This window comes from Cannabis sativa, chromosome 9 (genome assembly GCF_029168945.1).
Source record: "Cannabis sativa cultivar Pink pepper isolate KNU-18-1 chromosome 9, ASM2916894v1, whole genome shotgun sequence".
Taxonomy (NCBI): Eukaryota; Viridiplantae; Streptophyta; class Magnoliopsida; order Rosales; family Cannabaceae; genus Cannabis; species Cannabis sativa.
In genome coordinates, this window is record NC_083609.1 from 1,997,516 (window position 1) to 2,141,694 (window position 144,179).

A 144,179-nucleotide genomic window follows, 5' to 3' on the forward strand; every position below is an offset into this window, starting at 1 on the left:
ATTAAAACAATACGTCGCCAAAGTGACCTCTTTTGTGTAGATTAATTTATTTAAATATTAGGTTGGTTGTGTGTTTGTAATTGATGCTTATATTGACTAGCCCAAAGGTAAGTGAATATTTTGCTAGATTTCAAACATACCTGTGGCGATAAATGTGTGACAATTATAAGGTATTTTGTGTGAGCAATACGTTAGTCCAAAGATTAATCTATTGTTTGACACAGTTTTATTGTCAATATTTGATTGCTACACCGAGAGTACCGCTTACAGTTAATATTACTGTCCAAAGACTTGATATTAATGTGCGTTTGGTATCTTGAGATGGGATTAACCAAATTTTGAATTTATTGTTTAATTATGCATATTAATGTGAGCTTGTTTTATTTGTTCTATATTCAGCTAGTTCATCTTCTGCTGCTTCAATATCTGCTAACATTAATTCTATTCCTATGCTTAATGGGACCAATTTCAAGGATTGGAAAAGGAACCTACTTATAGTTCTGGGATGTATGGATTTAGACCATGCACTAAGGAATGAACAACCTGCACCTCTCACTAAGGAAAGTTCCCATGATGATAAAAGGGAATTTGAGAGGTGGGATCGTTCAAATCGCATGAGTCTAATGATTATGAAACACAGCATTCCAGAAGCCTTTTTGGGCACCGAATCCGAAGGGGTTACTATGGCTAAGAATTTCCTTGAACAAATTGAGGAACGTTTTGCTAAAAACGATAAGGTTGAAATGACAACACTTCTTGGTTCTTTAATGAACATGAAGTATAAGAGTCAAGGAAATGTAAGGGAGTACATTATGGAAATGCATCATATTGTCTCAAGATTAAGGACACTTAAGATTGAGCTTTCAGATGATGTACTTGTACTCATGGTTTTGTTAACGCTTCCTCCACAGTTTAACCAATTTAAAATTAGTTACAACTGTCAAAAAGAGAAATGGACTCTCAACGAGCTTACTTCTCATTGTGTGCAAGAGGAAGAAAGGTTGAAAAAGGACAAAACCGAAAGTGCTCATTTGGCCACTACCCCTAAGGATAAGGGCAAGAAAAGGAAATTTGAGAATGAAGCTGCTAAGGGTCCAGTTCAAAAGAAACAACAACAAGATTCTAAGGGTTGTTTCTTTTGTGACCAACCTGGACATGTGAAGAAAGATTGTGCCAAATATCACGCATGGCGTGTAAAGAAAGGTAGTAATCTTGCTTTGGTACGTTACGAGGTTAATTTAGTTTCGGTACCTAGAAACACTTGGTGGATAGATTACGGTGCTACTACTCACATAAGTGTTTCTATGCAGGGTTGCCTGAGCTACCGAAAGCCAAGTGATGGTGAAAGATACATCTTTGTGGGCGATGGTCAATCGGTGGAAGTGGAAGCAATTGGGCATTTCAGATTGTTATTAGGAACTGGTTCTTATTTGGATTTGAAAGACACTTTTGTTGTGCCGTCTTTTAGGAGGAATTTAGTTTCTGTTTCTTTGTTGGACAAATTTGGATATTGTTGTTCATTTGGAAACAATCAGTTTACCTTGTCTTTAAATTCGAATATTATTGGAACTGGTTATTTTAATACTTATGACAATCTTTATTTGTTAGAAAAAATTGCATCCTATAATGAAACCTTGCATGTGGAATCACGAGGTACTAAACGCAAATTAAATAAAGAAAATTCAGCGTCATTATGGCATAAACGCTTAGGTCATATCTCAAGAGGTAGAATTGAGCGTCTTGTGTCTGATGACATTTTAGAGTCTCTTGACTTCACAGATTTCAATGTCTGTGTAGATTGTATCAAGGGAAAACAGACCAAAACTAAGAGATTAGGTGCCAATAGAGCTTCAGAAGTCTTAGAATTGATTCACACAGATATTTGTGGGCCATTCCCTACGGCATCTTGGAATGGTCAACAATATTTTATATCATTCATAGACGATTACTCACGTTATGGGTACCTATATCTCATTCATGAAAAAACTCAGTCTGTGGACGTGTTCAAAGCTTACAAAGCTGAAGTTGAGAATCAACTCAACAAAAGGATTAAGAACGTCAAATCTGATCGTGGTGGTGAGTACTACGGTAAATATGATGGCTCAGGTGAACAACGTCCAGGACCATTTGCTAAATTCCTAGAGGAATGTGGTATTGTCCCACAGTACACCATGCCAGGATCACCTAGCATGAATGGTGTTGCTGAGAGACGAAATAGGACTCTTAAGGATATGGTAAGGAGCATGATCGCTCATTCTACCTTACCCGAGTCCTACGGGGAGAAGCATTAAAGACAGCAGCTTACATTCTGAATAGAGTACCAAGTAAAGCAGTTGCAAAAACACCTTATGAGCTTTGGACAGGTCGAAAGCCTAGTCTAAAGCATTTTCACATTTGGGGATGTCCAGCTGAGGCAAGGCCTTATAGGCCACATGAAAAGAAATTGGACTCCAAAACAGTTAGCAGCTACTTTATTGGTTATTCTGAGCGATCTAGGGGCTATAAGTTTTATGATCCCACTGTCAGAAATATTTTTGAGATGGGAACTGCAACATTTTTTGAGGATGTTGAATTTGGGGGGAGAAATAAGGTTAGAGACATTGTTTTTGAGGAGGAATTGAATTCAAACTCAGTTCCTACTATCATTTTAGACAATGTTCGAAGCTTCCACACATCATTGATCAAGAAATGAATCCGGAACCTCAACAAGACAATGTTGAACAACTCCCAAATCAAAATGAGGCTATTGTTCCAGAAGAACAAATTCAACACCCTCAAGAACAAGAGCCATTAAGGTCCACAAGAGAGAGAAGAAATGCTATTTCAGATGACTATTTTGTATTTCTTCAAGAACATGAGGATGAAATTGGAATGATGGAAGATGATCCAATCAACTTGCATCAGGCCATGAAAAGTTCTAACTTTCAAAAGTGGATTGATGCCATGGATGAAGAGAATAAGTCTATGCAAGACAATAAAGTTTCGGAAGTTGTCCCATTACCAGAAGGTGTAAAACCAATTGGTTGTAAGTGGATACTTAAAACCAAGAAGGATGAATATGGTAATGTGGTGAGATTTAAGGCACGTCTTGTAGCAAAAGGCTATACTCAGAAACAAGGCATTGACTATACAGAGACTTTCTCTCCGGTTTCATCGAAAGACTCTTTTAGGATAATATTGGCACTTGTTGCTCATTTTGACCTTGAGTTACATCAGATGGATGTTAAAACAAACTGCTTCTCAATGGCGACATTGATGAGACAATTTATATGGAGCAACCAGAAAACTTTGTGGTTGGTGACCCAAAGAATATGGTTTGCAAATTAAAGAAATCCATCTATGGACTCAAGCAAGCTTCTCGTCAGTGGTATCACAAGTTTCATCAAGTAATTATCTCATTTGGTTTTGAGATGAATATTATTGATGATTGTGTATATCACAAGTTCAGTGGGAGTAAATACATATTTCTGGTTCTATATGTCGATGACATATTGCTTGCTACTAATGATATAGGCTTATTGCACGAAACCAAGAGATTTTTATCTAAGCAATTTGAGATGAAAGATCTTGGTGACGCCTCTTTTGTATTAGGAATTCAAATACGTCGAGATCGTTCTCGGGGTATTCTTGGATTATCACAAAAGGGCTATATCGATAAAGTACTCAAAAGGTTTGGCATGCAAGATTGTAGACCAGGTGATACCCCTGTTGTTAAAGGAGACAAATTCAGTCTTAGACAATGCCCTAAAAGCAGCCTTGAAATTCGGGAAATGAAAAAGATTCCCTATGCATCGGTTGTAGGGAGTCTAATGTATCTTCGTGTATGTACGCGTCCAGATATTGCGTACATTGTTGGGATGTTAGGCAGATATTTAAGCAACCCTGGTATGGACCATTGGATAGCAGCCAAGAGGGTTATGAGGTATCTTCAGAGAACAAAAGATTACTTGCTCACATACAGGAAATCAGATCATTTGGAGGTCGTAGGGTATTCTGATTCTGATTTCGCTGGATGCCAAGATAGCAGAAGGTCTACATCAGGCTACATTTTCTTGTTAGCTGGAGGAGCTATATCCTGGAAAAGTGTCAAACAGACACTTGTAGCTTCTTCCACCATGGCAGCAGAATTCGTAGCGTGTTATGAGGCATCAAATCAGGGAATATGGCTGAGAAACTTTGTCACTAGGCTGCGTGTTTTGGAGAATATTGAAAGACCACTTAAGATATTCTGTGACAATAAATCAACGATCTTGTATTCCAATAACAATAGGAGCTCATCCAAGTCAAAGCATATTGACATAAAGTTCCTAGTTGTGAAAGAAAGAGTGCAGAGTGGACAGATTTCCATAGAGCATATTGGGACAAACTCCATGATAGCGGATCCGCTCACAAAAGGATTACCACCCAAGGTCTTTCATGAGCACACTGCTCATATGGGTGTCGTATTACTTGAGGATATCATGATTTAGTGGGAGTTTGTATTTTCTTTGCTTTATGTTTGTTTAAGACATTTATGTATTTGGTTATTTTCTGATCAGAAATAAAGTTTTCAGTTTATTCACTCTGTTTTGTTATGTTTAAGTTTGACCTCACTTTGGTTTAAGGAGGACCAGTTGGAAATAGGCATGTTCGGTTCACATTGCATGAAATTTTCATGCTACACATCCATGATTGATCTATGTCATTTGGCTATATTTGTATATGTGACCATTGATGGGTTTAGTCATGATTGATATGACGAAAATCGCTTTGATCCTATATGGGTATAGTTGATGGACGAGATTGTTGAAATACCTTTACATAATAGCAAATTTTGAGCTCATAAGGTTATACATTTATCAGGTAACATATGTTGCCCAAGTGGGAGATTGTTGGATTAAAAATCCTATGTGGGCACATATGTATAATGTATATGCTATTATAAAGTGTGATACAAAATTAAGTGACCAATTATGTTATGGGTATCAAAAGGGTATTAAAGTGTCATGGAATTAATGTGTAGATACCATAAGTTAATTTATAATTTGTTGAGGGGCCAAATTATAAATACCCAAAACTCATTCTAAGATGAGTCTATAAATAGGTAGTGGTCCCCAAGAAACAGCTTTAAAAAGGTTTCTGTATTCTCTCCTTCCCCATCAGAGAAAATACTCTAGAAAATAGTGTATTCTTGGAAGATCAAAACCTTCTCTGCAATCTCCAACAATGGCTTCAGGTTAGTGCTTCCGCTCATATTTTATCATCTTCTTCTTCTTTAATTTAGCAAAGGCTTTATAGATTTATGATTTAGGGTTTTCTATATTAAAGCACTTTTAGGAATATGTTTGGATCTGTGATTTATATATTTCTTTGAGTGTTTTATAAATCCTATCAGGATGTGCAAATAAAAATAAAAATGAAAATAATTATGGGGATAACAATTAAACAAGATAAGTACAAGACAAATGAGTAGGTTTAATATAACCAAAACTATTATTAAACAAATCTCAATTATTATATAGTTAGGGCTTAGGATAGGAGTAGACTAGTTAAACATAATCCAATGAAAATGTCTTCTTTCAAAGTCACATGAAAAAATTAGGCACACTATTTGAGAACTTACACAAACAGGCTAAATAGTAACTAGGATTACTATTGAACTCTTTTCTTAGAAAGAAAGAAAAAAAAAAGAATTAAGACAATTTTTAAGGTGATTTAGTCATCTCTTTCTTTCACATAACCTAAATTTTTGTTAATAATGGAATAATTTTTTCTCCAAATTAGAGTTTTAATTCCGAATTATTATATTTTTCTTAAGAATAAATCTCTCACAATATAAAAATCATCATAAATGTGTTATTTCAATTATTTTACAATCTACAAGTATAATTAAAATACGTATTGGATGATCTATAACTTAGGCTAATCGAAATCTTGATTAGCATCTAAAAGCACTCCAACCGTTTCTCTTTTCTATTCTTTGAAATATATCACTAAAATTTTATTTCATTTTTATATTAGAGTAAATTTTTACATTACACAATTCATGAACTTCTCTATTGATTTATTTATAATCTGTTTTTTAATATATTTTACTTTTTTAAAATTTATATTATTACTATATATTATCCATAACATAAAAAAAATTAAAACTAAAAAATTAATAAATAGTAATACTCTACAAGTAAAACAACACTATTCATTACTCAACAATTTATATTTTTGACAGATTTATTTCCCTTCTCTATTTTAAAGAAGCTATTAGGAGTGCTCTAATTCTCGCTAATATTGCATTAGCAAACTATATTCTAAAAACGAATAAAATGGGGACAAATATGCATAAATAATTGCAATAACTCGAAATATTTTAAGAAAAAATCGAAAAACAAAACTCTACAAGAGTAATAATTTGCGAAAAAAATTTGTATCCTTAATAAAATATTTATACAAGATAAAAGGCACATGCCATATTTGCTATTTTCTTTTATGTGTATACAATTCATAAAAAAACACAAAAAAACATTTAATAAGAATTAAATAAATAAATGAAGTGTATATGAAGCAAGAGCTTTTCAAATCATTCCAAACTGTATACACATTGCAAGAATCATCATATCAATTTTTCTTTTTCTTTTTCTTTTTTCTTTCTTTTTCATCCAACCCCACAATGATTTACTACATAAATTTTCAATTTTTCAATTTCCCTATTACACATTTTTTAGGCCTTCACTCCCAATCATTGGTTTTGACTTTTTGCTTTCTTTGACTTGCTCCTCTCCTGCATTTTCTTCTTTTTCGCTTCGGCTGTAACCCAACTGTACTCCGATGGAATCGCAAAAGGGTCTTGGATAGTTTCTATCCTACTGCTCGACATAGCGTTGGATGATGCAGAACGGTGTAAGGGAGCTTTAATCCATTGAAACCACGATGAACTCGAAGGCTGAGATGATGCTGCAGCAGCTGGACTTTCTCGGCCAACAGCAGATGGACTTGACGGGGGTGTTGAGAATTCGTCCACGGGAGCTAACTCTTCAAACTTTGTGAATGTCACCATTACTCTTATGGTTGGAACAACGGGAATGGCAACCTGAACATGGAAACCGAGAAAATGTTATGTCATATCGCGCTTATAGAATCAACTCGCCCTTGTACCACTTTGGTCTCAAGATCAACATGAACAATCATATCATTATCATAACCAACTTTCTTAATGCAACTAACAAAAGTGATTCACCATACACTCAATACTAGTTTAACTACAATTGAAATCTTAGTAAACTCAGCATATGAAAATAGCAAAAGCAATGAAGCAACATAAGTGAATAATAATAATAATCGAAATCTTACCTTGACAGGGAAGGTTCCCAAAGGCAGTTTGGTTGTTAGAAGCTCCCTCAATCGACGAATTGCCTTAACCTTATCGGCTAGAATATCAAGCAATGGCAATAGCTCCTCTGTTTGAAGTGGAAAGTTTGGAGAAAGCCATAGAATAGGCCTCAATCCTTTCTTATATTCGTTCTCTCGACCTACATCCTTGTGGCGATTTCTGTTCTCAGAAGAGCTTGTGGAAGACGACGAAGCTTTGGTATTATCCCTCACTCGTCGAAGCTCATCCCCTCTCATATGAATCTCCATAGAATGTCTTCCTGGCTTAATCTGATTTCTTGATGGGGAATCACCAAGCAAATCACTCACTTTCTCCTCTACACAAAGAGAATTTCTTGGAGGAGCGATTTTCTTCGGGGTTTCAATTTTAGTCTCCTTTTTCCTCCATCCACCAAACCATCCTTTCTTTTCTTGTTTAATCTCTACATTTCTACAAACATTGACATCTTCTATATGAATATCCCTTTGCTCGTAAGAGCTATGGCGATGCCCAACAATCCCATCGCCATTCTCAACAGGCAATTCTGATGAATCCAACTTAAGTGCAACTTCAAGCTGTCTCTTCTCATCCTCAGTCAAGATATCATCAATCTCTTCACTATCTGGTTCATTATCATTGCAAGTTGCGAAAAATTCATCATCGGTCATTGCCCCCGGTACCCTCCTAGATTTTATGCTCACAACTACATTATGCATATCATACACTTTCGCCTTCCATGCTCCAACCATCTCCGTTTTCTCTTGTCGTCTCCATGTCAATTGAGGCAATAGAACTGCCTGAGTTACATCAATCCCGGGCCTGAAAATGTTAGTTTGTGACATAGCAACAACTTCTTGACGAACCTCTTCTTCGGTTGCTGGTGAACCAGCACCATCCAAAGCATTCATAACCTCCTTATCCTTGTGTGAGATCATACATAGTGATCCGGGAGGGACCTTACCATCTTCAGAACCATCACCAAGGAAAACAATACTCTGATCAGAACGTTGAATCCTAAATCCATCAAAACCAGCCAATGTCATATCTGCTCTCAAATTTGCACCCCTTTTCCAAATCTTATAAGTATCTGAAGGGGCAATCCTAGAAATGAAAGGGATCACTGAACTCTCAAAATGAAATGTAATTTCCATATAAAAATCTCTCATCCTTCTCATAGCTCCAACCAATCTAGGCAACCTTCTACACCATTTCGCCCAAGCTAAAGGCTGGTAATGCCTAACTATACACATTGCAATAGCTTCTTCCCTATTACAAATAGCTTCCTGTAATGCACTCCAACCACTCTCATTCTGCAAGCTCCAATCTGCACCGGCAACCATGAGCATTTCGGTACAAGTCTGATCCCCAAGCTTAACCGCCAAGTGAAGAGGCGTGTCGCGATTTGGCACATCGCGGCGATCAATGGCAGCCGAAATAGCCTCAGCCTTTTCTTCCTCAGCTAAAGAAATGGCCTCATTTCGAACCTCAGCAGGGTCACAAAGGCGCGGTAGACTAGCCAATATCTTCCTAAGACTGGCATAGTCTCTCATGGCTATGGCCTTATGAACAGGACTATGAGCATATTTTGATACATCAATACCAGCCATTCCTATTCCTCAAGAGAAATGTAGCCTAGTATATGTGTATATATAGGTTATATCTATATGCTAGGCAGCTTAATGTGCGGAAGAACAAAGACCCAGTTCAATCATTTAATAACAGATTGAAAATCACTCAAAATCCCAGAAATTATATCAAATCAAGAGTTAGAGACAAACCCCACTTCACAAATTTGAGATATATTCCCTTATAACAAACTCAATTCAGATTACAACCCAAAAAGGCAAAACACCACAAAAACAAAAAGGAGAAAAGAGAAAACAGTTGACACACCAGATTGGATTGGGAAGCACAAGAAAAGTATCTCTATATCTTAGGTGGGCCCAAGGCAAAGCATCCAAGAGTCTAGGAACAAGAACAAAGAAAGAAGAAATAGATAAAAATCTCACCTTTCTCTTATTCTCTTCCTCCCCTTTCTTCTTCTTCTTTCTTCTTCTTCTTCTTCTTTAAGACCAAGATTTAGAACTCAGACACTCAACCCCACCACCCCCAAAAAAAGAAACTATCTTTCTCTCTCTATTTGTCCTTCCATTACCTCAGGAAGTAAAAAAAAAAAAAAAAAAAAAGGAACACTAAGGACCCAACCCTTGTGATCCAATCCAGATCAGACAAACCACAAGAACATGCATGTGGTTATTTGAAAACCAAATCTCTTAAATATTAAAAAAGAAAACTTTATTCATAAACAAAAAGAGAAGAGAAACGGTATTTCAAAAGAGAATCAAGAAACGAATAAAAACCCCACCAAAAAAAAATCCCAAATCCAATATTGAGAAAAAGAATCCAAAAAGTGGGAATCAAAATGAAAAAAAGATATATTTTTTTTTTATATTTAGTATCAAATTAGAGATAAACCCAATTCAAAGATAACACCTTTTTTCATAAAGACTGAAACTTTAAGTGGTGTATGAGAAATTGATAGAGAGACAGACCATTAAGAAGAGAAGAAGAATTTTCAATCTTTATTAAATGTTATTTTATTTTTATTTTTTTTACTTTGATGAACTGAATAGAAGAGAAAGATAAGAAAAATTATGAAGATTGGACATGAAAAGTCAGAGAAAGGCAGAGGGTCCAAAATGGGAAGGGTTAGCATGTGAGCCAGAAAAAGAGGGAACCTACTTTCCTCTTTCCCCCTTCTTATAATTATTATTATTATTAATTAATGACTAATTTAGTTCTTAAATATTTAAATTTAATTTTTGTAAATAAATATTTAAATTTAATTTTTGAATGTTTTAATATTTAAGTTATATTTTTGAAATTTTGGTAGGTACTAGTCATTATTTTCTTATGGTTAAATAGAAATTCTGTTCGCTTAACCATTCGTGTTATTAAAAATTTCTCAGAACAATTAAAATTATTGGATTTAAAGATTTTTATCTAATTTCATTCAATGTTGTTAATATTACAATTGTTCGTGTACTAAATCGTGTCCAACTTTAATATGTACTGAATTACGTCTCTAACTTTTCATCCACGTGAGACTTTCTTTAGTAAAATTAGACTAAAATTCTTAAATCCAACAATCTCAATAATTCGAGAAGAAATTTTTTGATTTGGTACATGTCAAAGTTTGGAGTACAAAAATCTAAATTAACCTTTTTTTTTATGGGTATAACTAAATTAATCTTTAAATAAAAAATAAAAATATTATGACCTGAACCAATTAAATATTATCACGTGATCATTGACTTAACGCTTAACAATCAATTATTTATGGAAGTTTTAAAAATACAACTTAAATATTATTAATTACTTAATTTTGGTTTTAAGTTAATAACTGTATTTATTTGATTTGATTTATTATAGTGTAATTATTAAAAATTAATTAAATATTAAGTTTCTTATTATTAAATTGATTAGCATTCTAAACGGTAATTGCCATTGCTGTTGCTGTCTCATCTCAAATTTTATTATATTTTATTTAAATATTTATTTATTTATAAATATAATACCTTACAAAAATATATATTAATTAATTAAAAAAACAAACAACTGTTTAGAGCAAGATCAGGTTCGGAAATCAGAACCGCCAGTTATGATTATAATTTATTTATTTTTAACTTATTAGGTTTTATTTTTATTTTTTGAAAAAATATTAGGTTTTATTTCAATTCAATAAATACCAACATAATTTAGATAAGAAAAATAAATAAATACCAACATTTTTTTTTTTGACAGAGAAAATATCATGATTAAATGTTGGTATTTAAGTACTTTTGAAAAACAAATAATTGGTATTTAATACTAATAATTAGATTGGAAAGTATTTTTATTGTTGGAAAAAAAAATATAACCTCTGCTATTATTTTAAATTGAGTATATACGGGGTCGGTCCTAGGCCTAAAACGAATTGAATTTTGGACACTCAAAAATATATATAAAAAAAATATCAAAAAAGAGTGTTATGGATTTGAACTTATGACCTTAAATAATATGTCATCCACCTCAACCAACTAAATTATGAATATTTATTGTTTATAATACACTTAAATTTTACTTAAATAAGAGCATAATAAATTTTTTTATTTTTTTTATTTTGGGACTCCGAAAAATGTGGATCTTAGGTACGGGCTTAGCCTGCCTATACCTAAGGCCGACCCTGAGTATATATAAAACTTAGATTTTATATTATTGGGTTTAAATAGAAATATAATATTAATTACTTTTAAATTCATCTTGTAATAAAATAAAAAATTATACTGAAAAATAATTTTGTGCTCATGATTTCTACTTCAACAACATTTTCACTTTTAACAAATAAGTATTTTAAGTTTTTTTAAGTCTTTATATTTAAAATAGGTTGGTTTACTATCATTCTTTCACATTACTTTTTTTTTCCATTGTATTGTGTGGTAATAGAGTTTTATTTTCTGATATTTTGTAGGTTGTTTTGTGGAGGACCTACAATTACAGAAAATTTACCAATAAGTTTTTAAATATAGTCTGTTTGATATTAATCTTTAGCAGTTTTAAATTAGGGTGTTAGTATGTTATTACTAGCCAAAGGGTAATACCTTTAGTTAGTTATACTTAGAAATTTTATTAGTTTTTTAGTAACGTTGAGCTAGTTATATGAGTTGTGTGTTAAAAATCTAAGTTTGTATATTAATTTTTATTTTGAAGATTGTCATTATAATATATCTGTGTTTTTTGGTTTAGTGTTGCGATATTTTTTCAGTGTCGCTAGCTCTGACAACAACTATTAATAGTAGAAAAGTATTTTTTTAATGTGATGGGGTGTTGTTTAAAGATGTTATAGCTTTATTGTCTAAATTTTTGGGGCCAGTTTTGTCTCATGTGGCTCGCGATGAGAATTCTGCAGCTTATGGTTTGGTAAAACATGCCCTTCGGTTAGACGATGAGCTATCCTAGTTCGAGGAGGTTCCACCGATGATTGTGGTTTACTGTATTGTTAATCATGTGTGACTCTGTTCACCACGTCAAAAAAATAATACTATTTTAGCATTAAATTTTTTTTCCAATTCCAACTATAAATTGCACTAAAAAGTATTTTTTATTATATTATTTTATTTAATTATTTAGCACTAATCTTCTTCCAATTCCAACCCAAAAGATATTATATAATTATTAAGAAGTAAAAAAAAAAAAATGTCCGTGGTCTATAGTGCCACTCTTATTAGTGGGACACTTGTAGACTCCTATAAAAATATGATTAGATTCAATTTGAGTATTTTGTAGAAAAAATTATATTATACATAGAATTTTGCCACTTGATAGGAGATGGCCTTATGCAACTATCTATCATATTTATAAGGCTAATTATGATTTTTTTTTCTCCCGAATTTTGACATGTACCAAATCATGCCCCCTGAACTTTTTTGGTCGTTAAAAATTCCCTCTAAACTATTGAGATTGTTATATTTAAGGACTTTTGTCTATTTTCATTCAATTTTACTATTTTAATGATTGTTTGTGTACTAAACCATGCTCCCCATACTTTGATATCTATCAAATCATGCCCCTCGAACTTTGATATGTACTAAATCATGTCCCCTGAACTTTCATCCATGTTAGAATATTTTTACTAAAATTGGATAAAAGTCCTTAAATTCAACAATCTCAATAGTTCAGGGGGCATTTCTAACGACTTTAAAAGTTCAGATGACATGATTTGGTAAATGTCAAAGTTCGGGGAGAAAATATCCTAATTAGCCTATTTATAACTCTCAAAAAGTCACATTTAGCATTAGTTTTGGGCTAAGGTGGGTTAGGCTTGTGCTTAAGGCCCACCAACCCGAAGGTCCTAAAATATTCTTATAATAAATATACAAAAATTTTGATAATTTTTAAAAATACTACATATCTTTAAAAGTTAAAATAAGAGTTCAATAATTAATTTTGATCCACATTTTCAGTATCGTCCCTAGTCACCATCTATAATAAATATTAACAAAGGAATGAGTCTAGCCACAATAAGACATAAAAGGGAGACAATTCTACGTATGATGTGGAGAATTTTTCCTTACATCACTCTAGTAGATTAGCTTAAATTTCGCGTGACAGTGAAATTGTAGATTTTTATCTAAAATTTAATATTTTTATGAAAACTTCTAAAATTTATTTGAAAACAAAAATAAGTTTTCCAAAGTATTAAAATGGTTTTATAAAATATTAAATACTATTACTTTTGTTGGGAATCAATTTCATTTAAATGGATGAGAAAAAAAATACTATTTTGGTAACGAGAAAGTAACTTTCATGTGATCAACAACGAATCATCTCATTTATTTTAGTGATTATTTCACAAATACATAAAAACAACAAAAACAATTATAAAAATACGGTTTATGGAATTTTAAATATTTTTACGATTTTTTTGATTTTATTTACAAAAAATACAATCTTTTTATGTTATACTCTTGTTAATTTGTTGTTGATTTTTTGTTATTTGTATGTTATTTTTTGTTGTTGTCTTGATGTTATTTATATGTTACTTTCATGTTACTTTTATCTAGTACTCTTGTTGTTTTCGTGTTGTTTTTATAAAAAACCGTAAAAATATAAAAAAAAAATTATAGACGTAAAAATATAATTTATTTTACAAAAAATTATATCTTATGTAATCAACATATATTTTTATAGTTTACCCTAAGTTTTGATTGTTGTAAATCTATATTGAAGAGAATTTCACTCTTCAATTCCAAATCATGGTAAGATTACACCAAAAATATTGGGTGACATTGGCATTGCATTGCATTAAGAATCTAAACCAAACATTAATTTTTAGCACATATTATATTAGCTTATTTGTAAAAAATGTTCTAAAATATAACACTAAATTACAAAGTTGGTACTCGAGGCTCTAAACATAACTATTAAGTATTAAATCAAAAAAAAAAAAAATGTCAAAAGTAAATGTGTGGTCCTTTTTAGTAACTAAATTAATTTAACCCAATTAGCCATAATAAAGTGTCTTTTTTGAGTAATTTATAAAGTGCTCTTTTATCCAATTAACTTTCACAAGATATGCTAATTTGACACCTTTTGTTTGTCAATAAAGTATTGAAATGATATGCCACCTATTAATATTAATTGCCTAAATAAATGAATAATCTATTGGAAAAAAAAATAATAAATAAACATTTGAGGTAAGGTACCAACCAACATGTCAAATTCAAAGGTAAGATTTACAGTTACAATTTGACCTTTATTTGTTTTTTTTTTTTAATTAAGGGTGCGTTTGGAAAGCCACATTGTAATTGGATTTGTTTGTAATTGGAGGTAATTACACAGTTTGACATGTTTGTCTGACCATGTAATTACACTATAACTGTGTAATTGGAAGTAATTGAGGAGTTCCAATTACACTCTCTAATTCTCATGGTCCCCCATGAGAATTGAATGTAATTACAGTGTAATTACTAAAAACTTTCCATATTAAACATTAGCTACTAAAAAATATTATTTTCCCATGTAATTACTAACTATTTTGCCAAACAAGATATTAGGAATTCATATGTAATTACCACCTCATATCCAAACACACCTTGTATTTTAAAAGATTATGTAATTACCCTGCCTAGTAATTACACAGTTACTTCCAAACACACCCTAATTGTTTTATCCATTGTGACATTGACACTATTTATGCATTTTAGGTTAAAATTAAAATTAAAAAAGAAAGTCAATTAATGTATAAATATTAGTGGCAACACTATAGTTATGTAATAATTTTAATATAAATAACAAGATTAATGAAATTAATACTTTACTCCAAAAAAATGGAGCATATTATTCTTCACTATATAATAAGTTGCTACACAAATCCCTTAGCAACACAAGCATTAATTTAAGAAGACTTTGACTAGACTACTGTGGGGTTTCCCTCACAGAATCACAAATCACCAATCGCAAAATGACCCAAATACAAACAAGTTCAAAGAAAACACAAGAAGAAAGCAATGGGCTGTGTGGGCCCACTAAAAGCCCATTAAAGTAATATATAATCTAAATAGCCACACTGTGAAGGACCACAGTTTCAACAGTGAGGCCAGGCCCAAATCCAAACAAGACACCCCATTCAAGTCCTTCACCAGTGGTGTTAAGCCCATCTTCAACACACTTCCTTCTCATCTCATCCAAAATGAACAAAACACAAGCACTTGACATATTACCATACTCACTAAGCACATGTCTAGTGGCACGTAATTTCTCAGTCTTAAGAGCCAATTTGGACTCAACTTGGTCCAAAATAGCTGGGCCACCAGGATGAGCAATCCAAAAAAGTGAGTTCCAATCAGAAATACCCAAAGGCTTAAAAGCCTCATTTAAACTCTTCTCAATATTCTTAGAAATAAGCCCAGGAACATCTTTAAGCAAATGAAAAGTAAGCCCAACTTCACGTAAATGACCATCAATAGCACCATCACTATCAGGAAGTATAGTTTGGGCCGCAGAGACCAATTCAAAAATGGGCTTTTCAACTTCAGGAATTGGGTCAGACCCAACAATCAAAGCAGCCGAACCATCACCAAATAGGGCCTGGCCCACAAGACTATCGAGATGGGTATCATTAGGCCCACGAAAAGTAACAGCAGTAATTTCAGAACAAACAACCAATACACGAGCACCTTTGTTATTTTCAGCCAAATCTTTGGCTAAACGAAGAACAGTTCCACCAGCAAAACAACCTTGTTGATACATCATCAAACGTTTGACTGATGGTCTAAGGCCCAATAACTTAGTGAGCTGGTAATCAGCACCAGGCATGTCCACACCACTAGTGGTACAAAATACCAAATGGGTTATCTTTGATTTGGGCTGGCCCCATTCTTTGATGGCCTTTGTAGCAGCCTCTTTACCCAATTTAGGTACTTCAACAACAACCATATCTTGTCTTGCATCCAATGATGGTGCCTCATAAGCACAAAGATTTGGATTTTCTTTGAGAATCTCCTCAGTTAAATGCATGTAACGTTTTCTAATCATGGATTTGTCACCTACACAAAGAAAAAAAAAAAAAATTACCAAATTTAGAAAAATACCAAAAGTCCACCAATCCATAAAAGCACAAGTACTAAATCACTAATAAAACCGTCCCAATTATTTAGCTGGAATTTTTAACACAATAATAAATGTTATTTATGACCATAGTAAATAAAAATTAAAGCATAGTTTAATACTTCAATTTTGGTAGGAAAAAATGTATGGAAACACTAGATTTTTCATACTAAACATAAAAAATGTGATCTTTTTAATCTTAGTTTGATTGTAAGGAAAACAAGATTTTTCATACTAAACACTAAAATTTCATTTTTTGTTTTGTCATAATAAATAAAAATTAAAATACTCAAAAAAATTAAAGCTTTGTTTGATAGTTGAATTTTAGTAGAAAAATTGTATGAAAAATAAATATTTTTCATACTAAATATAAAAAATTAATTATTATTTTTTTTCGCGTCAAAATCCAACTTCTTTCTAAACATATTAATGTAAGAATACTTACACATGCGCTTGAACTTTTCTTTGAGCTCAGTTTTGTGTTCACTATTGGTGATCCTGAAGTAGTAATCCGGATACTCACTCTGAAGGACACAATTGGCGGGTGTAGCCGTGCCGATCGCCATGATGGTGGCCGGGCCCTCGGCCCGTTGTGCCTTGCGAAATTCCTCCACGGTAACCATATTTGGTAAACTTGAGGAGGTTTTTTTTTTGTGTATGTAGTTTAGGTAAATAGTATACTCAAACAATAGTAGTATTATAAAAGAAAATAAATGTTGTTGTTGTAGTAGTAGTAGTAGTAGTAGTGGTGGTGGTACGAAATTTATTAAGTGATAAGAGTGTTATTTATAGTGAGATAATGTAAGAAAAAAGGGTAGGTGTGATGATGGGTCACGTGGTTGGGCAATGGCAAAATTTGTAGCCCTCTCGTTTCAACTACCTTTTTTTAGGGGTTATGTAGTTATGCCTATTAAACCAATGGCCGGTCGTATGGCACGTGACCACAAGAGTTTGGTGTACTTGTTCAAAAACAAGATATTATAACTTTGAAAACACTCTCTCTTTCTCTCTCTCTAAGATTCAATTGTATGAAGAAGGTTGTTGTTGTCATTATAAGAGCCATTCGTTGGTTATGTTTGTGGTAGGAGGAATGGATGGTCATGATCTATTTGATTGGTTTCTCTTCTTTTGTCTTTTGTGTTTCTCTATTCATATAATTTGAGAAATGCTAAAAGACAATATTGGTGTCTAGAGTATCAGATCTCGTGTAAATTAAGAAAATATTTTTTAGAGAATACTGTTAACCAATCGTAAGACGCTATTTATAGAAAGTGTTGTATACTACTGGTGACTGATAACAATGCTCATATAATAATTAACGTAATATTTGGTTAAATAGAGTGAGAATGAGAATAGGACCAGGAATAAGAATGGTCTTTTTTTTTTTCATTTTAAAATTGAATAGTTGTTTTGCTAAAATAATGGAAAAGTAATTCCATTAGAATCATATTTTTTAATACTTTAAAATGTAACTAAATAAAAGAATGAAATAAAAATGATTTTATTCTATTTTATTACTTCCAACCAAACGTCACCTTAGGGTAACAATTTTGTTAGAGAGTGTCGTATTGTTAATGTGTAGAAAGATAATATCATACACCCCTCCTAAAGGGTTGTTTCTGTATACTCTCTTTTTGTTTTAGCATCCAGAAAAGCTTTTTAATTCAGTTTGTTTTATGATCACGTACGTTGCAGCTATATGACATGACGTCTTATAATTGGTTAACGGTTCTGTATAATTTTTATTAAATTAAAAGAAGTGGGATTCAATATTGAATTGCACTAATAGCGATATTACACCTCATAAGAGCATCTCCAATGGTAAAAAATTAAGGCACACTTGCTGAGGTGGATAGATGAAGTGACAAAATGTTGGGATGCTATATCATTGGAGGAGAAAGAATGTTATTCTAAGAATATGTGTGAATGTTATACAGTAGCATTGATGCTATCATTATTTTTTTAATTAAAAATTAAAACTAAAAAATTATTGTTGCTAAAAAATTAAATAGTAATGTGTGAGATCATAATTATAGTATTTTTGAAGAGTGCTATACCATTGGAGTGATTTTAGAAGTAAGAGTGTTAAAAATGATATGGAAGATAGATTGAATAAAATATTATATTTTTAAATAATGTGGAGATTTTTAGCTAAGGGTACTAGGCACCATACTTAGGGCCCGTTTGACACAGCTTTTGGAAAAGCTAAAAGCTGCTTTTCAAAAAAGCTGTGACAAAAAGGTGTTTGGTAAGCAATTAAAAAACAGCTTATTGAAGAAATTATGGAAAAGCTACAGCTAAAAGCTAAAGCTGGTACAACCCAACTTTTAGAAAAAGCTGTTTTGATTAAAAGACTTTATAATAAATTATTTTTACTAAAAATTTATTTAATTATTTATTATATATTATAAAAAATAAAAATATTTTTTAAATGAAAAAATATTTAAAAATAAATAATATTTAAATTTCTAATTTTTTATTTTATTTTAAAAAATATTTTATATTGATATTTTTATTATTAACAAATACTATCAATTTATGTTTCTTATAAACTACAATTTTATCTTTTGCAAGTGATAAAAATATAATTTAAAAATATTAAAAATTATTTTTATCAAATGCATATAAATTTATACTATAGAAAAAAATAATTAAAAATATATAAAAAAAAATAAAAAATTTATATAACATATTTTTTTATATATATTTGTAATTATAATGAACTAGATTAAAATATTATCATTATTGTAATAGAATCTTAACAGCTCACAGCACTTTAAAAATTATAATTTACCAAACACTCAGCTCAGCTTTTTTCCACAGTTCTGCTACAGCTGCTTTTTCCCACAGCACAGCTACAGCTGCTTTTCCCCACAGCACAGCTGTGCCAAACTGGCCCTTACTCTTTAGAGCATCTCCAATGATAACATTCTTAAAAATGCTAAAAATTTCCACATCGTTCAAAAATATAATATTTTATTTTATCTCTCTTCCACATCATTTTTGACACTCTTACTTCTAAAAATACTCCAATGACATAGCACTCTTCAAAAATAATATAATTATAATCTCTTGCATTATTATTTAATATACATCTTAATTTTTAGTAACAATAACTTTTTAACTTTACATTTTTATTAAAAAGAAATGAATAGCATTGTATAGTATCTATGCAAATTTCTAAAATAATATCTATCTCTCTTTAATGGTATAACATCTCAATATTTTATCACTTAATATGTTCATTTCAACAAATATTCTCTAAATTTTTATTATTGGAGATGCTCTTAGCATTGAAAATTACTAAAAGATATTATTGGTGTTTAACACTCTCCTCGATATTATACTGCTATTAATATAATTAAGTATCGTCCAATATAACTAAAATAAATAAGAGAAATGCTAAAGGGCACCACTGGTGCCTAGCACCCTCCTACGTGTCAATATCGCTATTGGTGTAATTAAGTATCGGGTCCCATATAGTTTAATATAATAATTTTTATAAAGTATCGCTAGCCAATTGCAAGTCGACACATTTAGAAGGTGCTATGCACCACTGATGCCGAATAGCAATGCTCAATAAATAACTTTTAGAGATATGACTAATTAATTATGGGATGCTAATCATCTTTTAACATTTCTCTTATATTAAGAATAATGATGACGGAGAATGAATAGGTAGGGGATGCGTAAGGGATTTAAAAATATTAGTTGGAAAGTTTAATGAGTACTTACTCTTATTATAGATTGGGGTTTGCCCTAGATAGCAAAAAGATTATTGGGTTGTGTGCCTTAATTAATTAAGGGATTGGATACATCCTATGTGCTCTTAATTTGATAAAAACTTTGGTTAAGAAACTAACAAATGTACTACATGTACAAATAATAATAATAAAAAAAAAACAGGCGTACTTATGTACCTCCTATTTCATTAATTGACCCTAATAAAATACCCCATTTCAAAATTTATACCCTCCACTAATTTATACAAATTAATTCCATTATTTTTCAAAACTACCCAAAATACCCTTTTATTTTAATTTTCCCTCCTTAACTCTTACTCTTCTCACTCTCTCTCTTCGTCCTTCTCTCTTCTTCCTCTCTGTCAACCGACCCACCCCCCACACCACACCAATATCTTAACCGACCCACCCCCACGACTAAACCCAGACGTCGACGACGACGACCCACCCACAGACGCGACCCCACGACGACGACTAAACCCATAGACGCAACCGAGGACGACGACTCACCCCTACGGTGCGACCGAACCATCCACGACGACCCACACAGTTCCACATTAATCCACGACGATCCACGGCCAAAAAACAATGTTAAAACAATGTTATCGATGAGATATCGACAAAATGACCTTTAGAAATTTCTGTGTGTTAAAGTGTATCGATAGGATGTCGATAGTGTGTCGATAGAATGTCGACAGATGTTGAGTGAAATTTTTTTGAACTGGATTTAGTGTTTAAATTCATTTTGTCGACCATATGTCGATTGTATGTCGATACGTTGTCGACACAATGTAAATTCATTGTTTTAATTTGTTGTCGACAACATGTCGATTGTATGTCGATATGTTATCGACACTTTATGCTGTTAATTTCTATGTGATATATCGACTCCATGTCGACACAATGTCGATAATATTGTGTGATGTTGTGTTGGGTTGATTTTATTGGAATGTCGACAGCATATTGATGGTATGTCGATATGCTGTCGAACAAATTATGTTCTTGCTTACTGTTTGATAATGTCGACATGATGTCGATATTTTGTCGACCATTTTTTTAAATTTTTTGACATTAACATTTTTTAGTTTTTAGTTTTTCAGATGACTCCCAAACTCATAATTCCAGCATCGGAGCATTTTACTGGCCGCGTGACATACAGAGGCACTGGAACTTTTGCGAAAATCAAGTCTCGGTTTGAGGAGTACAACTTGAATAACACGACGAAGGAAAGCCGTTTTGGCAACTTTTAGAATTATGAGTCTAGGAGCCATCTGAAAAAATAAATAACAAATCAATATTACTGCCAAAAAATTAACAAATCGTCGACATAATATCGACATCATGATGTCGATATTATGTCGACATCATCAAACAGCCAATATAAATTAAAACATGTCGACAACATATCGACAATTTCAAGAGGACAACAATTTCACAACATGTCGACATAATATCGACATCCTGACGATATGCACTCGATAATACACTTAAAAACAACATCCTAATCTTGTCGACAACACATCGACATACTATCGACAAGCTGTCGACAATTAAGGGCAAAAAATAAGCTAAACCCTCAATCGACATCCTATCGACATACACACGATATTCTATCGACATACAATAACAACAATACAATGCAAACAGACACAAATTCTATCGACATCCTATCGATATTCTATCGACATCCTAACGACATACAATAATTGCAATGCAATGTAAACAAACACCAATTCTATCGACATCCTATCGATATTCTATCGACATGTCATCGATAACCCTGTAACAATCACAAATACCATTGAAACACCAACATCTACAACCTAAAGAGCACAAAATCTATTAAAAAATCCACTAATCTCAACAACATGCAATAATTGGCATCCAAAACTATGAAAAATATATTTTTTTTCAAAAAAAAACCTTACCTTTGAATGCAATTCGTGGTGGTGGCGACGGGTCCTGCTCGTGGTGGTGGCGATGGCCTCTATTCGGTGTCGACGACCACGGGTAGTGGTGGTGGCGACGGTTCGTGGTGGTTGGTGGTAGTTCGTGGTGGTTTCGACGGGCACGGGTGGTCGTTGGGTCGTCGTCGTGGGGCAGAGGCGAGTCGAAGAGGGAACGACAGAGAGAGAGGGAACGACAGAGAGAGAGAGAGGGAAAGACGGAAAGAGAGAGAGAGAGAGAATAGGAAAATTAAATTTGAGGGGTATTTTGGGTAGAAATGAGTAATAGTGGAATTGTTTTGTATAAATTAGTGAAGGGTATAAATTTTGATATGAGATGTTTTATTAGGGTCAAATAGTGAAATTTCCCAATTTAAATCAGTCCCCAAATAAAAAATTAGAAAATTTATAAAAATATTAGAATTTTGGTTAATTTTTATAAAAATACTGTTACACGATTTTTTTTTTAAAAGAAATACTGTTTTTTTTATAGAACAATAGTAAAACATAAAACCAAACAACTAAAAATAACAGTGGAACAACTAAAAGACAACTATAGAACAACAATGAAAACTTAACACAGTACACAGTATAAAACTTACACAATATTTTTGAAAAAAACACAGTGTTTTTGAAAAAAAAAAATCACCCCACAGTAGAAAAGTAAAACAAAATAAAAATTTCATTATGCGACATAAATAATTCTATTTTTGTACAGATTTTATATAAATTAGGGAATATACAAATTTAAAGTTTTATAATCTTTATATATATATATATATATATTGTACTTATTGAATAATATTCTTGCGTAATTTATTAATTATTTTACCAAAGAATTTATTTGTAATTATTATTTTATATCTAACCACATATTATATTTTAAAATATAGTGTAATTCTAACCACTTAGTAAATACACCCTAATAAAATATATTTATTTATTTTATATATAATTACCTTGCCAACTTCTTCTCAACTCTCAAGTTTAAGTGGATTTGGGGAAAAATAAAATAAACAAATCTTACAAAATTAATGTGGGTTGACCTTTGAGCATATAAAACTACAAAAAAGGGACAACAAAGAATTATTGAATGTGTTAAATTATAAATAATTTGAGCCTTAAAGCTTAGAGCATAGAGTGGTGAATTCAACACTTGGTGGAAAATCTTAGAAAATGACTTTGATTTTACTTCATGAGAATTCAACATACTATTAGTATTTCCTTAATAATCCCACCACCTCTATTCTATACTAACTAATTATATATATACATATCTAATCTATATAAAATGTAACTATATAACGAAATTTTTAATTTAATGAGATTTTTTAATTTTATACGTTAATTTTAATAAAATATCTAAATTACTTAACAAAATATTATTTATTAATTTTATAATATTATTATATATATTTTAAAATAAAAATTATATAGATATTTTATATAAAAAAATTAATGTTATTATTTATATTTAAAAATAAAAACTACATTTATATATTATCACATCTATATATATAATATATATATATATATGGAAGAGGTTTCAATGGTTACATTTTTATTGTAACCATCATGGTTACATTTTTTTAAGCCATTGGATTACTATTTAATGGTTGTGATTAATTTGGAAATTAAATAAAAATAAATAAAAAATAACTCGTAACCTGAAAGTAACCTAATCATTTATTTCCTTATAAAACTTTAATTAAGATTAATTATATTTTAAAATTAAATTAATTATAATTATTAATTAATTATTTACAATTTATTACTATATAAGGATTTTTTAGCAATTTATATTTTTATACTTAAATTATTTAAAATTTTATAGCAAAGTTTTTTATAATTTAAAATTATACACATATAATTTCATAATTTAAATTTTATTATACTTGTAATCTTAATTTTAAATTATTACACATAATTATTTAATTTTTTTATTTAAATATTTAAAAAGTAAAAAATGAAATAAGTTGAAGGATTTTTTTTTTAAAAAATGGCTGCACTTGTTATCGATTGATTAGCTTGAGGCCTCGATCATACTTAGTTCATATAATTGTAACAAAATAATTAAATATCATTTAAAAATATTTAATTATTTGAAAATTTATTATAAGAAGAGAATTTTAATTTGTGTCAAAAGAAGTTTAATTTTTGTAAGAAAAATAATTTTTTTTGTAAATATTATAATTAAATGGCTTAATTATTAAAATAATTCAAGTAAGGATTTAAATATAAATATTAATTACTAAAAGAGGTCTTGTTAAATATTTAATTAATTATGTTAAGAAAATAGTTAATTATAATTAAATAATTCTAAAAAAGGAATGTCTATTTAATTAATTATTTTAAGAAAATAGTTAATTATAATTAATTAAATCTAAAAAAGGAAAGTCTACCTATTAGTAACCTGCTATTACAGGTTAAAAAAAAATGTAACCATATGGTTACAATAAAAATGGAACCATTGAATAGTCACCCATATATATATATATTTAAACCTTAATTTCATGATAACCTTTTATTTTAAAAATAATTAATGATATATATATGCTTTTAATAATTTGTACACTTTATAATTATTATAACCACACAATCCTAACTGCAAATTAAGAATATTGTTTCTATCATTATCATTCTTTTTTTAAAATATATGTTTGGGTATAATATATAAAATATATTTTGAAAGTAATTAATTCTCTAATCAAACTCAAATTTTGTTAAAATATTTTCTGATATAATCTTTATATATGGATAGTAATCAATATAAAATATGTATAGCAATAAAATTTATTCTTTTATTGTATATATAAAATACGTATATATAATCACATCTAAAGAGTGAAGAGCACACTAATATAGCTGTAAAAAAAATTCTTAAATATCAAAATCTTAAACCTTATTTTAAAAATTAAAAAATAAAAATACATTATCTACTTAAAAAAATTGAACATACATGTATTACATTTAACATTACTAATTAAATCTAATTAAAAAAAACTAATTATACGTACAATGCATGTAACATTAACTTAGTATATATATATAAGAATTTTCTAAAAATGGGTATTTACATAAGTCCTTATGCATTTGAAATTTATTTTGGTAATATTATTAGTGGGATATAAAAACTTAAGATAGAGTTGGGTGCACGATAGATAATTTTAGGAGCATTGCTATAAAATACCAACATTCACTACTGAAAAATTGGAGCAATCTTAGCATCCCTATCTCGGTGGTTCTGTGTGTAACTGCCAAGATAGATGACTATAAAATACAAACGGTCACTGGTGTTTAGCATCATTTAGTGGTAGTATCTTACAATTGGTGAGTGATATTTCATAAAAGTTAATAAATTAAATTATATAAAATTAAATACTTAATTACAATAATAACGATAATACATGTTAAAAGATGTCAAATACACGCCTTATTTATGTTTGTTAATTAACGAAATGACCAAGCAAAGTAAGAAATTAAATTCTAAAATAACAACAACAACTCAATGTATATAGCTTAGTTGGCTACTATTTAATTTCCCTCTTAAACTCCTTATATTGTAGGAGAAGTAGGGAAATTATTACATATAGTTTGTCTCATCCCCATTGATCAATATGTAATAATTTAATTAGATGTACTCTTATTGACAATAACAAATATTTTTTTTTTTGAAACAAATGCACTTTCATTGACAATAACAAATATATATCCCACTTACTAGCTACTAAATGATCTTAAGTCTATAAAAATTAAATATCTCACTTATAATTTTTTTTTAGTTAATTGTTTGAACTTTATTTTTAACACAATATATAGTAAATTATTTAAAATTTACGAGAAGTAAGGAAATAATTTTTCACCAACTATAGACAAATTTATTCCTACTAGCTAGGAAGAAAGACAAATTGGGTGCTCTAGAATATTGTGCAACTTTGATTCATATTTGATAATAAAAGCTCATTCAATAATTTGATAATGACAAAACAACAAAGAAGAAATGTGTGCATTTAGTTTAATTTACTCTCTTGCCTAGCATAGCAAGTAGTAGAGCTTATTTTGTGGCCCTTTTTAATGCATTCCTCTAATGAAATGTTTACAACTTTTATACTTTGGGAAATTGAAAAACTAGGCCAAAAACATAGGAAGGTATGCCATATTGAGGACAATTTGCAATGACAAATCAAATCAAAATTAAATGAAATGCACATACACTCTCATATTCATGTGTCCACTAATTGATCACACAAAAATACCAAAATAATAAAAAAAAAAGAATGACAACACAATCAAATCAATTACCAAATTTTATTTTATACAACTTTTTATTATAATTTTTTAGTCAATTTTTATACCAAAAAAATTACATATTAGAATATATTTTTTTAATTTTTTTTTTCAATATTCAGTATAGTTACAACATCATCTCTGTAAATATTTTAAAATTTTTTGAATAATTTACATTGTCGAAAATAAGTTTAAAGCTTTTTGAATTTGCATGGTAGACTGGAATATAAAGAACTCTATTTTGTAAACTATTTAAAAAAATTTAAAAAATTTACAGGAATGATATTGTAATTATAACGAATATCGCTATGAAATATTTCAAAAAAAAATCCGATATATAATTTTAGGCGTGAAAATTGATTAAAAAATTATAATAAGATATTATAATTAGCACTAATCTTAATACTTTTTGATTTTGATCATTTAAATAACTATAGAATTTAATGGTATTCCTCCTGATTTTTTTATTATACATATATTGGCCATAAAATTAACGAATTATTTTATAAATATTCAAAAATAATTAAAAATATATATTTTTACAAAATACAATTTTTTTTTTAAAAAAATTTAACTTATTTTTTCTTACGGACCGTTATTTTTAAGGTTGTTTTAAAAAAGACGTTGTTTACACATTTTCATATTTCACAAATATAGTATAATATTGCAGTAATATGAAAAACAATGTTATTTTCTCTTTAAAAAACACCATTCCGTAAATATATATAATAATTCGTAAAATTATAAAAAAAAAAAAATTGTGATTTTAAATATTTTGTGTAAATCTCCCTAAAATTAATATTTGAATACTATGAGAAAATACTAATTATTATGGCAAAAATGAAACTCTATCTCAAAATAAGAATATTATACACACCATTAGATATTATATAATACAAATTAGGAATAATTACATAAAGCACTATTTTTTATAAAATAATTACATTTTTACGTTCAAAAAATATTTTTTTTACATTTTTACGGTTTTTCAAAATAACACGAAAATAATATAAAATCAACAAAAAAAAAACTACATAAAAGTAACATGAAAATAACATTAAAATAACAACAAAAAATAAAATACAGATAATAAAAAATCAACAACAAATTAACAAGATTACAACATAAAAAAACCGTATTTTCTGTAAATAAAATCAAAAAAATCGTAAAAATGTTTAAAATTCCGTGAAACCGTATTTTTATAATTTTTTGTTGTTTTTATGTTTTTGTGAAATAATCCCTACAAAATTAATCTCAAAATCGTGAGTAGCTACTACAAAACTACTAGCCGTTTATGTCAATGAATAACAAACTCAATATTTAACTAGTTGGAAGTTCATTGATATTACCTACTCATACATATCTTATTTAGGATGAGTAGATATTTTGACTAATGAAAGGAAACCACTTATTACTTAATTTATTTATTTAGTTATATTTGAAAGTATTGAACTTTTCTATTATTTTAGTAAAATAACTATTCTATTTAAAAATTAAAAGAAAAATCTAGGGCCGAGCCTAAAGGTAGGCAAGCCAAACGTACTCCTTGAACCCGCAATCGCTCATGCCCCAAAATTGTGAAAAAAAAATTATTATTATATAGAAAAATCTTACCTTCCCAATAGGACCTTCAAATGTATATTCCATATTCTTCTTCTTTTTTTGTTGACAAAATTATTGGTTAGTGAATATCATTTCCTAAATCACATTAGTTTTGAAATATTATCAGAACAATAAACAAGAGTTGTCTTAAATATAAGTATTCTACCTATACTATTAGTATGAAATCTTTTTAAAAGGTGTGTAAAATAAAATCGTAAGGACTTTAAGATCAAAGCAGATAATATTATATTAATTTAGTAATTAAGGCGAGATGGCGATTCAACAAGGTGGAAGAATTGGATCCAACAAAGTGAAGGATTGTTACAACTTTTTTATATTTCTTTTTGAGTTACAATCATAATCAAACAAGGATATCATTGAATATTAAAGAATTTCAGCAAGAAGATAAGATGGTTTTGCATACATTAAATAACTTGTAAGGTAAATAAGTAATTTTACATTATTTTCACTAAATTTTCCTCCAACTTAGTGGGACCCACTTGCTCTTTTTTCTTTTCCTATTACTTTTACTTTTCTCTTCCAAACAAACATAGGATAAGTCTTGGTTAGTAGTATAACAGAAGAGTTTCAACAAGGAAATCAAACTATGAAGGTTTCTTTCTAGTTAGTTGGTTGTGTACAACAATTTTAGCAAGTTAATCAGACAAGAATGTTGCTTACATGATAGTTTTATACACCAACTTTTTAGCAACCAAATCAGCTGACTAATTAGTTTCGTAAACAAATTTCAACAACAAAATCATAGAAGAAGGAAGATATTTGCCGTGTTCTTTTAACAGATATTTATGGCATAATTACTTAAAGTTTTATATTTGTAATCGGCAAAATAGTAATTCGGATAGTCTCGATTCATTAAATGGTGACTAGGATGACCAGTCACCATCAAATGGAAGTTAACCGTTCAAAGAGAAATTCAACAAGGTTACTATCTAATTTAGTAATTTCCACAAACAAATCAAACAAAAAGGTTAATTGCTAAAATATAACTCTCTTGAAAAAACTTTAATAGTGTGCCAAAAAATATCAAATTTGACAACTTTAAAAAATTGTGCCAAATTTAAAACACATGATAATATATTTTGCAAATCCTAAAACGTTTAATTTACTTTGATGTCACATTTTATTATTAGCTAATTATGGTTTTTGCTCTCCAAACTTTGACAAGTACAAATAATATGCCCCTAAACTTTTAAGACCATTAAAAATTTTCCTTAAATTATTGAGATTGTTAAATTTAAAATTTTTTGTCCAATTTTACTAAGTCTAACATAGATAAAAATTCAAGAGACATATTAAAGTTCGAACGGTATGATTTGTTACATATCTAAATCTGGAGAACATGATTTAATACTTGGACAATCACCAAATTAGTGAAATTGAATGAAATTGAATAAAAAATCCTTAAATTCAACAATCACAATAATTTTTAAAAAAAAAAATTAACTGCTAAAAAAATTCAAGAAATATAATTTAGTACCCGTCAAAATTGAAAAAGCAAAGATCCTAACTAGCTTATATTATTTCATTATCATCTCATTAAATATTACTTTTTTACTTTGTTATCATCTATAATTATCGCCACTCAATTAAATTTTGCATATTAATAAAAAATTAATTTTTGGACCAACTTTTACAATTTTGTATTAAAGCATAATACTAAATATTGTGTCAAATATATTGCATATCAACTTTTTGTATCAAATATAGCACAATATTTGCACCGTCTAAATATCGATTTATTTAAAAAATTCTCAGCAATTTTGTTCAACATCATGTTATGCATAACTTGGAGATCATTCTTTTCTTTTCCTTTCTAGTGGAATGACTAAGAAAAGAAAACTCCATCCAAGTGATGCTACTTAGAAACTCAAGAATGGTAAAGTTGAAAATCCTCTCAAAAAAGTTTCTACTATTCTCAACCATTTAAATACATACAAAAACAAAATTCTCAAACCTAAGTAGACATGGTAAAGAGGAGGAAAAAAGTGAGCTTTACCTTCGCTCAACTACTCGTCGGTCACGCAACCCCTTGAAGCTTTCTCCACATTCTTGATGTACTATGGAAATAAAGAAGAAAAGAACATGAACATTAGGAGATTTTTGATATCAAAGACGACGACGATGTTTTCGAAAATGGGAAACAAAGGGTTTTTTCTTCGGTTATTACCTTGAAGAGAACTCCGGAGGTAGCCTTGTATGGTGGTTGAATCCAATTCTTTCTTCGCCTTTCCAATTCTTCGTTTGTTAGCTCAACATCTATTCTCCTATTTTGGACATCAACGTTGATGATGTCACCGTCTTCGAGTAATCCAATAGGACCGCCTTCCTGGTAAAGATTTTGCAAAAACATGTAGTAAGAAAAGCAGTATTTACCAACTATGATCATGGATTTCGACATGAGAATAAACTATAAAGAACCTGTGCTTCGGGGCATATGTGGCCAACAACAAATCCATGTGAGCCTCCTGAAAATCTACCGTCTGTCAATAACGCGACCTCCTGCAACGCCAAAGAAAAGTTGTACCCAATTCACATCTATTCAAGAAACAATGAACCAATACAAAATCTACTAGAAGACTTGTAATTGACAATCGAAAATAGCTTGTGTGAATTCGGAAAAAGCAAGGACAAACAACAAATCATAACAACCAAATTTTACCTTCCCTAGACCTGCTCCCATGATGGCACTAGTAGGCGTCAACATTTCGGGCATGCCTGGTCCTCCCTTAGGCCCCTCTCCTCTAATAACTACGACTTTTCCCTAAACAAGAAAATTTCGACAAAAGTTAACACTGCATTCAAACTTGGTTATAGGATCAAAGAAAAACGAGTGTTTTGTAAAAATAGCCTTTATGAAATTTTTTATTAGCAAAATAGCTTTACAAAAAAATTTATTAGCAAAATAACCTCATATGGTCGTAGAAACGAATATAAATTGCAGTGTGCGACTATCATGGTCGCATAGAATAAATTAAGTGAGATTATTTTGCAAATTTTAGTATTTCACATTGTTAGTTTGGCAAATTTCACCTGAAATAATTAATTAGTCAATCCTACAAATAGAAAATGTACCTTAAACCTTGCTGGATCCTCAGAGATAGCTGCAAGCATTGATTCCTCGCCTTCGAAGACAAGTGCGGGACCTGGAAAACATACTTTCAATCAATAAATCCTTTGAGGAAAGTTAATTGAACTTCAATAAAGAATCTCAAGGACAATTTAATCGGCAAAGACATCTAAAACATGAAAGAGACCTGAGAAATAAATTCCCTCTTTTCCAGTGATTTTGGCTACAGAACCCTCTGGTGCAAGATTTCCATATAATATTTGGAGATGTCCTGTTTTCTTGATGGGATTTGCCACTGGTCTTATAATATCCTGAAAAAGTCGAAAAAAAGAGAGAATTTCATCACATGATTTCCTTCACAAGACATAACATATGACCACTGAGTTAACATAAACACACAATATTAGAGTGAATTGATTTCGAAAGATAAAAAAGATGTTATACCTGTCCTTCGGATAAAGGAAGGAAACTTTTTGCATTTTCAGCCAGCGACTTCCCCGTAACTGGAGAAAAGAAGTTTATTATGTTAACCAATGCAGCAGTATAGCTTATTAGCAACAAATGCAAGCAATCCGAATCTAACTTACCAGTCATACAATCCCCGTCTAAAAATCCAAGCTCCAAAAGGTACCGAATAACTGCTGGTGTTCCTCCAATCTATCATAGTAGTAATCATTGTCCACAAGTTTAGAAAAAAACGAAAAAATAGGGTAAAATCGATGTTTAATAATACCACATTCACAAAAACATCCAAAGGGAAGTCAAGAAGACCTTGTGGATATCCTCCATGACATACTTTCCACTAGGCTTAAGATCTGCGAGGAATGGAACCTTATCGCTAACCTTCTGAAAATCATCGAGAGATAATTCCAGTCCAACAGACCTGCCAAAATTCTTGTTATCAGCTATTTCATCACAACGCAATTATCAGTACTACACATGGAATATCTGGTTGCTCACCTTGCAATTGCAATTAAGTGTAACACAGCATTTGTAGAGCCACCTAGTGCCATGACAATTACCATGGCATTTCGTAATGATTTTTCCGTGATGATGTCTCGAGGTTTTAAGTCCATTTTCAATAATTCTAGAAGATATTTTCCAGCTAAACGGCATTCATCCAACTTCAATGAGTCTTCAGCAGGAGTAGACGAGCTTTCGGGAAACAACAAAGTTGAAAAAGATTAGAAAACGTAACTAGCAACCATCATCACACTAAGTTTGCTAAGATATCCCGAGAACGAATATTCTCTACCTGTAAGGAAGGGACATTCCCATAGCTTCAATAGCAGAAGCCATTGTATTAGCTGTATACATGCCACCGCAAGCCCCTGCCCCAGGACATGAATTCATGATTATGCTCTTCCTCTGCTCATCACTTATGGATCCACCTACATATTCTCCATAACACTACACAAAAATTGAAAGATAAAGATGATTGAGAGCCAATTCCAAGATGCTCGGCGTATGTAACAAGACCCATCACGAAAAAAACAAAGGCAACTGAAAAATAGAGGCTACACTTTATCTAAGCCTGCCCAATCTGCAGTTCATATCTCCAATTGTTTTAATATATTTTCTCCATACAATCCTGTACAACCAAGGTCTAGCAACTTTCCAAAATGCTTTAGACATTGCGAAAATCAGAACAGCAAACACTTCCACTCCTAGAGGTGTTCTCTTAACTTTCAAAAATACAAAATCAGACATTATGGAAACATCAACTTCAATAAGTTAAAAACTACTATTCCATGTATTGTCACTATGAATGACAACAGCACAAGTAATAACAAATTGCATGATCTATGAAAATCAGCTATCTAAGAAAATGTTTTGAACTATCCAATTCCAAAGCACAACATCAAGTGCTTACCTGAAAGGCGGATACTATATCGTAAGTATGACCCTGAAAGTGACCAGGCTGCAAAACAATGAAGCGAGATATACAAATAGTTAGTTGCTTTACTAAATGCTAACCTCTGTTAAGCTAGAATATACATCAATAAAAAGCATAGTCAACTTTAATATATTACAATATTGGAATGCCTTTTCAACCAAATAAATAGGAATTACAAACCTTGATAGTCCCACCATAAACCATGATACTCGGTCGGTTAAGGCGGCCCATGGCCATAATTGTACCTGGCATCTGTAAGAAAAGCACTAGCATAAGATTCACAAAATCTACAAGTAAAACTAAAACACCAAGCATCAAGCATCTGATACACCATTGATCCAATTCAGTTCTTGAAAGAATTAGAGAATAGGCATTTTATTGATATCAAAGAAAGAATTACAATTTTCCAAACTTTCAAGGCAGTTTGGTATCTTCCTATAGCAATATTTTACTCTAAATAATTCACACAAAATTCCATATCTTATAAGACTCCATCTTAGAATTTATAGGCCTAGACTAACAAAAGACTCCTAACTAGCCAACCAATAGAAATCTAGTATTAACACACAACATCATCTCAGCCACTAAAGGACTTGACAATTCAGCCTCTAAAATATTAACCAATTATATCATTGATACTAATATCACTCAGAGTAACTCTAGCATAGTCTATTAGAAAAGTTATTAGGCCTAACTCACCCTAACAAAACCCGGCTTGTTAGGGGATGATTGCTCTCACCTTATTAAGTGAATCAAGTCTATATGAAGCCAATGTGGGACTTTGATACCATGCCAAACTACTTTGAACAAATCAATATTAGAGGCACCCAACATTGCAAAATTAGGGATATATCACCAATGTAGGACTTTAATATAGTGTAAGTATTAAAGTATGAAATGCAATCCATAAAAATAAAGCCTTAAACCCCAAAAGAAATCCTAAACACTTAACACCCATTACTTTGAAACAACCAAAATCATTGACACAAAACATAAAGGAAGGAACTTTACTCACATTTTTATCACAACCAGGAATTGATATATTACCATCATACCACTGAGCACTCATAACAGTCTCAACACTATCAGCAATCAAGTCCCTAGACTGTAAACTATAACACATTCCTCTAGTCCCCATAGAAATAGCATCACTAACTCCAATAGTGTTAAACCTAAACCCCACCATTCCAGCTTCTTGAACCCCTTCTTTGACAGCCTCAGAAAGGTTCAACAAGTGCATATTACAAGTATTGCCTTCATACCAAACTGAAGATATCCCAATCTGGGGTTTACTCATATCATCCTCAGAAAGCCCCACTCCATGAAGAATGGCCTGAGACCCACCTTGGGATTTGGGCTCCGTTATTTGAGAGCTGTATTTGTTGAGCTTCTGGGTCTTCGTCGGTGGGGATTCCACGGCGATCGAGGGCGGAGATTGAACAGCCCGGACAGTGAAAGGGAGTCGTGGCTGTGGGTTTAGGGTGAGACGTGGGGAGGGAGCTAGGAATGCGGCTTGCATGGTGGCGGCTAGAGATGAAAAAGGAGAGGTTTTTAGAAAGGGATAAGCGAAACCCAAGTGGAGAATGATTGTATGTGAAGTGTTGGGTGTGATTTTAGGGGGACTTTTGATGATGGGGAAGAGGTAGAGAGAGAGAGAGGAGAAGAGACTGTAGTAGGAGTAGGAGTGTGTGTGGTACTGTTTTTGGCTGTTTGTGTGTTTTTTTTTTCTTGGTAAAAGGTAAAGGACGAGTCTTTGAGTTGAGAAGAAAATGTTTTGATGGTGGGATTTGTGTTTAGTATTTTTTTTTTTTATTTAAGCGTTTATATATTACATCAGCATAACTTGGGATTCGAACCCAGCACCTCCAATACACATACCTCCTACGGCCACTTGAGCTAGCCTCAACTGGTCAATATTTGTGTTTTGTATTAGTATAGATGTAAATGTACCTTGTGAGGTCTCACTCGTATTTTGAAAAACCCGTAATAATATGGATTGAGTCAAATCGAGTCGAATCGGGTTAATATTTTAAAGGCAAATTTTGTAGGACTTGTAAGTTTATATTTTCGTGTTCTCATGTTGTGCTTTTAATTTAATAAATTTGTTCGTTTTATTTTTTACAACAACTATTTTAACAGATTAAAATAAACTTATTTTTTCTCCTCAACAAAAACATAAAATAAAACACAACTACTTCTCATGACACAACTAACCATATAACATTAATTTAAAACACTCGAGACATGATACTAAAACAAGCATAATTCGTACTTAGGCTAATCATGCTTGATTCAAACTCTACCAAATTATTTATAGCTTTTTACTAAATAGGTGGTAGGAAAGTGTTGATAGAAGCTATCATGTTCATCCTTTGTCAACTTATTATTCTATTAATCTATCCTTTTACAATTATATTTAACATTGCTCAACATTAGTGTGTTAAGAGCATTTTTAATCAAGCAAATTAGTAATATTGTGTTAAAAAGTAATGCAAATTTGTTATGTAGCAAATATTGTACTAGATTATAATACAAAATTTATATCACCATAAATGTATTATTTCTTTATTTACTTTATATCATTTATATTATTTTATACATTACTATTAAGTACCAGTAGTATCCAACACTTATAGGTGATACTTCACAATTAGTTTACGATATTTTTTAAAAGTTATCTTCTTAAGTTATATGAAACTCGATAACTAATTACACTATAAGCAATTTGACACCGAAAAAAGTACTAAGCACCAATAGTATTTTTTAATAATTATTTATTTTATTAAAATATTTAGTGATAGAAATGATTGGATTATTTATTATTTTCTTATTACCTTACATAATAAAATAAAAGGAATTTTTTCAATAATATACACAATTAACAATCTATTTACAATTTTATTAAAAAAAAATAATAATCTATTTACAAAAATAACTTTATACAAATAATTAGTAAATATTAACGTTCATCTATATGTATTAAGTTATACAAATTCTTTTTTATTCTGCTTTCTTAAACTGAAACAAGTGTTTTTTTTTTTGGTTATTTCTTTAAAAACAATATTCATTTTTCTTTAAAAATGGTTCTTTATCTAATTATCCCATGCAAATATCTCCACTTCTTTGGAACTGGATCATATACAAATTGGGCCGGACCTAATGGGCCTATTGGGCTACGGACTTAGAGATCCGAATCCGAATAAAACGACCCGATTCTGTTTGAAGGCGCAGGGCAGAAGGGCGGAGAGCTTCGTTCGTTCATTCATTCATTCAGAATTTGAGTAATGGATTTTCAGCAACACTCATAGATAGGATTAAAGCTTTTCCATAATCGATCCAGAGACACAGATTTCCATAATCTCTTTCTCTTTTCGATTTCATATTTCAATCAACATTAACGACGTTTCTTCAGGTATTTCCTTTTCTTTGATTTTGAATTTTTTGAAAAAATAATATTTTTTCTTGTTTAAATCTATTAATCGAGTTTTATTTTATTTTCCTATTGAGTTTCGTTATGATTTTTGTCTCATCTGATTGTTTTTTTGTTATTATTTTTGATTTTGGGATTTTTCTGATTTATTTTTGAATATTTAAAGTTCAAATTTTACCTTCTATGGAGTTAATTTTTGTGATGCTTTCGTTTATGTAGGTTATTTTTCATCTGTTGATTTGCATTTCAGAAAATAATTTATATGATTTTATTTTTTGAATTTTAGAATATTTTCACACATAAAAATCTATACCTGACGTTTCATTTGGTAATGATTTCATCTTTGTTAAAGTTTCTTCATTTTACTGTAAAATTATGCGATTTTTTTCTGGCATTTATTATAATTTTGCTTAAGTTTCTTCTGATGTTCAGAATATTTAGATTGACTTGTGTGTGTGTGCATGTAAAAAAAATCATGATACCTTCCATGTTCATCTGTACTTTACTTTCAAAATTTACTTTCAATAATCAGTAGATGTCTAAATGGTGAGATTATTTAAAGTTTATTTATGTTCTTACGTATTAGATCATTTATTGTTGCAATTTCTGCACCAATGTGATTTCAACCTGGTTTTTTATTATAGTTTTCGGCTAAATTTGATACTTGTGTTACTTGTTTGGGAGGTTCCATACTGATTGGAACTGAATGTGAGTTGTAGGTTTAGTGAATCGATGTTGAGCCAGGAGAAAATGGACATTGATAATGTAGTGGATGTAGCTGAATCGATGTTCAACCGGGAGGAAATGGATATTGATAGTGTAGTAGTTGTACCTGATACACCTGATAGGGTATCTGCACAACGACTTGTTACAGACTCTGAATCTGTTGGAAGTAAGACTAGGGATACTTTTTATGAAAACCATATGAATGGATTGAGATCCATAGATAAGTTTGTCCCCGAAAATGGACGTGGTAGAAAAAAAGTTATCAAACCACCAAAAGGTTTTAGAACTGCAGATTTCGGTATCCATAATGTTATTTCTTCAATAGAAAATTCATCTGGTTCACAGAATGCTCACATGTTTAGGAGGGTGGACAAAAATGTTGGCTCTGGCCACAGAGCAAGACAGGCTAGTGGAGTTAGAAACATGGACAAAGGAAAAACTATATGCACTGATATGTCATCAAATTTCCAAGATAGCAGTAGGCATTGTGATTTTCCGAAACAAAGTGGTAACACTGAGCGTGGCCGTACTGTTTGTCTATATGGTCCACCTAATAATATTTTCGCTGAAGATAAGAGAAAAGGCCAAACAGCATTGAGTGAGAATTCTTCTGGAGCTTTGGTACCGGACGCTTCTAAGACAAGAAATGCCTCAAAGGGGAAAGAAAAGATTGATGAGCATCCCTCAAAATGTTCTGACTTAGATATGATTCGTAGAGAAGTGATCAATCTGTCCCCTGATTCTGAACATAAAACCAGAGAGCATAATAAGCCTTCTCATTCTGTTACCCCTTTTAGAGGCAGGACAAAAAGTTTGGTAAGAGGTGGGTGTATCTCTCCACAAAATGTAGCAAAAATGCAGCAAGTTTTAAGCAGTTCCAAAAACGTTGAACAAAGTGATGCTGTTACCCCTCTTGGAGGCAGGACAAAAGGTTTGGTAATTGGTGGGTGTATCTCTCCACAAAATGTAGCAAAAATGCAGCAACTTTCAAACAGTTCCAAAAACGTTGAACAAAGTGATGCTGGGAATGGCGTCTATAATTGTCCACAACCTGTAGTAGATATACGTGATATAATTGCAGAAGAGAATAGTAGTAGTGAAAGAGTGAAAGGAAAAGCTGTATTCACTATTCCTGACACGCCAAATGAGCAGAAGGGAAAATCATTTCGTGCAGCTAGCAGGTACACCATTGAGTTTCTATTTATATTTAGTTTCTCGTATATATGGTTAAAGTGCATCATTGGCATTAAGTTGTTGTTAGGACCAACCCTTATGCAGATACTGCCCACTTTGGCACCTATCTCACAAGAAGGTGGCACCTTTAAATATTTAGTGAAAAGTTGGCAGTGATACATACTATAAGCCTCTCAATATATTTCCTTACATAACATATTATGCTATTGCTGCTTTACAATTACTGCCTACTGCCTTTCTGTATCATGAGATGTTACTCATATTTATGTATCTGTAGCAGTTTTGCAACTAGTACTGGAGAGGTGAAAGGAGTCGGCAACGGTAGTAGAGATGAATCTGGGTGCTCTCAAGGTTTAGGTGGTTGGAGAAATACACATAGTAATTTAAGGAAACTGGATAATAGAAATTCGAGGCAAATGGATGGTCATAGAAATTCATTTCACCACGACAGAAGAATTGGGAGTAGACAAAACTCTCAGACTGAATGTGGTTTTGCAGAAGGCCTAAATCAGGTGTTAGCACCTCCTTCTGTGTGTCAAATGGAACTATCAAGAGGACCACCTCGTGCAGAAACGATTTTAACCAAAAGGCTAAAGAAACAGGGATCTCCTTCTAGGAATCATGGTGAATGCTCTACATCTATTTCTGAAGACTCAGATGTTTTGTGTCTTGGCTCTTCCATGGAATCAACAAACACAAGAACATCCAGGCTCCATCGTTCTCGATCTCGTGTCATTTCAGGACAAGATACTGGAGTTAATGTGTTGTCATCTCCAGTCAGAAACTCTTCACCACAAATTTTAGATTGTACAAATAATGATGATTCAGATGACAGGGCAAGACAAGTTGAAGCAGATGAGATGTTGGCTCGTGAACTTCAAGAACAATTATACCATGAGGTGCCTATAATTGGAGGCAGTGAGGTACGTTTTCCAGTAAACAATTTTCTATCAGTTTCCTCAGATCTTATGATTACGTGAAGATTTAATAGTTGTCCCATTAACAGATTGATGAACATTTTGCACGGGCATTGCAGCGACAGGAGATTAGTACTTCTGGTGCAGGTCAAAATGAACCATATCTCGTGAGTGATTTAAATTTGGGTTATTTGAGACAATTAGGGTATTTAATTTGCAATCCATGGTCGAGTCATTAGTGTATATTTAGTTGGACTATTGTCCTTGAAATATCATCGGAAATTTAAGCAATGTTGGAGATGTTAGGTGTTCAATGATTATATTCATTTGTGTGTGTAAAATTAAACTAATTTCAGTTGAGATTTTACTAAAGGTTTGAAGAGGCCAATGTAGGCTTCTCCTTTCCGGTGAAGTAGTTTGTGTAATGTTCATAATAGACAGGATCTTTTATAGAATAGCCTTCAGATTATCTTGCCTGGAGTAATGACTATTTATTTTGCTTGCCGTGATTTGCTGACACAATTTAGCTTGTTATCTGTAGAGAGGCTCAGAGGTGTCACAGCTACAAAGACAGCCAAGGTCAAGGTCTTCTCAGAACCGATCGAATAGGACTCAGAATCCTCCAAATAGGAGATTAGTCGGGGCTCGTGCTCCAACCTCCAGTAGAATGGCACAACTGAGGAGTCGCATGTACAGACAGCATTTTAATGTATCAAATAGAGGGAGAACTATTCCATTTCCTTTAGATATGGATTTGGACATGGTAATTTCTATTATATCAGTGCTCTTTGTCATGTTCCTTTCTTGGTCTTTATGCAGTTTAGAATTTATACAACCCCAGAATATAAGTGAAATCAAACTTTGATATAGATTAGATAGCCCCACCGCTGTAATGTTCTTATGATTGCACCATCTTTTATATTTGAAATAAGTTGAGTAGTAGGTAGTAGGTACTATTGGTAGTTGGAGCACCATCTTCTGTTATTGTTTAATGCTAATGTACTTTCAATCTTTGTTTATTTGCTTCCTTTTCTGTTCCAGAGACTAGATATATTGGAAGCTTTAGAAGCAGCTGTCGGGGATCTTAATGAGGGGGACATGGGTAATCACATTTATCAAGTTCAACGTGATTTCAATGAGTAAGAGTTTTACTTTCTATTAAACAGCATTTTAATGGCTCAAATTTCTGATTTCTAGTTTTTAGCAATCCTCATCAACATAAATTTATCTCATTGATTCTTTATTTTGGTTCAGAAATGATTATGAGATGTTATTAGCCCTCGACGAGCAAAATCATCAGCATGCTGGTGCTTCAGCTATTCAAATTAATACTTTGCCTCAATCCGTAGTACAGGTTGGTCTTTCATGTTCTGGTGTATGTTATCTTGCTTACAACTGTCATTGTTTTAGCTATTGACTCCCGTTTTCGACAGACTGAAAACCTCGATGAAGCTTGTGCAATTTGCTTAGAAAGCCCCAGTGTCGGGGACACTATTCGTCATCTCCCTTGCTTCCACAAATTTCACAAAGATGTAAGGACTCACACTCGACTCTTATTAACGTTTTCCACTACACAAAAAATAACTCTCTCCTTGCATTTAAAACAGTGTATCGATCCATGGCTCACCCGAAAAGCATCATGCCCAGTTTGCAAGTGCTCCATTACTTAAATTGCTCACTTCAGCGCCGTCTCACAGAAAGATCATATGTTGCCTTTTGGTTTTTAAGGTAATCACAGATTCAATTGCTTATCTCCTATGACATTGGAGCAAAAGTTTTACAAAAATTTCACTACAACAACAGCTGTGCTACTACTGATTTATTGGTCATTTAAAAAATGGTTAAAAAGTTAGTTATATTTCAACGATGGTTTTTCTGTAGTGCTGAAAATAGGTGCTTTTGACATATTTTGTTTTTGGTTAAGCTGGAAAATACACCACCAGTTATAAGGTCATATATTATTTCCTTCTCTTTCTATATCCATCAATATCTTCTTTCTTTCTTTCTTTCTCACTATGTTTTTAAAGATTAGGCTAATTGAGGTAAGAACATTACATACAATACAACATTTGAATCCATGTGACTCCATCTGAGGTCTCACCAGTCACCGGAAATAGTGCATTTTTCGACCGAACATTTTTCGTCAAACTAATCGTTGGACTAAGTCTTATTTAGAATGAAGCGTCTGGCTTTAGCTTTCTCAAGCTAGTTATAGTCATTTTCTTTTGAAATATAAATGAGAAATAGAAACAAACATAACTATAATCGAATTAAGCTACACAATACAAGTTACACAAGTTATTTGAGAGTGACATGAAAATAATGTTGATAGATTATTTTAAACCAATTCTATACTTCTCAAGCAACATATACTTTTTTTCGTAAAAGAAAACTCCACTGTTTTCGATCATCTATGCAAGCAAATATTTGTGTATTTTCAATTCAAAAGTTGTTATTATTTGCCTTAAGATAACAAATAATAATACTTTAATAATCTTAAATATTTAAATTTAATTCTTGATTACAGATAAATACTTAAGTTAAATTTTTGACCGTTAATTGTCCTGCTAATTGGAGACCGATTCATATATCTCTTTCAATTTAAGAGCTAGTTATTTTTTTTCAGCGTAGTCTCGATTTTGTTGCGAATGGGTTAGCTCGAAACGCTAGAGTCTCTAGTCAAGAATCTGATTTTGTTATTGGGGAGGGATTCCTTGTGTGAATCCCACCTTTGTTGTTTAGGAGGGATTCCTAGTATGATTCCCGCTTTATTGGTGCATATTATTAAATTTTTATTTTTTATTTAAAAAATTAAGTAAATTTACTAATAAAAAAGTAGCATATGAATATTAATTTAGCACTAATGAATATGTATTATTATCGTCAAAAATTAAATTTAAATATTTATTTATAACTGGAAATATATATAAATATTAATATTATTTATTTTAAATTAATTTAAAAATATATAAATGTAAATATATTATTATGTTTTAATTTTATTTTTAAAATTTGGAGATTGTTCTATTTTAATATTCTTAAATTTTGTATTTATTTTCTTCAAATTTTTAAAATTTTAAATATTTTCTTTCTTAAAGAAAATAAAAAATTAATAAAATTCCATATGTAATACATCATTAGCAAAAATACTAATCAATATTTTTTTTCAATATGTAATAAAAATACTAATCATTAGCAAAAATACTAATCATTAGCAAAAATAAAAAATTAATAAAAAATACTAATCATTAGCAAAAATAAATTCCATATGTAATAAAATTAGTGTCTTTTCAATTTTTTTCATTGTCTTTTTTTATTAAATTCATTTTTAGACTGATAATTCCAACGCTAAAGTTTCTCATAGAAATATACCCCAAATGTTTCCGAGAGGCTTATTATGTGTAAAAGTTCAAAAGAGATTTTATTACTATTTTTCTTAAGGAATATTTTTGTCAAATAATAAGGGCCAAAATCCAATGGGTCAGAGTGAGAAGAATTTGGCAATTACAATTTGTCCTTGTTATATTTTATACAAACAAAGTAAAAAAAGGCATTTGGATTGGAAAATTAAACTCAGCAATACAATGTAAGTATAATAATAATAATACTATAATAAACACTTGAACTGTTTCAATGTCTCAAGTGTTAAAAGGCAAAACATATCCTCTTTATGATAAGATTCTTACAAAAGATAACACTTTCTTATTAATTCCCAAATCCCAAAGGCCAACAACATCACATTATTGGTAAGAAACGTAGCAGAGGATAAGTGACTACCGAGCAACCCTAGCGTTGCATAGCTCGTCACCGTGATCAGCCCTTTCGAAAACAGCTGCTGCCCCCATTCCCGTCCCTACATTAACATTTCGATTAATGACACCCCACACCAACAACCTGCATAAAACAAATCGCTAAGAGAAAGAGGGTGCGAGAACATACCTATGCACATTGAGATAACTCCAAAACGACAGTCTTTGCCACGGCGTTTCATCTCATGCAGTAAAGTTGCAACACAACGAGCACCTACAACGGAGGAGCAAAGATTTTCATGAGTATTTCATTCTTAGCTAAAAATGAATCAAACTTTAATGTAACTCGAAATTTTCTCATGGTACCTGTAGCACCCAAAGGATGTCCAATGGCCATTGCACCGCCATTCACATTGATTTTTTCGGGGTCAAGACCCAGCTTATTACGGCAATACACAAATTGGGAAGCAAATGCCTGTTCGGTATTGCAATCAATGTCATATTATGTAATACTCATTTCTCCAATGTATGAAAAAGGTATGAAAAAGATAATAACATATTAGAAACAAGATCAAATTCCAGGATATTTAAATACCTCATTTATCTCAAAGAGATCAATATCATCCAGTTCAAGACCAGCAGCCTTCACTGCAGCGGGAATTGCAGCAGCGGGGCCAACTCCCATGATGGCAGGATCCACACCTACAGCAGCAAAAGTCCTGCATAGCCAAACAAAATAACCAATGCAAAGCTAAAGACGTGCTCGAGGAAAGTCGAGAAAGAAACATAGAGAGTCGGTAATTATACAGAATACGAAGCATGGCATTGGTAAAAATAGGATGTTTAGAAAGGAAAACATCTAACTCAACCTATCTACAGACGTTACAAAAGTATATCATGCATCAAGAGGAAAAATTTATGACATATCAAGCAAATCTTTCTTGTGTACAAAATAGCAGGTAGCAAATAGTTCGATCAAACTCTCCATTACACAAGTAATTTCTACGAATCTAAGTTGAAGAGTTTCGAATCTTCGTATAGAATCAGGTATCGAAAAGTTCGAGGGAAAAGAGAAAATATTGATTAGCTCTCTCATATATAGAAGGGATTTGGTGGTGTTTTTCAAACACTTCAATGTAACACCGATTAATAAAATGGCTTCCAGGGATAAATACCTGAATACACCGAGAATTGGCATGCCCTTTTTATCTGCGACACTTCTCTTCATTAAGAGGACAGCTCCAGCTCCATCACTGACCTGGCTAGAATTGCCTAGAACAGTAAAAACAGAGATGTTACTTATTGGATTCTACCAAGTGATAATATTCAGATAGTAAAAAATATCAATTCAAGAGAGGGAAAAACCTGCTGTTGTGGTTCCATCTTTCTTAAACACAGGTCTCAGCTTTCCCAAATCTGCCAATGATGCATTGGGTCGAATACCATCATCAACAGATATTGTGACTGGTGTCTCCTGACCAGTTTTGGGATCAACAATCTACAAAGCCCACATAAATGAGAAATGGACCACATACGATAATAATATTGATAATCATATCCGCAAAATACAATAATATTAAGAAAAAGAGTAAGGAAAACACACCTTGGTAGCCACGGGGATAATTTCATCCTTAAATTTACCAGAAGCAGTAGCTGCAGCAGCCCGTCTATGAGACTCAACCTAACAACATAAACCATATGAAATTAATAAAACACGTGTTAACAGTTGGATCGCAACTTTAAAACCAAACATGTTTATTCAACTTACTGCAGCCTGATCTTGTTCCTTTCTTGACACACCAAAGCGACTTGCAACATTTTCTGAGGTAATCCCCATTGGAAGAAGGCAGTTCTGGGCTTGTTCAAAGATTTTGACCTACCATCATCATCAAAGTATAAGATTGTAAGATCCCAACAGCAGGAGTTCAGCTTAGTTGATGATAATCAAAAAAAGAAAGTGAAAAAAAACAAGATCAGCTTACTTTTGGGTTCACCGAGCCTTCCCACGCCATTGGATTCACCGTCATTGATTCCAATCCAGCACCAATACCTATCAAAATAATTAAAATCTGTAAGTAAATGTATTTAACCATGTCAAAGTGATCTACTACAAGATACTCGAAAGAATCATTACCAATATCATAAAATCCCGCCTTTATAGCAGCAGCTACATCAGCAACTGCCTGAAGTCCAGATGAACATTGCCTGTTCACAGTTCTAACCGGGACAGTCTCTGCATATTATACATTACATATCCATAAATAACAAACTCATCTGTGATTCTCAATAAAGCTCGAACTTGCAAACAAAGCATACCAGGGAAACCAGCATAGAATGCAGCCATTCTACATTCACTTGCCCGTTGGGAACCCGGTGCCAAGACTGAACCCACAACAATATCTCCAACTTCACTTGGGTTCAAATTAGTTTTGTCTATCAATGCCTAAAAATTAACACCCAATCATAAATACAAAAAAACAAGGGTAATTGTCATTGACAATTCTAGTCATCACTTAACCAAAAATCATGAAATAAGGACAACAAAAAAGAAAGACAAACCTTCAAAACAGGGGCCAGAAGATCATCAGGGTAAGTATCCTTAAACCCACCACGTTTGGATTTGCAAAGTGCAGTCCGGTAAGCTCTGCAAAATTAACTTAATTTGATATAAAAGTTGCAAAAATGAATCAATAATAAAAAATATCATACAAAATATTTTTTTATAATGAAAAATTCTTTTGGATATCTGTGAGTAAATTAAGAATTAATAACTTCTCAAAAGTCCCAGAAAATGCTATTTTCTTCCAAACAAACTTCTATTTTTCATTCAAAAATTCTTAAAAAAGACATTTTTAATCCCAAAATCAAAAAAAGATGATATAAAAACTAATCCAAATCTGAAAAATGAAAGACTTACGCCACAATAACGACATCATCCCCAAACACATGATTTCTCTGGTAAGCAGCACTATCCCCAGCCAAACATTCCGATGCCTGAAACAAATCACAACAACACCAAAATCAAATTTTGAATGAACCCCAAAACGAATTCCTTCAAATTCAACACAAGATTTCTACGAAAGGAACAGACTTTATCACAAAGATATCATGATCAGCTACTACACAATCAAATAAAATAATTTAAACAACTTACAGAAATTGGGGAGGATTCAGGTCGAGGAGAAGATGATGATGAAGAAGGTTGAAGATGTTGGAGTAAAATTCGCTGTCTATTGATGGCTGTTTCCATATCTAGGTCGGTGGGGAATTGAGGTCTGGTTCTGAATTTTGGAAATGGGAATGGAAAATTGAGGTCAAAATGGAGAGAAAGGTTTCTCCTTTTATAGCATTGGAAATTATATTACTTTGGCGGTTAGATTAGATCTAATCTAATCTTAATTAAGATTAACAAATTCTTTTCTTTTCTTTTTTTAACATCGGATAAAAACAAATATTTCATTTATTTTTTATCGGAAAAATTATTTAGTTTAATTTTTTTATATTCATATACGTTATAATTATTTAAAATATTTTGTAAAATCCTCGTATATAAACTTACTTTGTATTTTAATTATTTACTAATTATATAATACCTCTAAACGCGTTATTATATTAAAATATATAAGTTGATATGATTACATTAAAAATATATAATATTTTATAATAATTATTATTATTAAGAAAGACTATTACTAGTTGTGAGTAGTGTCTAGTATCACAAAAAAGTTAGTTTCACGGATTATTAGCAATTTCTTATTATAATTATGGATGTAGAATACAATATATAATTAAAATTAGGCAATATTAATCCTATTTTAATATTGGATGAATAGTGGTGTAAGTTGTAAAAGTTTTAATTTTGTAAGTAACATAAATTTAATATTTATTTTTAGCGATAAAAATATCAAATATTTATAAAACTGTAAAAAAATTTTTTTTCAATTTTATCAGTACATATTCTGTTTTAAATTTATTAAAAAAACATTTAAAATTAACTGATACTACATGTTTTTGTCTAGACCTAATTATTTAAAATTTTAATATTATATATATATATCATATTTAAGACAATAATAAAGTTTATACAAAATTAAAAAATATATATAATTTTATAAAAATTAAATACTAAAAATAAATATTGAATTTTTTTAAGTACTTATATTTACCCTTTTAAGATTTGTTAAAAAAAATTAGAGGAATCCTTATTACAACCTCTTAGTCAACCTCCACGTTTGAAATCACGTGCCGAAATATTTTTTTTCATAGCGATATTTGTTATAGTTACAGTATCATTCCTATAAATTTTTGAAAAATTCCAAATAGTTTACAGTACCGAAAATAGAGTTCCTGATATTCTAATTTACTAGCGCGTTCAAAAAACTTCAAATGTATTTTTAACACTGTAAATTATTAGAAAATTTTCAAAAATTAACAAAAATAATATTGTAAGTATAACGAACACTCTCGTGAAAAAAAAAATTAAAAATATCCCGATATATATTTTTGAAAGTATATACAAAAAGTTCATGTAGCACTCCTAAATAAATTACTCGAACAAAAAAAACATTATCTTTAAAAGAGAAACAATGGAAGCTTTCTCCCTTCTCCACTCTCAGGCGAAGCGCGTGGAATAATTCTCATAATTATCTGTCAATAACGACGACAATAATTTTATTTTTAAAGAAAAAGGAAACAAATCTTATCATATCATCATCTACTTCAGACAAAAATTGTGAGAAGAAATTATAATTATAAATATAATTTTTTTTCTTAAAAATAAAGAATATCTTAATGTTATAATAATATTCCTATATATAATACGGTGCGTTTGGTTTGGTTTGGTTTGGATAGGCGTGTGAAGTTAAAATTGGACGATGGGATGCGTGCCTGCATGGGGAACTGCGAAAATTAAAACCATAATTTGTTATCTCATTCTCATCTATAATAAAACAAAAAACTCAACACTCAAATTATTTATCAATATTGTATGTTGACCCGGTCAAAATAGGTTATAAGAAAAAGACAAAAAAAATATTGGTGGCGTTTGGTTGGAGGTAATGAAATAGAATGGAATGGAAAAGAAACAGTTTTCATTCTATTCATTCGTTTGGTTGCATTTTAAAGTATTGGAATGACATTTCAATAGAATGCTCTTTCCACCATTTTGGTAGAATGACTATTCCATTTAAAAAAAAAGGAATGACCATTCCAATATAACAAGAAAAAAAAATTAATGATTTTTTTATGCATTTTAAATTTTATTCCATTCCATTCCTATTCCTATTCCTATATTATCATTCCTCCCAACCAAACGCTTCCTAAGTCCTCACTATAAAAATAAATGATATTTTTAAAAATTAGTAAATATATATATTTTTTAAAATATATTTAGGCTCTTAAAATGAGTGAATTCTAGGCGCGTAGGGCCAACTCTGAGTGTATGGTGTAGTTAAAGACCCAACCCAAGTTAGGTCTGTGAAATAAGATATTGACTTATTTTTGAATATTTTTCCACACTAGTTACAATTATATTACAAAGACGTGAATAAGAAAATTGATTTCGCATTAAATTTAGTTAAAATAACCCGTAATATAAAAATTGAAAATGTTCTTATTTTCAAGATAAATTTTAAAACAATTTTCACATGGTATTGACACTTCAATTCGATAACCATGTACTATATACTGCACTGGTTCACTCAGTTATGGTAATTTGGTATTGCATCTCTCTAATTTTTTTTTAAAAAACAAGTAGCATTTAGTTTCTGATATTAAGAATATTAAGTTTTAAAATAAAATAAATAAATATAATGTATTTGGATCCTCCATGTGTCCATATTCATGAGTTAACAGAAGTGGTAGTAACGAGTATAAGAGAATTGTAACATTAGGTGTTTTTACCTTTAAAAATAAGATAAAGTATTTGAGTGTATAAAATCTGAAACATTACGTATTTATACCACAATTTACCTAAATTAAAATATAGTATTTAAATTTGTTTTTGTAAAAATATAACATAACAAAACTCACAATTTTTTGTAAACAAAACTAAATATACATAAATACATTAAAAAATTATGCCATAAAAAGTAAACTCTACATTTTTTTTTCCTATATTTTTTTGGTATAATTTCTACAATTCCCTATATGTTTTCTTTTAAGAAAGGTCAAGTATATTTTTAATGGGCTCAAAGTTCAGTTGTTTCATACTTAACCTACTTAAAAAAAAAAACATGAGTCCATTTTTCTATATATAGATAAAGAAAAAAGAATTGTATGTATCTTAAGTTTGTCAAATATATAAATTGGAGTAGTGATGAAGGAGACCAAAATGTAAAAATAACTATACAAGTGGCTTAAATTTATGATTTTTAAGAATACCTATAATTATTACCTTAATAATTACACAGTTACTTCTAAATACATTTTTAAATTTGTGTGTATTGGATAACATTTGAGACACTAGTATTTTTTTTTCTTTCCTTGCTAATATCTTAATTATTTGTTATCATTTAACAACATCTCTATATTATATTGCTTCAATTAATGTGTCATTATATAAGCATGAGCAGCCTCAAACATTTTTAATTTGATAAATAAATTATGATACAAATCATATATGTATATATATAGTTTTTTCTGTATATGTATTCCACATAATTTCCACTTATATAATATTGCATGTATTTTTCTGTCACTTTTCAATATATATAGGGATTCTCATTAATAAACTATTTTAGTTGTTTTTTTTAATTATAAGAATTTATCCAAATAAAATTTGAGAAATTGTTAGTTATCCAAAATCATTAAAAAAAGAGTAAATATCACTTGTAGTCAATTGGTTTACAAGGCCCATAAAAGGCCTAAAATGGGCTTATAAGGCTTTCCAACTCTAATGGGCTTTTGCAGTTTGCGTGGATGCCATTATTACTTTTTGTTTTTCATTTTTCTCTCTTTAAGCTAATATTGATTTTAGAGAAAATAAGATTAGTAGAATTGCTCGAATAATGCATGAATATTACCTTAAAAAGGTGTGATTATAAATGACATGAGAATATGTTATTTACTTTGTATAACTTAAAGGAATTATGCTTAATTTTTATTTTGAAGAATCAATTAATTGTATTATCTCACAAGACTTTTACAATCTAATTATGCTTAAATTAGTATTGTTGAACTTAATTGGGCATAAGAATATGCTAATTAATTAAAGAATCTAAACATAAATATTTTAGAAAAAGGATTATGACATGCTAAATTTCTAGTTAAAAATTATTAATTACAATACTATTTATTTGCATCATTGTATCAACTTTGTATTTTTAAGCCAATTTAATATTCTAATTTGTTTTTTTTCTCATAATTTGTGTTTGTTGATTCTTACATTTTCTTATCACTTCATTTTGTTTTTTGTTGACACTAATTTGTGAGTAGTTAGTTTGTGAATTAATTTTCAATTTTCAATTTTTGTGGAGACAGTACTGAATTTATCACTTTATTACTTGTTGACGACTGCGTGCACGTATATTAAATTTTCACAACAATTATATATGCACATATATATACACGGGCCCAAAGAAATAAAAGCCCAAAAAGGAAAATGGGCCAAAACATAATCTAATACACCCCTCTCAAGTTGGAATGTCAATGTTTTTGACATTCATCTTGGACATAAGGGATTGAAAATGACTTGGAAATAAGGGATTTATGAATATATCTGCTATATATGTTTTGTTTTGTTGTAACATGAATAAGCTTTAACTTGCCTTCTTGAATTCATTCTTGGATGACATGACAATCAATGTTAATGTGTTTCGTTCGTTCGTAGAAGAGTGGATTCTCAAAAATATGAATATCATTGGTGTTATCACAGTAGAGGACAATGAGTGTGTCACGCGCAATGCCAAAATCCTGAGCAACCAAGTAATTTCACAAGTTGCATTGATCATGACTCTATATTCAACTTCAGTCGACGATCGAAAAACTATAGATTGCTCTTTAGATTTCCAAGAATTAATGTTTTTTGAAGGAAGAAGTAATAGCCAGAAATTAATCTTCGAGTATCGATACAAGAGGCCCAATCGACATCTAAAAAATTTTACAGCATGTGAAGCTGAGTGAAAAGATAATCATTGACCATAAATGCCTTTGAGGTAAATGTCTTTGAGGTATTGTAATATTCTTTGAGCTGCATGAAGGTGAGGAGCTCTAAGGGTAGAAAGAAACTGACTTAGCTTATTGACAACAAAAGAAATGTCAGGACGAGTAATAGTTAAGTAAATCAGTTTATACCAATGATGTTGCAATAAACTTTCAGATCTTCCAATGGTTTCCCAACATTAGAAGAGAGCTTAATGTTGAGTTCCATGGGTGTAGAAAGAGTAGAAGCTCCCAAGTAACCTTCAATCAAAAGTTTTAAGGTGAATGTCCATTGTGACACAGGAATGCCACTTGAAGAAAGACCAATCTCCAAGCTTAAGAAAAAACGTAAATGACCAAGATCCTTAAGTTAAAATACTGAATTAAGTTGTTGTTTAAAAGCACTAAGAGCACGTAGTATCATTATTAGAAGCAACCATAATATTATCAGAATAGATTAAAAGTGCAAGAAAAGTACCTTTGTTGTTTTTGATGGATAAATTATGATTTGAAAGTGATTGAGTAAAACTGGTAGATAAAAGATAGTCCCTGTATGTAAATACGCTAAGGTTGGCAGGGAGGAATGAGCTGTTTGGTTCATCGTGAGGAAGACAATGATGGTGGGTGACGTCGGGGTTGTGGATGGCAGTGTGAGCGGAAGGGAAGGGGAACTGAGGGGTGGCGGAGGCGGAAAGTGATAGATTCTAGGAGCCATGGAAACAGTTTAGTGTTTGATAGGGTTAGGATTAGGGAGGATGACAAATGATACCATGTTAAAGGGAAAAACTTTCTATTTTAATTGATAGTAAAAAGCTAACATTGAAGTATCACTACAATATTTTATACACATTAGCTGCAGAGGGGCCCGCCGCTAATAAATAATAACGACAGGAGTTCATTGCATTAATCGGTCGCTATTAATAGTTATAAGCGGTGAACTTAGCATCCACCGTTAATAAATATTAATAGCGGCAGGTATTAGCAGTGAGACCCGCTACTATTGTTTGTGTCAGATGTAACAACAAAATTTATTAAGTTTGCAACTAATTTTTATTTTTTATGTTTTAATTACTATTTTTACCATTTGAGGGAATTAAAATAAAATGTAAATATAAACTAATAAAAATTATATTTTAAATAAATTATTAATTAATTTAAAAATAACTAATATTAAGATTAATTCAAATAAACTAATACAAATATTATCTTTATAAATATTTGTAATCTGTTAATATAATTAATGGAAAATTTTAAAAAAATATTTATTAAATACTATATTTTCATAAATATATATTTTTTAATAAATTAATATTATTAATGGTGTGGTCCGCCGCTAATGCTCCACTGCTAATAAAAATTGAAATCAAATGAGCGGGAATTTTTGTGAATAAACTATTAGCAGCAAGTAATAGTGGCAGATTCCGCTACTAATAGTAATAGTAAAGAAGATTTTTTTTGTTTTCTAAACACTAATGACCCTAACATTAGCAACAGATTTCCCCCGTTTATTCCGCCACTAGTCATTTTTGTTGTAGTGTATATATTCGTGTAGGTTTACAACAAAATATATATACACATATATAAATATATACATGGGTCCAAAATTGAAAACAGGCCAAAACATAATATAATAATATTGTCAAATTTTTATTAAGTGTTCCGTTTGATCTATTTTTATTTCGTGTTAGGTCATGTCGATCTGTTTTTGAATCGCGCCTAATAATAACCCTAATCTATAAAATTCATATTGTATTCGTGTTCGTGTACTATGTCGAAACCCATTTTACTACTTCTACTTCCTATGTAACATATTGTTTGATCTATTTTATTGCTTAAGCTTTAAGTTTTTTATTTTATTTTTCATTTAATTAAATATATATACGAGGTTGTAATCAATAACATCAGCTTCTAAATTAAAGAGTCTGTCGATTTATGAATAGAGTAATTTGCGGCAAAAATACTTAAGTTTTCTCCCGAGTAGCAGATAAATACCTAAGTCGTATTTTTGGCGGTAAAAATACCTTCCGTCACACTTCTGGAACTTCCGTAGGTACCTCTCCGTTATGTGCCAAGTTAGTATCCACGTGTCACTCATTCATTGGTCCATGTCATTAACTTTTTTATTTTTTATTTAAAAAATCTAAAAATTCATTTAAAATTTAATAAAATAAAAAAAAATATCTAGAAATTCATAGTTTAACTACTTAAAATTAAAAATCAGTAATTATATTTTTAAATTTCTAATTAACCCCTGATTAAACATATTAGATTAACAATGTCTATGAACAATGAACTGATTAAACATAACCGTACAATTAATAAAATCCCACAAAAATATGGGTATGAACAATGAACAAGAACATAGAACAAACCCATCAAAAAAATATGAATAACATAGATTAAAATTCATATTCATCTTCAAACTCTAACAATCACATACATAATTAATACTTTATTTGTAGTTTTTCAAAAATCTCAAAAAATGATATATTTTCCCAGAAATCTCTCTCTCTCTCTCTATCTCTCTCTCTCTCTTTTATCTGAATCTAAAGAACTCCAAAACAAGGCAGCAACAACAACAAAAACTTTCCAAAACCAGAAGAGAACCCAGAAAAAAACTAGGACATACAAATCCAGAAATCTCAAAAAATAATTTTTTTGCTTCTTCTTTTTCCTGCATTTTTCCAACAGCCAAACATATTTACAAGATGAAAATAAATTGGGAGGAGAGATTTCTACTGGCCTCGATTTGCTTTCATCAGATCTCGTCCTCCGTCGTCGGTGCTCCGCCGATCTCTTGAAGTCCTCCATCTTCTTCAACCCTTCGACAGTGGCCAAACCTTGATCACAACTCTTTCAAGTCTGTCGTTCATGGCTAGAACATGTCATCTTCCTCGCTGGATCAAATCTAAGGCCTCCTTCATCTTTCCCTTTCTTTCTTTTACTCGATCTCTCTCTCCTCTCAATCTCAGATCTGTTTCTCTTACCCTCTCTCTCCTCTCAATCTCAGATCTGTTTTGATCTCTATCTCTCTCTGTATTTTCCCGATCTCCTTCTCTCTCTCCTCTCAATCTCAATCGTTCTTGGTTTGGTCACACTCTCTCTCTTTTCTCGATCTCTCTCTCCTCTCAATCTCTCAATCGTATTCTTTTTTTTTTTTTTAAAACCAATCCTATATTCAATCTATTTCCTCTCTGATTTAGAGGTTAGTTTTTTAAAAAAAATTAATTTAATAAAAATACTTAAGTTTTATGTGTATTTTAATTTTGTAATTTTTCTAATTTAAAAAATAAGTTTTATTTTTATTTTTTTAAACATTTTAAATATATATTTTTATTTTTAAATGATTTTTAAATCAGTTTTAATAAATTTTAAAATGAAAAATAAAAATTAATGATGTGGACTAATAAAAGGATGACATGTGGACACTTACCTAGAAGAAAACGGAGAGGTACCTACGGAAGTTCCAGAAGTGTGACGGAAGGTATTTTTACCGCCAAAAATATGACTTAGGTATTTATCAGCTACTCGGGATAAAACTTAGGTATTTTTGCCGCAAATTACTCTTATGAATATCACCTATTATTTTTTCAATTTCCCTTGGGCTATATAGTAGTAGTTTTGGATAGAAGAAGATGATGTAACTATAATAAAAACAAAACAGAATTCTACGTACCTGAAATAAATTAAAATAAATTTTATTTTATTTAAACATGTCATTACATCACATGTTCATATCACAAAAAAAACATCATATAAATACTATGTCAAAATCAATTCCTCATCTTCTATGACATTAATTTCATTTTTTTATTAGATTTCTTACGATGCCTAGCTACAATTTCTTGGGTAGTGTCTAGACTTTTCACACACAAAGAGTAATTAATAGTCTTCAAATTGAATGTTTTTTTTTACCTAAATATTTTTCACTACTTTTATTATTGTTGTTGCTTTTGTGATGCTTGTTTATTCTTTCACATTTTCCTTATCTTTCAATCTGGATTCCTCTTCAATTTGGATATATTTTTGGATCTCTTCCTAAAGCCCTTCTAAGTTAATGGTAACTTTGCCACAATTACACCAACTTGAAATGCTTTAAAAAGCTAAGAATCTTTAACTTGTTCACAATGATTTGTAACTTATGGATTTGAAGAAGAAGATTTTTATAAAATCACTAAAATAAAATTCAAAATAATAAGAAATTAAAAAATTTCTTGTACTTTCCCCCTCGTCTTGTATTTTGCTTCCAAATTAAGCATCCCAAATCTCCTTCGCGAATTTGGTATCAATGTAGATATCATTTAACCTATCGGACAATATTGTGGACATTGTTCCATATAGAATAAATGGTAGAGAATTGAGTCATATATAAGAACATGAGCTACTCCACTCATTGCCAATTAGTTTTGAGATGGAACCCTATGATTCTCAATATGGTATCAGAGCCATATCACTTGCCCCTTGCAGGCAAGTGATCCTATTCATTCTGCACTTATAGTGACCATGTCCACTTTGATACAGTTTAAGATTGATAAGCAAAAAATAACTATCATCTTGAGGGGGAATATTGTGGACATTGTCCTACATAAAATAGATAGTAGAGAATTGAGTCATATATAAGAACATGAGCTACTCCACTTATTGCCAATTGGTTTTGAGATGGAACCCCATGATTCTCAACAAACAAGGTATTGAGAATATGACCTCTACATAGGAGATTGTTCTCTTTTCTCTTCTTTCTCTTCTCTACCATCTCAGGAGTATCTTTCTCGGTTGGAGTGAGTAAGACTCCAAAGTAGACTCAAGAATATTATAAGCTATCTTAGTGTAGTTAAGAGAAACCTCACCTTATCTTGCCACCTAATAAAGTTAGATCCATCAAACTTGAAGTATATATTAATTAATCCCGACCCTAACTCGTAAAATGTAACGTATATTATATTTCGTGTAAAGTCATGATGTCAACCTATTTTCGACTCGCACTTAATAATTTCGACTCTAACCTATAAAATTCATGTTTGATCTATTTTATTGCTAAAGCTTTAAGTTATTTATTTTTTATTTTTTGTCATTTAATTAAATATATATACAAGACTGTAACTAATTACATCAGCTTCTAAATTGAAGAATCTGTCCATATACGAAATATCACCTTTTTTTTTTTTTTTTTTTTTTTCATTTTCCCTTTTGGCCTATAGTTAATAATAGTTTTGGATAGAAAAAGATGATGTAATTAACTATAATAAAAACAAAATAGAATTCTAGGTACTTAAAATAAATTAATTTATGTATATATTATGGTCACGTGGGCTTTAAATCCTTTGTAAAGAAGTAAGTCCTATAATAATGTACGTATAACTTCTAATTATGGGGCACGTGTTATATATAATTGGAAAATTTTGTAAATTTTAAAATAGGTCAAACACTTTAATATTGAAAACTAAGCACGAGACAATAAATTATTTTAGTTTGACTCATCTTTTTAACCATATTAAAATTTGGTAAGATGTAATTAAGGTAAATGAGATTTTATTTCAAAATTAATTAATAATGTTAATTATATGGTTAATTTTATTGACTTATTTATTAAGTATGGCGGTATCAATGGAGTTGAAATTGATAAAGAAAGTATGTTATTTTAAATTGATCATATGTTGAAAATAATTTCTTACCACACTATTGGATTTATTGATCATGCCAATTTAGTATTTTAATATTTGTGATTATGAATGTCTTTTGTTGATTTAAAAACAATATGATTGTCATAGTTTAATATCAAATGTTAAATTGGACTGGTATATTAAGTAACTATCAAAGAACTATCTCATTTTTAAAGTGACCACAAATATTATTTTCCTTGTTCAACTCATGAGTGGTTTTCAACCAAAACTATAATGTATATGTATTAATTGAAATTAATGTAGCCAAGTGAAAGAGAATGTTAGACTTTTTATTTGGGCTCACATTAATTTTTATTAATTTTATTAAAATTTAGATTGATTGGATAGGTTTTTTGTTATGTCATGTTGGTGATCAATAGTTAGTTAACATATCTCTGTGTATAAAATTTAATTGAAAGTGGACTTTTGATGAGCATTTCTACTCCAACTAGGGTTATGTAGTTAAGTTCTCTTCCTAACGCTATAAATACATATTCTCATCATACAATTGTATACTTCTGATAATCAAATAAATAAAATTACATGCTTTTGATTAGAGACCTAATAAGGAGGAAGACTTAGTTGATAGTATTATACTATCAAATTATTATAATAACTAAATACCTAATTATTTTCTATTATTATTATATTTTATATTATATACAAAATTTCTATCTTAGACCTAATACATTTTTTAATAACTTTTTTAACAATTGATCATTTTCAAAAAGTTCCAACAATACATTTACCAAAAACCATATATAGAATATATATTTATAGAAGATATATATAAATATTATAAATAATTATATGAGAACGAAAAATCAGAGAGAATAAGAAGAAGAAATTAATGGGGGTGGTATTGATTAATATTATTATACAAAATTTTTGATGATTAAAAATACACAAATTAAAATGATATCATCATATCTGGCTACATTGTTTCTATTGTTAAGAAAGTTTTAGTGATATCATTCTTGATAATTATCATCATCAAGAATAATTAATAATTAATAACCATTTTAGTTAATATACCAATAATTCTCCTTCTAATTTCTTCTTCTTCTTCCTACCTAATTTTTGCTTCCATGGATAACAAATATCAAAATCCTTGGTTAATTCATCATACATACAAGGCGCGATGTGGTTTATTTTCCAATCATAGTGCTTGCACTTGTCACAATTTTGTTCATCTCTTTCGCTTTCATATATGTTGAAAAAATGATCCTTACTACCGCGCCATCTCATACCACAAAAATAAAGAGTATTACCAAAAAAACTCGGATAAAATACTATCTCGTATGTCATATTAAAAGGGATGATATGGATTCCCAGATCATCGTTCTTTGACCTACAATGAACAGCCAAATCAGTTAGATCTGGTCTTAAATTGTTAGTTATCGATACATGTGTTTTTGGACGAAATGACCAATCCCCTCTCACTTCTATGAAGAATAAAAAAAACACAAACAGTGTTAAATGGAGTTTTCTCATATTTTTTTTTTAATTTCTTTGTCTTATTATTAATTAGGGTTTATATATATATGTTTGTGTATTTATAGAGTTGTTATGGATATTAAGTTATTAATTAGGTGCAAACTAATTGCCATAATACATACTATATTTATCTTTGAAATATTCAATTTATGTATAGTATTAATTATGTTAATTAATTTTGTTAACTTGTTATAATTATGTGGAGTAGGGTTTAAATATTTTGTTTATTAACGATATGTATTGATCAGTACATTATATAGTTAAATGTCTTCTTATTAATAAAATCTCTTTGTTATTAGTAATAAGTAACAAATTAAATCATTAATTGAACGGAATGCACCCTAATTATAGTACTTTATTTAAAACTATATGTTTTGCATTGTTTATTTTATTATTTTTTAAGGGCTTGTATATATGATCTAATTTAATATATAAAGGGAAATTTGATTTTCTATACTTACATATACCTAATATTTTATCCCTAAACTAATACATATTACCATTGAAAATATATGACAACTTTATCTAAAACCCAAAAATACCCCTCTCAAATTTCCCATACTTTATTTTAGTGCAAAAACATAAAAAAAAAATTGGTAGTCCGATGGGGTCCGATGGTCACGTGATGCTACTTTTGTATGTACAAAAACATAAAAAAAAAAAAAAATTGGTAGCAGATCTAGTCCGATGGTGGTCCGATGGTCACCATGGTGCTATTTTTTTTTTTATGTATAAAAACATAAAAAAAAAATTGGTAGCAGATATGGTCCGATGGGTGGTCTGATGGTGTAAATGGGGATGATGTAAATGGAGGGTATTTTAGGGATATCATAAAAGTTGTCATATCCTACAAATATTAATTATTATTTGTTTAGGAAATTTTTTTTTAACCAAATGTAAGCATAAAAAATCAAATTTCCCTATATAAATTCATAAAAATATATTATATTATATACTTATTTGAACAAGCTAGAGGCGGTTTGGGGTTAGCTCGAGATCATCTTGGTACTATGTTAGAAGCTTTCAAGAAGGGAAAGATTGGTTGTACATGTCCAATCCGAAATTGTTGAGATCATAGGCATCAAAGAAGCTTTGAGTTGGATTGCAACTCATTCCTGAGACAATGTCGTGTTGGAAACTAATAGCTTGGTGTGTGTACAAGTTGTTCAAAGCAATGTTTTTATGTCCTCATAGTTTGGTCTTCTGGTTCAAGATGTTAGAAATTTACTTTTGGTTTTATCTTTAGTTGATTGTGTTTTGTAAAACGATCTGCAAATAAGTTGACTCTTTGTTTGGTAAGAGACTCTTGTTTCTCTACAGGGAGCTTCAGTTGGAAGATTGTTCCTCTGAAGTGCTTTCTATTGTTTTGAACGAATTTATTAATTAATAAATTTTATGATTTTTTTACTCAAAAAAATACTATTGTATTATTATATGGAGAATTTTTAAAAATATATATTTTTTATATATTTTATTTATAATTTTACGACCTAAATTTTTTTATTTAAAAAATACATTTGTAAAATTTTAAAATTATAAAAATATATTTTTCTCAGCAAAAGGTATAAACAAATAGCTAAAAAATAAAGAGAGACTATAAATCAATTATAAATTAAACTATAATAAAACAACCAAAATAACATGCTCATACAACTATAAATAAAATATAAAACAACCGAAAAATTGTTTATTATTTTTATAAATAAAAAAGTTCATAGAGATTTATACATCAAACCTCGATAGAGATTTATAATTTTTGGCTATGAGTGAAATTTGTATTCATTACGATCCTAAAATTAATATAACCAACTTATTAGATAAAATCTAAGGATTTAAATTTTAAATTCAACTATACTATTTCCTTATTTGCCTCTTAAAATATAACTTAAAAAATCACTAACCACACCTATCACACACTCTCACGTTTAGCCTCTTAATATATATCATCAGTTATCATAATGTTAACTATTTATAAATACATATATATTATAAATCCTATACATTAGCTATACATATATATATCTATATTCCTATTATATATAACAATCTTATTATCAAATTATACAATTATTCACTAAGGGCTCGTTTGGAACGCCGTATTAGGTCGTATTGTATTGTATTGTATTATATTGAATTGGATTATATATCATATTTTTATATAATACTATGTTAAACTTTAATTTATACTAAAATATTATATATTTAGGTGTCCATAAAAGTTAATACCACATATAGTTTTACATAAAAATATTACATAAAATACAATTCAATATAATACAATACAATAATACGACCTAATACGACGTTCCAAACGAGCCCTAATAAATTATTCCCTAATACAATTAATATTAACTAATATTTAATCTAACTATCAAAATCTCTAAATACCAAAACATAATTATACTTAGCAAATAACAATAATATATATCCCATTTAGTACAACAATAAAATATTATATAACATACAATAATACCAAATAATAATATATTTATACTGATATTACATATCTATTATAAAAGTTAGAATTTTTGACGGCTAAACTCTTTCAACTATTGTTTTACTTGTATTTAATCCTTAAAGCTCAAATTTTGATGGTAAAACTCTCTAAATTAATTACTGAACCAATAGCAAATTTAGGGCCCGTTTGACACAATTTTTGGAAAAGTTAAAAGCTACTTTTTGAAAAAGTTGTGATTAAAATATGTTTGGTAAACAGTCAAAAAACTATTTTTTGAAGAATTTTTGGAGAAGCTACAACTAAAAGCTAAAGCTGCTCCAACACAACTTTTAGAAAAAGCTGTTTTGATTAAGAGACTATAATAATTTTTTTGTACTAAAATCATATTTACTTATTTATTATATATTAAAAAATATATTCAAAATAAATTAATTATAATAAAATAAATAATTATTAAATCTCTTATTTTTTTTTCAAAAAAATAATTTATATTTTATTTAATATTAATAAATAACATCAACTTAAAATTTTCTTATATACTTGAGTTTCTAATCTTTTTTAGATTTAATGAAACATAATAAAAATACTACTAATTATTTTTATCAAATGCATATAAATTTATATTTGAAAAAAAAATAAAAATATATAGAAAATATAACATTATATAAAATAAATTTTTACATATTTGTGATTATAATAAAATGGGTAAATAGTGGCATAAGTACCCAAAGTTTTATGTTTGTAAGCGGCATAAACCCAATGTTTATTTTTAGCGGCATAAGTACCCAATGTTTGCAAAACTATAATTTTTCTTTAATTTTGTCAGTACAGACTCTGATATTGTCTTAAACAGGGCACATATAAAGCCTAAATTTTTGATCATCGGGTCTAGATAGAAATATATAGTATCAGTTACTCCTAAATGTTCTTTTAATAAATTCAAAACAGAGTCTCTACTGACAAAATTGGAAAAAAATTACATTTCTACAAACATTGGGTACTTATGCCACTAAAAATAAGCATTGAGTTTATGCCGCTCACAAACATAAAACTTTGGGTACTTATGCTGCTATTTACCCTAATAAAATAGATTATAACATTATCATTATCAATATAATACATCTTAACAAACTCACAATACTTTAAAATTTATAATTTACCAAACACTCAACTCAGTTTTTTTTCACACTTCTGTTGCACCTGCTTTTTCTCACAGCACAGCTACAACTGTTTTTTCCCACAGCATAGCTGTGCCAAACTGGCCCTTAAGGTGTCATCAGGTTAACTGCCATCATAGATTGTGTATGTGTTTACTCTTGTACACGTAACACATTTATATTGCTACATCGAATATTATTATTTAAAATTTATTTTTAAATTAAATGAAATTATAAAAATAAAAAATAAAATATTTAAAAAATAAAAAAATATATTCTAAAATTTGAAATGTTTTTATATTTTTTAAATTATAATATTAGGTGTACCAATATAAACGTGTCACACGTATAAAAAAGTATACACATAAGGAGTTTATGCTGACAATTAATTGTGAAAAGTAGATTGTTGACCGAGATTTTCGGCAACTATTAAAATATAATTATAATAGGAGCTGTAAGAAAGTGAGATGAAGACTTTTTACGTGGTTGGGGCGTTAATGAGCCTTAGTCCACGAGCCACTGCTATTAATGGATATATTTAATACAGATTCTACACTTGAGAGAATGTTTTTCTCTTAAATACAGAGAATGTTCTTGGTGAGTTTTTTCTCTTCTTGCTCTGTTGCAAACCAAGATTCTCCGACCCCATTAAATGAGCTTTGAGGGGGTATTTATAGTGTTTTGGTGGGGTAATCCCTAGAATTGTTCTTACACATGTGTCTGTAAGTATCCATAAAGTTGGGCATTTCCGATGAATATACCATGGGTGATGCATGGTCAAATCCCTAGGTGCTGTAGGGTTTTTATAGAGAATGTCCTTTTTGTCTTATGATTGACGTGACTCTTCGCAGAGTAGCCGTCGCTAGACTTAAATGATCATTACTGTAGCGCTGCTGTTCGGGGGTTGTGCCGTCAGACTTTATTGCGTGTTACAGTCCCAACACGCTTCCTCCCATGCAGCATTAAATGCGACTTGATTTCTCGGGAGAGACCTGACACATCCCGGAGGGCCTTCACGCTATACTAGCTTCCAGGAGTAACTTGTACTCCGGGTGTCTCCTCCGGGACCCATGCTAATAGCGCTTCCTGGTGGCATAAAAAGACTTAGCAAATCTTTCCAAGTTATCTGATCCACGTGTCCCCTCTTGACTGGTCCACGTATTTTGGGCGAATTTTGGAGCAACATTTACCCCCAAGCCTTGTTTACTTAGTAAAAATAAACCAAGGCTTGTTCAAGTGTCTCCGGTTGACCCCTCGTTTCCCTAGCTCGAGCCTCGAGCGCGTGGGGGCAAATTAAATGATGTCATTTAATGCAGCAATATGCCTTTTTGCAGGAATGTTTCCAGCCGCCTCCTCGGTCTTCTGATACGACTTGGGGGCGCGTGGAGGTGTGTCTAATAATGGCATTAAATGCGGCGATTCACTTTTGCAGAGGTCGATTCGTTTCACGCCCCATGATTGATGCGGCGCATTGATGGTGTCAGACGGATACTCAAACGTTTCCACCGTCTTAATGGTAGATTGATCTGGTCCGTTGATCTTTTGGGAATTCGAATCGTGCGTTTCCCCCACCGTGCGATTGGTAGGTGAAGACGCCTGTTCCTCATGCACTTTTGCCTATAAAAGCCACCACCTTTCCTTCATTTCGGCTACTTTCCATTCCTTGCCATTTCTGCTTTAACACTTAAACACTTCTTTTAATTTTCCAGTGTTCGATTTTGCCAGTGCTTCTCAACTCTCACTCAACCACACTCGGTACCCCCAGTTCAACAATCGACTGTAAGTTTCTTGCATCTTTAGATAATAACATGCTTACATTTACTTCGTTTGTTTTCTGGGTTCGCACTTAGAGGCTTTTGGGTGTGTGAGTGTTTAAAGTCTTCGAGCTCTGCTTTATGTTTACTGTGTTAGTTGTAGAGTCGCCATTGTCATGCCTCTGTTGTAGGCATACAACTTTGTTTGAAGAAGGCCATGGGTTCTTCGTTTAACAATTGCTTAGGGCATAGGAAGGCTTTTCTCTTTTCTTTTCCTTTTTGCAAAACCACTTTTCTGCGATTTTACTGCACCCGACACTTGTTCAGGGATTCTCTCCAGAGTTTCCCAGGTGACACGTGTCCGGAGGGGGCCTCTTTCCAGCGGTTAGGGGACCCCCACTCCCTTTTTCCTGATTTAGGGTTTGGTATGGGGCCTAACTGCTGGGTTTTTTTCTTTTTGTTTTTCCAGAACATAAAATGTACGCACGGCTCGAAATCTTCGAAGAAGAAAGGGAAAAACATAGCCACCCCTGGAGGAGGTTTCTGCGGGACCCGTTGCCCGGGAGGGGTACAAGTCCCGCGCAACCGGCCGGGGAAGCGGCCGAGCTTCGATCGACCCTGACTTGCCCTCACCAGCTGGAGAACATTATTAATGTGGCTGGGATCAAACCCTCTACCTCAGGGACCTTCCACCGGCCTCCTCGTGACTCGGAGACGCCTAATCACAACTATGACGGCTTCGGGGCTTGGAGTCAGACCCATTTGATGGCCGGTGCCATGCTCCCGCTCCAAGATTACTTTGTGAATTTTCTTGTATTTGTCGGCCTTGCGCCATACCAACTTATTCCTCGAAGCTTACCGCTTTGCTCTCGGGCTTATTTATTTTTACACGCCCGCGCCGGGGGTCTCCCGGCCGGCGGAAATTTTATATTTTTATGAACTTGTATCCGTCCCCAAGAAAGGGGACAAACTTAAGGATGGTTTTTATGGGTTCGGATCCACCACCGCTAACGAGGGGATGGTTCCATATAATAGGCGAGACTCATGTTAAGGAGTACCGCCACCGATTTTTCTTCTCGTCGGGTTCGGGGCCGTGGACCACCGGAGCTTCTCACGGAGTGGGTGCGGATCCCACCTTACCGGCGGACGCTCCCCACTCGGGCTTTCCTTCGAAGGGCCCAAGCCTTCGCCTCCTACGATCATGCCGATCTTGATGTCGGGGGCCTGGTCACCACGGAGAATTGCAGGAAGGCTAAACTTATCCTTTCTCATCAATCCGTGGATGACTCCAACCTCTCAAAGGTCATCTGCCCCAATGTGAGGGCGCCGGTTGCGGAGAAGGCCTTCGGGATGAGCTCATTGCTACGGCAGGAGAAGAAGTACCAAGATTATCTCTACGGAAGGCCCAGGGAGAAGGCGTATTCTAAGGCCCAGGCCTACGGGAGAGGGCTTCGCGTGGGGAGTCCGGTGGTGCGAAGGAGCCAAGCCATTGGCGGGAAGTCCGAAGCTAAATTTTTTGACAAGATACTTCGAAGAGATTGGGGGTCCTTGGCCGGGAGGCCCCTTCGTCTTGAAGGTTCTTCGAGAACCGAGACTTCCGGCCTCGGCCTTCGGCCCCGAACCAAACTCGGGTGCTCCGTGCTAGCACTTCCGGTGCGGTGGTAAGTCTCCCTTGATAATTCGCTATGTTCCTTCCGTTGATGAATATACCGGTCATAGGCCCATAGGGTTTGACGAGCGTCTCCGTAGGTTTAAGATGCCGTCGACCGGTGGGGGGATCATTTGAAGGAATTTTATTTTACGAACTTAGGAGATTACCTAGGTCGGTCCCGGATGGGCTCTCGGCCCTCCGAACCTATTCCCTTAGGTCCGTCGGCTTACATAGCGTCCGGTGGTTTCGGCCCTCGGACGGTTATCTTGGAGATGATGCCCGGCATTAAAGTTCGGGACTTTGCTAGGGCCGAATTAGGAAGTTCGGGTAGGAGTAGTTTATTTGTCGCACCTTTTATAAGCGGTTCTCACGAACTTCTAACACTTGCTTATTTTATTGGAACAGGTACCTCCATGGATGCCATCCTGGAACGGCTTGCGGGGTTCATACTCCCGTGGCTCCTCGGCTTTCACCCCCTCTCCCCGGCTCCTTCCTTGAAGGTTCCTTCCGCGCTCCCCGAAACCATTGACTTAGTGGACGACGAGGAGGTGCTTCCGGGAGAAGGCCAAGGGAAAGGGTGGGACTTCTCGGAGGAAGCCGCCGAGGGTACTGGAGAGCCTCGAGCCCTTCCAGTGGTAGCAGAGGAGGACGAGGAGGAGCCTGAAGTGGCTTTGATTCGCAAGCGTAAGGGCAAGATGATTGCCCAGGACGAGCCGAAGAGGCCTCGGAGGGCCGACACTCCTGCTCATGGCCTAGACGGCGGGGTTTCCCCGATGGAGGAAAATCCTGCTCCTCCTCACATTGATCTTACCCCGATTCCGGGGATGAGGTGAGGCAGAGCTTCGCATAGCCAAACACAACTACGCTATGGACGAGTACTCCCGGGGGTATGCCGAGGTGGAGGCCATTAGGAGGATTACGCGAGCCGAGGTTGAGGCGAGCATCAACCATCCGGACTATCATGATCCGTGGAACCTCAACCTGGACCCTTTAACGGACTGGTTCCGTCCCCTCCTAGGGCCCACTTTGGCTCCCTTTGCCGCGGAAATGACCGGTGAGTTCGCTTCTCAGCTTACACGCTGCGCGCCCAAGCGGTTTGCCACTTGTGCCTCCTTGAACTCTATCTTCCAGGTCCAGGACCTCAGCCATTCCCTCACAGTAGTAAGTACTTTGCAATTTTTTGCGTTTCCTTTTTGTTGTTTGTATTTTGTTTTCTTCCTTTGAGAAATTTTTCCTTATACCTCGTTATGGTTCAGCTTGCTGCTGAGGCTGGTCGCCTCTCCAGGAACATCATAAACCATGGCTTCGCTCTGTCCGACTTTGGGGACATGAACGACGTCAGGAAGGTCCTCCAAGACCTCACAGCGGAGAGGCAGATCTACCAGGAGGCGGCCGAGCGCCAGGAGGCAGCGGCCAAGGCCAAGGAAGAGAAGGCTAAGGCCAAGGAAGAGGAGGCCACCCGGAGGGAGGCTCAGGCGGAGGCCATGATCCAGGCCGAGGCCCAGCGGAGAGGCAGGATGGAGGCCCATCATCAGGAGGAACTAAGGGCTCAAACCGAGGCTGCCGAGAAGGCCAGGCGAGATGTTCGGGAGGCCAGGGAGGCTTTGGATGAAATGGCCGCCAAGGTGAGGTCTCTAGAGGAGACTCACCAGTCGGATATCGAATCCAAGGCCGCTCTAGCTGCGGAGTTGAAGGAGCTTCGGGACTACAAAGATCAGTCTACCAGGAAGGCCAAGAGGGCCGAGCTCCTTTCTCCTGTCTCCTGCGCCCGGTGCCCGAAGCGCTTTGATGATGGTGTCTACATGGCTTGGGCCACTAACGATCAGAGTATCAAGCTCACTTTTTATCCCAAACCCGAGGACATGATTGCCAAATTTCGGGAAAAGAAGAAGAGGCTTGACGCTGAGCTTGAGGCACGGATTGGACCTCGTCTTCCACCGCGGGCTGACTGAGCTGCCGTATTATTGACCCAGATTCTACCCGTTCTTCTTATAACTTTTTTTTTTTTTGTTTGTACATATTTGCTGCTGCCTTAGAACAATTTACACATAGGCGGCAGCTTTTATTTGAAGGGGAGACAATTATATCTTAAGGCCTGTCCCCGGGCCATTTATATGTGTATGACCTGCCCTTTGGGCTAGGATATTTTTATATATGCGATCTTTATTTGTCACACTTATATATTTCAACCTGTCCTTTGGCTCAGGGTTTTTATACTTACGCTCTTTATTTTTTGCGCATATTTTTTGACCTGCCCTTTGGGTCAGGATATTTTACTTAGATAGATTGACCTGCCCTTTGGGTCAGGATATTTTTTTTTTTAGATTGACCTGCCCTTTGGGTCAGGATATTTTACTTAGTTTGTTTTTGTTTGTCCGTGCGGTATACCCTAGTACCCCCCTGAGTGGCATAGAAACTTTGTTTTTAAGGCACTCGGTTTATTTAATATAGAGGAGGCATACATTTGGACGGTACAAACCCTTTGAACAAAATCTAAGTTTAATTCGCTATTGGTAATATTTTCTGAGGTGATCGGCATTCCAGGCTCTTGGGACAGTAGTTCCGTCCATTCTTTTCAGTTTGTAAGTGCCAGAACCGATTTCGTCCTCGATTTCATATGGTCCTTCCCAATTTGGTCCAAGTACCCCCACTCCGGGTTCTTGGGTGGCTGGGAAAACCCTTCTTAGGACCATATCCCCAATAGCGAATTTTCTATTTTTAACCTTGGAGTTAAAATACTTGGTCACCTTCTTTTGATAAGCGGCCATCCGTATTTGGGACTCATCCGGAGTTCTTCGACTTGATCCGCAGCTTCTTGGAGCGGGGCACGATTGGTGGCGGATCATAAGTCGTCCTCCCGTGGGACGGGAATAATGTTTCTACGGGACCATTGCTTCACAACCGTACGCCATTGAGAACGGCGAGTGACCGGTTGTGGTTGGGGGTCGTCCGGTAGGCCCACAATACCCTTGGCAATTCTTCGGGCCGGTTATTTTTACGGACGGCGGCTTCTTTTTCAAGGTGACCTTTAGGATTTTATCGATCGCTTCCGCCTGGCCGTTTGTTTGAGGCCGGGCTACCGCGGAGAAGCTTTTTACCACTCCGTGTTGGTTGCAAAAGTCAGTAAATTCCTCGCAATCAAATTGCTTTCCATTGTCTGAGACTATCTTGTGAGGCAAGCCGTATCGACACACTATGTTTTTGATAACAAAGTCCAACGCCTTCTTAGCAGTTATTGTCTTCATAGGCTCGGCCTACGTCCACTTGGTGAAGTAGTCCACTGCTACTATTGCATACTTTACCCCTCCTTTTCCCGTAGGTAGAGACCCGATGAGATCTATTCCCCAGACCGCGAAGGGCCAGGGGCTGGTCATCAAAGTGATCTCATTTGGAGGAGCTCTCGGTATGTTCGCGTACCTTTGGCACGAGTCACACTTTTGGACATAGTCTATACAATCTTTTTTCATTGTTGGCCAGAAGTATCCCTGCCTCAATATTTTCTTTGAGAGGCTGGGTCCTCCCGTATGGTCTCCACAGAACCCTTCATGGACCTCCAGCATGATTTGTCTAGCTTCAGGGTCCGATACACACCTTAAATAAGGCATGCTGAGTCCTCTCCGGTAGAGAATTTGATCCATCATTACATAACGATGAGCTCGATGCGAATCTTTCGGGACAGTGCCCTCTCTTGGGGCAACTCACCTGTGGTTATGTACTTTATGATGGGGACCATCCAGCTGGGTTCTTGCCCAACCGTTTGTGTGGTCTCTTTTATTTTGATGCTTGGCTCTGCCAAGCGTTCCACTGGTACTACCCCCAGCTCTTCGATTTCGCTGTCTGAGGCTAACTTAGCCAGACAGTCTGCGTGAGCGTTCTTTTCTCGGGGGATTCTTTCTATTTTATAGTCCGTGAACTCGTGGAGCAGTTCTCGGACTATTGTTACGTACGCGGCCATCCTTTCGCCGCGAGTTTGGTATTCTCCGGAAACTTGGTTTACGACCAGCTGAGAATCGCTGTAGACTTCCACCCTCTTGGCTCCTACAGCTTTGGCCAATTTTAGCCCTGCTATCAGGGCCTCATATTCTGCTTCATTGTTCGAAGCTGTGAAGTTGAACCGGAGTGCTGCCTGGAGCCGCAACCCAGTAGGTGATATCATAGCCACTCCGGCTCCTGAACCATTCTCATTAGAAGCTCCATCCACAAATACTCTCCAAGTGGGGATGGGTGGCTCCGGTGTATTGGGCATTGCCTCGGCTTCATTACATTCGGTGATGAAGTCCGCCAAGGCTTGGCCTTTTATGGAAATCCGGGCACATAATGTAAGTCGAACCGACTCGGCTCCATTGCCCACTTGAGGAGTCTTCGGATGCTTCGAACACGGAGAACTTGCCGGAGTGGATGATTGGTCAAAATTCTGATCGGAAGGGCTTGGAAGTATGGTCTCAACTTCCTTGATGCCATCAGGAGGCAGAATACTAATTTTTCAATAACCGGGTACCTTGTCTCGGCACCTACCATGCGTTTACTAACGTAGTACACGGGGTGCTGAATTTTTTCTTCCTCCTGGGACCGGTGCGACGATCGACCGCATGCTCGGAGACGGCCAAGTAAAGGAACAAGTCTTCTCCAAGGACGGGTTTTGATAAGATAGGAGGTTTGGCCATGTGGTCTTTTAACCTTTTGAATGCCTCCTCGCATTCATCTGTCCATTCGAACTTTTGGCATTTCTTCAGTATGTTGAAGAAGGGTATGCACTTGTCCGTGGACCGTGAGATAAAGCGGCTCAGTGCGGCTACCTTTCGTCAAACTTTGCACGTCCTTATGTTTCTTGGGGGATGGCATGTCCGGGAGAGCTCGGATTTTCTCCGGGTTCGCCTCGATCCCCCTTTGGCTGACTATGAAGCCCAGGAATTTTCCCGACTTGACCCCGAAGGTGCATTATTTTTGGAGTGAGTTTCATGCCGTATCTCCGGACGACTTCGAAACAGTCCTCTAAGTCGCTTGCATGGCTGTTGCATGCTTTGGATTTGACGAGCATGTCGTCTACATATACTTCCATGTTTCGTCCCAGGAGGCTTTTAAACATCCGGTTAACCATTCTTTGATAGGTTGCTCCGGCGTTTTTCAGTCCGAAAGGCATGACTAGGTGACTAGGTAACGGTATACCCCCTTATCGGTCCCGAAGCTAGTGCACTCACAGTCCGCCGTATGCATTTTTATTTGGTTGTACCCGGCATAGGCATCCATGAAAGACAAGCGGCTTAAATCCGGACGTGGCGTCCACCATCCGGTCGATCTGGGCGGCGGAAAGCGGTCCTTTGGGCGGGCTTTGTTTAGATCCGTGAAATCTATACAAACCCGCCAAGTCCCGTTTGGCTTGGGCACCGGGACCGGATTGGCCGGCCATTCGGATAGTATACGTCGCGGATCATGCTATTGGACAAAAGTTTATCCACCTCTTTCTCTAAGGCCTCGGCTTTCACCGAGTCGAGCGGGCGTCTCTTTTCTTTGTACGGGGGCATGTCTGGGTTGACATTGAGTACATGGGTGATGACATGAGGGCTGATGCCGATCATGTCTTCTTGGCGCCATGCAAAAATGTCGATGGCGCCCTTCAGTGTTTTTATTATTTTATCTTTTTCCTCCGGATCTAGGCTTCTCCCTATCCGGAGTACTTTGGTGGAGTCGTCGTCGCACACTGGTATTTCTTCGACGTCCTCCATTGGTTCTACGACCCTTTCGGATCCTATGCGAGGATCCGGCTCGTCTTCTTCGGCCTTCTCTATCTCGGGGGCCCGGACCATGAGTGCTTGGCAAGTGGGTGGCAACATTGTAACATTGCACGGCCTCTCCTTGATTTCCCCTCACCGTTCCGACTCGGCTTCTGGGTAGGGAATTTTAGGCATAGGTGTCGGATTGAAGTTATTGCACCAAAGTCGACGAGGGCGGTCGGCCTAAGATTGCGTTGTAGGCCGTTGGACGATCTACCACCACGAAGGTGCAATACTTGAATGTGCTTTGGGGGTATCCGGGCACGGGGTAACCGGGAGCTGACTTTTCCCATCGGGATTAGCGTTGTCCCGTTAAACCCCGTGAGCCGCGATCCACTAGGAGAGAGGTCCGGTCGGTCGGCCAACCCTATCGCGGTGAAGGCTTCTTTGAAGAGCAAGTTCACGGAACTTCCATTGTCAATCAGGACCCTAGCCACCACTTTATTTGCGATGGGGGTCTCTATGACCAGCGGGTCGTGATGAGGAAAACGCACCGTCTTGGCGTCTTCTTCCGTGAACGTTATGGGTTGGTCCATTAGCCGAGGCCTTTGAGCTGGGAGTTGAGTGACCTCCCACACCTCACTGTGTCTTGCGGCCTCGGCATATCTCTTTCGCTCCTTTCGAGTGTTTCCTCCGATATGGGGACCTCCGGAGATCATGGCTACCGTCCGTTAGGCGGGGCGGTAGTCCGGGTATATGCCGGGTGTCACTGCGGAGCGCTCGGAGGCAATACTCTGCCGTACCCCCGGTGTTCCCGAAGGCATACCCCCTGCCACATGCCCCGGATTAAGGTGGGGCAACCTATTTTTGATCCACTCATAGAGGTGGCCCAAACGGATCAGATTCTCAATCTCATCTTTGAGATTTTTACACTCATTGGTCTTGTGGCCAATGTCGTTGTGGTATTCGCACCTTTTACTCGGATCTCTCCGGAGCCGTCTGTACAATGGCCGGGGTCTCCGGTAGTGCGTATTCCGCCTTGTGGCAAAATATACACGTTCCCGAGAGTCCGTGAGCTCTGTGTCTTGGGTGTATTGGGGTGTGTACCCCTTCTTTTGGCGCTTATCTCCGTTCGGGTGCCGCCACTTGGAAGACCTTTTGCTCCTCGACCCCCGGGTAGGGCCTCGTTAAGCTAGCGGTCGGGGCGGACTCGTGAAGGAGCCCGTCCATTCACCCCGGACGGGTTGCCGTAATGGGAAGATGCCGGGGGCAAAGCTTGGCCCTTGTTGTATCCGGGAGTAGCAGAAAACTGTATGCCACTTACCGGAGGGGTCGCGGTCGGGACAGTACCCGAGGGCGATACTCCTGGCATGTATCCCGCTATCCGGTGGGATAATAGCCTCCGTAAGCCACGATCCGGGCTTCTTCGAGGTTAATATATTTTTGGACTCGCTTCGGAAGTCCCGAAGGCTAGCCAGCCGCCTTCTTGCGTAATTCGTTCCGTGGCGGGAGTCCCGTGCGGATTCCTCGCTTGGAGAAGCGCAAGCCGTTGTCCGTCGTCGACCTTCTTGGTCTTCGAGGCTTCCTCTCGGAACCTCTTGATGTAATTCTTCAAGGTCTCGGTGGGCGGTTGCTTGATGTTGGTCGGGGCACTAACCTCCAAGTTGACCTTCTGGCGGCGACAAATTGTCTCCGGAAGTTGGTTTGGAGTTTGTTCCAACATCCTACCGATCCCGGTTCCAATTTCTTGAACCATTCCTCCGCCGATCCGCTCGAGTGAGGGGGAAGCATAAGCATTTGGCGTCATTGCCGACCCGCATGACTGTCATGACTCGGTTGAATCGTGACAAGTGATCACCGGGTCGGAGTTCCCGGTATATGCCGCCATTTCGGGCATTTTGAAGTTTTTAGGGAGCTCCGCCTCCGGGATATGTTTGGCACAAGGCTCCCGATCCTCACCGTCCGAGTCGGAATCATCTCCCTTCTGCCTCCGGGAGACTCGAGCAATCTCTTTTCGAAGTATGGCAAGTTACGCCATAATCCCTTCGTTTACGCACCCGAGGAGACTACGGCCGTATCTTTTTTGGTCGAGGTGATCCGGAGGTCACCTTGATTCCCATTGATTTGATTTCTCGGATCAATGGGTGGACATCTCCGTCCTCCTCTTCCTCTACCCCTCGGTTCTGGTGCACGGAAACGCTTTTCGGTCCCCTCGATCCCGAGGGCCAAGACTCCCTCTTTGGGGCTTGCCCTCCGCGGACCTTTCCCTTGTGGGAAATCCGAGCGGACCTTTCGCGGATCCTGCGCCTTTTCTTTCGACCGGGGGCGAAGTAGGGTTTTTTGTTTGGTTTTTCTCGGCGGGGTGCCTTATAGGGCTAGGTTCCACTGAGGCCTTTCTTCGGGAATTAGGCGAAGACGTCGGCGGCTCCCCGTCGAGTCCAGCGGCCATCGCCTTGGGATGCACGTGAATACCAGCTGCCTCCATGGCTTTCTGCATGGCTAGCATCACTTCATGCATTTTTTGATTTTGCACTTTCTGAGCTTCGATCTCAGCTTCATGATCGATAGCTTTTTGTCTGAGGAGCACCAGCTCTTGATAGCTTCCATCATCATAGGCATACTCGTCGAGGTGTTCCTCGTGGTTTTCCTCGGGAACTATTTCTTCTTCTTCCTCGGACTCCTCTGCTGCCCTTGAGGCTACATCTTCCTCATTGGGATCTTGAGCGTCTTCTAGAGGGCGAGGATGACGTCTAGCTCTTGTCTCCACCATTATCGTGAAGTTAAATGCTTGTTGTGAAGCAGCTTTCCTCAGCTCTCAATGAAAGCACCAAAATGTTGACCGAGATTTTCGGCAACTATTAAAATATAATTATAATAGGAGCTGTAAGAAAGTGAGATGAAGACTTTTTACGTGGTTGGGGCGTTAATGAGCCTTAGTCCACGAGCCACTGCTATTAATGGATATATTTAATACAGATTCTACACTTGAGAGAATGTTTTTCTCTTAAATACAGAGAATGTTCTTGGTGAGTTTTTTCTCTTCGCTTCCGTTGCAAACCAAGATTCTCCGACCCCATTAAATGAGCTTTGAGGGGGTATTTATAGTGTTTTGGTGGGGTAATCCCTAGAATTGTTCTTACACATGTGTCTGTAAGTATCCATAAAGTTGGGCATTTCCGATGAATATACCATGGGTGATGCATGGTCAAATCCCTAGGTGCTGTAGGATTTTTATGGAGAATGTCCTTTTTGTCTTATGATTGACGTGACTCTTCGCAGAGTAGCCGTCGCTAGACTTAAATGATCATTACTGTAGCGCTGCTGTTCGGGGGTTGTGCCGTCAGACTTTATTGCGTGTTACAGTCCCAACACGCTTCCTCCCATGCAGCATTAAATGCGACTTGATTTCTCGGGAGAGACCTGACACATCCCGGAGGGCCTTCACGCTATACTAGCTTCCAGGAGTAACTTGTACTCCGGGTGTCTCCTCCGGGACCCATGCTAATAGCGCTTCCTGGTGGCATAAAAAGACTTAGCAAATCTTTCCAAGTTATCTGATCCACGTGTCCCCTCTTGACTGGTCCACGTATTTTGGACGAATTTTGGAGCAACATAGATGATATCTTAAATTTACAAATAATAAAGTAGTTTAAAGTATTTTACCGTTAAAATTTGAGTTTAGATGGTTAAATACAAATAGATGTGATACTTGAAAGGATTTAACTATAACAAAACTATATATGCTTTAGATAGTGTCTTGTCCTTCTATTTTTAATGAACGGTTTCGTTAATAATGCCGCTGATTATATTATTTGCAACCCCTAAGTAAGAAAAACCAATTAAATTTTTATTTTAAAACATTAAAATTTATACAACTCTTAAATGTCAAGAGAGATCCTATGAAAGAAAAAGATCATTAGTGTAAAATGTAAATTGATAAGTGAAATAATCTTAGAGTTTGTGCATCAAAAATAGAATTATTTATCTATATTTCAATATATTGATATTTTTAATACAAATAATATATATTTTTTAGCACAATAAAATCAATAGTACCATGAATATACGTGTTGGTTTTCTGTGTATGATTTGCTGGCAACCTCCACTTATAAATGCTCTCCAATAAATAATAAATAATATATAATAAATATAAGATATTTTTCTATATATATATAGTCATATACTACAAACCAAAACCACTATACTTCTTCAACTTCTTCTTCTTCTTCTTCCCAAAATTCTCAGCCATGCAAAGCTCTAATTTGCACAGCTTTACTCCAAAACCCTTTTCTTATCATCAAAACCCAAACTTTTCACCTTTCATATCATCTAAAATCCTCATAAACCCTTCTAGAATTCTCCCCAAAAAAACAACCAAAACGCCACCGTTTCGAGCTCCAAAGCCCAAGCCCAAGCCCAAAACCCGACTTAACCCGGCCCATCATGACCTGAACCCCATTCAGAAGCTAGCAGCTTCGCTTCTTGACACTATAGAAACCTCACTAATAGCTCCAATGGAGAAAGCCCACAAATTACCCGAAACCGTTGACCCGACCGTTCAGTTATCCGGGAATTTCGCTCCGGTTCCGGAATTTCCGGTTCAGTCGGGTCTGGAAGTTACTGGTCAAATTCCTGAGTGCTTACGTGGCGTTTACTTAAGAAACGGGGCTAATCCTCTGTTTGCACCCTCAGGTGGTCATCACTTGTTTGATGGTGATGGTATGATACACGCCGTTAAGCTTGAAGCCGGTAACCGAGCCAGCTACAGTTGTAGGTACACGCGTACTAATCGGCTTAACCAAGAAGCCAAGCTGGGTCGGTCTGTTTTTCCTAAGCCGATTGGGGAGCTTCATGGACATTCTGGTTTGGCTCGGCTCGCTCTTTACTTGGCTCGAGCTGGTATCGGCTTAATCGATACTTCTAAAGGTAGCGGCGTGGCTAACGCTGGTCTTGTTTATTTTAACGGAAGGTTGTTGGCTATGTCCGAGGATGATCTTCCGTACCAAGTTAAGATCAACGGTGATGGTGATCTCGAGACGATTGGACGGTTCGATTTTGATGATCAGATTTGTTGTCCAATGATCGCGCATCCCAAGTTGGATCCCGTGACGGGTGAGTTACACGCGCTTAGCTACGACGTGGTTAAGAAACCGTACCTTAAGTACTTCAGGTTTGACACGTGTGGAAGAATGACACGTGAGATGGGAATAAAGTTGGATCAGCCTACGATGATACATGATTTTGCTATAACTAAAAACCACGTGGTTGTACCGGATCACCAGGTGGTTTTTAAATTATCCGAAATGATTCGGGGCGGGTCACCCGTTATCCACGACCCAAATAAATCGGCTCGGTTTGGTATTTTCCCTAAAACCGAAGTTTCCGGGTCGGGTATTCAGTGGGTTGACGTGGCAAATTGTTTTTGCTTTCATTTGTGGAATGCATGGGAGGAAATTTCTAGTAATGGTGAGAAAATTGTGGTTGTGATCGGGTCGTGTATGAACCCACCCGACTCGATTTTCAATGAAAATCGGGCCGAACCGATTAGGAGTGAATTAACCGAGATCCGACTCAATATGGTGACCCGAGAATCGAGTCAGCGGGTTATATTGCCAGGTGTCAACTTAGAAGCTGGGCAAGTGAATAGAGAGTTGTTAGGGCAAAAAACTAGGTATGTTTACTTGGCCATAGCGGAGCCTTGGCCGAGGTGTTCGGGTATCGCCAAGGTGGATTTGGAAACCGGTGATGTCAGCAGACACGTGTACGGGACGGGCCGATTTGGGGGCGAACCGTACTACGTGGCCGAAAAAAAAAGAATTAAAAATAATAATAATAATAATTATAATGATAATGATAATAATAACAATGATGACATAGATAATGGATACTTGGTGGGTTTTGTGAGGAATGAGAATGAAGAGAAATCAGAATTGGTGATTGTTAAGGCTTCGAATATGAAGGAAGTTGCTTCGGTGAAATTACCATCTAGGGTTCCTTATGGTTTTCATGGAACATTTGTGAGTGACCAAGATTTACTTGAACAGGTTTAATTAAAATATGTATATGTACATATGATCATATATAATGTAACATAATATTTAGTTTGACCCCTAAAAGATTAGGTGTAATTAAGATGTAATTCAAAATAATAATAATAATATATTTTGGTAAATATTGCCTCACTACAACAATTAGCGGTAATTTTTAATCATAATATATTATTTAAATATAAGTTGTCACTAATTTATTATGGCTAAATGTGAGTTTTAGTTTTTTATTTATTTGTGACTATAACATACTATTTAAATATAATTTGTCACTAATTTAGTTTTAGTCGCAATAAATATTGTAACTAAAAATACATTTAGTCACAACAAATTGTGATATTTGTGATTAATACTTTTTCACATGCAGATTTTGGTCCCTTATGTTGACGCAAGAAACTTTAGTCCACAAATTGATATAATTGTGGTGTTGAAGCTTACAACAATGACGAAACACTCTCTCCATCAATAATGTTTTTGTTTGAGAATTGAAAAGGATGATTCTTTACAATATTTGAGATAGACTAGTTTAATATCGTGTCGAGATAAAACCTATCTAGTACCAACTGAGGCATAATTACCTCAAAATCAACATGGATTATGTTTAACCCAATTCAAGCTAAGATAGGTTATGTCCCAAGAATGTTAAACGAAGAACATATCAGAGATCACTGTCGAGATAAGATAAAAATGGAATCAAGTCGAAATAAATTTTTGGACCCTTAGGAAACAAAACTAGGACAAATAAAACAAAATTAATCCAAAAGAGATAACCATAACACAATGCATTAAAGAATGACATCGCAATCATACATGCAACGAACACGTAGAATATAAATGGAGCAAGATCGTTCACGTTAAAAGGCAAGAAAAAACAATCAAAATAGAAGGAGTACTAAGACCTTAAAGAGGAAAATTCTACCAAAAAAAGTCACTGGTTAATGTTAGAACACTGTAAAACTTAATTTGGCCCTAATTAATTCATGAGAATTAAACAATAGGATTAAGGAATAGCGGAAGCGTACCAGAGTCCATAAAATCGACCTTTAAATGATCTTTAATTGGTATGATCTTCCAATTTGCAGTGAGTTCTTTCTCTGTAACCTTTGTCTCTTGAAAATGGGGTTTCAAGAAAATAAAAAGATACGATACTACAAATTGGAGACCATTACTGTTTATATTACCAACAGACAAAACTGTTGGTAATATTTATTGACTATTTCTATTTGGCCCCTCATCAAATTAGAAATTGTCTTTATGGTATCCACATATTAAAATCATGACAATTATACCCTTAAGTCATAAACTTTATTCCAAATAGACCACATAAATTTGATTTATTTATTTGATGACCCAACACACATTTTTAGTCAAAACAATTATCACGTGCTTTGTGAAGTTTGTCTTATGGAAATGCCCTAGAAACACAACAACTATAAAACTACTTACAAATTCCCACCTTAATTTAAAATAATACAAAGTGTTTTTGAAGAAAAGTTTGACCTAGTGTAGTTAAATTATTTTAGTTATAACTATCATCCATGGTTATAAATCCCATTAATTTAATATATTATTGGTCGAAGCATATATATATTGGAATTTATATAATAGTTTGGGGGGAAGATAATGATTGTTGTTTGTGTACACATATTAATATTATTATATATAAGATGTTTTTGGGCTTGAATTTTGTTCCTCTTCACAAAAATAAGCCAGCAAGCAAATCTGATAATGTAGGCTTGGATAATATCTTTTATGGCCAAAAAAATGAGTGTATCATTATTGGCACATGAATAATGTGAGATAATTTTTTTTATTGGAGTCAGAACACGAGAACACAAGAGAATGTAAAGTCTTGTGCATTCATAAATGTCACTAATACACCAATATCACATTTTTATATCATTTTTATTTTCGGTATCTCGTCGGGTCTACACATAAGTTTAGAGCACTCCCAACAGTTTCTCTACTCTATTTTTTAAAATATATAACCAAAATTCTATTTTATTTATTTTACCTCAAATTTTTACATTATATCATACATCGATTTTTCTAACTTTTCTCTATATTATTTAAATATTATATTTTTAATATATTTTATTTATTTTATATTAATAATTCATATAATATTACACACACATATAAAAAAAAAGTTAAAAAAAATAATATTAAGATATGTTTAGTTCAATGAATAGTTATCTTTACATTTAGCTAAGCACTATTCATTGAGCTAAAAAATTATGTAAAATAACTAAGGTTTACCTTACTTGTTGGAAGCTTAATTTTATAATTTTTTCTCTATAATTTAAAGACTGAACTATTTTAGCTCGGAATGCTCTTACTCTACTGATATCCCTATAATTTTACAAAATATATTTTTAGAAAATATTTTTATTTTTATAATTAAAAAATATTACCAAATACACTCATAAAAATATATTCTTTTTTAAAAGTATATATTGCACCGTATAAGCACTTTATCTTTTTATTGTAAGAAAATATTTGATATATAATTAAATATAGGAATTTGGTCACATAATAATTCATAGTGATGTACATTATTGTACGAAAAATAGTTCAGAAGAATGATATTTAAATAAGGTCACATTTGGTCAACGAAGTAATAAAAATATGCCCAATTATCCATTAGTTAATTATTGTGGGTCCACTTGTCATAAATGTATTTTGTTATGTCAAAAAAATCCATTTAATTAGATTGAGTTAGAGTTTCGATCCAACAGATAAATTTTGATCCGAAATATTTAAATACTTATTGATTCTCAGATTAGATTCGTTCTGCCTCGCCAATTTTTTTTTTTTTTGAATCGGATCTAATCCGATCTGATATGTTTCAATAAAAAAAAACTTGATTCAAGACCCAAATTCGGACCTAGACAACCTTCACCTATGATCGAACCCGGAACCTGGACTCGAACTTAGACTCAGGACCCAGACACGGGGTGAGACCGAGACTTGGACCCGGACCTAGGACAGACAGACCCGAGACCTAGATCCAGACTCGAACTCAGGATCTGAACCCAAATCCGAACCCAGACCTAGACCCGGGACAGGGGACAGGGGACCCGGAACTTGACCTAAGACGAGGACCCGAACTCAGGATCCGAACCCAGACCTCGGGTGAGGGTGGGACCCAAACTCAGACTTGGACCTAGGACTGGACTCGAACCTGGATCCAGACCCGAACTTAGACTTGGATCCCAGAGCCTGGACCCGAACCGACCCTAGACCCGGACCCAGGACCAGGACCCGAACTCGGACTCGGGACCTGAGACCCAAACTTGGAGCGAGACCCGGTTCTCGGGACTTGGGACTTGGACCCAAATCCTGACCTAGGACTTGGAACCCAGATCCAGGAACTCGATACGGATTCAAACCCGGACCAGGACCCAAACTCGGGACCCAGACCCAAACCTTGGACTCGAGACCCAGGCTTGGACCAAACACGGGATCCATAATCGAATTTAGGTCCCCAATAAAATTTAAAATCATTTTAAAAGAATAAGTTAAGTCGGATCAGATTAGATCCGATCTAAATAAGTATGGCCAGATCTGATCTAATCCGGGCATTTGATTTAGCAGGGTAGAGCAGATCATTATATGATTTGGATCGGATCGGTTTATAGTTAAATCAAATTCGACTCGATCTATTTACACTCCTATATAAATGTTATTTAAAATTTAATTTAATAACAAATTATACACACACGTCATTAATTAAATTGTTATAATAAATTTATAGGACAATATATACCCACTCAAAAACTAGAAACTAGATTTCAAAATAAAAAAAAAAAGTTAGAAACTAGCCTATTACAATTTTGAAACGAGAAAAAGAATGTCAAGACAATATCATTATAAAATAAAAATTGCTTTGTAAAGAAATATTATAATACAACTAGAATAGTCAAACCACTAAAATTAGTTTTAGAGTAAGCAAATGTACTATTAGTAATATTCCTAGGATAATAAGGAAAAGAAAGATAATTATAAGAATTACAATAACCCAAAAGTATTAATAGAGAAATGCCGAAGGGTACTAGTAGTACTTAGCACTATTTTATATGTTAATATTGCTATTGGTCCAACTAAGTATTGGGTCCCATATAATTTAATATAATAATTTTAGGAAGTATCGCTAGCCAATCACAATACAACATATCGAGAAAGTACTAAGCACTACTGGTACTTAATAACAATGCTCAATATAATACTCAACACCGTAGATGAGCATAGCCAAGTTTTGAGTGCATCGATGACATTGCTTGAGATAATCCGATTCCACTAATATAATATTTAACATCAATATTTACCCATATATGCACCAACAAAAGAAAAAACATAATGAATGATGGTTACTTGTTAATTAATTAATTATATAGATTAATATTATGATCTATGTATGGACAAAAATTTATAAAACAACTTAAAATATTAATATATATATATATATATAAATATGTAACCGTATATCTTGATTCTTGATCATAATAATTCATTCAAGTACCAATATATATAAATATAAATAGTCAAATATAATTTTATCTATATACAAAGTTCTGTCTCTTTAAGTACAGACTGGCCTTTTCTTTTTTCTCAAAGCAAACTTGTCAAAATGATGAAATGCAATGTATACATATAATAAAAACATTAATATAATTTTATTTTATATAAAAAAAATGCAGCATATTACCACACTAATTAATTAATAATAAAGTAATATGTATTGGCATCTTTTAGTTTGATACATATAGGGGATATTCAACGAATCCTAGGATTAGGATATATATTGGCAAATGAGATCATATAAATATACACTATATTTATTTATTTATTTATTATTATTATTATTATTAAGGGAATTAAAATCCTATATACAATTTTCTAATTTTTTTTAAAAAAAAATTTACGATTTTGATTGCTCCAGTAATTACTTATTTTTGTATGAGTTACTATGCGAATTTTATTTGTGATTTAAGTTGCTATGTGAATTATTAAATGGAATTATGTGAAAATACAAAACAAAAAAAATTATTTTAAAATGTAAAAATATAAAACTATCCATTTACAATAATAAAAAACATGAATACTTCTGTCCTAGCACTTAGGTGCTAATATGAAAGTTGTGAAGTGTTATTTTATTGAGTACTATTATTTAGTATTTTAAAGTGCTATATGGTATTACTCAATTAATTAATAAGTTCTAGTATTATTTATTAAATCAAAATTTATCAAATCTAATATTAAAATTATTAAAATGTATCAATAATAGTTTGTCATCTTTTCATACTTGATACATTAAGAGTGGCCTAAGCATGTCTCTATTTTATTAATACAAGTAGTGTAAATATTTTTATCATATCTATTAAAATCATGATAAAAATAAATTTATTTAATTTTAAGACATTATATTCATAGGTAAATAAAAGTTGTTATCTTTTTCTTTCTTTGCATTTTTGGAATGATAATTTATAGAGTAATTTGTGATGTAATAAATAGTTAAGTTTATAATTTTCTGTTGCAAATAAATACTTAAGTTTAATTTTTGACAGTAATAACACCTAAGTTATATTTTTGAAACTTTAATATATACTTAGTCAGTATCAAGTTATTATCTACGTGTCATTTTTTTATTAATATATTTAAATTTAATTTTAAATAAAAAATAAAAATTTAGTGACCTGAACCAATTAAGATTTACCACATTGTCATTTTGTACGAACTGAGCGGTTTGATGAACACCCATTCTATTATTATTTCTTTTCTAGTTCTACCAAACATAATGTTAGGGAATTGTTAAAATGGACACTACTCACAAGTATATAACACAACTTTGGTGTTATATTATATAATTAATTTTGTAGTTATTATAAAAAACCACAAACTTTGTTACGTCATTGCATGGATCACAAACACAAAATTTTGGTGGTTTTTTTAAGAAAGAATTAAGGATTGAGGTTTATGTTGTTTGTGGATGGGGTGATGAAAACAAGGATATATATTGTTTTTATATATAAATATGTTTTTTATTCCATCAAAATGCTGGCTGTTTTTTGACCTTTAAATATTCTATATATTTATTTAGGAAATAACCTTTAAGAAATGATATTATAAACTTATCCATGTAATTATGGTAAATAAGGTATATTGATTGTTGTTATTAGGTATTACATCACAGATGACGTAATAAGAACTATATAATAATTAAAATATATAGAATCGCGGTGATAATGTATAAGTGACCGTAACCGATTTGGTAGTTACGGTCGCTTATAGTCGGTTTTGTTCAAAAACGAATTGAATATAATTTTGTGCATCATAATACACTACTACAAAAACGTTACTCCTGGCGGTCTCTAAATTGACTCTTTTTTTTATCGTCGCTAATAAAAATTATTGACTGTTTAAAACCGTAAGTTATAATGGAGTATTTCCGACAGTTTTTAACAATCGTTTACCATTCTCGATGGTTTAAAACGGTCACAAGACCAAAATTGAAAAATGGGGTGAGAATCTGCAACGGTTTGAAAACGGTTTTAAACAGTTAGAATAAGTATACTCGACAGTTTTAAATCGTTGAGAATTCTCATTTAAATATATAAAAGTCCAATTATTTCAGATCCCATTTTTCATATTTTCGATCTCTCTCTCTCAACCACACAAACTCATCTCTCCTCTCTCGGCTATCTCGTTCCAACAGCAAGCAACACCCAACCACTGACACCTCCTCTAGCGAGCCTCAGTGTGTCGCTCTCTCTCGCTCCACCTCGCTTTATCTTGCTCCTCCTCGCCACTTCTCATTCAACGCCAATCACCTTCGAGCTGACGACCCAATCGTACCACCACCGCCACCCAACTCCACCTCGCTCTCTCATTCTCTTCCTCGTCTCTTCTCGTTCACGGTAAACCAGAGGTGAGAGTTTGATACATCTTTTCATTTTGCATTAGTGCTTTTCGTTGTGGAAATCCCACTAGTCTCTTGAAAATCCATGACAAAAGGAACTATATGGCTAAGTACTTCAAAGGATAATTATCGGAATTTGCTTTCATTGTTAATGGATAGGTGCAAAAATTAAAATATTTGTAATGAATATATATTTACTGTATTGAACCGAAATATGGTGAGATTTGATTTTGGTAGTGTAAATTTGGTTTCGGCGGTGAGATATGGCTCCAGATCTATAATTTTTTAAGGGTACTATTTTAAACACTCACCTATATTGGTCAGTATTGTCGACGGTTTTGCATAGTCGAGAAAAACTTTTATGAACATTTTCCCACTGTTGTCTATTCCACCCAATTTACCTGATAGTCAAATAGGTGTCAATCTTAGAGACTAACAGGAATATTTTGGCGACTATTTAAAACAGTCGAAAAAACTTAATTTTGTAGTAGTGATATTAGAAACTAAGTTTTGGTAGAGTGCATGTAAGCACCTATTTTACAATGTAACCAGTCCTAAGTTCGATTCCCAACAAGGTGTGTATAAATTGATCAAATAGATAAATTTGAATCACTGTAATAGATATTGGATAATACGTCTAAAATATTAGATAAATTTAAATCAATCCAATAAATATTCATATATTCAATAGATAGAACCGAATTGATCCAATCCAGCATCTAATGAATGTTGGATCGATCGAATGACTAAAATTAATTGGATCGGATCAGATTGGATAGTAAAATTTGATATCCAATATATAATTAGATTGAATCTAGATAGACTATATAAAATTAGTTATGGTTAATAAATACCCCTGTTTAGCATATGGGATTCGAACTTATAAGCTCTTGCATTCAAAGGAAGTGTCCCACAACTAACTAAACTAACATTTCTCATGCATTTCTAGTATATTATATATAAATATATATATATTTATACAGTAATTAATACAGTCGGTTATGGTTAATATTATTTTTTAAAATTGTAAAAATTGAAATCGACTGTCATAATTTAAAAAATTTAAATAAAAGTTGATATCGAATATTCATTTTTTGTTATGGTTAGTTTTGTGGTCAGTTACAATTGAAAATTTTACTTTTCACGCTTATACAATATAATACAATACAATCAAATAAAATATAGTATATAATACAAAACAACACATACTATTATAGTCATGGTATGGTAGTATTACTCATACTCTTTAACATTTGCCATCTGAAATTTGCTATAGTAATCATGAATTGGTTAATTTTTCTTCTTTAGTATTTAGATTCAATAGGGTGTGAGTTGGCCGATAACAAGTGGAAGTTAAAGCCATATTTGAAGGGTTGACTTAGAACAATTTTGTAAAGGAAACAACCAAACATCATTAATAATCTTTTAACATTAATTATTAATCAACCATAATAGAAAGTTTAATCATAATGAGAGAATTGCTTTTTTGACTTCAAGAAATCACATTAGGGTGTTAGCTCTTAGTTAAGCCCCCACTCCAAAGTATGACACTTGTAATTAACTCATATATACATAGAGAATTGTTAAAAACTACTGTTTAGCACTATTTTCGGTATTATACTACTATTAATGTAATTAAGTATCAGGTTTTTATATAATTTAAGAAAATAGCTTTTAAAAAATATCATGAACTAATCATAAAACACTATCTATAAAATATATTGGACACTATTAGTACTCAATAACCATACTATTAAACATATTACTATATTGTCTATTAAATAAAAGTTCAATATAGTTCAAATGAAATTAATTAGGCAAGTAATGACACTTACTCAATATTTGATATTTGCCACATTTAATTATTGTTATTGTTGATGGCTTTAAACTTAAGTAAATTATATCCAACAATATATTATATATATATAATATATAATACTTCTAATATATTATTGATATTGCCCCCATTTAATTTTTCTAACAATTGACGTGATTCATTAATTTTCTTTATTTTGTAACTTACTACACCCAATATTTCTTTTATAATTTTATTTTTATTTTTGTTGAAACTAGAACGTGTGTAATTAATTATTTAAATTTTATTTTTAACACTTTTAATTTTTTGAGAGCTTGTGAGATAGATCTTATATTAATAATATACATTATTATATAAAAAAATTTAATTTATAATTTCTCAATATACCGAAAACAAAAACATCCTAATAACCAATAAAAATATAAGTGATATCCATAAAATTTTCTTCTCATAATATGTATAATGGGGGAGACAATAATGGTTGGACAATAAGGATTGGGTTAGCCACTAATTTTCATTAATGGACCCTTTTTTTCTCTCAACCCATTTTCCATGGACAGATGTGAAATACTAGTCCATGCATGAAGTAATAAAATGATATATTTTTTTAATAATATTTATAATATAATTAATTCTAGGTTTTTCCTCTTTTAAAAAAAAAATCTAGGTATTTACTATCTAGCTACAAATTGCTCTCACCCTGTTATGACTTATGAGATTATTAATATTTTCACTGAGCTTAAGATAAAAAAATTAATATTAAATTTCACCTAATTTAATTTAAATTATCTAATATTTACTTATATTAATAGCGATATACTAATATGTTAGACATTTTAAAATTTATCTATTTTCATATGGATGTTTTTGGTAAATTTTTTACACTCTTACATTTAATTATATATATATTTTTACGGTGTTAACATGAAAAATATAAGAAAACAACATAAAAATAATAGAAAAAAAAACATCCAAATACAATATAAAATAATATACCAATAACAAAAAACCAACAACAAAACAATGACAAAATAGTAAGAATATAACATAAAAACAACATGAAAACATTAAAATTTTATGTAAATAAAATCTTAAAATCTATAAAAAAAATATATTTAAAATTCCGTACAACTGTATTTTTGTAATTTTTGTGTATTTTTTTTAAATAATTCCTATTTTAAATAATCATAGATTTCCTAATTGATTAAAAGATTCTTTTTATTATAATTATTTCAAAAGATTAGCCTTGTGGGGTTCTAAGAAGTGATATTTTTCTCTAAGGAAAAGAACTATAAAGCTATTGCATTATAATATCTTAAACATTTTTAGCAACCCAAAAGAACTTTTTGCTAATTTTGTCTATGTAGAATTTCTTTATGAAATACACAAAGTTCTCTAAAATTGACTTAACAAAAGATGAGATTGGTTTTTAAACTCAATAAGTAATGGTGTGGCCAACTAGTGCTACCTATACTCAAAATATCAACAATTTATGCTCCTCACTAAGTCCTCACATATCCACTATACATATAAAACATATATATATATATATATATAGATAAATGTGGTGTATAACATGTGTTTATATAGCAAAGTCAACCCCCCAAAAACTTGAATGGATGGTAGGAAATTATTGAAGTTAAGAAGTTCAACTACAATACAAAGCAAAGCACTTAAATTCTAGCCAATTTTGCATGGTGAATAAATGACATTATATGCATTATATTCTACATTGGATCAACTTGCTACCATAGCATATAACACACTTATTTCCTTTCAAACTGGTCTAAATTCTTCATTCTTCATCATTTTGCTTCTTCGAATAATTTTCATTTTCGCTTTCCCTTTCTTTCGTGTACTTCCACTTTCGCGAAAGTCAAAACACAAATTTCCCAATCACAAAAAGACTTTGAACACTTGCTTAGAGCAAAGAACAAAAAACAGAACAAGAAGAAGAAGAAAACATTCATAACAGTTCATAACTTAGTAGTGTCTTAAAATCAGTTATGAATCTATTCACATATTCATCAGTATACAAGGATGTCATATTCTTACAAATAGTTCTCTTTTTTTTTGGATTTTTGGAATATAATTAATTAGCTAATTGTTTTATCTATATGTTTGTGTAGAGTACTAAACATTAGTTACATGAGAATTATTCTAGGACTCATCTAGTTGAAGAAGGATCCTGTCTCTTATTTTTCTGAATTGATGTTGACATGTCGCGTAGTCTATCTGTTATGTCTGTAAACGATGGTCGAGCTTCAGGATCAGCAGACCAGCATTCTTCCATTAACTTTCTCCATTCTGAATCGCAACGTTTAGGAATAGTAGGCCGAAGTGTGTTATTTACAATTCCCCCTTCATGGAAAGTTAACAAGATCAGCAAATGTTCATATAAATCAGAGTAGTATTTCAAATTCATGAGCTAGATAGATACTTGTCATTGACATAGATTTTAGATAAGAAAATAAGAAAATGAGTTCACTAACTTGATAATGATTTTAGATAAGGTGTTGTAATGTGGCCAAAGATGGTTGTGTGATGATTTTAGGCAATGCTGATGATATATTTGGTGAAAAACAGAATAATGCATTCTTAGCATTGTCTGGTGTTAGGATACGTTTGGTTTGGTTGGAAAGAATGAAAACATAAGAATAGAAATGGGAATCAGAATAGAAATAGAATGGAACAAAATGGTGAAAAATCTTTCTGTAGGAATGATAATGGTAGACATTTGATTCTTTACCTTCAACCAAACGCAACCTTAGTTCTTGATCAAATGAGTCCATTCTTAGTTAGCTTGGATATTGTTCAAAAATCAAGTTTAAGAGAGTTTATTGAGAAATTTCGACAATAGTAAAAGCGCTTACCTATTATAGCGCCGCAATGCATGTCAGCATAAGGTTCTTCCCCAGTTAGTATCTCCCACATTACAATACCAAACGAGAACACATCAACCTGAGGAAAGAAACAAGCACAAACGCGTCATGTTTAAGCATTTTTCAGATTTTTTCGGTTTCTCAGAATCCATGATAAGAAAAAACAAATAGATAACCTTCTCAGAGACCCGGCTGCTGCTTCCATTCAATAGTTCTGGTGCCATCCATGGAAGAGTTCCCCGAACACCGCCAGATACAAGTGTGTTTCTTTTGATTCTCGACAATCCAAAATCTCCAACCTACAAAAAGCAGAGAGAATTAATGTTGATGAGCCTTTCAAAGATTTGACATTACAAGAAAGAAAATAACAAGTTTTCATTGTTGCTCATTGAAATTCTAATTACCTTACATACTGGTCTTTCGGGGTCCCTCAAATTGACAAGCAAATTGTCACATTTCAGATCAAAATGAACAATGTTTTTCAAATGAAGATATTCCATACCAAAAGCTGCATCCATTATAATTCTAAGCCTCTTTCGACGATCAAGAACTCTGAATAAAAATTAAGAAAAAAAAGAAAAGAATTGGTCATTGTATTCAAGCTAAAAAATGTGTTTGTAGATTGAACATGTAAGATATGGATTGATCAACCAACCTGTCCTTCTTTAGCAAAACATGTCTCAAGGAACCGTTCACCATAAACTCGGTTACAGTTGCCAATGTTCCCCCCGGCCCATCAGGAACTACTCCATAGAATGCTACCACATTTGGATGGTGAAGAGTTGATAGAATCCTTGCCTCTCTCCAGAAGTCCTTAATCTGAATGAACACAAATAAAATGCAGATATGTTCAGTCTGATTGGAATCGAAAAAAGGGTAGGAAATTCAGATATGCAAACAACTCACCAGCCGTTCTTGCTCGGATGATCTTCCAGAGAAACAACTCTTTTTGATTCTCTTAATAGCTACGTCTGTTCCTCGCCACTTCCCATGATAAACAGTTCCAAATGTACCGGATCCCAACTCTCGCTGTTCTTCAAGATCAGAATACTTTATGGTCTGCATATTATCCAAAAATGTTGCAATCAAGATTCTTTATACAGTTATACCAATACTGATTCATACAAGCAAAATCTTCTAATCGATAATTAGGCCATAAGTATATGATTGATTCTAACCTGTAAACCATAGACACCAGCTTCAATCTCAGCAATTGCAGCATCACTCATAGAGTCATTCCTATCTGTGTCACTGCCATTTTCATCCTATAAAATGCATGACAAAGATCAAATAGAGTTGATTGTAAAACATCCAAAAATTAATAGGAAACATGTTATGTTTACCTCATGATCGGATGCCATACTCTCTTCCTCTCCTTGAATAGATTTACATTCATCTGTAGCTTCATCTTCTGCATACATGTTAGAAGAGGACGGGATTTCGTGAGATATTTCATGAGTTACATCTTCAATAATAACCGTTGTTGATTTTTTCGCCTCATTGTCATGATAAGTTTCAAATGAATGCATAGAGATAGACTCATCAAACTTAGCCATCTCATTGAATTCTTTGCTAAGACTTGAGTTTTCAATGTCATGATCTTTATCAAGGCAAGGTACTACTTCATTATCTGAATAGAAAAGTGAATTTGATTTCTGAAACAAAGGATCCAAAGTGAAAAAGGTTACTAACATTAATACAAATTTTGGATCATAATCAAGTAAAAAACTTCATGACAAGAAAAAATTACTTACAGTGCTTTGGAAAAAGGATTCTGTGCCACCAACTTCATGAGTACCATCAAGAACTGGTTGACTGCTTATTCTCTTGTCCAATGAAGTGGACATTAGTCCTTCAGGAACTTGAACATAGTTAATCTGTGGTGAATCATTAACTTCAGCATTTTCTCCGAATTCTCTCCTATAATGATCATCAAGAGCTTTATTAGTGTTTGTCCAATTCACCATCTCCTTTCCATCATAATAATGTGGCGCCTTGGCCGATGACTGAATCTCATATTCATCCACTTGGGGCAACTTGTTGGCTATCTGATCCTGTTGAGTTGGCGAATCTTTCGAAGAAGCAGAAGCATTCAATAAAGGCATGGTGAAGACTCCTTCTGAGGATGTTCGGTTAAGTTCCTGCAACTTTGAATCGGAAAGAGCATGCATTATTTTGTTCCTAAAACCTTCTTTGGCATTTGTTGCTGGCAACAAACCAAGAGAGTCTTCAGAGAATTCTCCTTCCTTTATCATTGGTCTCCAAGATTTCATGCCACTTTGAGGATTCACTGCAGAAAAGTCACAATCTCCACTTCTGCTTCTTTGATGAAATCCCATTTGTTGGGGTCTGCTAGGCTGCTCAGAATCCACCATATATTTGTTATAAGCATGGTAATTCATCTGTGACGGCCCGGTATAATAATAATCAACAGCATCAACATAATTGGAATCTTGACAAGAGAATTTTCCTGTAACAAAAGGATTAGTTCCTTCCCCATTACCAACATTATATGGTTGATCCATATAATAGTGCAAATTAGTATTCTCAGGCTCCAAATGTTGAACTGGAATATGTGACATGGAAGAGAGATGACTGTAGGACTTGCTTGGAGGAAGTTTAGTAGAAAAGTGAGAAACAGGTCTTCCGAAAAATCCCACCAAGTTTGAAGAGTTTGGACTGTTACAATCCTTATTCTCCATTGCATATGCTGCTGTAGGAGAGCCTCTACAAAAACTTGGACTATAATCTGAGTTATTTCCGAATTGGCTAGACTGGCTCGTCAAACTTTGCCCACTTGAACTCTTCCGTGGACTCGGGTCCATCATGCCATTGACAGCAACAACATACTGATGATGATACTCACTACTGGCTGGCTGCATTGTCCTGGCTTCAGCAGAACCCGGGCTCTCAGTTTCATTCAAAGATACAAGTATGATCCTCAGCCTTTGAGGACCCCCATTTCTCTCTAGTTCTTGATACTCCTCCAACAAATTATGAAGATCTTCATCTGAACAAACAGATATAAGAGAGTCAAGATCTTCTCCGGGAAGTTGGTACTTGATTGTGTGAGGTTGGTTGCAGATTGCTGAAGTCTTCTTCACCAATTCTTCCCATGTTATGTTCTTCCTAATCGATAGAATCCTTGTATCTCCACCAACATATCTAAGCTTCCCCTCATTCGGCCTTTGTATAATTCTTCCCCCGAAACTGCAAAGAAATTTCGCCTTTCCAGATTTTGGACACTCAGGGAAACCAGGAACAAACACATGGTGATGATATGACTGAGGTGATTCTCCATAATAGTGTGGAGTATTTGGCCCAGCAACAATTCGATCACCACGATTCAAATCATCACCAACCTTAGCACCACCATATTCCCAATGGTATCTGCTTAAATTGTTGGGATAAACCTTATGATCCAATTCAGCAATATACCCTGGACTAGAACCAAAATCTGAGGCTTCTGAATTGTATTCGGGATCCATTCTTTTAGTATCGAAAATGCTCATTCGATCATCATAAACTGGCTCATGATTAGTTGTATTAAGATTAAAACCAACTCTCCTAGAAGAACGCTGATTAACATTAGTATTAACAGGTGTTAATCTTCTTAATGTAGTTGGATCCTGCATAAACTCAGCTGAGAATTCCTCCCCAGTCTGAATCGAAATATTGTTGGCATTTCGGTTCACAACAACAGCCTTATCTCCTGACCCAACATTTCCTCTGCCTTGAAAGAAATATTGGTCAGAAGAATCAGGAAACTCACCATTCATGGTCTCAAATGAAGCTGACCCTCATTTACAGAAGAAACCTATGAACATTCTGTCTTTTCATTACATGTAAATTTACAAAACAGGAAAATTCACACAATACAACTTTGTAGTTTGTACACACTTTTCCAATATACCAATAAAGTTTATGAATTTCCAAATATAATTAGGCCAATAATTTCAAAATTACACAAAGCCCTTCTCATCTCTTAGCTGCATAATCAAAATTTTTAGATCAAAATTTGTACAATAAAATCAAAAAACCAAAAAAGTAGCATTTTTTATATCGCATTAAATTTCATGACAACAAACTAATCAAAATCAATCATATGATAAGAATGAACACAGAAGATGAGATATAACCCAAATAACCTCAAAATCAAAAAACACAAATTTATGAATAAAAATCAAAACTTGTTAAAAGGGTATTGAGAAAAACCTGTGAGAAGAAAAGGGTATCTGTAAAATCGTTCAGATTTTGAGAAAAAATGAACCTTTTTTTTTCCTTTTTCTGTAATTTTTTTTTTTGCATGGAGATTTTGAGATTGGGATAAAGCAAAAGAGGAATATGGTTTTTTCAGTTTGGATTATTAGTTTGAGAGGTATGGTTGATTTGGTGAGAGAGGAAGAAGATGAGAGAGTGAAGGGCATCCCATGAAGCTAGGAGTTTAAACGGTATTACCATCACACACACTTGTATTACGCGCCAACTTTTTGGGGCCTATAACTGAAAAAACACTAACTAATTTATGAAATAATATAGGGTGCTTTTTCTAACAGACACTGTAAATGCTTTTACTGATCTACCCTTATTTGTTTTAGTATTTGAGGGATTTTGTTAATTTTTTTTTTTTATAGATACATACGCTGTAGTTATTTAAGATGTCTTTTAAAATTATGAATAATTTAGAATAATTTAACATGTCGAAAAAAGGATTTTAACAGTTTGTTGCACTAGTAATTTTTTTATTTTATATGCGTGTGAAATAGATTGTTTGAATCCTATTTTTAATGTGTTAAAATTTTTTGAATTTAATATCTTAAATAACTACAACATAGACCACCATAAAAAAATTAGACTAAAAAATTTTCTTAAATACCAAAACAAATAGAGGTACATCTGTGCATTCCTTTTAAAGAGTGCATTATAAATTCTTTTAATAATATAAATATTATATATATATAATAGATTTATATAACCGACTCAAGCTTACTACTTACACTACTTATAATAAAATTGAAAGTATTAATTACAATCTTTTATTATAATTTTTTAATTAACTTTCACGCCTGAAATTAGTACTGAAAATATCAAAAACAGTAAACTTCAAACCTATTTTTGGTATGGTAAATTTTTTAAAATTTTTCAAAAATTTGTAAGAATAATGTTGTAAATGATGTATATTCATGAACAACGTTATAAAAAAAATTTAAAAAAATATTCTAACATGTGTTTTTGATACAAAGATCAACTAAAAAGTTAACAGTCTTGTAATAAATAATTATCCACTTAATATCTCAGCCATTTAAATATTTTTCTAAATTATTCTTTCCAACGAATTATTTTGAGAATATAAAAAGCAACTAATATAGTTTAGGGTTGCTCTTAAGTGTTTTCTTGATTAGGACACTTAAGTTATAACTCCAAAAAATTTAATAAGATAGTCTATATTGTAGTTATAATAAACTTTAAAGTGGTGTTTGGCTTAAAAGTTTTAGTTAGGTGAACTTTAATTGAGAAATGTTGAGATGAATTTCAAATATAAGTGTTTGAAGAGTTTGAGATTATTCAAAAATAAAATAAAAGCAAAAAATCAAACTTGACTCACACGTATGAAAAAGAAAAAGAAAAAACAACCATGTCTAAAAACATGTTGTTTTGAATATTTTTTTAGCGCAATAAATTATTTAAAAAAAATAAATAAATTTTAATAGTTGATTATAACTTATCTGTTGGATTAAACCTCCACTTACACTGATATTTAACTAAATACAAAGGACAGAAAAGTAATTACAAGTAAAGCCCTAAGTTGGCCTTCGGCCTCTATAATCCCTAACAGAAATTAGTTAGAATGGATTTGGTTAATCCACACCTAACTAATTTCTGTAACTACCTAACTAACACATACAGAAGTAAAAATAGAAACCCTAATGCTATATATACCTACATCAACACCCAGATCTACACGGTTGAGTGATTTCTTCAAGATCCAGGATTTGAACACTTGAAGAAAGAGAGATTGATGCTCGTACATGCACAAGAACAAGTAGAAAGTTAGTACAGTTATAGAGAGAGAGAGAGAGAGAGATAAAACACAATATATGTAATAACTAAATAGATTACCAGTCAAAAACCATACATGTGACTTGGAATCTCCATCTTTGTACATCTGAACTGTAACGTCCCCGCTTCAAGCCTCCATTGGGTCCTTACACCCACGGAATGAATGGCTCTTATACACGAGTACGTCACTCTGGCTGCTTCATGGATTGACGACTGACCCTACAGACCAACACGAGTGTTTCCAGCATGCTTTGTCCTCACTCGTACGCTTCATGAGAAAACTTCTCAGGAGGTCACCCATCCTCAAATTGCCCCAGGTCAAGCACGCTTAACTGTGGAGTTCTTTCGAGATGGGCTACCGAAAAACAAGATGCACCTTGTTGACATAAGTAGTACCAATCAATCCATTTATGCTCTCTTCAACTGTGTAGTCCCATACCTACACAGTCTCAGAATCATCCCATTTGACCCTCCTCATGCGATGTGAGATTGCACAGCTTACCCAGTATTTCCCCTTACGGATCACGGGACTACTGACTGTCACAATCACCCCCCCTTACGGGGTCCGACGTCCTCGTCGACCACACTTCCGCCTGGGTTAAGGCTCTGATACCATTTGTAACGTCCCCGCTTCAAGCCTCCATTGGGCCCTTACACCCACGGAATAATGGCTCTTATACACGAGTACGCCACACTCTGGCTGCTTCATGGACTGATGACTGACCCTACAAACCAACACGAGTGTTTTCAGCGTGCTTTGTCCTCACTCACACGCATCCTGGGAAAACTTCCCAGGAGGTCACCCATCCTTGAAATTGCTCCAGGCCAAGCACGCTTAACTGTGGAGTTCTTTTGTAGTCACTTTCTTGTATCACTCTATTGTATTTTCTTCGCTAATCTCTCCTATGGTGCTTGGTCCTCCATTACTCCTTTCAATCAAGTTGACTTGATTATGAGATTATCTAGTTTTTCCCATTAACTTTTGTCTACTAGGCGAACATGAGATAACAAATTGAGTCTTTCACTAAGATTTCAAATAGCTATGTCAAACTCAAGTTGATTATGTTTCGCCTCTTCCTCGGAGAAAGACGATCAAACAATTCCCAATCATGGTCCTCGCGGATCAGATCATCCATATAATATACAAAAAGAAACTCCAGATATTTGGTATCCTTTTCTTTGAATGAGATCTCAATTCCAAATGGCTTTCATTAGATATCGCCCATAAGCATCTAAATTTCATTTTATCATTTATTAACTAAATATTAACTAAGAGATGAACCTAATCCAGAATATGAACCATAAAAGAAAATACCAAGTAAACCGATCACCAAAACACCAGTTACATTACCTATTATCCAAAGAGGAATCCTTCCAATAGTATCGGCCATTTGTCCTACTTTCCTCCACATTTCATCAGGTGGTGTTACATTGCTATACTGATGAAGTCTAAATTTGCAATGCTGATAGATTTGTGTAATTGTGTTCAATGATTGTTTCTTCTATTATACTAACCTTCTGGGTATCACATCACTTTCATATATATAATACCATATATTTTTCTAACCATATTTATGTCTTACATATTGTAGACCTCTATAGTTCACAAAATAAATCCCAACTTCTTAATTGCACTGTTAAGACCTCCAAAATCTAAAACCAGCTTACATTTGTAACGTCCCCGCTTCAAGCCTCCATTGGATCCTTACACCCACGGAATGAATGACTCTTATACACGAGTACGCCACTCTGGCTGATTTATGGACTGATGACTGACCCTACAAACCAACACGAGTGTTTCCAGCGTGCTTTGTCCTCACTCGCACGCTTCCTGAGAAAACTTCCAAGGAGGTCACCCATCCTTGAAATTGCTCCAGGCCAAGCACGCTTAACTGTGGAGTTCTTTCGAGATGGGCTACCGAAAAACAAGATGCACCTTGTTTATATAGGTAGTACCAATCAATCCATTTATGCTCTCTTCAACTGTGTAGTCCCATACCTGCACAGTCTCAGAATCATCCCATTTGACCTTCCCCAGGCGATGTGGGATTGCACAGCTTACCCAGTATTTCCCCTTACGGATCACAGGACTACTGACTGTCACATGAACCATCTTTGATAGTGGAATCGAGCTCTCAAATTCGAGGAGCAGCTCAAACGGAGACGTAGCCAATTTATTGGTGAACTTCGAGAAAATCTGGTGTATTCTAACTCTACTCTTTGTGATTTTATATGTGTGGTTGTGTATAGATCAGATCATTCTAGATCTAATCTTTGGTTTGTGTTTAATCTGGGATTTCTGGGGTTTTCTGGGTTGATTAAGGTCTAGCTTCGAGTTTCTCAAAGAGAAACTCTCTGCTAGGATTTCGAGCAAGACAAAGAGTGAGGGATTGAATGAGAAGGTTCTCGAATCCTTCTTTGGTTTTGTTCAAAGACAAAACGGAGTCGTTTTGACTCTGCTGACTTTGAAAAGTCAGGGATAGTGAAAGGTCTAAATTGACCTTGGTAAAATTGATTAGTTTATTTGTTGGTGTAGCGCAGAATATTAAAATACAATCTTAAATTTCCTACATTATCTAAGTGCTAAAAAAAAGTACTCAAATTTTGAGTTTCCCTTTACTATGTTAAAGTTGAATCCAAATAGAAAATCAAAACAATTGAGATAATTTGTATGCTTGAAAATTATTAGAGCAATCCCAATAGCTAGCTACTTTAAAAGGTGACATTAAATCAAACTATAGAATTGTGGCATTGAGATTTGAGATGCTTCACTTAGATAGCTTCTCTATTTAAAAGAACAAAATGATTAGTATACTTAACATCATCTCCACATTCAAGTTTCTTCAAATTTATTTATATTAATATTTTATTGTTTTCACATTACTTTGCTCTCTTTACAATATTTATAATATTTATTGTTTAATACTTTTATATATTTTTATTTGAAATTTTACATACTATACAAAAATTTTTGAACCCCAAACCCCGGGTATGTGAGATAATGTTTTAAAATTATATTTTACAAATATATATATTTTAAAATAGAAAACATTTTGATGTTTTGTTTTTCAACTCAGTTTTCAAAAAAAATGTTTTAAAAACAATTTCTAGTTTTAAAAAAGTAAAAATAAGTTATGAAGGTAAATAATTCGAAAGCCTTTCTACTCTATGACAATAATAAATCCACCTTAACTGATTAGGATTTTTTAAGGAATCTTTTACATTTTTTTACTAGAATAAAAAGGTGCAGTTGATATCTAATACAGAAGTAAACAAAGTCCAACACCCAAATCAATGAGACAAAAACAGATAAAAATTAAAATAGCAAATTATGATTCATTACAAGTACAGAGTTCAACATAGATCACTGCTCTCCACTATCAACATGTTCTTCTTTCTCAAAAACATAATACCTCAAAAGGGAAAGAAGAAAAACAAGAAAACACCATGAAATCGGAGGGACCAAAGCAAAGCAATGCGAAAAGAACAAAAGACCATACGGCATGACTAATAGAAATGGCATGAACATTCTATTTCCTACAGTGTTGGAAGAATGGAGCCTGCAATGTGCAGAAACAAAGGGGACTTGAATAAATATGATCATCACGCGTCTACCTGTACGATTCTGGGCGTTTCGGCTTGGTTTGTACGATGGCCTCGATCTTCTCCATCACAGCGGGAGTCAGCAAAGGGATCACGTCGACAGCTTTCATGTTCTCTTGAATCTGTGTAGAGAAAAGGGGAAGTTGTATGAGTGACTAAAGATTTCAAATTATATTGATGACTTGTGACAACAATGTTGTATAGATTAGATTCATAACAAACCTGAGATTCCTTTGTTGCACCCGTGATAACCGATGAGACATTGGGGTTTGCAGCACACCATGCAATTGCAAGTTGAGATAATGGAACACCTAGTTCATCAGCAATTGGCTTCAGACCATTGACCTTTTTCAGCACATCATCCACCAGTGACCTGTTGGCAAGATTCTATAAACAAGGCAACGATAATACATGTGAGCCCACAAGCCGAAATAGGAAATGCAATCAATACTGTACTTTTTAGGGTCATCTACCAACTAAACTTTGTAGGAATTGTATACTATTTTGATTAGGAGATGAATCCACACTAAATTTCAATAAGCAATAAATTCAGTGGCACCGAACAACAGACATCACATGATGCAACTTGTATAGCTTAAACAAAACAGGTATGAGAATTGACACAAAATGCACAAAGTCAATCGAATATTACTTTGTAGTTCTCCAATGCAAATCGGCTGTCAGGAGGTATAGTGCCCTTGTTGTATTTTCCAGTGAGCACTCCAGAAGCGAGCGGACTCCAAGTGGTGAGACCAATGCCATAGTTGGTGTAGATAGGGAGGAACTCAGACTCAACCTGCATCCATAAAGCATAAGACACAACAAATTCTAATTAAATCTCATTTCATGCCTAAACAAGACCAATATCCATAAAGCATAAGACAACAAATTCTAATTAGATCTCATTTCATGCCTAAACAAGACCAATATTTTACATTCATTGTTAGGAAAACAGTAAAAGAAGCTATGAAATATGTTAACAACTCTAATAGAATGGTCAGAATTAATCATGTCTTTCAAATTCCTAACAGTCCTGTAAGAGTCTCAAAAAGCAGATCAAATATGAAATCATCAAATAAAACAGCACTAATCCAATGGGTACCATCATAAAGTTTGATTCAAATGAAGAACTTCAGCATCAAAACAAAACAAATCACACCAACATCCCCTTTCACCCAATAAATAACTATGTCCCATAAAAACAAATGATTTATTCAATTATCGCACACTAAGAACAATAGAACAGTTTCATAACTGGATCAAGGACAAGTTTGCCCCTTTTTACAAAACTACATAACCAAATCAAAAATACCCCAATTCCCAGTTACAGAAAAAGAACGAAAATATAAGAAAAATAGTACTCTCATATGAATACAGAACAAAAAAATACAAATAATCTAAAAAAACCCCAATTCATATTTTTATAAAAAAGTACAAAATTTATTATCTTCATCATCATCAGGGTCCAAAAAAAACCTCCCATATACCGAAAAAAATCCTAAATGTACATAAAAAACCAAATAAGTACACAAGAAAAACTCACAAAACAGGAAACCCATTTCAAATTGTCATAAAAAAAATGTATATATATATATATATATAAAAGAATACTAATAATCTAAGAACCCTAATTCACATTCTTGTAAAACAAAAAACCGAAATTTATTATCTTCATCATCATCATCAGGGTCCAAAATAAATCCCATATACCGAAAAAACCAAAAAAGTACATAAAAAAGAAACCCACTTCAAATTTCCCGAAATGAATGTATTTCTATACATATATATATATATATATAAAAAGCATTAAGAAAGAAATTGAAGAAATGGCTGACCTTATGCCTGGACAACAAATTATACTCAGGTTGCTCAACAACAGGACCAACGAGATCCAATCTATTAGCGATCCCCCAAGCTTCAGTGATCTGCTGAGCAGACCACTCACTAGTACCCCAATAGAAAGCCCAACCCTTATCAATAACATAATTCATAGCTCGAACAGTTTCCTCAATCGGAGTCGAGGTATCAGGGCGATGACAGTAAAGAATATCAACATATTCCATATCCAATCTCTTAAGCGAAGCTTTAGTCCCTTCAACGATATGTTTCCTCGATAAACCCTTATCGTTAGGGCCAGGTCCACCCCAGAAGATCTTGGTGGAGACGACGATGTCTGAACGGCGCCAACCGAGCTCCCTTATGGCTTGACCCATGATCTCCTCGGCTCGGCCATTGGCGTAGACCTCGGCGTTGTCGAAGAAGTTAACTCCGTGGTCACGGCAGCACTGGAGAAGGGATTTGGCTTCTTTGACGTCGAGTTGGTTCCCGAAACTTACCCATGCTCCGTATGAAAGCTGGCTCACTTTCAGACCGGAGCTTCCCAGGTTCTTGTACTGCATAGCTGATCCAATCTCTCTCTCTCCTCTCTCTCTGGTTTGCTCTGTTTTCTCCGATTTGAAGAAGAAAAGCAAAAATGGTGGAAAAAGTTTTGATTCTATTTTTAGTACTTATAATTATCTAAATTACTTTCTTGCCTTCGAATTTTGTTTTATTTATAAATTGGTCCTCCAATTATGACTTTAATCTCTCTTTAGCCCTTAATGCTTTCTTTCAAGTTTGATATATGGATTATAGGGGTATTATATGTGGGATGAGATTATTCACCGGATTAATATCATTTTGAATTTTCTAAAAATTATTGTTTGGATTATTTATATTGTTAAATGATAAAATAGACCTATTTTAAAAAATAGATCATTTTGATAAATTTTTTTTAATATAACTAACTTGAAGATAATTACTATTACGAATAAATATAAAAAAAAAAAAAAACACGTAACTAGATTCGTCATAACAAAATTAGTACATCTAGATTAAATTATTATTAAACTTATTTTAACAAAAAATCAATTTAGAGTACTATTTAATATTATTTTAAAAAATATAATATTTAATTTATCATTTAACAAAATAAAATATCTCATCAATAATTTTTACAAAACACAAGGTCCAAAATCGTATTAAACTTATTCACAAATACTGAAAAGAACTAAATATTTTTTTTATTATTATTAAACAAAACAATATATTTTTATAAATATTATAAATATAGATAATTTTTTAATATACATTAAATTTAATTGAATTGAATTGATTTTTAATTAAATTTTAAAATTGACATTCAATAACTAATCTAATCTAATAATAATCTAATTTTTAACATTCAATCTAATTTAATTGTAATTGAATATCTAAATTTTTACAATTAAATTGATTCGGTTGAATTGGATTGAATTGAATTTTTTTTTTTTATTATTTAAGCGTTTATATATTACAACATGTTTTATCTGGAACTCGAATCCAGGACCTCCAACACTCACACACCCACCTATGGCCACTTGAGCTAGCTCCAAGTGTGGATTGAATTGAATTTTGTCCACCCTAATTATTGCTATGGTGGTTTTTGATGGCATCAATATCATCAGGGGTTAGTTGAGGGAAAATGGTCTTGTTGGAAAGTTGCTGTATTCGTTGATTGTAATTTTCACTGGATTCCTAGGAACTTTAGTACCCCATCCTTTAGGGATTTAACACACCCTTTTGTTTTTTTTGTTTTTTTTGAAACACACCCTTTTGTTTTAGTTATAATGAAGTTTCTTCTTTACCAAATAATAATAATAATTAGGGGTGTTTATTTGACCACATTCAATGTATTTTAAATCTTTCTAGATTCAATATAATTATATATTAAATGTTAGATTTTATCACTCGATTCGATCAAATTAATATGGATGTTAGATTGTATTGATTCTATCCGTTAGATATATTCCATGTATATCTATTGATTTAATTCGTATTTATCTAATATTTATTGGATCGTATCGAATTCATTCAATGTTTTAGATCCATCTATTGGATTGAACTGGATCTATCTAATTCAAAAAAAAAATTAATATTAATTTACATATATACATATATATATTTTTACGTATAATAACATAAAATTTAATCACTCATTCAAAATAAAAATATTAATTAGTTCGATTGAATGTTGGCTGTATTGGATTTTTAGGCACCACATCCAACATCCGATTCGACCAATCTAATACTAAAAAATAACATCCAATTTGATCCGATCACAATTAGATATCCAATATTTAGCAATCAATTGTAATTGAATTCGGTAAGTTGTCATTAGATTAGATCGATTTATAGAGACCCCCAATAATAATAATTTAAGAGTTTTATAAGCTAAAAAATAACTATTAAAAGTAGGGATGGACAGGATTCAATCCAATCAAATTTAATTGAACTAATCTAATTCAATCCAATTACAATAAATTGAATATCTAATTACAATTAGATTAGATTGGATGTTAAAAGTTAGATTTTAATTGGATTAAACTGATTATTAAATGTCAATCTCAAAATTTTTCTAAAAATCGATCTTATCTAATTACATCAAATGCATATTAAAAAAATTATTTATATTTATTTATATATAATAAAAAATATTTTAATTATATTTGTTTTTGTTTTTTTTTTAATTGTAATACTTTGTTGTCTTGTCTATTTGATTTTATTTTATTAGTTGCTAGTATTGTAACGTAGTATTAAATTTAAATTAAAGTTTATTTATAGTTTTATTTTTAGGTATTTTTTTCTTCATATTTTTAAATTAATATTAAAAATTAAATGTGTAATTAAATATTTAAATAAAAACCAATTCAATCTAATTAGTAATTGAATTATAATAAATTTTAAGATCTAATTGGATTAGATCGGATAATGATTTTTTAAATTTAATTGCTAATTGAATTAGATTAAATCAGATTAAAATAAAAAAAAAATATATTAGATTAAATGTCCAACCCTAATTGAAAGATAGCACAAAAGAGCAACACCTTTTAAATGATTAATTGTTATTATATAATAAATATTAAATTAAAATAATTAATTACATTAAGTGGTGGTGCTAAATATTATTAATGTCCATCTTTATCCAAAACTGAAAAATATGTTGAAAATAAGACAAAAATGCAATTTTGATTTTTTATAAGGGTTTAAAAGTGAATTATCCAAAATTGAATGATTGGCGTTGGAAATCACGTGGAGTTTGAGAGAGATAATACAACGTAGCTTTTTCTGAACCAAAAGACACATGTATCTCTCTCTACATCACTGAGTTTGACTACGTGGCTTCTTCTATGATCGACACGTGGTATAAGTTTATTAGAACATTTTTAAGAGTTAATAACATGTTTAATAATAAGTAATAAGAATCAATCGTAATCGTAAGATAATCATTCCCTTACATTTGTTTACTTACATTATTAAAATTAGGAAAAAGAGAACTTAATTAAATAAGGGAGAACTTCCCCTACTAATTTTGTAAGGAATGTCATTAAAGGTAACGGATTTTAATTATTTTTATTTTATTTTTTAATATTAAATATATAATGACAATTTTGTCCTTTAAAATATATCTTACAAAATAACTACAATATAATATAGTTTAATTCAAAAGGGCTAGTCAATTTAAGCATTCTGATTACATTTCTTAATAAAGTAAACACGATAAATCACAACTATTCCATTTCCAAAAAAATTAGTAAACGACATATTACAAATGTTGATTCCGATTATTTTTCATTTATTCTGTTTACATTTTTCCATTAATTTATTCCAATTCTGAATACTGTACAGTAAATGTGCATACTTTCACATCACTTACAAATATATTATTTTATTTTATTTTTCTTTTACATTATTTTTGGTATTTTTTTATTCTAAAATAATCAATAATAAAAATTATAAAAAAATATTATATTATTATTTAATATATATTAAATATTTTTTTTTTATTTTATAACAAAATAATAACAATAAAATAAGAAAGAAAAGATGTAAAAGATGCTATAGTATGGTATTCTTTTGTGGTATTCTTTTTTATTTCAATGGTAAGTATCAATCAAAAAATATTAAATATATATATATATATATATATTATTAAGTATCTCCATTGGAGATGCTCTTTAAGAGATGGAAAAAATGAGAAATGAGAATCAGTGTCAATTTGTCGTATCTCTATTAGTACAATTAAATATTAGGTCTCATAAAATTAGGCCCAACTTCAGGTATAGGTAGGCTAGGCCTGTGCCAGAGGCCACTTAACTCAAGGACCCAAAAAAAATTTATCCCCTTTTAAAATTATACATTTTCTTTATTTATTTTAAAAAAATACTATTTTTTTTTTCTAAATAAAGGCCTAAAAATATTTTTTTATCTATGACCCATTAAATTTCAGGATCAACCCTGGATATAACTTAAGATAATAATAACTTTTAAAAAATATTGTTAACTAATCGTAAAACATTACCCCTAAATGGTGCTAGATACTATTGGTGTCTAATAGTAATACTTTAGAGAAAGAGAAATGCTACAAGACACAAGTGGTGTTTAACACAATTCTCAATGTCATATTACTATATCGAGTCTCATATAACTTAAGATAATAACTTTTAAAAATATTGCTAACTAATGAAGTGGTGTTAAGTAGCACCGTGTCCAATAACAATGCTTCTAAGAAGAATAAGAACATTAGTAATTTAGGCACCAATAATATTTAGCACTATCTAAATACGACATCTTGTAATTAGTTAGTGATATTATATAAAAATTAATATATTAAATTATGTAAAACTTAATATTTAATTGTTATTAGATACTAATAGTGCCTAACACTTTTTATAAGTAGCGGCGTACGATTAGTTAGTAATATTCTTTTAATTTTTTTTTTTTGTTGTATGTTATATGAAATTTAATATTTAATTATAATAATAATAATAAAAAAAAGGTGCTTGACATTAATTTTGTTTTTTTTATCAATACTCTACTAATAAAGTGTCTTTTAACATTTTTAGAAAATATTTGTAAGCTTGTGGCGGTGTGATATACAAGTGGTACTATATTCTTTTATTATTATTATTATTATTATTATTATTATTTAAATACACTTGGTACAATATTCGAAAGAACTGCAACTTGTTTTTTTTTATTATTATTTATTTAATTTAATATAATTTTCTTGGTTTTTTGTATGAGATATCATTAAAAAAAGAAAATCAATAATGAAAGAGTGTAGTTGAATTGAATGAAGTTGCTTTTGCTTTTTCCACTTTGTTATTTTTGAGGTTTAATTTAAACTTGAAGAAAAAGACTTATATAGCCAATTTATTAGGGGTAAAAACGGAAAATAAACAAAAACAACAATCCACATACTTACAATACATGACATGCCTTCAATTGAAACTTAAAACTATTTTGATGTATTTTTTAGAATAATTATTTAATTATTCATTTTATTGTTTTTTTTAATACTTACAAATGTACATCTGGTTTGGTCCATGTGTGTTTTCATTTGGTGGGTCCAAGATTAGGTGTCACGTGGAGTTGCACGTGACACCTCACATTCAATTTGGTAGAGGTATAAAAAATGAAAAAAAAAAATTATTTTAGTACATTTTAATAACAAATCTCACATATTTAATTTAGTAATTTATTTAAAATAATAACTAATTATAAAATATATTGCATTTTATAGTATATTATATTAAACTGTATTTTATATTATATTTTTAATAAAATTATAAGTGATATCAATGAACTTTTAAATATATAATATTTTAATAGAAATTAAAATTTAATATAATATTATGATAAAAAAATATAATTTAAAATAATATAAAAATAAACCCTAAATCAAATAGCCATGCTCAACATAAAATCATAATATATCACTAGTTTTGGATGGAGTGGTAGGAGAAAGCCTAAGTACTCTTGTAAATATGAATAAATATGGATGTATATTGTTAATTTTATTTTTGACATATTTAATTGATAAAAATATTTTGTATTTATTATGTATATATTACATATATTATTTGATTTAACTATTAAAAGTATATTTGATGACTAATTTTTTTATTTTGGGAAAGTTGAACAAATACGTTATGTTATTTATTGTGATAAATTAAATCTAGTTGTCACTCAAATAGCCTTTATATACATAAGCCAAATATTCTGTATATTTGAGATATTACTAATAATCTTATCTTTAGGCATGACCTATCACATATAAAAACTTTGTATTTTTATTTTTCTATATTTTTATTCTTTGCTAATTTTCTATTTTGTAGTTACAAAATCATGATCTATAACTATAAAAATATATGTTTCAATACCAACTTTATTATTTCACAATTAATGAAATAATATGTTAGTAACTATAAAATACAGAATTGAAACTATAAAAAACTCATATAATTTAGTGATTATTCTATTAATTGTATATTTAAAAAAATAGCATGAATTCAAAACTTATTCTAAATGGATTTTTTTTTTATCTTGGTGGGTAGGCTCTAGGCACAGATTAAGGCCGACACTAGGTATAAGCAGGCTAAACCCATGTTTAGGGGTCACATTTGTTCAGAGCCTAAAATAAAAAATGAAAGACATTATTTTACTTTTACTCAAATAAAATTGAATGTATTGTAAACAACAAATATTCACAGCTAATTAGTTAAGATGTATGACACATTAGACTTGAGCAGACCTGCCTTAATCCAGGACCAATCAAAAAAGGACAAATGGACGGTCCTAAGCACTTGCTTTATTGAAAATATGTTAATATTACAGAATATTTCATTTTTCTCTTTAGAAGATATATCAACGTGATTATAATCTATACAATATCTTAATTGTTAGATGGACATATAATACATATATTAAAATTTCCACATTATGTGCTTCTTTTTTTCTTTCTTTCTTTCTTTTCTACACTTTTTAAAAAGCTTAAAGCATTAAGCTTTACAGCATCACTGTCCATTATGAGGATTAATTGAACTTTTCACACCTAAAATTTTTTGTATATGAAGCTGAATATTAATGGGAATTAATACATAAGAGTGTTGTTTTTATTATCATGGCTTCAATGAAGGAATCATGGAAGTTTGATGTGTTCCTCAGCTTTAGAGGTGAAGACACAAGAAAGAGCTTTACTGATCATTTGTACAGTGCTTTGGAAAAGAAGGGAATTCATACTTTTAGAGATGATGATAAGCTCAAGAGAGGGAACAGCATTGCTCCTGAGCTATTGAAAGCAATCGAAGAATCGAGATTTGCCGTTGTTGTTTTCTCACCAAACTATGCCTTCTCAAAATGGTGTTTGGAGGAGGTTTCAAAGATTACAGATTGCAGACACAAAATGGGACAGATTGTTTTTCCGGTTTTTTATCATGTGGATCCGTCGCATGTTAGAAAGCAAACAGGTCTTTTCGGGGAGGCCTTTGCTAAGCATGATGATGAATCTTTGAAAGATCATAGTTTTGAGAAGGTGAAGAAGTGGAGAACATCTCTTTTTGAGATAGCTAATCTCTCTGGATGGGATTTGAAAGAGAGGTACTAAGTTTCTTGTTAGTTTAAAGAAGTAAATTTCTTATTTTACTTAATTTTCTACTCAAAAGTCAACATTATCTTATTAGTTTACTTACATATGATGTTTGTTTTGTATATAGTATTAGCTCTGTTTTGGTTTTTGCTCCAACTTCTTTCATTGTTTGTGGCTAACAATTAATTATAAGGAGTTTCTTTGGTGATCCTTTCCTCTCCTGCTCGAGTCCCTCTTCTTTTAGGGATTCGAGAGGGACTCAAGCAGGAGATAAGAGAAAGGTAAAGAGAAAAAAGACGGAAAGCAATGGTGCTTCCGAGCTCTAAAGAAATTCACCTAATTGTAACAATTGTTGGTTCCTTTTCCTCTCATGTTTCCTTTTATTTAGGAAAAGCACTAGAAAAATTCTCATACAATTTAATATCAGGTCTACTTATTTTACGTTAATAATAAGTATAGAAAATTGTTAATCATTTATAGAGTGTCACTTTATTGTGATGTTAGGTGTCATAGTGCCTAATACCAATACTCGGGGAAGTCCTATGCTCCCTCACTCGCTTTCTTTCTCATGCTTAAGGAGAGAAATAAAGAGAAAAGAGAGAGGGAGCATGGTGATTCTTATGTTAGAAAGAGCACTAGAGAAATTCTCTTACTTATATAACATTTTTTTTTCTTTTTTTCTCAGGCCTGAGTCAGAAGTTATTGATGAGATTGTTAAAGAAATCTTTACCTTATTGAATAGCTCATCATTGAGTAGTTGTGTAAGTGATGGGGAGTTAGTTGGAATGAGTTCTCGAACGGAAAAACTGTTGTCGTGCTTGGACACCGAGGCATCTGATGTTCGTGCAATAGGAATATGGGGGATGGGCGGGATTGGAAAAACCACGCTTGCTCAAGAAGCTTTTAGAAAGATTAAACATAAGTTCGATGCAAGTTGCTTCATTGACAATGTTAGAGAGGAGTCTGAGAGGCACGGCCTTCGCCATTTGCAAGAGAAACTTTACTACTTCTTGCTTGAAAGCGAGGCAAAAGTAGAGTTTGTTCGAACGGGAGTCCATGTTTTGAGAGACAGACTTCGTTGTAAAAAAGTACTTATTGTTCTTGATGATGTTGATAAGTTAGACCAAATAGAAGCTTTAGCTGGAAAAGGTGACTTTGGTGGCAAAGGGAGTAGAATCATTGTAACAACAAGAGACAAGCAATGGTTGAAAAGGTTTGGAGAAAATAATGTTTATGTATATGAGATTGATAAGTTGTCTAAGGAAGAATCTCTTAGGCTTTTTTGCAAGAAAGCCTTCAAGAATAACCACCCTGCAGATGAATTTATAGAGAAAACTAACAAGGTTGTGAAATATGCTGATGGACTTCCTTTGGCTCTTCAAGTTTTGGGGTCTTTTTTGTTTGAAAGAAGTGAGGAAGAATGGTCAAGTGCATTAGAAAGACTTGGGAAATATCCTGAAAATGACATTTTTGGTCCTCTCAAAGTAAGTTTTGATGGATTAAAGCATTCAGAGAAGAAAATGTTTTTGGATATTGCTTGTTTTTTCAAGGGAGAGAGCGAAATTCGGGTGAAAAAGATTTTAGAATGCTGCGAATGCTATCCGGGTATCGATTTAAAAGTATTGACAGAAAAATCTATGGTAACTATTGTTGGTGACAAAATATGGATGCATGATCTCTTACAAGAATTAGCTAAGCAAATTGTAAGTGAAGAATCTCCTCAAGAGCCCGGGAAGCGCAGCAGGCTTTTCCTTCATAGGGATGTTCATGAAATACTCGATAAGAACTCAGTAAGAGATCATAATCACAAACATGAATACTTACATTTCTTTTCTTTTGAAATAAAGCTTTGAAACTCATATTATGGCTTGTAAAACTCAGGGAACAAAAGCTGTTGAAGGCATCTTTTTCGTATCGCCTAAACAAGAAGAAATTCTTTTGAATGATGACCCATTCTTGAACATGTGTAAGCTAAGATTGTTGAAGATTTCTAATGTCAAAATTTCTGGTTATCTTGGATATCTTTCTCATGAGTTGAGACTTTTGGAATGGCATAGATATCCTTTGACATCTATGCCATCAAGTTTCAAACCCGAAAATCTTGTTGAACTCAACATGTCAAACAGTTGCATTAAAGAACTATGGAACCAAAACATGGTAAGAAAATTCAAATTTGTGTTGGTTAATATCTAATTATCTCTACACTCTACTTAATGATTTTTTTTTTTCAATAGGTACTAGAAAAGTTAACATTGATCAATCTTAGCAACTGTCACAACTTGACCAAGACTCCAAATTTCAACACAACCCCAAATCTTGAAAAATTGATTCTTGCAGGCTGCAAAAAACTATCAATGATTCACTCATCCATTGGATTTCTCAAGAGACTTGTTTTACTGAATCTAAAAGATTGTGAATCAATCAAAACACTCATCAATGAGATGAGCTTAGAATCTCTCAAGACATTAATTCTTTCGGGATGTTCAAGGCTCAACAAATTTCCAGAGATTGTGGGAAAAAACAACATGAAAGAGTTAACACAACTTCATTTGAATGGGACAGCCATAACCGAATTACCAGACTCAATCAAGTTCTTGAGTGGCCTCACTTTGTTGAATCTTAAAGATTTTAAAAAACTTGAGAGTCTTCCACACAACATTTGTAGTAGTTTGATTAATCTTACAACTCTTAACATCTCAGGCTGTTCATGTCTTGACCACTTGCCCGAAAATCTTGGTAGTTTGGAGTGTTTGGAAGAGCTTTATGCAAGTAAAACCGCCATAAGACAAGTACCTTCCTCAATCACACAACTAAAGAGCCTAAAGCAATTATCTTTTCGCGGATGCAGTGACATCATCATGTCGGGTAACAAGCTATGGTTCTCCCTCATTTGTAGTTGTTTGTTTCATGTAACAACAACAAAACAAGAAGGCTCTGAATCCGTCGGGGGCTTGATGTTACCTAACTCATTTTCGGGTTTAGTCTCTTTGAAATCATTAGATTTAAGCAAATGCAATCTACAAGAAGAAGATATACCGGACGATTTTTGGGAGTTGAGATCATTAGAGCTACTTGATTTGAGTGAGAACAATTTTAAGAGCTTACCAAGTAAAATGTTTGAACTTTCTAAGCTGAGAGAACTTAGATTGAATGGTTGTGACAATCTTCAATCATTGCCAATAGTTTCTCCTAGTGTCAAATATGTCCATGCTCGTGATTGTACTCAACTAAAAGATCTAGATGGAACTATTGTATGGACAACATCTAATGGTTTTTGTGTTATAGATTTTCGAAAATCGAAGTTGGGTACAGAAGGCAAAGAATACAGAGTTGGAGTATCAAGAGAACATTTTTACCCCCTACTTCATACATCATGTGAGGTAAATTAATTCATATATTGGAGTTTAGCTGCAATTATCTTCTTTTATATTTTTTTGTTCATATATAATTTGTTAATTTATTACTATTTCATATATAATAGGATGATATTTATAGAGGAGAAGCATTTGGAAATGTTCTTTCCCAAGCTACAATTCCTTATTGGTGCAGTTACTCAAGTAGTGAATCTTTTGTTACAATTCAACTACCACCAGATTTGAATAATCATATCATGAGTACATGGATGGGACTTGCCTTATGTATTGTTTTCCAAGTACAAGAAAAACAAGAAAATAATACTAACAATTCAACAAGGTATAGTTGTCATTTTACAACAGAGGAAGATTTCATTGAAATTCCTCTTGGTATTTTCAATGTGAAAGAACACAACAATAGTTGTGTTTGTAAATATATACCAAGAGAATCTTTTGAAGGGCTTTTGGATAAAGCAAGTCATGTTGTAGCTTCTATAAAATTGATTAATAGTACTACTAATTGTGTGAGTGTGAAAATGTGTGGGGCACAATTAATTTATGAGAAAAATGTGAAAGAGTTTGTGAGAGACTTGTATCCTATGCCTAATGATGTACAAAGTTATGTTACTCATTGTCAAGAATTGGTTGATGATGTTACTAAAAATCCATCTGTTGGTGAGATTGAATCTATGACAAGGGAACGAACTATGATTGACAAGATTGAATCTGTTGTTAAGCAAGTTTCGGGTGAAGAAAGAACTAATTTGAATGAGTCATCAAGTCATTGTGAAGCGGAACAACAACTGGCTACTTCATCGAATCGATTCTTGCTTCGAGTACATGATTCAGTAGGGTTATGTAGTGAACAAGAATGCAAAAGTATGCCTCACAACGCGGAGTTGAGAATGAAACTTCATTCATTGCTTTCGAGACTTTTTCAGGTAAATAAGTTAGTACTATATGCATAATTTTTTTGTCTTTGTACTTTGGATTTTTAATACAAGCGACATGCATAAACAATGGTATTTTAATACATAAATTCATAACCAAATCTTGTTATATGAGTACATGAATGAGAAAACTTAAGATATGTTTCCATAGATTTTTGTCAAATCAAATAAGAAAGATCATAATGTTAAGAGCAAAAACACTAATTTAAATCCATAGTTGGATATTGAACAAGTATTCTCTCAATGAGGGAATAACCTCTTGTTTAGCTAAGCTAATTGTACATTATAGAATGAAAAATTACTATGGAGAGTGTTTAGGTAATAGGTAGGCTAAGTTTGTACTTAAGGCCCACCTAGTCTAAGGGTCCAAAAAATTCACCTTTGAAATATACACATATTGTTTTTACTGATTTTGAAAATACTGGGGCATACCACTAAAATTCAGGATCAACCCTATTTTATTTTTGGATTTCTAGCTCTAAATTAGACTAATTTTTATTATTCTTTAACACTTCGAAAAGAAATTCTATTTTCATTTTAGCAATAAAAGGAAGGCCAGAAGTTTGCCAAACAAAAGTCACATTAAATTGAATCCCGAAAACTTATAGTAATCGATTACTTTATAATAGCATGATACATTATACATAATAGATAATGTAATTTTAATTGAAAACTTACTTCTTTTTCTTTTTGTGATGATGCAACATTAATACAGAAAAACAATGCAGCTAAGTTCGATTTCGGATGCATTTTCCCTCTAGAAGCTATTTTGCCTTGGTTCGCGTATCAATGTGTTGGACGCCAAATCTTTTGTTGTCTTTCTCCAAACTTATTGGAGAACAAGAAATGGTTAGGATTCGGTCTCTATGTTATGTTTCGTACTAAAAACATTGATAATAATTTGGTCACAAAATCATCATCTTCTTCTTCACTTGTTGTTCATTTACGTATGGAGCCAAGTGGGATGCAACACAAGACTCAATTTCTCATCAAACAAGATTATTTAGTACAACAACAACAACAACATGGTCTTGTTGTACTCAATGTGCCACGTGTCCATTTCATAGAAATGTTGAGTAAGAATGGTGGTGGTTGTGGTGGGTATGTTAGTGCTTTGTTTGCCATCTCAGATAATCAATTTGAGATTGAAATTTGTGGGATTCGTAAAGTGTACGAGAATGATGTGGAAAATTTTGTCCAAACAATTATTGACTGCACCATGCAGAGTCCACGTGTACATCATGAGATTTATTGTCAAATATTTGAAGACATGGAGAAGAAGGTTTTTCATGAAGAAGAAAAGGCTTTTGATTTGGGTTACTATTATTCAGTTTTACCAAGGTTAGTTTTAGTCAATATTGTCTTTTCTTTCTTCACTAATTCATATAAATATATTAGAAAATAGAAATATTTACTGCTAAAATACCCAAGTTATTAAGTTTGTAAGTACCTAAGTTATTATTTAGCGATAAAATTAATATATTTGTAGCACTTAAATACTTAAGTTATATTTTTAATCCTTAGGTCTACTTATATGGCATGAAGTTTCGTTGTAGAGAAAAGAGAAAAAAAAAACAACTTAAGTACTTAAGTACTTAAGTGCTACAAACTTAATATTTAAGTACTTTCGTCGCTAAAAAATAACTTGAGAACTTAAGTACTACAAACCTAATAACTTTTAAGTACTTTCTCGACTAATTCATATAAATATATTGTTAAGTAGATGTTTTACTTTTGTCACTATTAGTAAGAACAGACTTTGTTTTTGGTACGAAGAGAAATTATAACTCAAAAGAGTTATAATTTTCGAGAAATCATGAAAAATTTACGATACTGAAATTAAATTTTTAAAAAATAAATGGAACGCTTACGTCTTGAATAGAATTTGTCTGTGTACCGCAAATGATCAATGCACGTCTACTAATAGAGGCAAAAATAACAATGCCCCAACTTAAAAAACTTATTATGGATTCGTTTAGTACGTCGTATTATACCGTATTGTATATTGTATAGTGATATTGTATTTTATGCAATATATTTATGTAAAACTACATATGGTATTAACTTTTATAGACACCTAAATATATAATATTTTAGTAGAAATTAAAATTTAACATAGTAATATAAAATTATAATATATAACCCAATACAATTCAACAATATGATCTAATACAGCATAATAAACGAGCCCTCATAAATAAATCTTATTCTAAAGTGAATTTTGATGTGGAGTTTTGTAGGGAGCATCAACAAGTAGAAGAAATGGATAGTATTTCAACTATGAGCAGCAGTCAATATTTCATTACAAAATATTATCAGGTCTTTTCACTCTCTATCTCTATTTTGTGTTTATGAGTAATATTTTCATTACAAAATATGTATATATATTTTGCAGAGCTTTGACCAAATGTTGAAGTACAATTCATGCTTTCCTTCAATTGAAATTCCAAACTTGTTTGAGCATCAAAACAATAATCCTTCAATTGAAATCCAAGTATCCACAAGCACAGAGAAACAATGGATTGGATTAGCATTGTGTGCTTATTTTTCAGTTGAAGAAGAAGAAGAAGAGTCTTATCAAAACAATTCTCCATTCCTTCATTGTCATTTGGAAACTAATGAAGGTTTTCTAGAGTCTCTTCACTCTTACCAAACCACAAATGAAGAAACCAAGTGGTTATCTCATGTGGGTGGATTCATTTGGTTATCTTACATACCAATTGGATCATTCTCAGAACAGCTTATCACATTCATTGAAGCTTCATTTGTAAGTGAAAGCTCTTACTTGTTGGTCAAGAAATGTGCAATCCATTTGGTTTATGATCAACAAGAATTTGAGCAAACCATACTCTATTCCTTGATGAATTGTGGTCTAATGGAAGAAGAAACACTTGTAGATTTCGATGAATCTGTTTTCGACAACTCAACAAACTCGAAAGAATCAGAACCTAGTTATATTCTTCTAAACATAGAAGCTCAAACTCCAATCAAGGAATCTAATTCAATGGAAGAATGGATAGTAAAGTTGGAGATTTTTCTTCATAAGTACTTGAATCTTTCTGTGATAATAAGGCTTAGTATTGCAGATGGTGAAATTTCATACATACCTTGCTTTCATCCTTATTTCGGATTTAACTTTTGTTTCGCTAGAAAGAACATATTAGACTGGTTTAAACATCAGACTCATGAGTCCAAGCTGAGAATGCAAATACCACAAAATCTATATGATGATGAAAATTGGAGAGGGGTTATGGTATGTGCTGCATTTTCTGTTATTGAACATCCCGGTACTACTGTCTTCGACACAATTCATTCTGTTCCCTTTAAGGATTTTCACCTTGTGTGCGATTTCAACTTGGGGGAAGAGAACACATGTCTAAGGGTTAAACCTGTTCGCTACAAGAAAGATATTTTCAAGTGGTTAGTTCTTCGCGGTTTCATTTGGTTAGTGTACATTCCCCATACTGCATTTACGAAATCTTTGAATGAAGTAAGGTATGTCGAGGCTAAAATGCATAGCTTCGATTGCCATGGCTTGGCGGTTCAGAGGTGTGGAATGCGCCTTCTTTATCAACATGAGGTGAAAGAGTTTAAACAAGAAATAGTCAAGTGTGTGAGCTCCTTCTTTGATGATTTGGATCCCATACTTCTACATATGAGAGATGAGAAGATGAAGAAATCCCCTGATTTCAACAGCATTGCTCAATGGAATCAAAGAACTGATGTTGAGCTATTAGTAGTAGTAAGAACACTTCAATTTTAAGAATTTTAAGTAAACATCTTTGGAAAATTCTATGGTGTATCCCAAAAACGAAGTGCACCGATACATACCCTATCTATTCTGGGATTCAGGAGAATTTTTTAGTCTAATTTTTTTCATGGTTGTGTAGGTTATAGTTATTTAAAACATTCTGCAAAATTTTGAGAAATTCAAAAAAAAAAAAAAATTAATGTGCTAGAAACAAGGTTCGAACCGTCTATTGCATGCATGCCTCATTTATTTTATACAACATACAAGACCATGAAAAAAAATTATTCTGAATTTCTCAAAATTTTACAAAATGCCTTAAATAACTACAAATTACACGACCATGAAAAAAAAAAATTGACTAAAAAATTTTCCTAGATGCCGAAACAATAAGGGGTGCATTGGTGTACCTTTTTTTCAGGGTGCATCGCAGAAGCTTCCAACATCTTTTTCCACTCTCTCATAAGGCTAATTGTTTTGTATTTTTCTTTTTTACAGGATTTTCATCATAATACCATATTTAACTCATGTTTCACTTCAACTGAAATTCTTGAGTGGTTTAGGAATTATACAATAGGCCCTTCAGTCAAACTTGAGCTGCCTACTTCTACTACTCTATTGTCAGATGAAAATTGGCTTGGATTAGCATTATGTGCATACTTTACTGATCTTGATCCTCATCATCCAAACATAGGAGAATGTTCTTCTCCTCACCATCTTATTTGTCAGTTACAAACTGATAGAGGCAATTTAGAACATCCTCATGTTCACCGAACAACCAATGAAGAATTCAGATATTTAGACCACGAAGGCCGATTCATTTGGCTTTCCTACATACCAAGAGGGTGGTTTTCGGATGAGCAGCAGCAGCTAAATGATTGCAGTGTCATCGAGGCTTCATTTGCGAGTGATAGTGGAAGAAGCTTGCGAGTGGAAAAATGCGGCCTCTGCCTTTTGTTTCGACATCAAGAGGATGAGTTTAAGAGAACAATTGCTCATTGCATGAAATCATCATCACAAAATGAAGATCTTGTTTGTTCAATGCCTCACAATGGTTGTGAGGCAAGTACTAGTAGCTGCAGCAGCACTACTAAGGTGGATTCTCACCCGAAAAGATCAGAAACACCTAATCCTACAAGTGTTAAAGGTAAGGAGAAGCTTGTTTCCGAATAATATAAGGATATAATTCTTGATCAACCTCTCTTGTTATCATTAAAAGGGCTTGCAAGTCTGTAATTCTCAATCAACTTCTTGACTTTAAGCATAGTTATCTTAACATTTTTTTGTTATTATTTTAGGTCCTAATTAAGTATGAATTGTTAGGGAAAATTACATAGTAATACACCATTTATTATTGTATAGGCTGGAAAATATCCCAATGAATAACATCAAAAACAGAAATAAAAACATTGAACAGAGAAAGAATGAAAAATTAGACACACCAAAGGGAATATAGATTTGCCATAATGGGAAGGAGAGAAATTTCCAATGAAAGAAAGGTTCTGAAATTAGTAAGGCTTTATACATGATTATAACATTTGTAACAGAGAAGATAAGTGAGGAAGCTCACCAGAGAATGGCAGTAATTCACAGACAATGTAGGTAATGAGTTAGTAGTAGTGACTGATGGGGGCTGTTCCAATTGAACAAGTTTAAGTAAGAAATCAATGGACATGTGAAGTTTTTCAAGACTTTATTCAAAACAAGAGTTTACTGGTCTAAGATAAATTCTTATTATGTAACTATGTCTAATTGTTATGCCTTAATATTAGTCTAACCAATAACAGTAATTAGGATTATAGAAGCTCAGTTTTCAAACTCTTATTGGCTGAGATTGAATGTCTTTAAGTGAGCTAAGATAATAGTCCTAAAGGGTTAGCTAAAGAAACATTTATGAAGAAAAACAATGAGTAATATGTATATTACAAGATCTTGTTATTTAAAAGGGTCAATGCCAAAACTAATAACTTACTTTTAAAGCTTTAGAACACAATTCAGGCTGTCGAACGATGTATATTTGATCACCGCGACTCTCTTCCTTATAAATATCTTGATTTCTATGCCAAGTCCATAATGCATATGTAGAATTTACTACCTGCACAAAAGAAAAGATTTCAATGAAGAACTACTTCAAATCACCAAATTGGTTCAAATGAAACTTAGAATGTACCTCAAGTATTCCATGACCAAAGCTGCTTTCTCTGAAAGCACTCCATTCAGGCTGTTTGTTCCAACAGAACTTGCCTTTGGCTGGACCTGAAGTAAAGTTCAAGTGACATACACCTCCATATTCCGGTATGTTATCGCTTGCTGATGGACATTTTTTGGGGTCATCAGCATGGTCAACATCAACTTTCTCAATGTTACCACCATCTCCAACAGTTATGTAAACAGGACCACATGGATCCAAAGTATAGTTAAATACTCTGTTCATTCTCTCATAAGCATGTACCTGAAAAGTAAGCAGCAGGTAACTAATTCATCCAAATCTGAGTATAATTTTTAAGGAAATGAATATCCCAAATTTTAGAATGCCACTCAGACACATAACACCTAAAAAAACATTTAGTTGTTTTAAGGATTTCCAGCGTAGTTCTTCTAAATTTCGAATAGTCTATTCATTCTAGTTCCTACTACTTTTAGTCAAAGTGATTAATTAGAATTAAACTTGTGAACTCTTAATTTTCATCGAGAATTTTAATTGATTTCTCGTTACTGCTCATAAGATAAGTAATAGGTAGGATGATAGGATTTCTCATTACACGGCTACCGAGCTGACATGATATGTAAGTTGGAGAAAACAGAATAAGATTCAGCTTACATGACCAGAGAAAACTATATCAACATTATATTGATATAGAAGTGCTTCCATTTCCTGCCTCATGCATTCAAACTCCTGATAGTGAGAAGCATAACTGTTGTACCAAGGTGGATGCCATGCAGCTACGAGCCATGGGGTCACAGACCGATCCACTTTAACGAGATCTTTCTTCAACCAAGCATACTGAGCCCCTAAAACAGACATTTAAATGGAAGCTACTTCTTGTATAAACACTAGTTCAAACTTCTATAGTACTGATAACAACAAAGCTAAAACTATTAACATCAAAGATTTTGTAAAAGAAGAGTGTTTAAGTTACCAGTGGCATTGTAGTCAACATATGCTCCTAACATAATAAAATGTATTCCTCCAGCATCAAAAGAGTAGTAAAATTTGCTTTTAGAACCACTCTCTTCTGAGGGTACTGCAAATCTAGTTTCATATGACTTGAAAGTGATTCCAGAAACTTGAGGTTCAATCTCGTGGTTTCCTTCGATAACCATCATAGGAATTCTCGAAATTAAAGGCTCCATGAACCTGAAATTCCATTACATGAATGTTAGATAGAGAGATCACATTTCTTTACACTTGTTCTTATCAATTCACCTTAATTTCCTACTGTTTTGACATATATTGCTTGTCACTTTTGGTAGTATCTTTACATACTCAAAAGGGGATCTTCCCTTTTGATTAACTGTAATGAGCATATCAACAAATTACTCTCCTCTGCTAAGTAACAAGAAATGTTTGTGTCAACATTTATGTTTAGCTAAAATGAAAATTAAGAGAGTCCCACAGGCTAATTTGTCAGTTACTTTTTAGATGGAACCCCATAAATCTTACCATACACAAAACTCTATCCTACTTTTCAACTACACTTCCACATTCTTAACGAGTATCAAATCCTAACCTACTTTCTCAACCACACTTCTACATAACAAAAACAAAATCCGAAAAGTAGAAAATTTAATCAAGGTGTAATATATCACCATAGTATTAAAGTCATGCCATCTTGGTTTTTAAATTATCTCACTTTATTAAGATTCTTAGAAAGGTTACCTTCCCCACCCATCCCAACGGGGTTGATATGTCTCTCGAATAGGAGCGTCTGGAAAGGCGCATGAGAAGCATGGTGCTCCTTTGCCACCAGTTGTACGATACTGATTGGCATAGCTTAAGTCTCCCACCATTAAAATCATTGAGGGATTGTTTTGAACCAAATGATCAATAGTTGTGGTAGTATTGCTAGTCAGTCCCAAATCTCCAACAACAGCTATCCGGTTAGGATATGCATTCGGGCTAGGCTTTGGCAAAGTTTCAAACATGTGTTCTTCACTCAAAGCTGGAATAGAGCTATCCCCACACTTGTAAAAATATTTAGTTCCTGGTTCAAGGCCTACAACAGAAGAAAGATAAGTACCCTTTTATCTCTTTCCTTTCACTAATCATCTATTAGGTGTTCAAACAATCTCAAGCTCTAACTCTAACACATATCATGAACTGAAACCAGTTCAAAAGAAAAGAACCAAATTTTCATTGCTAGCTGTTTAGAAAGAGATAAGAATTTGTGACCATATCAGTTAGGTAATGAGTGATTTCAAGGGTTTGAACAAGGAAAATTTCATGTATACACAGTTCTTCAAAGCATTGAAAGATCAGTAAAGCATAAATTACTATTACTTGATTATTAACCATGAAAAGGAAAAACACATCTTTTGAATAATGTAGTAAACTAACCATAACTATAATTTGAAATTGAACAATACTTTGGTATCCTAAGCCCAAATTTAGTAAACAAATTGTATCTTAACTAATTTGCGGCATAAATATTTAAGTTTAACTCTCAATTGCAGATAAATACTTAATTTTAATTTTTTGACAGCACTAATACCCAAGTTATATTCTAGAAATTCTGTAAGTATCTAATCGTGAAGTGTCAAATCAATGACTATGTGGTAGTCCCTGATTGGTTCAGGTTATTAAAGTTCTATTTTTTATGTATTATAAAATTTAAATATACCAATAAAAAAATAACTTGACACTTAACGGAAATTTTTAAAAATATAACTTAGGTATTATTATCTGCAACCGAGAGTTAAACTGAACTATTTACGCCACAAATTACTCTTGTATCAATATCAATAAACTACCTGTTCTGTGATAAGTAATTTAAACTGAATTTAAAACACATATAACTAATGCTTTTCGTTTATATTGATTAAATTTAAGTTCATTCAGAGTCTGAAAATCTATAAAACACTGGTTTAAAAAACAAGAACAAGAATGTACCTTCAAGTTTGACATGGTGAATAATCCCAGAGGTATAATTTAGTAGCCCTTGAAATGGATACAATTGACTGTAAACAGTAGAAACCCCTTTCTGTACATTTGAATAGTTTTCACTTCTTTTGCCATACCATACTTCACTGGCAACCAATGAAGGATCAATGGGTGTCACATTCAAACCAATCTGTGCATCCCCTGACCAAATTCAAACAAAACCCACTTCACCAAATTACCTATATACATATATATACATATTAATAAATACATAAAAGGCAAAATAGAGAAGTAGTAATAGTAGTGTACCAGTGACCCAAGAAACCCAAATGGAAGTTGGAGAAGAAGACAATGCAATAGCAATCTGTTCTGGGAAATTTGAGGTAACATTTTTCATCAACCTGGGATGATTCATGGGCAAATCATCACTACCCCTTCTAAGTGATGAATCAAACTGTTGTGTAATGGGCTCAAATGGGCCTTCCAAAGTTGTGGGAATATGGGCTTTAGTCATCATCATCATCATCATCACCATTGTCAAAATAATGCTTAGCTGAATCCATAATAAATTGGGATCCATAAACTTGAATTGTTTATGATGATGATGATTTAATTTGCTAACATGAAATAAAACCCAGTTGTAGAAAAAGCTTAATTAAAATTTGGACTTGTATTGGTATCTTTGTAATGAAAATGGAATATGCTACAACATAATTTTACTTTTTTTTTTTTTAATAATAATAATATGAATTTTCAAATGTTTTTTTAAGGTTATATAGCTTAGTTATGCTCAATATATGGAGAAAGACAAAGTAGAGGTCAACAAACATTGTCTTGGACAAAATATGAACACAAGTTCAATCTTATTACTCAAAACTATTTTTTAAAATTTGGAACTAATGATAAAACATAGTGGAATAGCTTTCTGTTTTTTTTTTTTTTTGATCAAAGAAAAATTTCATTAATCAACCAGCAAATATAAAAACCAACAGTCACAACAATCAGCCCCCTCACACCTACAAACAATCATTGTAATAAAAAACTTATCATCTTCCTAACATCCCTACTTAACTTCTTCCTTTGTAAGCTATACAACCTATTCTTTATAACAACTTTAATCTCGTTGACTATATACAAAACTGTAAAAGAAAAATTCTCATGAATACAGTTGTTTCGGTTCCTCCAAATGCTGTAAACACACGCTGCAAGACAGACATAGTAGATGCTCATGCTCTGCCCATTGCTCATGTTCGAACACCAACTAAGCCATCCATCATACAACAAAGGCCAAGCCTTGACACCAATCCAATCAAAGATAGCAGTAACCACCTGCTTAGAGAAAATACAGTCAAAGTATAGGTGTTTATGACTCTCAATTTCAGCATTGCAAACAGGACAATTGACATTTTTCAGAGTGATTTGAAACCTGAAAAACTTGTCTCTAGTTAGCAATTGATTATTAACTACCTGCCATAAAACAAACCTATGCTTCGGGAGACTGCTTCTGCACCAAACAGCTTCAGTATAGCACACTTCCCCAACCTGCAAAGTGCTTTTGTACACTGCAGCAACACTGAATTTCCCATTTTTACCCGCAGCCATGAGAGTAGCAGTAGAAAACCTTGCCCTTAAATGGCATATCTTCCTCCAGTACCAGCTAACATCCATTGTAGGGGTGTAGTCCCATATATTATTGTCCTTCAAATACATGAGATTGACCCACTTAACCCAAAGCTACACATGTTTGTTCATCACAGCCCGAAAATACTTCGTTAGAATAGCTCTATTCTAATTTGCACTATCTCTAAATCCAAGCCCTCCATGAGACTTAGGGTAGCAAATTTTTTCCCAAGAAGCAATGTGTAATTTGCTCCTATTACCCTTAACTCCCCAAAGAAATCCCCTACAAAGCTTCTTCACTTCTTTAACAATGCTTTGAGGAAGAATGAAGATATTCATCCAGTAGTTACGAAGGCCTAACAAAACTGAATGAATAAGTTGAATTCATCCTGCAAACGAAAAGTGTCGGGTTGCCCAAGTCATCAATCTTTGCTTTATCTTCTGAATGATTATCTCACAGTCTTCTTTTTTCCACTTGGTTGGTCTCATAGGGACCCCCAAGTACTTAAGGGGGAAGGTACCCTCCTCAAGTTGAATGTCATCCAGGATAGCCTGCTTTTCAGCATCTTGGACTCCCCCAAAGAACACTTGGGATTTAGCTAGATTAGCAACCAGCCCTGTTGTTTTGCTGAAATCTTCAAGAGCCACTTTAATGTGATGAGCAGCCTGTTTAGATCCCTTGCAAAAAAGAATCAAGTCATCAGCAAAACATAAACTGATTAGGTTTAGACTTTTGCACATAGGGTGGTGCCTAAAGGTTTTCTTCTTTGCCTCCAACTTGAGCCTTCTAGTTAAATACTCTATTATTAGAACAAAGAGCAAAGGAGACATCGGGTCCCCTTACCTTAGGCCCTTCTTCCCTTTAAAGTTTAAAAACATAAACTTTACTTTTATTTTTGTGATTAATTAAAAAATAAAAGTGTTAAATGTATTCTATAACTGATTTTGTTTTTAAATTTTAAAAACATAAAACAAAAATGTTCTATAACTTTCATTTTTATATCAGTTTAATAATTTTAACTTATTTTTAATATGAACTTTTGTTAATTTAGTTTTATTTTATGTTTGTTGAAACTAATTTAATATTAATTAGTTTTATAAAATAATTTTTAATTTATTGTAGAGATGATACTCGATTATCACTTTATTACTTGTTTGACGATTGTGTACATTTGTACATAATTTTTCCCAACAAGAATAAAGTGCCAAGGTTTGGGAAAAGGTTTCTCAAGCTTTCAGGGAAGGTGGTTCAAGTATTGCTTCGGGAGGAAGCAAGCACGTTTCAAGCAAATCGAAGGGAGGTCGTATTCTTGAAGAGTCAACAATGTTCATTTGTCAATGTGTAATACATCAAACTTGTGACATATAATAAGAGGGATTTTATTTATGCATAAGTCAAAAACTTCGTATTTTTGAGATTGTTTACCCAAATTCGACTAGGGTGACATGGTGAGGATGATGACACGTGGCATGAGAGTACCCCGAGACTAAATTAATAAGGAATATGTTAAGTCACTTGACACAAGGATACAATTCCAGAAAAAGAAGGATGGACCCTTAGTTTGAGCTATGTACGAGAGGAAGTAAAGCTAATACATCCCCCTAAGGTGGGTAAAGTGACTACCCCGAACATACATTAAGTGACTATCCCAAGTGGGTTGAGTGACTACCCCTTGAGAGTGGGTTAAGTGACTACCCCATGGGGTATGTTGAGTGACTACTCCCGGGGTGAGTTAAGTACTACTCCTGGAGTATGTTAAGTGACTACCCCAGAGAGTGGGTTAAGTGACTACACGTAGGTGGTTCTACCCTACAAAATGATATGAGCTGCATTCTGTAGGTATAGAGAATAACCTTGGGCTGGAGCCTTGTGGGCCTAAACATTCATTGGGCCTCTTCTGTCCCTATGGGTCTCATTTCATTAACTATTCAAGCCAAACCAAATTTCATAAATATATATTTAACACCATATATAAATCTTTTTTTTTAGAGGGGATAAGTTTTTTTTAAAAAAAAATACAAAAACAAAATTACAAAAATACGGTTGTACGAAATTATAAATATTTTTATAATTTTATTTACGGAAAATACGATCTTTTGATATATTTTTATGATGTACTCTTGTTAATTTGCAGTTAATTTTTTTGTTATTTATATATTATTTTTTTGTTGATATTTTGATGTTGTTTGGATATTATTTTCTTGTGTAATTTTTTTATTATTTTTGTGTTATTTTTATAGAGCACCAAAAAAAATTTTAAAAAAAAATAAATGTAAATGTATATATAATTTGCCAAAAAAAGTAGTTTATGTAATTTTTTTTTTTTTGAAGCATATATATATACACATAAGATATCTATAAGGAATAGAATAAAATGTCTTTATAAATAGAGATTTTCATGACCTCATTTCAATAATTGAGGATATTTCAAAGAGTTTTTATACTATCTAAGGGTAACTACGTAACTATAGGGTAATCAATTACTATAAAAAAAAATGTAACTAGTTACCTTATACTAGTTCTTCCATATTTTTTGATTTTTTTAAAAACAATCTTATAAAATAATTTTTTGAAAAAAATTATATTTTTACATCATAAAAATAAAAATCCCAGCTTTGTGTTGCTTGTATTGCTACATAACAAATTCAAAAGAATATTCTTTGTATAATGATGTGGTGTAATTGGTTAATGACTAAAGAAATTATTAAGAATCAATTTTATTTTTTATTTTGTAAGGTGAATGTGGTTCTAGAAACATTCACAATATCAATGTATTAAAGCAAAAAAAAAAAAAGGTCCAAGTGAGAAGAATAAGAAAACAATATGAATTATTATTGTCTCATTGAAAGAGTGAAGTAATGGATATAAGGTAAGACTTTATGTAATATTTATATGATAAATTGACAGTGGGAAAGCATCTTAAAAAGTCACTTTTATTAAAAGTTTTGACTATTTTATTCAACCCTTTTCTGTTTTTTTTTAAAAGGATCATGTTAAAACTTAGCAAAAAAAAAGTACAATCTTATAGTCTGATTTTCTTTCATTACAGCTGCATAGAGGGAAAGAACAATTATTATTGTAATTAATTATTAGGGTAATTAGATGTGAAGAAATATCAATATATGTGTTGTAATCATAATCAAAGAAGACTTTTTTTAATATATTTTTTATGGTTTGGGAATTAATTCATTTTTATTTTATTTTGTTTTGTAGATGTTTTGGGGACTATTCTTGATATGTTATTGAGTTGGCGTAATAGTATTCAGTGATAAAGGTTATAGTTCTAGTTTTTTGGGTGTACTGTTTGAAGAAGTTACTGTTTTATTGTCTAAATTTTCGAGAGTAGTTTTGTTTCATTTCGCTCGCTGACTTTAGCAGTTTATGATTTGACAAAGCAAGTTCTTCGGTCAGACGATGAATTATTCAGATTCAAAAAGGTTCCTGCGCTATTTGTATATGTCTACATCGTAAATTTATAAGTGATTTCTAATTACTACGTCAAATAAAAAAAAATTTTTTTTTTTTTTGAAATTTTGGAACTCCATTATTATTATTTATTTATTTTTATTTTAATTTAATTTTCTTCTTTTTATTGTGTCTGTTGCCTGTTAAAGCAAGCAAAAGATCAGACACCATTTATAAGAATCTTGTTTGTGATTTTAAAAGCAAGATTTTAACCCATGTGAATTGTGGCCCTAATAAAAAAAAGTGTCATGTCTAACCAAGCCTATTGCTTTTAGATTTTGTCTTCTAAATATAATTATTTCTTGAGTTTGGCATAAACTTAAATGAAAGGTCTCCATTAGCCACTTAAAGCACAAAATTTGATAATTTAAATCAAACCTAATTTTTAAATAAATAGAAAAAAAAAAATCAATGCCTCAAATGATGGAGAGGTCTAAGGAGATTTGATTCTATCAACTTGGTAAAGTAAGATTTAATTTGGTTAGTATAATAGTAGAATTAGGTGGTGAAACTTTTTCTTATCTCACTTTTTAACAATGTGTGTACTTACCATATTGAAATATATCTTCTTCTAGGCCAAAATATTTGATTAAAATTCTAAGAGAAATATAATAGTCATATGCTTATAACACCAAAAATAATATTATAGTTATTATTTTAAGTGTTATTTGTATAAAATTAAAAACATTATGGGCTGGGCCTTCGAGGAGACTTCAAGCCCATACTACTAACGGGAAAGTTCAGGCCCATTCCAACACAAGTGTAATTAATTAAGACCCTTTATATATAATATAATATAATATAATATAATAGTATATTTTATGTTATTTATTAAATAAAAAATAGTTAAGATTTGATATTAAATTATCCTAATAATAATTTTATGATATTTTTTTTGGTGTTTGACACGCCGTTTAGCATTTCTCTTTATTTATATATACACAAATTTATATTACATCTTTTATAACTTAATATATATGGCATATATTTCAAATGTGAAACATATACACAATCGAATTCTCTTGTGATTTATTAAATACTTTGTTGAATTCATCAATTTATATTAATAAAAATACAAAATTGTATTTTGAAAATTAATATAGTTAGGAGTGTTCTGGTTAAAATTGAGAACTAAGTGATCGTTTAGTACGTTATTTTATGCACAAGGTTAGAGGTTATCTCCCACAACATACTATCGTGCAAGGCATGGTTTTTGTGTACTGAGCTAAATAATTCAACAGCCAGGGACAAGGGGATTCAAATAAGAGAAGTCCCGAAGTGACACGTGTCCAAGGCCCAACCTGTCTAATTAGTACGATCTGACACCCTTAAATGCTATATGAGAAGTATACCACCTACCAATCTAACGATCGAATTTTGTCCCCACTGAGATCTATCTAAGGCAGTGCATGCATGAGGATTGACATATATATACCCCGGTGAAGCACATAGAGAAGGGGACTTTTCTTTTAAGACTTTTCCTTTAGGATCTTCACCTTCAGAGGGAATTGATTCTTCATCACATCAAGCAAAAATATATTTGTAACCCTGCTATTAACTCTAGAATATTCCTACTAAGCTTCTTTTGTTTTCAAGAGGAACACGGTGAAAATGAGTAAAAGTTTATTGTATTCATATTTGTATAAACAATCACCGGTCGACGAGCCTAATAAAATGGACTTGTAGACTAAGGATAGTTAACGTTTGAACCACGTAAAAATTTCTTGTTTGTTATTTCATTACATGTGCCATCATTACTTTCTTAAGCTTTAAAAATATTCGGTTGCTGAAAAACTCGATAAACATGTGTAATAAGAAGTACCAAATGCACCCTAAGTGATATAATTTTATATTGATTTATAGAATACAGAAAATAATTAAAAAATTAGAATAATAAACAAATTACAATAGAGTAAAGTTACATAATAATCCAAAAATATAGAATTAGAATCAACAATAATTTGAAAATCAAATAAATAAATAAAAAGAGAAGGATCCATGATATGTAGATATGTTGTTTAGGATGATTTTTCAAAGGTTCTAAAGTTTACATCTTTTACAAAAGATAATATTGTTTGATATTAGATTAATTAACTAAAAAAAACTCCAAATTGTAGATTCTGTTAAAAGAAATGGTGACAAATATTGTTCATAGATTCGATATTGGTTATTTTATTAATTAATGGACCATAATATTATTCTATTAAAATCTATATGTTGTGTGTTACAATTCCTATAGAGTCACCATTCACCACCTTATTTATTATATTTATTTGACACTTTTATTAAAATTACAAAATTATCTTTTTCCAAAAAAAAAAAAAAAAGCAACAAACAGTACTTATTTTTTATTTTGGAAAAGAAAATAAAACCAACAATTTTTTTTCAACTTTAACATGCATTAAAATTGTATTTGTTGCATTGAAAGAGAAGAGTGAAATTAATATATTAATTGAAAAAAATAATAATAATGATAAAAGATGTTCAATAAAATTGTTGAACCAACCATACCTGCCGTACATAGATGAAAAGAAAGTACAAAAATTATTATGAAATATTTATAATTAAGAATATATATATATTTTATAGATGTAATATGACGTGTCAAACACCCAAACCCCTCCACCAATCACTCTGCAAAAAATATAATAATTTTGAAAAAATAAATGAAATGTATTGGAGTGAAAAGAGTGATTTAATTTTTTTTTTATTATTATTATTTTAGTTGTATGATAAAATAATACAATGACTACTATTGGTAAAAGGATAAATATACAAGATGTAAAATTTCTTATGGTGTCGTATTTTGGGTTAGGTATAATTTAATATAGAATCAATCCTATACATAATAATTTTTTATTTTTATAATTCGATTTTACATATTTTAATTAAATAATTACTCTAAAAAAATTATTAATCACTCAAAGGTGAAACCATATGCCTTTCTGTTAAAACTTAAATTATTTTTAATTTAAAGAGTTTCCTGATTGATATCTTTATTATAATTAGTGGTGTAAATATAGGTTAGATTTTTCGACATATTACGAATCCAACACTGAGCATAACTAGACACAAAAAATATGGATTTAGACACGATAAAATACAGTATTATAAACTGGCAAAATACGACACGAGAAGCACGAAAAACACAACATATAAGTACTATTAAACTAGCCTGAAAAGCACGGCACACAACAAGCCCGAAACACGATATAAAACATTAAACAAATCCTATAATTTAATAATATTTATAATAGTATATATTTACTTATTAATTATAAATAAGATAAAATAATAATAAAACTTAAATATAACACTGAATATTATAATTTTATAATTAAAATTATTATAAAATATAAAATTAAAATGATATATTAATTTATTTATAAAGTATGACATAAAATTTGAGTATTTATAAGTAAATATTTAAATTATAATAATTTTAATAATTTTTTAATATAATTATCTGTAAAATATTATTAAAAAATTATATAAATATAATTAAAGCTATGAGAAATATATATTTTAGTAGTTGGCTCATTAATTGTTAAAATAGATTTGAAAAAGTAAAGCACGAATTTGAGCCCGAATATGAAAACGAGTTGACTCATTAAAAGAAATTGGTCATCACGAGTAAAGCACGATACGAATCTGAGCACAATACGAAAATAATAGGCCTACGGGGCGTGCCTGCCTAACCTATCTTTTAAAAATATTAGCACAACACGACCTAAATTATATTTTTTTACAGCATAACACAACACGACTCATATTTTTTTAAAAAAATTGTACAATATGGATCACGAATTTATAGCATTAAATTCGTGAATTTTTAATATAATTTCAATTATAAATAATTATATTTACATAAAAAAAAATGAAAAGAAGGTTAAGTTGGAATGCAATAAGAGGAATAGGAATTGATTTGGGTTGGGTTAGATTGGGTCGGATAGGATTGGGTGGTCGGTTATTGCGGGTTTACCCATTACAGTTGTCACTTTTTTATGGGCTGGGCCCCACTTTTGTGGACCCACATTATTCGGCCCAGATTTTAAAGCCCATATAACTAAATCCCTTTCTTTCCTTTTTTTTTTGTTTTGGATTTTCAATTTTTTTTAATGTAAAAGACATAAATAGTTTTTAATATTTCGGCAGTGCCCCAACAATAATAATAGAGAAATGCTAAAGGGTACCACTGGTGCCTAGCACCCTCCTACGTGTCAATATCGCTATTGGTGCAATTAAGTATCGGGTCCCATATAATTTAATATAATAATTTTTATAGAGTATCGCTAGCCAATTGCAAGTCGACACATTTAGAAGGTGCTAGGCACCACTGGTGCCCAATAGCAATGCTCATAATAATATTATTATTTGACATAAATATAATATAAATTTAGAAGAAGGATTTTCCAATGTTGTGATTAATTTTTTTGCCGGAGTGTTATAAATTAAATTAATGTGGGGTCATATTAAAGATTGGTATTGGACAGTTGTGTGTGACCCTCATCTACATCACAACACAATTATTTTTTATAGAAAAAATAAAATAAAATAAAATAAATACACAATTCTTTAGAAATGACTTGCTAGCTTATAACTTTCAGAGTTCCAACTTCCAATCAAAAATTGGTATTAATATTAAACCTTGAAAAAGTGCATGATTTTTACATCAAAAATAAAAAAATATAATAAAGCCACCATCATAAATTCTAATTCAAACTTCACCTAATTATAAGGCTTTGAGTTAGTATATGAATAGTGCTTTAAGTCACAATCTCTTAGTGCAAAAATGAAGTTGATAGGGATATATAAATATATATTATTTGTATATATATATGCTATATATATATATGAATGGATTAGATATACTTATATAAATAAACCCACTTTTTGTCAACAAATAATGACAAGTAACCATCTCCAAAACTAACCCCATTCAATTTGTTCAAATTAATATAAAGTAACAAAAAGGAGGAACATAGCTATGGCTAGTACTACTATATATATCATCATAATTATAATGCATTATATCTTAAATTTACATAATACAACAAGAATTTCTGTTTAATCACTTTCATATTTTTTGTTTTAAAATAAAATAAAATTGATTTTATTAATAATCATGAATTGACCCTATATATTTGACATTTGAATATGTACTCACCCTAGTTAGTTGCTGGATTATTGTAGTGGATGCCTTTGTAGAAAGGAAAGGAAGAACAACTTTTGGAGAAGTAGCTTTCAATTATTTAAAATTCATCCAAAAATAATAGGGTAACATTAATACCTTCTCATCACTCCTCATTCTCCTAAACTAGATATATATATTTTATGGGTATATATATAAATATATATATTTAGTAGTATCGATAGATTTAAAATTTATACAGTGTCGAGAATTTTTAATAGTATGTTTAAATATTCTTACAAAAGTCTAGAATTTCTGATTCGAGAGTGACAAAATGTGTGGAAGACTATTTTAAAAATATATGTATGTAGCTTCTTATGTGAGTATCACTTTTAACCCTAACGAAAGGATATTTTTGTTTTTAATACTTAGAGAAATTATATTTTAATTTTTTTATATACATATATAACAGTATACATTATAGTTATAGTGTATTTTGTATTTTTTCGATAAATTTTGAATAATTTATGACATTAATAATAAAATTTAAAATATTTAGTTACAAGTGTATAAAATAAAATAAGTATGCATGCAACTAACTATTTGAATCGTATTTTTAATATTTTAAAGTATTAAAATTTTTTAAAAAATAAATAGAATGTGTACTATAATTATAATATACTCCAATACATAATTTTTTTCCATCTCCACTAATGACTCTTATGTAATTCTCCTGAATTAATATAATAGTCTTTTTCTCAAAAAAAAAAAATACATAATTTTTTTCATATATCGAAAAAATAAGAAATACCTCTAAAATAAAAGCAAAATTGATTCCCTATCTAAACTTTTTCCAATATATCAAAATAAAACTAGTGAAGATGCTTGTATGATGTATGTACTATTTTGTCAACCTCCATTTCTTCAAAAAAGACCATTAATTAATCTCAATATTATTTGATAAGAAAAGCCTTAAATACAAAAGAGAGAAAGTATACATATGTGGTACCCCATATGGTTATCCAAACCATGCACATGGCATAGACAAAGCTAGGTCGATAGTCATTATCCAACTCTAATATACCTTCAAAATGATAGGTCATGTATCTAATCTCAAATTATATATATGTATATGGAGAATTGATTGGTCTATTCATAATATATATACATATATATGAGAATTTTTAAAAAATTATTATTATCAGTGTGTCTAGTACTTTTCTCGATGTCATACTGTTATTGAATATATAATCGGGTTTCATATAATTTTAAAAAATAACTTTTAGACAATATCGATAATCAATCGTGAAATGTCACTTATGGAAGATGTTGGGTATCACTAATGCCCAATAACAATACTTTATATATATATATATATATACACATGTACATATATATATACATATAATTGTCCTTGAGAAAAATTCTCATTTTTTATTGTTGAGAAAAATTGATTAGTTTAGTGGTGCACAATTGAGGGTTCTTATTCATACCCATGTGCTAACAATTTAGGCAACACATGTTGTTGGAGACAATTGGGGTCAACTTATATAACTTATGTTCATATTTCTCAAAGCACAAACCTAATTTGATTTAATGGCTATTGTTATATATGTATTTTTAGAATGTAGATAGATATACTTAAGGGATTATATATATATAGTGTAGTCTATTCATGTATAATATATTGTCATATATAATAATTAAATAAATAAATATGAGTTCATTCTTGGCTGGCTTTGTTATATAGCCATTATTATTTGTTATAAGTAACATGGGAAATATATAAGAAAAATAATATCAACGCACATAAGAATGTAATGGTGAAATAATATTTCCTTTTCTGGATATAATATGAGTTGTGAGAATTTGAATTTAGTTATTAATTGTGAGAGAATAGAAATAATAATATATTAATATATTTATATACTAGTAGATAAATATAATTATCTATTATCATCAGTCAACTATAATATAATACATGAATGTTGAGTTTTATGACAGGGGAATTATATTTCTTTAATATAAACTGAGTGAAAATATTATAAGTATTATTTCATAAATACACAAAAATAATAAAAAATTATAAAAAATAAAGTTGTATAGAATTATAAATATTTTTATAATTTTATTTATAGAAAGTACGGTATTTTGTCTTTTAATGTATTTTTATTTTATACTTTTACTAATTTATTACTAATTTATTGTTAATTTTTTTTAAAAATTATTTATTACATAAAAAGTGTCAAAGATGATTTCAATTATTTTTTTTTCCCAATAACCAATTATAATAGTGGAAAAAAAGAACTACTAGAAGTGCCTCTAAATTCATCCTATATATATATATATGATTGCTATATTTGCTTTTATCTTAAACAAAGTACTTTTAATAACAAATCTAAGTATATATAAATACATATACATATATATTTGGTTCCAAATAATGTTAGACATAATTTTCTAGCTATACTAACTTTGTCAATCAATACCTAAACGTCAATTTAAATTATTGCATATGTCTAACCAAAATTTGGTGAATTAATTTTGTGTAACATATCCACCACTAATTTAACAAATAAATGTATAATATATATTTATATATATTGTTAATAATTTCTTAAAATTATAATATATATATAAAAAAAAAAAGAGAGAAAAAAACGCATTATACTTTTATGGAGCGACAAAAATAAAGCACACAGTTTTCTTTTCTCAATTGAATAATATATCATTTAATTACAAATCTATATATATTTTTATATATAAAATATAACTTTTAATTATTTTTGTTGATATGACAAAATATTTTAAAAATAAAAAAATATTTCGTTAAATTTAACGGTGTTAGTAAAATTAATTTTATAAAAATATAATTAAGTATCAAAATTAATAAGTGGTTTCTATATATATATATACCATTTAAATACAAGACATATATCATTTAAATACTTGTAGACATACATAATAGTAGTCTTTTATGCCTAGATGAGATTTCACTATTATTGTATATCTATTTTTAAAATTAAGGATACATAACATTTGTCAACTTAAAAAAAAGATTATGGCTAGATAGAAACTTCTAATTTTTTTTTTAATAAATGATGCAATTTTATTAATAATAATTAATTAAAATAATAATTTACAATTTAATTAGAATATTTCTCTCGTTGGAGACACGACTAGGATTAAAATTAGAAAAATAAATCAAATAATCAGCTGCCTCATTTTCAAATCGTTTGACAAAAAAACTAAAAATAAAATTAGATGAAAAAGATTGTAGCATCACATATAACTTTAAAAACACTTAAATTCAGTTTCATCTACCACTCAAAAGACATAACAGTAAAAAACTAAAAACTGTTGCAACAATGCAGTAATTACTTCATTCAATCTCATAGATTGAGCACTCAACTGCTGCTGCCTAATTCAACTTTTTAATGCTTCTTTTTCTTTCTTTAAAAAACATAAATACAACCATTAGCGGACCCACATTGTAGTGAGAGGGGGCAGTCGCCCCTCCTGAAAAAAAATCGGGAAAAAAATATATATGTATTTTAGTTAGTTACAATAATAAAATATGATATTCATAGACATAATACTAGGCTTATGTAATGGTTAATGTAGTTTACATATATGATAAAGGTACAAATTCCTTACAACACATTATTTTATCTTTTTAATAAGTTTATTTTTGCCCCTAATTTAAAAAAAATACGCCACTTACTTTAAATTATGGGTTCGCCAATGAATACAACTATGTATAAAAGTTGTATAATGAATTACACATTATCCATAAAAAAAAATAAATACTTATGTATGTCAAATTTATATTGTATAATTCTATATGTACATATCACTACAGCAAAAAATATACAAACACATTATCATCTAGGATATAAAAAATATAACTTTTATGAAGACAAAAAAGATAAAAATATTGACAGACAAAAATGAAAAAATATATATTATGGGAGATAAAATTGAAAATACTAAAACATTTCTATTTATTTTAGTTTTTTTAAAAAAGTTTCCATTAATATCTAATATTACACATTAATTCTGTATACCTACTTTGACAATATTACTTCATATTATTTAATCTTTTTTAGACTCACTTTGTACATGCTATATAATACATAATTAATTTATCATCACTAATTTGAGAATTAACAGTTAATCATATTATCAAATTTCACCATCCAGACAAGATTGGATTATTTATCTCAATTAATCCTTATCCGATTTAAAAATAAATAAAACAGTACAACATTTTTTGTTTTTAACACATAAAATTTCAAACATAAAAAAAAAAAAATTATAACATCTTTTTAAAAATAAAAATAAAAAAAAATACACACAAAAAAATATACTTAATTTTATAATATATTTATCAAAACACAATAAAATATTGCTAAATTTTAAAATTAAAACAAGAAAATATTATTTTGGAGTAATCTATCAAGTGATCACGTGTCTCCCATGGCCAACACAACATATTTAGGTACATATGTAATAATGTAAATGTACTGAAAATATTATTATTTGATGCAATATTCTATTTTATAGGGTTCACTTGTGGAAATATATATAATATATAGTCACAATATTAATAAATATTTGGTACGTATGTGTACGTTTTTCGAACAAGGATATTGAATTATTATTATTATTATTATTAATAAATAATATATGATAGTAATAAATGTTATAACATAAAATATATGATACACATAAATTCAATAAATATATATAGATAGTAGAAAATTATTTTGGTACTGATATAAACAAAAATGGGGCTTGGTTGTTTGATGATGAAAGAATACCAACATCAACATAATTACCATGCATAGCTCTCTCTCATATAAATATATATATATATATACAGGGGCGGACCCACATTGTAGCGAGGGGAGGCAGTCGCCCCCCCTGAAAAAAAAAATCGAGAAAAAAATGTATATGGATTTTAATTAGTTACAACATATATTTGTATTAAAAGATGATATTTATAGACATAATAGTAACCTTTGTGTAATGGTTAAGGTAGTTGGTAAATAGGTTAGAGGGTAAAGGTTCAAATACCACTAACTATACTTTATATTTTCTTTTTAATTTTATTTACGCCCCCCTCACTTTAAATTCTGGGTCCGCCACTGTATATATATATATATATATTTTCATATTTGATCATTTGGCCTAATTATTCAACAAAATTTTCCAATTTTCTTGGTGAAATTTTAAGGTGAAATTATACCAAAAAATCCCAACAAACAATATATTGCAATATTGTCTATGTCGTTCGGTAACCAAGTAAATGTTTATTTAATGAGTAGTTGTCAATTAATAATGTCTTATTAATTAAAAATACTATTGGATTTATTTAAGCTTTTGTTCTTCTTTTTCTTCTCTTAATTAATTTCTTTTTTTTTTTTCTAATAATAAAAACATCTAGATGAAAAATGACATTTCCATGTGCATTACTTTTGTTATTTTGACATTGATTTAAGAGTCGAAGTCGAACATGATTTTTTCTTCTATATTTTGGATACTATGATGATCAGTTTTGCCTGATTTGTAGAATTTTTTTGTCCATTTAACCTATGAATATGAATGTTCTTTCCAAATAATAAGATTCTTTCTTAAAATAGTAGATGCATGTGGATATTATAGAAAGAGAGTTTTATTGTAAGGTTCACACCATGGAGGAGATGACTAGTATCTTATAGTTTGACAGATTCTATTACATTTGAATTTGTTGGGTGCAATTAAAGTTCTACATTAGTAGATATACATCGGTATGAGATATTTTAAAAAGGTGCTCAAAAACAAATTCGTGAGAGCTTTCTAGATAGGGATGCACATTTTTTCCATTGTGATGGGGGACACGTAGATTACTTGTCTAAATGGGGAATGGGGCGGGATGAGGATCATTTTTTGTCCCCGAATGTTAAAAAGGGAGGGGACGAGATGACACACCCTACCCTGACGGGGCCCGTTTAATATTTTGGTTATTTTTTTAAGAATATTTTATATTTGTATTTTTTTTTTAGTATATTAGTATTTTTTTTATAAATTTTTAAGTTGAGCTTTGGATAATAAATAGTATATTGAATAATAAATAATGTGTAATATTTTAATTTTATATATATTAAAATTTTTCTAGGTTTAAAATTTTAATATAAACTTTATTTTTATGTTACGAGATTCTTCGCTCTATTCTCGCCCCATCAGAGAATTTTATGTCCCATCCCTGATAAAGAATATGCAGGTGCAAGCTCCCCGCTGATCATTCCCGCCCCGTATGCATCCCCACTTCCCGACACCTTAAAATATTTTTATATAATTTTATGTATATAATATTTCCAAATTAAAATAAATAAATAAAGAAATTTCTATCCTCTCAAAAAAGAAAATCCAATTTCGAATCCCCCTTATAAAAAAAATAAATAAATAAAACTCAGGTGTCCTCCTTTGTTTGACACTAAGAATTATTAATTGGTCAGTAAGAATAGTAAAACTCATAATTCTAATAAATATAACCCCAAAACTTAATCATATTATTAATAATTAATCAAATTGACCAAAAATGTCTATGTATAGAGAAATTAAGGTAACTAAATTTGACAATTGAGAGTTGAGAGAGTTGTAGTAGTAGAAAAGTACACTTCTCCCACCTTACTTGATTGATAAAAGTAGTCCTCTAGAATAAGTGTCATTTGACTATATATACATTTAAATTAAAGCTAATTAATTCAAAACCAAACACCCAAATTTACCAATAAAAATCAAACTCGATTAAAAAATGAATATATATATCTTCTGCAACAAACAAACCATGTGTTAGTTAGTTATAAAGAATAATAACAAGGTAAAAAGTAAATAAACAAAACAATTTGATTTATTATTACTAAGAGTGGATTGGTTAATATGCCCGGATTACTAGGCGGCTTAAGAACATTCTATGGCACAATTTGACAACTAGTCAATACTATGTCCCTCTCTCCCTATGTTACTTTGGTAAAAATAAAGGTCTTCTTATAATAAATATAATATTAGGAATAGGGGTGGCAAAACGTGTTATCTTATCGTATTCGTGTTATATTTTATGTGATTTGTTTCTATATTTTGTGTTTGGTGTGTCGTTTCGTTTTTTTTTTATTTGTGTCTAATTTTTAATATGAACCCTAACTCGATCTGTAAAAATATTGTATCGTGTTTGTGTTGACCTACTTTGACCTATTGGGAAAGTCTATAGTAACACTTTGGGTATTCCGTAGACTTATTTTCTGGTTCGACATTTAAGAAAGATTTTTAATTTAATTTTTTTTTTATAATCATGTACTCACATTTTGAAAATTTTATATTGTTGAAAATAAGATTCAAATATTTTATGTACTTGTGATTATTTTTTTATATGTGTGGTAACTATTTAAATTTTATTTTCGGTATTGTAAATTATTTAAAAAAATTTATATGATCTTAAATAACTATAACGTACACGATTATAAAAAAATAAACTAAAAAATTAATCTGAATTTCGAAACACTGTCTACTAAAACATCCCTTTAATGGAGTGCACTAAAATCTTTTTATGATATTTGACCACTATAATTGTATTGTAAAAATAATTTCCAAATTGTACTCTTTTCTACAAGGTAATAATAACACAACTCATATTACTTGAAGGGCTAAGCAAATCACTTCAATTTTTTAGACAGAAAAGAGTATGATTTGTCACTAGTAATAATTTTAGTAGAGTTTAAACCAACATTAAAATAATAATAATAATAATTTGATAGACAAAAAATCATCATATTTATAAAAATAAAATTAAAAAAAAAAAGTCAAATTGTTTGCTATAACATTGGCCTACTAACTCTATCTTTTTCTTTTGTAAAATTATGTAAAAATAAAAAAAAAAATCAATTGAGTAAAAATAAAAAGTGGAAAAGGGATGAGTTATGTTTCTTGTGTTGAGTGTAAAACAAGGTAAGGTAATGGAAATTTAATCTGAAATTGGTACCGCATGCTTGATTGATGGGTCTCTTTTTGTGTGATTGTTATGTGGGCCCTAATTCAAATCTAATTCATTTTTGTAACAAAATTAAGCAAACAACTAGTCATTATTTTTAGCAAAAAAGGGTTATTAACTTACAAATATTTCAATTTAGCTCAACTAAATTCATGATTAATTAACTTACTAACACTTAACCCTCTTATTGCCAAATGTGACTTGTTTCGTTTCGATCAAAGATTAATTTTGTGAACTTAACTTGAATTCAGTAGCGATGTAGCTCTCAAATTCTAGTGGATCTATCATACGAGTAATAATAAAATATTATAACGTGACAATTTTTTTAATCAATCACATTTATCTAAACCGATCAAATTCATTATTTAAAAAAAAAAAAAACAACAACACTAAGTCATTGTATGTAATATTTAGATACATATTTTGAGTGTACGTATCAGACTAAAATAAATGGATTAAGTATCAAGTAGTTAACTAAAAAACAAGTCAAAACTCAAATATATATTAACTAACCCAATGAATGGTCCTCACTTATGTTGGTTGTAGTAAAGGCATGATGATGATGATGATGATGAGCCGTGCATGGAAGTTTTGGTGGACATAGGTTTTTTCTTTTTTTTTTTCTTTTTGAAGGAACAATAAGTTTTGGGGTTGGGGTGATAGTAGAAGGGTAAAACCGTAAATAAGTAATTATAGGCGTGAGGAAGGTCACTATGATGGGAGCCACTTGGGTTGTTGCATGGGAACATGATGCTTTGCCCCCTTAAACCCCCCAAAATCACTCAAACCAAACTAACTTCACTCTCTCTTTACTTTCTCAATTTACATTTCTACCCCCAACCCTCTAACTACCATCAACTTCTTTCTTAAATAATTACGACATTATACTTACACTCCAATCACTCATGTAACCACCCAATATTTTTTTAAAAAAACAAAATTTGTTCTTATAAAAAGTGTTCTTTCACATTATTTTGTATTGATTTTGTTAATTTATTTTCATATTTTTCAAATAATTATTTTTGTATTCTAATAAGATTTCATGTATGTTTTTTTTTTTTTTTAATTTAATATTTAAAATACATTTTATTTTAAATATGTGTGTTTTTTAATACTAGAAAGGAGATCAAGTGGTGCACATTCTATTCCTAACTTCTTTGGCTTAATTTATAGGAATTTTAGAGACCATAGAGAGTAAGTTAAGGCTTATACATAGTTCCTAAGATGGATGCCAACTAAGACCCTCCTACCCAAGGAAACCATGGCCTACCCAAAGGACACCTAGACACTCGTTTACTCCCAAGGAGTGCCACATATTTAAATATTAAAGAGTGTTAATTATAACTTTCTATTATAATTTTTTAGTCAACTTCTATGTTCGAAATCACATGTTGGAATATTTTTTAAAATTTTTTTATAGCGGTATCTGTTACAGTTATAATACTATTCATGTAAATTTTTTAAAAATTCTAAATAGTTTACAGCATCGAAAATAGGGTTTTTAATATTCTAGTTTAATTACCACACATGTTAATAAAACTTCAAACATATGTTTGACACTATAAATTATTCGAATTTTTTTAAAAATTTACAAAAATGATGTTATAACTATAGTCTATAACGAATATGACTATAATTTTTTTATTTTTTTTAAAAAGAATATTTTGACATGTATTTCGAGTACAGAAGTTGACAAAAAAATTGTAATAACAGGTTGACAGTAGCACTTTAAATATATGTTTTAGAATGTAAGAATAAAGAAGAAAAATTATGTAAATTAACACAAAAAAAATAAATAAATAAAATGAGAAGTCAAGTCTTCAATCTTTTTTAACTTCCTGAATTTACATTTCTACCCCCAATCCAATTGACCTGAATATATGTAAATACTAAATAGTCTCTTTTTGGCGGGTTCGGGTTTCAAGTTTTAATACTCTCCCGCCTCCAAAACCCGAATAACACTTTTTTCTTTTATTATTTATTTTCTTAAAAAAATTAATAATAATCTACTCTCTTCTCTTGAGTGTAGTGTAGTGTATTTAACTTTTTCTGTTAAAATATTCAATGGTTATTAAACTTTTTTTTTTTTTTTAATGAGTAGTTCATCTTTATCCAATTAAAATAAACATTTTTTGCTTAATGGACCAAATTATATGTAAGTAATTTATTTTGGTAATGAATGAAACTAAATAAAGATGTTTTGACTATATATTAGTATGAATAATACTCATCATAAATATGAAGAATATTAGTCAATGTTTAATAATGATAAATAAATTAGCCAAATTTGAGAGCTAATTAAAGTGGTACATTTTGATTAATCAAGTCTATCTAAGTTGCTTTAAGTGTATTAAGTACTAATACGTACTAACCAAAAAGGCTGTGAAAAGATTACTTGGGGCTAGCTCAAGTGGCCATAGGTGGGTGTGTGAGTGTTGGAGGTCCTGTGTTCGAGTCCCAGTAAAACATGTTGTAATATATAAACGCTTAAATAAAAAAAAAAGGCTGTGAAAAGGTACTATGACTTTAATTAGAAGGAAAAATAAAAAATACAATTTTTAATCTTATTTTATGTTTTAACTAAATATTATATTTTAAAATACAAAATAAGACTATGTTTTGACTAAATATTATATTTTTACTCTATCATATAATTTTGATAATTGGATAAATTTTATGTTTGGTGTGATTTTATATATAAAAAAAAACTAAATGTTATATTTTTGCTACCAAAAGAAATTGTTTTGAAAATTGAAATTTTAATCTTTTACTTTGTATAATCTAAAAAAATTAACCATTATAAAAAAAATGTTATATGAGATTCATACAAATAATAACATTAATTTATAGATAATAATGTAATTAGAAAAAAAGTTGTAATGTAACATTAATCTAATAAAAATTTATATATTTATCAAAAAACACCTTTCTCATGCTAATTGTATTTTTACTTTAGTAATTAGTGTTCATTCTGTTAATGCTTAAGCAATATATTACAAGTGTCAAATTATTATAATAGATAGAACACTAAACTAAGAAATAAATTTGAACAGCAAATTTGAGTCTTTTATGATTCATAAGTAATATACCATTAATGAAAAATAAAATTAATTAACTTTTATGGGCTTGATCATTATCAAAACATAATAGTATTGACAACATTAATTATTATTTCTTTCATTATTACCTTGCATTAATATAGCTATAAAATAACAAATTAAATGCATTTTTATATAAGCTGTAATTTGTGGGTGAAAATTTGCTTGCACCTGCTTCATTAATAAACATCAATATTAGAACATCAAGTTTGTAATTAATGACTATTAACTTTAGTAAAATAATTTTAGCCTGAAACTTATATTATATAAATAGTAAATCATCATATAATATAAGTTAGCCCAAATTATTTTGACCCATAAATTATTATACCTAATAAGGAAGATTCATTTAAAATCAAAAGTGATATAAATACATATATATTCTTATACTCTCTTGTAAATTTTTTGGAAGAATTTTAATTTTTATAGAGAAAGAATACTAAGGTTTTTTGTTATTTGAATCCAAATATAAGAAAATGATATCTTTTTCTTCTCCCAAAAATCCAACAGCTTATGGGTTTTGATCACTAATAAAGTTATTCTATTTTATTAGCTAATATATATTTTTTTGAGTTAGCTTGATTAACACAAAATTGACTTATTAAGGACCTAGAAATTTGATTAAAAACAAATAGACCTAGAAATTTGGGGGCTTAAATCACATTTTAAGGATCTGATAATATATATATATATATAAATAAAATAAAAGGATCTAGTGTGCATTAGCTATAATATTGTAGCTAATTAGAGGCACATGATTAAGTAATACCATGCTAATTAACCAACTGAAATATCATTAATAATTAATATTGTTTTTGTTTCAAAAATATAATTAAATCAAATATGACCTGAAAATAAGGGGTTTATGCCAACATGTGAAGCATTGGTCAAAACTTAATTGTCTTGCTCTAATAATTTTTCAATTAAAAGAAAGAAAAAAATTAGACCAAGATAGAGTATCTTTTAGTACCAATTCTAGCTAGATGTCCAAAATAACCAAATAATTATACCCCAATTCATATTTTATTTGAATTTATTTATTACTTCAATATTATATACATTTAAAAAAAAAAAGAGAAAATTTAATTTCATATTACTTAGAAACTTGGCAAACCAAAAATGATTTTGTCCTTAACAATTGTGTCCAAAAAAGAGTGACTAAAAAAATGGCAAAGAGTAGGATACACATGTTGGATTGGAATACACAATCATCTCTTTCAATTCATGTGTATTCTAAATGTTTTTCTTTTGACCAATATTTTTATATATTTATTATTATACATTTTTGTATTCAATTCAGATTAATAATATATATAATATTCATGTATACAGTAATGATACGAGCACACAAAATAACTACCTTTGTGAGATAGTTTCAACTTGAAAGTGTTCAGATTCGAAAATCTTCGTAATCTTCTCTAATGTTTTGTCGGTTGTAGATGGTGTGTAATTTTTTTTTTTTTTTTTAATTTTAGGATTAGTAGACCTTTTTTTTTCTTAGAATAAAAACCTAAAATTCTACCCAAAAGTGCAATATAGTTCTAAAAAAAGAAAGAAGGAGATATCATTAAAAATTTATGACATCGACGATGATTGAATTATAAATACAATCTAGATAATTATTTTGCTACTTACCACAGATAAAAAACTTAATAATATTTTGAGCAACGACATTAATTATCTTAAAACAATGCAAAAGATTTACATTATTTAAAAAGAGTCAAACTACAATAAATGTCTCGAAGAATTAAGTCTAGCGACGAGTCTAAAAAATATTATTGTTAATTTTATTGACCACATTAAGGTAGTC

General features: G+C 31.8%; 12 protein-coding genes across 18 annotated transcripts; 4 read left to right on the top strand and 8 right to left on the bottom strand.

Annotated features, from left to right (window-relative positions):
* Positions 1-6,501: 6,501 nt before the first annotated feature.
* On the bottom strand, positions 6,502-10,074 carry LOC115722649 (uncharacterized). The gene is made up of 3 exons (XM_061103875.1): positions 9,355-10,074; positions 7,327-8,977; positions 6,502-7,066 (listed from the first exon to the last, which is right to left on the bottom strand). Exons 2-3 carry the CDS (start codon positions 8,950-8,952, stop codon positions 6,716-6,718), a joined length of 1,977 nt encoding a protein of 658 aa, XP_060959858.1. The 5' UTR covers positions 8,953-8,977; positions 9,355-10,074; the 3' UTR covers positions 6,502-6,715.
* A 5,113-nt stretch (positions 10,075-15,187) lies between these two features.
* LOC115724170 (naringenin-chalcone synthase-like) lies at positions 15,188-17,248 on the bottom strand. The gene is made up of 2 exons (NM_001397940.1): positions 16,938-17,248; positions 15,188-16,431 (listed from the first exon to the last, which is right to left on the bottom strand). The coding sequence occupies exons 1-2, from the start codon at positions 17,113-17,115 to the stop codon at positions 15,440-15,442; spliced, it is 1,170 nt and encodes a 389-aa protein (NP_001384869.1). The 5' UTR covers positions 17,116-17,248; the 3' UTR covers positions 15,188-15,439.
* A 12,557-nt stretch (positions 17,249-29,805) lies between these two features.
* On the bottom strand, positions 29,806-34,843 carry LOC115722705 (dihydroxy-acid dehydratase, chloroplastic). Its single transcript, XM_030651984.2, has 14 exons — positions 34,071-34,843; positions 33,236-33,307; positions 33,032-33,079; positions 32,414-32,568; positions 32,119-32,313; positions 31,930-32,041; positions 31,746-31,815; positions 31,603-31,661; positions 31,346-31,469; positions 31,164-31,234; positions 30,751-30,852; positions 30,510-30,590; positions 30,259-30,417; positions 29,806-30,148 (listed from the first exon to the last, which is right to left on the bottom strand). The coding sequence occupies exons 1-14, from the start codon at positions 34,572-34,574 to the stop codon at positions 30,098-30,100; spliced, it is 1,803 nt and encodes a 600-aa protein (XP_030507844.2). The 5' UTR covers positions 34,575-34,843; the 3' UTR covers positions 29,806-30,097.
* Positions 34,844-36,154: 1,311 nt separating this feature from the next.
* On the top strand, positions 36,155-41,303 carry LOC115722783 (uncharacterized). Of its 4 annotated transcripts, none has more exons than XM_030652097.2 (9): positions 36,155-36,467; positions 37,170-38,392; positions 38,683-39,328; positions 39,412-39,489; positions 39,864-40,085; positions 40,364-40,461; positions 40,577-40,676; positions 40,756-40,854; positions 40,930-41,303. In XM_030652097.2, exons 2-9 carry the CDS (start codon positions 37,218-37,220, stop codon positions 40,990-40,992), a joined length of 2,481 nt encoding a protein of 826 aa, XP_030507957.2. In that variant the 5' UTR covers positions 36,155-36,467; positions 37,170-37,217; the 3' UTR covers positions 40,993-41,303. The 4 variants fall into 4 exon arrangements, with proteins under 4 accessions (XP_030507957.2, XP_030507956.2, XP_060959859.1 ...); XM_030652096.2 differs by having other exon boundaries at positions 37,205-38,392; XM_061103876.1 differs by having other exon boundaries at positions 36,160-36,467; positions 38,686-39,328.
* A 1,560-nt stretch (positions 41,304-42,863) lies between these two features.
* LOC115722526 (3-ketoacyl-CoA thiolase 2, peroxisomal) lies at positions 42,864-46,515 on the bottom strand. Of its 2 annotated transcripts, XM_030651758.2 has the most exons (14): positions 46,226-46,515; positions 45,989-46,065; positions 45,631-45,715; positions 45,388-45,514; positions 45,206-45,304; positions 45,054-45,121; positions 44,840-44,947; positions 44,675-44,752; positions 44,437-44,569; positions 44,247-44,343; positions 43,667-43,790; positions 43,438-43,546; positions 43,262-43,345; positions 42,864-43,175 (listed from the first exon to the last, which is right to left on the bottom strand). In XM_030651758.2, exons 1-14 carry the CDS (start codon positions 46,319-46,321, stop codon positions 43,096-43,098), a joined length of 1,365 nt encoding a protein of 454 aa, XP_030507618.2. In that variant the 5' UTR covers positions 46,322-46,515; the 3' UTR covers positions 42,864-43,095. The 2 variants fall into 2 exon arrangements, with proteins under 2 accessions (XP_030507618.2, XP_060960073.1); XM_061104090.1 differs by having other exon boundaries at positions 42,864-43,345; positions 46,226-46,442.
* Positions 46,516-66,313: 19,798 nt separating this feature from the next.
* On the top strand, positions 66,314-67,802 carry LOC133030895 (stress response protein nst1-like). Its single transcript, XM_061103877.1, has 2 exons — positions 66,314-66,548; positions 66,644-67,802. The coding sequence occupies exons 1-2, from the start codon at positions 66,435-66,437 to the stop codon at positions 67,337-67,339; spliced, it is 810 nt and encodes a 269-aa protein (XP_060959860.1). The 5' UTR covers positions 66,314-66,434; the 3' UTR covers positions 67,340-67,802.
* A 7,388-nt stretch (positions 67,803-75,190) lies between these two features.
* On the top strand, positions 75,191-77,225 carry LOC133030900 (9-cis-epoxycarotenoid dioxygenase NCED6, chloroplastic). The gene has a single exon (XM_061103889.1). The coding sequence runs from the start codon at positions 75,346-75,348 to the stop codon at positions 77,146-77,148; it is 1,803 nt and encodes a 600-aa protein (XP_060959872.1). The 5' UTR covers positions 75,191-75,345; the 3' UTR covers positions 77,149-77,225.
* Positions 77,226-87,870: 10,645 nt separating this feature from the next.
* Positions 87,871-93,381, bottom strand: LOC133030875 (uncharacterized). The gene is made up of 10 exons (XM_061103839.1): positions 92,978-93,381; positions 90,517-92,751; positions 90,106-90,417; positions 89,941-90,027; positions 89,669-89,821; positions 89,418-89,581; positions 89,167-89,314; positions 88,939-89,061; positions 88,754-88,841; positions 87,871-88,241 (listed from the first exon to the last, which is right to left on the bottom strand). Exons 2-10 carry the CDS (start codon positions 92,539-92,541, stop codon positions 88,048-88,050), a joined length of 3,294 nt encoding a protein of 1,097 aa, XP_060959822.1. The 5' UTR covers positions 92,542-92,751; positions 92,978-93,381; the 3' UTR covers positions 87,871-88,047.
* A 4,736-nt stretch (positions 93,382-98,117) lies between these two features.
* Positions 98,118-101,109, bottom strand: LOC115724128 (probable voltage-gated potassium channel subunit beta). Of its 2 annotated transcripts, XM_030653596.2 has the most exons (4): positions 100,261-101,109; positions 99,078-99,221; positions 98,648-98,812; positions 98,118-98,547 (listed from the first exon to the last, which is right to left on the bottom strand). In XM_030653596.2, the coding sequence occupies exons 1-4, from the start codon at positions 100,822-100,824 to the stop codon at positions 98,434-98,436; spliced, it is 987 nt and encodes a 328-aa protein (XP_030509456.1). In that variant the 5' UTR covers positions 100,825-101,109; the 3' UTR covers positions 98,118-98,433. The 2 variants fall into 2 exon arrangements, with proteins under 2 accessions (XP_030509456.1, XP_060959863.1); XM_061103880.1 differs by having other exon boundaries at positions 98,118-98,812.
* A 6,089-nt stretch (positions 101,110-107,198) lies between these two features.
* Positions 107,199-117,281, top strand: LOC115724122 (uncharacterized). Its single transcript, XM_030653589.2, has 9 exons — positions 107,199-107,884; positions 108,559-109,663; positions 109,755-110,030; positions 110,108-111,253; positions 111,355-112,167; positions 112,892-113,517; positions 114,417-114,495; positions 114,572-115,918; positions 116,423-117,281. The coding sequence occupies exons 1-9, from the start codon at positions 107,409-107,411 to the stop codon at positions 117,095-117,097; spliced, it is 6,543 nt and encodes a 2,180-aa protein (XP_030509449.2). The 5' UTR covers positions 107,199-107,408; the 3' UTR covers positions 117,098-117,281.
* Positions 117,244-121,750, bottom strand: LOC115724124 (purple acid phosphatase 23). Of its 2 annotated transcripts, none has more exons than XM_030653592.2 (8): positions 121,335-121,750; positions 121,035-121,226; positions 119,805-120,141; positions 119,065-119,282; positions 118,746-118,936; positions 118,095-118,376; positions 117,897-118,019; positions 117,244-117,557 (listed from the first exon to the last, which is right to left on the bottom strand). In XM_030653592.2, the coding sequence occupies exons 1-8, from the start codon at positions 121,603-121,605 to the stop codon at positions 117,444-117,446; spliced, it is 1,728 nt and encodes a 575-aa protein (XP_030509452.2). In that variant the 5' UTR covers positions 121,606-121,750; the 3' UTR covers positions 117,244-117,443. The 2 variants fall into 2 exon arrangements, with proteins under 2 accessions (XP_030509452.2, XP_060959862.1); XM_061103879.1 differs by having other exon boundaries at positions 121,035-121,215; positions 121,335-121,559.
* Positions 121,751-122,813: 1,063 nt separating this feature from the next.
* On the bottom strand, positions 122,814-123,817 carry LOC133031013 (uncharacterized). The gene is made up of 3 exons (XM_061104199.1): positions 123,797-123,817; positions 123,104-123,323; positions 122,814-123,010 (listed from the first exon to the last, which is right to left on the bottom strand). The coding sequence occupies exons 1-3, from the start codon at positions 123,815-123,817 to the stop codon at positions 122,814-122,816; spliced, it is 438 nt and encodes a 145-aa protein (XP_060960182.1).
* Between the last annotated feature and the right edge of the window lie 20,362 nt (positions 123,818-144,179).

What these genes read in the sequence shown, in the direction of transcription:
- LOC115722649 (XM_061103875.1), bottom strand. Translation starts at nt 8,952, where the DNA reads ATGGCTGGTATTGATGTATCAAAATATGCTCATAGTCCTGTTCATAAG. An exon ending in TGGGAACCTTCCCTGTCAAG is followed by an intron (nt 7,067 to 7,326) that starts GTAAGATTTCGA and finishes TTCCATGTTCAG; the next exon opens with GTTGCCATTCCCGTTGTTCC.
- LOC115722783 (XM_030652097.2), top strand. Translation starts at nt 37,218, where the DNA reads ATGTTGAGCCAGGAGAAAATGGACATTGATAATGTAGTGGATGTAGCT. An exon ending in TCATTTCGTGCAGCTAGCAG is followed by an intron (nt 38,393 to 38,682) that starts GTACACCATTGA and finishes ATGTATCTGTAG; the next exon opens with CAGTTTTGCAACTAGTACTG. An exon ending in TGCCTCAATCCGTAGTACAG is followed by an intron (nt 40,677 to 40,755) that starts GTTGGTCTTTCA and finishes CGTTTTCGACAG; the next exon opens with ACTGAAAACCTCGATGAAGC.
- LOC133030900 (XM_061103889.1), top strand. Translation starts at nt 75,346, where the DNA reads ATGCAAAGCTCTAATTTGCACAGCTTTACTCCAAAACCCTTTTCTTAT.
- LOC115724124 (XM_030653592.2), bottom strand. Translation starts at nt 121,605, where the DNA reads ATGGATCCCAATTTATTATGGATTCAGCTAAGCATTATTTTGACAATG. An exon ending in CGTTGGGATGGGTGGGGAAG is followed by an intron (nt 119,283 to 119,804) that starts GTAACCTTTCTA and finishes ATGGAATTTCAG; the next exon opens with GTTCATGGAGCCTTTAATTT. An exon ending in TGTTGACTACAATGCCACTG is followed by an intron (nt 118,937 to 119,064) that starts GTAACTTAAACA and finishes TGTCTGTTTTAG; the next exon opens with GGGCTCAGTATGCTTGGTTG.
- LOC115724170 (NM_001397940.1), bottom strand. Translation starts at nt 17,115, where the DNA reads ATGGTTACCGTGGAGGAATTTCGCAAGGCACAACGGGCCGAGGGCCCG. An exon ending in AGAAAAGTTCAAGCGCATGT is followed by an intron (nt 16,432 to 16,937) that starts GTAAGTATTCTT and finishes TTCTTTGTGTAG; the next exon opens with GTGACAAATCCATGATTAGA.
- LOC133030875 (XM_061103839.1), bottom strand. Translation starts at nt 92,541, where the DNA reads ATGAATGGTGAGTTTCCTGATTCTTCTGACCAATATTTCTTTCAAGGC. An exon ending in GTTTTGCTAAAGAAGGACAG is followed by an intron (nt 89,315 to 89,417) that starts GTTGGTTGATCA and finishes ATTTTTATTCAG; the next exon opens with AGTTCTTGATCGTCGAAAGA. An exon ending in CCGAAAGACCAGTATGTAAG is followed by an intron (nt 89,062 to 89,166) that starts GTAATTAGAATT and finishes TGCTTTTTGTAG; the next exon opens with GTTGGAGATTTTGGATTGTC.
- LOC133031013 (XM_061104199.1), bottom strand. Translation starts at nt 123,817, where the DNA reads ATGTACACAATCGTCAAACAA. An exon ending in TGTACACAATCGTCAAACAA is followed by an intron (nt 123,324 to 123,796) that starts GTAATAAAGTGA and finishes CTTTTTTGCAAG; the next exon opens with GGATCTAAACAGGCTGCTCA. An exon ending in CAAGTGGAAAAAAGAAGACT is followed by an intron (nt 123,011 to 123,103) that starts GTGAGATAATCA and finishes TTATTCATTCAG; the next exon opens with TTTTGTTAGGCCTTCGTAAC.
- LOC115722705 (XM_030651984.2), bottom strand. Translation starts at nt 34,574, where the DNA reads ATGCAAGCCGCATTCCTAGCTCCCTCCCCACGTCTCACCCTAAACCCA. An exon ending in TCATGGAGGATATCCACAAG is followed by an intron (nt 31,816 to 31,929) that starts GTCTTCTTGACT and finishes CTACTATGATAG; the next exon opens with ATTGGAGGAACACCAGCAGT. An exon ending in TGGGAGCAGGTCTAGGGAAG is followed by an intron (nt 30,591 to 30,750) that starts GTAAAATTTGGT and finishes TTGGCGTTGCAG; the next exon opens with GAGGTCGCGTTATTGACAGA.
- LOC115724128 (XM_061103880.1), bottom strand. Translation starts at nt 100,824, where the DNA reads ATGCAGTACAAGAACCTGGGAAGCTCCGGTCTGAAAGTGAGCCAGCTT. An exon ending in ATTTGTTGTCCAGGCATAAG is followed by an intron (nt 99,222 to 100,260) that starts GTCAGCCATTTC and finishes TTATGGATGCAG; the next exon opens with GTTGAGTCTGAGTTCCTCCC. An exon ending in TTGCATTGGAGAACTACAAA is followed by an intron (nt 98,813 to 99,077) that starts GTAATATTCGAT and finishes CCTTGTTTATAG; the next exon opens with AATCTTGCCAACAGGTCACT.
- LOC115724122 (XM_030653589.2), top strand. Translation starts at nt 107,409, where the DNA reads ATGGCTTCAATGAAGGAATCATGGAAGTTTGATGTGTTCCTCAGCTTT. An exon ending in GGATGGGATTTGAAAGAGAG is followed by an intron (nt 107,885 to 108,558) that starts GTACTAAGTTTC and finishes TTTTTTTCTCAG; the next exon opens with GCCTGAGTCAGAAGTTATTG. An exon ending in AACTATGGAACCAAAACATG is followed by an intron (nt 110,031 to 110,107) that starts GTAAGAAAATTC and finishes TTTTTTCAATAG; the next exon opens with GTACTAGAAAAGTTAACATT.
- LOC115722526 (XM_061104090.1), bottom strand. Translation starts at nt 46,321, where the DNA reads ATGGAAACAGCCATCAATAGACAGCGAATTTTACTCCAACATCTTCAA. An exon ending in AGATGGAACCACAACAGCAG is followed by an intron (nt 44,344 to 44,436) that starts GTTTTTCCCTCT and finishes TTACTGTTCTAG; the next exon opens with GCAATTCTAGCCAGGTCAGT. An exon ending in ACATCCTTTGGGTGCTACAG is followed by an intron (nt 43,346 to 43,437) that starts GTACCATGAGAA and finishes CCTCCGTTGTAG; the next exon opens with GTGCTCGTTGTGTTGCAACT.
- LOC133030895 (XM_061103877.1), top strand. Translation starts at nt 66,435, where the DNA reads ATGACCGGTGAGTTCGCTTCTCAGCTTACACGCTGCGCGCCCAAGCGG. An exon ending in TCAGCCATTCCCTCACAGTA is followed by an intron (nt 66,549 to 66,643) that starts GTAAGTACTTTG and finishes GTTATGGTTCAG; the next exon opens with CTTGCTGCTGAGGCTGGTCG.